This window comes from Doryrhamphus excisus, linkage group LG13 (genome assembly GCF_037039965.1).
Source record: "Doryrhamphus excisus strain RoL-2023G ecotype Guam linkage group LG13, RoL_Dexc_Guam_v1.1, whole genome shotgun sequence".
Classification (NCBI taxonomy): Eukaryota; Metazoa; Chordata; class Actinopteri; order Syngnathiformes; family Syngnathidae; genus Doryrhamphus; species Doryrhamphus excisus.
Genome location: NC_136369.1, coordinates 15636121 through 15758016, shown reverse-complemented (window position 1 = coordinate 15758016; position 121896 = coordinate 15636121). Strand labels below are relative to the sequence as shown.

The 121896-nt window shown below is 41.0% G+C and overlaps 5 protein-coding genes across 6 annotated transcripts; 2 read left to right on the top strand and 3 right to left on the bottom strand.

Moving 5' to 3' along the window:
- Nucleotides 1–2796: 2796 nt before the first annotated feature.
- Nucleotides 2797–7198, top strand: LOC131139453 (putative gonadotropin-releasing hormone II receptor). The gene is made up of 3 exons (XM_078795619.1): nt 2797–3182; nt 4974–5178; nt 5244–7198. Exons 1-3 carry the CDS (start codon nt 2943–2945, stop codon nt 5732–5734), a joined length of 936 nt encoding a protein of 311 aa, XP_078651745.1. The 5' UTR covers nt 2797–2942; the 3' UTR covers nt 5735–7198.
- Nucleotides 7199–7987: 789 nt separating this feature from the next.
- On the bottom strand, nt 7988–14762 carry wdr93 (WD repeat domain 93; the record flags this gene model as incomplete). Its single annotated transcript, XM_058089095.2, has 15 exons — nt 7988–8362; nt 8444–8627; nt 10315–10471; nt 10558–10618; nt 10715–10919; nt 12254–12385; nt 12457–12543; nt 12626–12690; nt 12761–12830; nt 12924–12993; nt 13304–13368; nt 13456–13534; nt 13610–13674; nt 13878–14079; nt 14646–14762. Coding segments are annotated over 15 exons (1647 nt in total), but the record flags the coding sequence as incomplete, so codon positions are not given.
- A 1607-nt stretch (nt 14763–16369) lies between these two features.
- On the bottom strand, nt 16370–35547 carry LOC131139450 (RNA polymerase II elongation factor ELL2-like). The gene is made up of 12 exons (XM_058089089.2): nt 35339–35547; nt 35099–35146; nt 23746–23873; nt 22996–23159; nt 21084–21328; nt 20426–20550; nt 19856–19970; nt 19306–19759; nt 18852–18903; nt 18050–18221; nt 17470–17514; nt 16370–17236 (listed from the first exon to the last, which is right to left on the bottom strand). The coding sequence occupies exons 1-12, from the start codon at nt 35474–35476 to the stop codon at nt 17126–17128; spliced, it is 1797 nt and encodes a 598-aa protein (XP_057945072.2). The 5' UTR covers nt 35477–35547; the 3' UTR covers nt 16370–17125.
- Nucleotides 35548–51381: 15834 nt separating this feature from the next.
- On the top strand, nt 51382–53522 carry serf2b (small EDRK-rich factor 2b). Its single transcript, XM_058089087.2, has 3 exons — nt 51382–51523; nt 52219–52327; nt 53135–53522. Exons 1-3 carry the CDS (start codon nt 51517–51519, stop codon nt 53208–53210), a joined length of 192 nt encoding a protein of 63 aa, XP_057945070.1. The 5' UTR covers nt 51382–51516; the 3' UTR covers nt 53211–53522.
- A 1396-nt stretch (nt 53523–54918) lies between these two features.
- Nucleotides 54919–120478, bottom strand: sema4bb (sema domain, immunoglobulin domain (Ig), transmembrane domain (TM) and short cytoplasmic domain, (semaphorin) 4Bb). Of its 2 annotated transcripts, none has more exons than XM_078795804.1 (15): nt 120334–120478; nt 91311–91791; nt 77119–77279; nt 76314–76376; nt 75474–75572; nt 72414–72525; nt 72052–72168; nt 69131–69288; nt 64515–64696; nt 63458–63608; nt 63158–63368; nt 62948–63063; nt 61697–61854; nt 61010–61101; nt 54919–59499 (listed from the first exon to the last, which is right to left on the bottom strand). In XM_078795804.1, the coding sequence occupies exons 2-15, from the start codon at nt 91429–91431 to the stop codon at nt 58730–58732; spliced, it is 2511 nt and encodes an 836-aa protein (XP_078651930.1). In that variant the 5' UTR covers nt 91432–91791; nt 120334–120478; the 3' UTR covers nt 54919–58729. The 2 variants fall into 2 exon arrangements, with proteins under 2 accessions (XP_078651930.1, XP_057945708.2); XM_058089725.2 differs by lacking the exon at nt 120334–120478 and adding an exon at nt 108752–108943.
- Between the last annotated feature and the right edge of the window lie 1418 nt (nt 120479–121896).

The window sequence follows — 121896 nt, the reverse complement described above, 5'->3', positions numbered from 1 at the left end:
ATAGGTATGAATGTGAGTGTGAATGGTTGTTTGTCTATGTGTGCCCTGTGATTGGCTGGCCACCAGTCCAGGGTTTACCCCACCTTTCGCCCGAAGACAGCTGGGATAGGCTCCAGCACCCTTGCAACCCTCATGAGGATAAGCGGTAGAAAATGAATGAATGAATGAATGAAGGAAATTTTAACTGCACAAACGTAGCACTAAAAAGCCATATGCAAATAATATGCAAATTAGCCATCATCATAGTGACTCCCGGTGACTTCTATGACAGCCAATGGCTCCTTTTCTTACGGAGGAGTTGGCAACATTGGCCGAGTACGATAAATTCATACATGTTGGCAGGTCTGCAGTAACATTGAAGGTACTCACTACCTGTCACACCCCACTATTGGAGAAGCACTGGTTTGAGGTGAGACCACACCTTGCTCTGCTCTGATTGGCACACAGGCTGCATGTGGAGGAAGGATGCAGTATGTATGCATGCGTTCAAAGAGGAGCTCCTCATGCTGGGCTGTCTTGTTTAAGAGGCTGCTTACATGGGAGGATTCAACATCTTTTTCCAAGACATGAACAAAAGCCAATTTCTACACTGTAAGTATAATCTTTCATATTTTCTGTCTGTACTTTACGTGTATGCACACTGGGATGGCAGTATAATTAATTAAATTAAATAAATAATTAATATAATTAATGAGCACAGTTTTATAAAATATGTTCTACTTCCCTTCCCTTGTGTGTGTCATTATACGCAGCAAGAGGTTGATGTCTATTTTGTCATGTATACATATGTAGTAATTGATAGTATATTTCAGATACATACTGTATAATGCACATTTGGATTGGATGCTAAATCCTTTTCGTTACCCTGTACATGTGTAATGATAATAAATTGAATCCCATCCTGTGTTTATTCAGAAAGTAATTCCTGCTGGTATATTGGAAGATAATTTACTGTATATCACATACATTATATGTGGTGTCACTTTCTTATAATTAAATTAGAATTATATTTAATATATTTCATTACATTAAAATTATGATCAACATATTATCTAATTATAATTTGCATTTGTTCAAATTATACATATTTACATTATATATTGTATTTGATTCCTAAAGCACTTTGATTAAGCTAATTTGGTTTTAGTCTGGATTTTGCTGATAACTGAGGTCTCACAAGAGCAATGGCGTGATTTGATGTGTCTTTGGCTTTGAATGCTAATACTATTATATCATTGAAACATATTTATAGTATCATTTAGACCCCATTCAAAGATGAATAATCGTGTGGCTGATTATGCGGATAACAAGGCAGTAAAGTGTTGCTCAGCGGAGGCGTCACGCTTGTGCATGAAATGAGGCATAAGTTTGCAATTAGCGCAACTACACTCAACAACACTGGCCTTTTTGTGCAAGAACAGCATGGACGCAGACGCAATGATGTCATGACAGCGCTGCAAGATCATAGCACTTAAAAGGTCCCCTATTATGCAGAAGTTACTAACAGCATGTGTCCCTGTTTATGAACACCCCATGAAGGCTAAGGTATTATTAGTCAAGCTTGTTGTGCAGACTGAATTTATGCAATGTTATGACTTTTTTTTCTGCTGAAAATTTAGTTAAATACAATTTGTAAAGCAATTTGCTAAAATATGGCGACCCCAGCGAGGACAAGCGGTATAGAAAATGGATGGATGGATGTTGTTTTAAAATTCAGTTTTTAAAAATTCAGTGCAAATAGATTTGACGTTTCTAATTTCACGTATACACTTCCGGGAAATTAAAGCTGAATCAATCAATCAATCGTCTCTGAGAGCCAGCCAGAGTCCTAGGGGTCCTAACAGGGGTCTTGTAAAAACTAGAAGCATATGTGTGAGCGTGATCATTTTAAAACACACTACATACAAACGGGTGGCACGGAGGTCGAGTGGTTAGCGCACAGACCTCACAGCTAGGAGACCAGGGTTCAATTCCACCCTCGGCCATCTCTTGTGTGGAGTTTGCATGTTCTCCCCCGTGCATGTGTGGGTTTTCTCTGGGTACTCCGGTTTCCTCCCACATTCCAAAAACATGCTAGGTTAATTGACGACTCCAAATTGTCCATAGGTATGAATGTGAGTGTGAATGGTTGTTTGTCTATATGTGCCCAGTGATTGGCTGGTGACCAGTCCACGGTGTACCCGACCTCTCGCCTGAAGACAGCTGGGATAGGCTCCAGCACCCCCGCGACCCTCGTGAGGAAAAGCGGTAGAAAATGAATGAACTATACAAACATTTTCAGCCTTATTTGAAAAAAATTAATAAAAAAATAATATAAAATGTAGGCTTCACTACATTATTTATGTTTTAAATATCTTATACCCTCTGATTATATCTTCTATTTTGGGTAATATGAGTAAAATGTGACTATAGGGGTGTTATTACATGTGTAGAGGGCTCTAATAATGGTAAAAATCATATTTAGAGAGTCATAAAGAGGTTTTTTATATGCTGCAACTATGAAAACATTCTGTTTATGAACATTATGAACATTTGTGAAATGCACTGACATGACATGAGATGATTTGCAGCCTGTGCAACGCTTGTGACTCATGGATGTTTTTGATGTTTCTCTTTGTGTGACCAGCACTGACCTTCACGCTGATTGAGCAGAATGCCATCTTCCCAGGAAAATGGCTACTAGCATGCGTCAACCGAGCGCAGACCTTCAGCCAGGCTGTAATGTCTCCTCCTTGACGTGCCTGGACAACAACCTGCAGCTGCCCACCTTCACCACGGCCGCCAAAGTCCGGGTGATCATCACCTTCATCCTGTGCGGCGTTTCGGCCTTCTGCAACCTGGCCGTGCTGCGTGCGGCCTACGTCGACGGGAAACGGAAGTCCCACGTCAGGGTGCTGATCATCAACCTGACACTGGCCGATCTGCTGGTGACCTTCATAGTGATGCCGGTGGACGCCGTGTGGAACATTACGGTACAATGGCTGGCAGGAGATGTCGTCTGCCGGGCGCTGATGTTCCTCAAGCTCCAAGCCATGTACTCCGGCGCCTTCGTCACCGTGGTTATCAGTCTGGACCGCCAGTCGGCCATCCTGAACCCCCTGGCCATCAACGAAGCCAGGAAGAGGAACAGGTGCATGCTAGTGGCGGCGTGGACCATGAGCATCTTGCTGTCTGTCCCTCAGGTGAGCTCGCTGGCTGCAGGTCAGCTTCTCAAGGTCAAACAAGAACATGACTTCATCATTAGATCATCCTTTGTAGCTGTTTAGTGTAGAAGTACACTCACATGGTTTTCATACACCCCAGTTTTCATATGATTCCGTTTTCGTCACAAACTTTGGTCTCACTTTACAATAATAATACAGCCGTTGGGGAACTAATGAAGAACTAATGGGGAACTAATGACTCAGGCACATATATTTAGAGTGGTTACAAAGGAACTAATGGGGAATTAATGACTAAGGCACATTAATTTAGAGTGGTTACTAAGGAACTAATGGGGAACTAATGACTAAGGCACATAAATTAAAGTAGTTACTGAGGAAGTAATGAAAAACTAATGGGGAACTAATGACTAAGGCACATAAATTTAGAGTGGTTACTAAGGAACTAATGGGAAACTAATGACTAAGGCACATAAATTTAGAGTGGTTACTAAGGAACTATTGGGGAACTAATGACCAAGGCACATGTATTTAGAGTGGTTACTAAGAAACTAATGGGAACTAATGATTAAGGCACATTAAATTTACAGTGGTTACTAAGGAACTAATGAGGAACTAATGACCAAGGCACATATATTTAGAGTGGTTACCAATAAACTAATGGGTAACTAATGACTAAGGCACATAAATTTAGAGTGATTACTAAGGCACTATTGAGGAACTAATGACCAAGGCACATGTATTTAGAGTGGTTACTAAGGAACTGATGGGGAACTAATGACTAAGGCACATTAAATTTAGAGTGGTTACTAAGGAACTAATGAGGAACTAATGGCCAAGGCACATATATTTAGAGTGGTTACTAAGAAACTAATAGGTAACTAATGACTAAGGCACATACATTTAGAGTGGTTACTAAGGAACTATTGAGGAACTAATGGCTAAGGCACATTAAATTTAGAGTGGTTACTAAGAAACTAATGTGGAACTAATGACCAAGGCACATATATTTAGAGTGGTTACTAAGAAACTAATGGGGAACTAATGACTAAGGCACATACATTTAGAGTGGTTACTAAGGAACTGCTGAGGACATGTATCTCGATTTTAATGTACAAAGAACCAAACAAGCAAAACTATACCATCATCATTGTCATGTTAAAAAATGTCCTCATAGATATTTAAGAGGCTGCAGTACACAGTCATATTTTAATAATAAAGTAAACCACAGGTCGCCTTTATGCTTAAGTCATGAGACGTGGTATAAAATATTTAAAATGAACGCAGAAGTCGCTGGCTAAATTCAACATTTACTCTTAGAAATGATAATTTTCTTGTGTACTACAGATATAGAATTATCCTTCATTATCCTCCACATACATCACGGATGTCTAAAGCAGCCTGGGGACCATTATTGGACCTTGGCATACTGTATTCGGAAAAGAAAATGAAAAATTAATGAATTATCATTGATATATACCGGGTGGGTTTTAATCTAAAGAGGTTTAATTTTGCAAGGCCTTGAACGAGATGTCATGGCATTAAGACCTGGTGAGATTTCTCATCAAGAAAGGTATCAGAGCGGGAGTGAGCTCCATCTTGGAACTGCTGTGCAATGCATGTTTGAAAGCTATAAAAACCCCTCCATAACGCAACCCAGCCCCTGACTAAAACTACTTTTGAATAACATTTTTGTGAGGGAGATCCGCGATCAGGAGAGCACAGTTTTTCAATCGTGACAACGTCATTTATCAAGATTCAGTCTTTCATATTGGAAAGGAAGAACTCAATAGGTTTAATTTCCCTGCTCAGATATTCCTGTTCCACAATGTGACCATCAAGCATCCCGAGGACTTCACCCAGTGCACCACACGTGGAAGTTTTGGGAGACGCTGGCACGAGACAGCGTACAACATGTTTACCTTCTCGTGTCTTTTCCTGCTGCCGCTGGCCATCATGATCACATGCTACACCAGGATCTTCTGTGAGATCTCCAGGCGCCTGAAAAGGGACAACAGTGAGTGATATGTTGAGTCATTTTCTATTCAAGTTGAACTGACTGAATTTGTTCCTTCCTGCCAGTACCCTCCAGTGAAGTACATTTGCGCTGCTCCAAGAACAACATCCCCAGGGCTCGCATGAGAACCCTGAAAATGAGCATTGTGATCGTGTTGTCCTTCATCATCTGCTGGACTCCTTACTACCTGCTGGGTCTGTGGTACTGGTTCTTCCCAGACAACCTGGAAGGGAAGGTCTCCCACTCGCTGACCCACCTCCTGTTCGTCTTCGGGCTGGTAAACGCCTGCCTGGACCCGCTCATCTACGGTCTCTTCACCATTCACTTCCGCAAGGGCCTTCGAAAGTTCTACTGCAGATCGGAAGCCACCGTAGACACAGACGTTAACACGATAATTGCCAGATTCGCCAGTGGCGCAAACCCGCTGAAACGAGAGGTCAGCTCCAGCCCCCAGGATAAGTTCATGATGTGCTGCGATAATGACAGCTCAATTACAGCAGGCGGTGTTCTAACGACACATAACACTGCAGAGACATACCTGGAGAGCGCCATGTGAATACAAATCTGACAATGTGCTTACGTAACGCGACAAATCCACATTCATGCTGTGACATCATGTACTGTATTTCAGGGATGTCATTTCACAAGACAATTCTTTTGTTTCCAACTTTGTGAGTAGTCTGAAGAAGGGCCTTTTCTGAAAGCCTGTGGACTAAGCAAGGTCTATGAAGGAATGTTTGAGTGAGTTTACAGTAGAAGAACTTAAAATCCATGCTTGGAATTAAGATTGTCAGCCAAGGAAAGTAAGGATAATATAATCTATTTTCAAATACACAAACTATTTTTAAAAACTAATACCATTTATGATGTAATTACATTTACTTATATTCAATTTTTTTAAGTACCTATATAGGGATAAAAATTTCAATATTTAAAATTTGAAAAAACATCACAGAAGAAAGTAATAATAATAATAACATATGCAAATAATATCTATTATATATATAGATATTATATATATTATATTATACAATACATTATACAATATCTATTATCCATTATACACAAAACAAATATTTGCAAGCCCTATTTAAAAAAAGAGTGTAGAATAATCAAAACTAATATTAAAATGTATTTTGAAATTGCTCAAAGTTTCACCAAAAAATACAAATAAAATCTCAAAATATTTAAAAATGTTTAAAAAAAAATTTCTTCACAAAAAGTCACAAAACATTTTCAAAAAATACACAAAACATTGAATGAAGTAAAAAATCTATTACAAAAGTCCTCAATAACAATAAACATTACAAATACATAAAAAATCAAGTATGCTAAAAAGAATAAATAAAAAACAACAATAAATCAAAAACAACACATCTAAAAAAAAAAACACTATTTTTTGGGGAAAACATAGTCTAGTCCTATAATTTTCTAGGGGTGAAATTTCCAATTTCCAACAAAAAGTGCCCTATTAAAGAATCTGTGTGTGCTCTGCAAAATTGTAAATTGTGGTATCGCTGATTAAAAGTGTGGACTGTGACTCTGCCGTTCCATTTTTGTCAAATTTAGACAGAACAAGACATAGCACACGATAATCACCCACACTTCAACAACTGAACACAACTCTGCACTGATCCTCTGCATAGAGCTTATCAGCAAACACGCTTCGGGCTCGGCACCTTGAGGGGGCGCTGAGTCAATTCTCAAATGTAACGTTTGTTGTTGTCCTCCCCCCATTGGAATGCAATGGGATTGGTATGTGAAAGCTATAATGAACTGAATTTATTCTCTCTTTACATCACAAAAGCAATTCAATGTTAATGCAAATAGCAGAATATGCCTTATGATCCGTACACATCACACACAAAACAGTCAAAGGACATCTGCATAGCCACATAGCTACTCTTTTAAAGGGGAACTGCACTTTTGTGGGGGAATTTTGCTCATCATTCACAACCATTATGAGAAACATGAACACATTTCACCAACAGTGTTCCATTTACACAACTGACCTGTACATTAACTGAGCTACAGCGATATTGTTATTGTAGCAGCTTATTGTAGCAGCACTCACAATGTCTCAAGCTACTCGCTAGTAATGCTACCTACTGATGCTGGTACTGTGTTATGCTGAAAGATATTCCATCAGTCTGCATCCCAAAGAGAGCCTACATTGTAAGAAACTGTATTGTGTGTGTGTGTACGTTTCACTATAGACTGATCTGCCTAGCACACAGCAACATTATTATCTGCCTGGGAGAAGAGCTGCTGCTCACCTTGTTGACAGAAGTAGCGTTATCCCGGGCTCAAACTGAATCCGTTGCGGCGCCGGTACTGATGGAGTCCGGCTTGCCACAAAGTGCCACTCACACCTACTCCGGTAGACACAGCATCAAGCTCCGCTCCGACTGTGGAAACATACAGCTTGACCAGAGACTGCTCCGGTGTCAACGGCGTCAGAAAAAAAGTCAGACCCAAACTGATTATTTCCGTTGAGCCATACGACCGCCGGAGACGAAGCCAGTGTGAGCCGTCAACAGAGATTTCAATCTCGCTGAATGCTTCCGGTGCCCACAACGGAGCCACAACGGATTCAGTGTGAGTCTGAGGTTAGAAAAATGGTAACTCAAGAAATGCATGTCATTACAATCCTCACATACGTAGCATCCAAATATCAATAAATAAATCTGATTGGGTGATCTGCAAGAATTTGAATCACGTGGACAAGGCGCTATTAGGAAGTGTAGTCACGCCACCGGTATAAAATGTACGGAAATGAAGGACGCAGTAAACACTCTAAAAATTTAGCTGAAGGTGCCAAGAAGCTCTTTCATAAGACTCTCACTTGTCGTTCTTTGGCAATAACTACACCGCTCACAATTCAAATGAGGCCTTGGGGAACAAATTAAAAATCAATATCAGATCCCAGTATGGGGAATGATACAATGAGCTGTGTTGGAATAATAATGTATTCATCTCTGTGTACACGTCACATCCAATCTATTGGAATTTAAGCTTTTTCAAGCTTCATTCTCTTCCTTTGCAACCTCATTACAATACCACCACTGAGTACCGTATCAATGATGAGCAGTTCTTTTATGTGTTTACATCAGTGCCCGTCGTCGCCTGCAGTCGCTTCCATGTCTCTGTTAAAGCTTTGTGCCTTTCATCCAGTGACAGAGCTCTGTAAATCACAACACAGCATCTAAAGCATCTAAAAAAAACCACACACATTTAAGTGAGAGGAGATGACGAGGAAGCCAACCTTTCCTGGAGGTACATGTTGCAAGCGTCCTCCCCAGTGACGCTTGTTTTTGGTTGCCATGGAAATTGTAGATGTGAAACAACATACGGCTCAATGACGTCATGCTCGTCGAAACATAGGACAAGGAGTTGTCTTTGCCTTTTGTGTTTTAAGGAGGAAGAACAACCGGTGGGTTCCTTGTCACCTGGATGAGACAAACAAACCTTCAGTCATGCTTTGCTAATCATTTAGTCATCAAATACATCTTACATGAAACAGACAAAGTGGGGGTAGTTTCTCCAATAAGGCACATTCATTCATTCATTCATTTTTTACCACTTATCCTCACGAGGGTCGTGGGGGTGCTGGAGCCTATCCCAGAGAGGCGGGGTACATCCTGGTCCCCAGCCAATCACAGGGCACATATAGACAAACAACCATTCACACTCACATTCATACCTATGGACAATTTGGAGTCGCCAATTAACCTAGCATGTTTTTGGAATGTGGGAGGAAACCGGAGTACCCGGAGAAAACCCGCGCATGCACAGGGAGAACATGCAAACTCCACACAGAGATGGCCCAGAGTGGAATTGAACCCGGGTCTCCTAGCTGTGAGGTCTGCGCGCTAACCACACGTCCGCCGTACAGCAATAAGGCAACATTTAAAGATAAATACAATTGACATGAGATGTGCAAAGTAGGGCTATCAATCGATGAAAAATATTTAATCACAATTAATTACATTTGTTTATGGTTAACTCAATTAATCCAGGAGGTACACGTTTTTATCTATAGTATATTATATCATATTTTTTTCATTTCAACTGCATGTGTATTAGAAGTATAGCTCCTTTCAAGTAAGTGCCTAGTACTCCCTGTAATTGAGTATATAAATGTCATCTACGGTATTCATTTATTTTGGATGCTCTTCCTGACACAACCATCCCCTTTATCTGAGCTTGGGACCACCACTGGACATATCTGGTGGCCGGGAAGTGCACTTGTCCAAACTGCAAAACAAATTACAGTTTACAAATTACAGTTACAGCGTTCCAAATCTCGGATTTAGAGGAGGTGATAACATTTTGACTTCTGTATTCTGTATTTTTCCAAAATACATGAATACATTGTGATGTTTCATGGTTGAGTAAGGCTTATTATTAGTCAAAGAAATAGCCAAATTTAAGCAAATGTTACGTGTTCTTTTCATGACATCAAGCATTTTCAAGCATAAAAATGGCTAAATGAAATAAAATACAAATATAAAGCATTCAAAAGACACATTTAAAGACTTTGATTAAAGGTAGAATTCTACAATGGTGACTAGGTGTCGATGTTGTCAGAAATTCACTTATGATGGTCGGGTCTGGAACCAACTAACCGCGATAAACAAGGCGTGATAAGTGATACAACTTCATTAATTAAATTGTAATTAACTAACTCGTAGTTAATTTATTAATTATTGCAAACGCAATGCTGTGACGGGATGCCCTTTAGTGAGCACTACTTCTTTATTAATACATGTGGTAAAATGTAACATCAGTGTGCCAACAGTGCAATCTTTTAGTGGAAAGTATGAATTGCGCATACTATATTCAGAATAACACCGCAGGAAAACGATGAAAAAAAATATATAGGACAAATATGTATTGATTCTGTGTAAGATAATAGATACTGTGATACTGTATATTAAAAGACATTATGTCTAAGGCAGAAGATAAGCGCGCACCGCTATTGATCAACTATTTGATGTCTTCAACACACCATGCACACTCGCACGTTTAGAGATAATTGAACCGTAATTGGCCTCGTTTTGTGTCTGGGCTACTTTTTCCAGTTTGTGTAATTGTAATTTGTTTCGGCTTCCGTGAATGTTTCTTTTTTTTTACCTAGCATGAACAGAATGTGCTGCTTGTCGTTCAGAGTGTAAACAGGATTGCAGGGGGTAGCCAACAGATGACCAGTGGGAGGAATCAGGGCGCATACTATGGCTTTGTTGATGGCATCTTGCAGGAACATTTTCCCATTACGATGCACCACAAGCACCTTTCCGGGAAAGCACAAGAAGACAAAAATATGATTTTCAACTATTCTTTTCACGTTTTCCCTCTCTTGATAGTCTGTATTCCTACCAAGCCCTTCAGGAACGCCACTGATGCAGTAACAGTCAGCATGTCACGACTGTCTTGTGGCCTTTGTATGCGATTAAAAAAAACAGATTTTAAAGTGTTAATTTGATGAATAAACATGCATGCATTCATTGTGGAAATAATGAAACATTTTGGTAACCTTTGTGAGAGCTGCAATGTGACAGCTGCTGCTCCTCGCCTTGTGTTCATAACATACAAAGCTCCACTCTTGCAAACCACCATAAGATGGATTTCACCTGCGGTTAAGGTCTGGGTAATATCAGTGCATGCAGGCCAGTATTCCACAAACTGCAGCCTGAGAAAAGCGCTGTCTGTTGAGAGCGTACAGACAGACAATGGAGCGCCTGAAGGAGAAATGATGATAGGAAGAATCAAACAAACCCCAAAGCTGTTTTGGGTATTAAAAAGCCTAACAAGCACAAATGTTTATTTGCCTAGCAGTCACATACAACAACGCTTTCTTTTCAAAAACTGATTCAGCCTCATTATAGTCTTTTGGGTGAGTTCCTCTGAGGGAAATGCTAAATATATCTGAGATGTGGCCTTCTGGAGAATGCACCGGGGTCACGCTATAAGTGTGTAGTTGCATGGCACGGCTGCGGGCGGCTCCGTTCAGATGTCACAGTAGCTGGCTCACAAGAGGAAGCTTAATTTTTGATAGTTGATAAAGTGAAGCAGATTCTTTATGTAGCTGTTGATTCTTATTCGACTACAGAATGGCGTATCTCAAATTCTGCCATTTTAAAAGATAATCACTTTGATCAGGTTTGATTTCTTTTTACTATGTGTGGAGTTAGCATGTTCTCCCCATACGTGCATGGGTTTTTCTCATGGGAAATGAAAAAAATATGATATAATATACTATAGATAAAAACGTGTACCTCTGGATTAATTGAGTTAACCATAAACAAATGTGATTAATTGTGATTAAATATTTTAATCGATTGATAGCCCTACTGTGCACATCTCATGTCAATTGTATTTATCTTTAAATGTTGCCTTATTGCTGTACGGCGGACGTGTGGTTAGCGCGCAGACCTCACAGCTAGGAGACCCGGGTTCAATTCCACTCTCGGCCATCTCTGTGTGGAGTTTGCATGTTCTCCCCGTGCATGCGTGGGTTTTCTCCGGGTACTCCGGTTTCCTCCCACATTCCAAAAACATGCTAGGTTAATTGGCGACTTCAAATTGTACTCCCCCTCTTGCCCAAAAGACCCACGACCCTCGTAGGGATAAGCGGCATAAAAAATGGATAGATGATTATTATTGCAGCTCTTGTATTGGTTATCATAAAATTGTTTTAAAAGATTAAACCCATATTTGTACTTGTGTTATATGTTTCTTAGCTACCCTTTGACTTTTGCGTGTTATGCTACTAGTTGATGTGTTTAGTGTTCTTTGTAAGATGCTAACGTGAGTCGGATTGCTATATTGAGTAATGACTTGACAAGCTCATTGTGAGTGATTGGCTCCTGACAAAGAAATACTCACTGACTACTAGTAGTAGTTTTGAAGTAAAGGAGATGTCACAAGATTAGAATATGATCATAAATTAGCCACACCACAGAATAACTCGCAGGGTTCAAAGTTTAAGAAAAAAGTTGTGTCTTATACATCGGAAATTACGGTAACTAAAACATAGATAATAGCAATACCACCAATGATGTAGGCTACTTACCAGCGAGCCTGTCCCAGACACACACCAGAGTGTTGCTGAGGCCGAGCACAATGAAACGAGTGCACCTACTGACGGCGGAGCACAGGATTTCTGCTGCATTGGGCCACAGCACAGACGGCTGAGGTTCTGGATCTGCATCATAAACAACTTTATTGTTGTGAACACTGAAAGTAAGCTTTTTTTAAAAGCTGTTTTTATGTGACCTTGTTTGGACTTTGGTGTTTTGGACAGCGTGTGGTAGAGAAGATTGTAGCTTCCGTTCCACCAAAAACAGACAATGACTGGACATCCTGCTGTGAGAAGATGAATAGGTTAAAAAATTTAAATAAAAATAAAAAATGTGAAAATTCTGCTGTATTCTCTTTTACAAACCTGGCGTTGGTTTACTCTCGCCATGACAAGGACCACATTTCATGAGAAAGTGATAAGTGCAATGTCTGAGAAAGACTGAATGCAATTAGCAACAACTCAATCTCTCCGTGTGGATTTGTAGTAACTATATTGTACCTAGGTGGCTCGTTTGTCTCATCAAGGATTAAACAGTGAGTCAACAAGTCGGAGGAATCAGCCATGTTTGCTGCCAAACAACACAAACACATCTCCAAAAGTCACGCAAGTAAAAATAATATCACATTTATTCAACAAAGTCTTCATTTTAAGTAACTAATACCTGCAGCAGGAATAATTTTATTCACCCGAGCAGCTGGAGACCATTTCATATTTGCAGAGATTTTGGGATCCTGTGGATAGAAAAGCCCACTAATGAATCATATTGGGCCTCAAGTCATAAACAAGAGAGATTCTGAACATACAGTAAATAACATAAATGGATTTACGTATAATTACTATACAACAAAAAGTGCCTCTCACTTCATACTACACCAGACTGTATCTATACTGTCACCATACCAAACTATACTCTTTTATATTATACTTTAAGTCATTTAACTCAGCTAGAATATATATATATATATATATATATATATATACTATAGTATATTTAACGTCAGCCGGAAAGTACATTTACCACCCCATTCTGCACTATAGTACCTTGAGCTCTCTCAGCCAGTCCTCGACAGGAAAAAAATAAATATCCAGCCAAATATCATTGTTACCTAAGAGGATACATTTAATTATGCAATTTTCAAATGTAAAATACAACTGATAATTTCAGGAAGTGGTGAAACAATAATAATACTTACAGTTCATTGTTATAGCTCCATAGTTGCCTCCTTCAGATATGTCAAAGTTCAAGCAAATGCTCCTTTTGTTGATATCATCCTGATATAAGAAAAAAAAAAACTGAAAATAGCACTAAAAAGCCGGACAAATGTGTTGATAGTTGTGGTAACTCACCAATGTGTTAATAACACTGAAGAGATAAATAGATTCTAAGTTATACAAAAAGACTCTGGCAACACCTGAGGAGATATATATGACAAATAAATAAACTGTTATTTGTCATCATCATGTTTATCATTTATCACATACACAAACATTGCAATTAACGTGGGAGTTCTTGTTGTGGCTACATGTAACCTCCAGTGAAACACTACAGTGACGGATGAGTACACTGTTGACGGAGCATCTAATAACATAGAGAGGCTTAATATATTGTACCAACCCATATCATCAATACTGGCCAGCAAATAGGAGGTCTCACAGGTGGTGACCATGTGAACAGATGTAATCTCCAGCTTGTCCTGCTGCCACGACGCCTCACAGGACAGAGTACTTGAACACCACACAGACAGGCCCCTGGCGTGACCTATGGTGAGGTATTTGTCGTCATCTGAACACGAAAGGCAATTGGTGTGCGCAGGAAGCTGCAGGATCAACAAGACATAGACTCTTAGAACATGCTCCAATTCAAAATAATGCAAAGTCATATGAAAGTATTTCCTCATAACGCGGCCAATGCTTGTAATGTCTTTTCGCCTGAATAAAATAAACACAGCACCTCTAATAGTCGCCTTAACTATCAGCAGACATTTTTATGACACAGAGCATGCATGGCATCTGTAGAGGTGAGTGCTTAAAAAAGTTAGATTGAACTTGAACTTGAACTTAATTTGTGGATTTATACCATAGCCAACTGAAACATATTGGCAGATCTAGTGTGAGCCATATACAGTATAATACATATGTTAAATGTTACCATAAAGTAACAACTTTAACAACAACAGTTAAAAAAAAAATACTGTGCATTGTGCATCACAGATAAAGGACTTAATGTATGAAGAAACTTAAACACAATAATGAAATAGAATTTTAAAAAAATGACAAAAAATTGTCACGTGTTTTTCATAGGACTGCAAATATATATTCTATTATTATTACTTTTGTTGCTGCCACTCTATATGAGGAAATGCGGTAATTAAAAAAAGCGTACCTGTGCCGCACTGGTCAGTTGTAACACCGCGGATTTCTTTCTTAATTTCCCTGCACTGCTACAAACTGACGTCATTTCTGAAGCGGTTGAGCCTTTTGCGTTGTTAATGGACAGCAATGAGCATTAAAATAAAAAATGTGAGATTTTTTTTAAGCAGTTTAACGCTTTGACTCTGGCGTGGTGTCGTTAGCGAATGCTAATGACTGTTAACGTTAGCTAACCGTGTCATGTATTACTGTAGTAGATATATAATAATCTATACCATCTCGTTTCAATTTAACGGTTAAACAATGCCTTCCTTTTAAACAAATGTGTTGTGTTTTAAATCTCCTCCTACAATACAAAAACCGGACGACGAGGCTTTTAAAGAACTGCCAACGTCGCCACGGCGTAACTAATGTTTGCAGCCAGTCGTCATGGCAACGTCTCCCCGGAAACGTGGAGATTATGGGATACCGTCGCGAGGCTTGCTTCGGGAATAGTTGCAGCAGCAGATACATATTCGAATATTTCTAATAATGTTTATTGTTGTAGTTTGAGGTGTAATATTCTAAATAGTCAAAAACCCTTTATGTTACTTGAATGTTTTATTATTTTGAAGGGTGCACATATTCAAGACAGCTGTGTATACATGTAATATATAATATAAATGAGTGCTTTTCCTCACAGTCTAGTGCACATTGTGAAAGCTCATTCACTCTTATGACAATAACACTTCCATCGATAAATGAAATAATTTGCCAGGTGATTCTTTAATAAAAGCTAGATGTAATTTTGAATGAATAAGTAAATGTTACTGTAGGGCACATACACATTACAAATATTGCGAAATTCCAGGAATAAACATGTAAATCTTATCAATTCATACACAAGAACGCAGCGACAGATGACCTTTAAAACTGTTTTGCCCTTCTACCTTATGTGATCAGAGTGAATACAAGAATAACCAAGACAGAAAATGTCACAAGGGTTCTAAATACTGGAAGAAAATGAGGAAATAAAACAAAAAGTACTGCAACTTGGGGAGCAAATGCATATGCTTTTATTAATTTAACCAATATGGCTTCATTATTCCTTGAACCAACCCTCTCTACCTGATTCACTGCAACCCCCCCTTTTGTGTCTACTGGACTCAAACACATGACAATATAGAAAAGAGTGTCGACCACAGTACCATCTAAAGTCAAATGTTTCATTGTGGAATTCTCTTGAAATGTGAATAAGAACCTCCCAAGTGTGAGATGATGTGACATTTAAAAAAGTTTTACACAGAAACCCTTTAAAAGCTGGAAGTTTTTCACGTTGCTTCACTGTATAACAGTGAACAACATAAATCGGACGAAGAAAGTCAATTTCCCACCTTCAGAAGTAGCGTTAGAGCTGTAACAGAGGCGGGACCAAGGCCTGTCTGTCTGTCTGTCTGTCAGCTCTCGTGCTGTATAAGCTATAATACAGAACAGCAACAAGAAAAAAATAGATCTCTTTCACGCAGATACTGCAGACCTAATGGAATGACAGCAAAAACAGAAGATACGGCATTTATCTTCACCTTTCACACAGAACCCAACAAAGTGAAACATTGCGGCAACCGTATGTGCTTTCACACAGCGAGATCATGTCCCACAATTGCTTTTGAACACAACAGGGCCACACAGATGCTGTCCTGTCTGCTGTGGCTCTATACTACCCCCAAAGGCAGAAAACTGACTGACCCCCACCCCCCCCAAAAAAAAAAATAAATAAAAAAGGTGAAAAAATGCCAGCTTTTACAGGCAGTGTGAAAGTGAGATACATAAGGCTAAAATGTTACTCTGCTCCCTCTCCTCCCAGTGTTTGGATAAGATAATGTGCTTTAAGTTCTGCATTTCAGGACGGGAGAAGCCTGCCTTAAGATAAATACATCAGCAGCTCCCTGAAAAACACTTGGTGTCACATCACTAGAAGAAGGAGGTACGTTAAACGATCATTTGCCAACAATTTTAAGACTGAAAGGTTGTGCTCGATAAAGACTTTAAACAAGTGCATTTGTGGGGGTGCAGCTTCAAGCAGAAGAATGTCAATCAGCTGCAATCAGATAGAAGGAGGGTGCATACAAATATATAAATATGATCCTGCATGCTGTGCAAAAAAAAAAACAATAAAACTTTGGTTAAAAAGATAAAATACCAAAAAAAAGAGTCAATGCTACAGCAGAGAAAAAGAGGCACTAGCTAAGCAGCAGACCAGAAGGCTTTCTTGTAGCGTAACAAAGGCGGCAACTCATGTGCATAAAAAAAATAGTCTTGTGATTATGTTCAATGTCTGCCTTTCTCACTTTGCAAATCAACCTGAAAACAAATATAAAAAGTTCCAAATCTGCTTCAGATTTAAGACTATTTGTACGATTCCTTCTTGATGCCTCATTGAAATCATCTTGAAGGACATATATTGTCTATGGATGTTTTGACGTCTTCCCTGGTACACGGAAGGGAGGGCCTTTGCTACGAGGACGCCCGAGAGACATCATAGTCCGTGATGAGCTGTTTGATGAAGGACAGTTTGTGGTGGAGATATTCACAGCGCTTCTTCTCTTCCTGGTAGCCTGGAAACTTCTACGGACAGAGAACAAAACATGCCTTCAGAGGGGACAATTGCTAGAAGAAATAATCAGTTCCAGGGTCAAACTGTTGCCATCATAAAACCATATGACTTGCATTAACGGCCAAAAAACTGAGCCATAAAGGGCAGAACTAAGCATTTATGTACATATGTTATGAAATAGTGATTCTAAAAATCAACTGAATCAATTTGAAGGAATTCTGTATCCAAAACTAATTCACTTTACCTTTCGATACTTGTTGTATTTTTCTAATATCTGATCTTCCATTACCTACATGGAGCAGAATACAATACAGTTGTTAATATGACTGCACAACATCATCAGCTATTGAGCAAGGCATGGGCCGGTGTGACATTCTGATGGTATGATTACCTTGGGCAAACATATTACGGGTTGACGGTTACACAGTATTAATGGGTTGTTTTGAAATATCTTTATTACTGAATTATGACCAGTCCAGGGTATACTTCGCCTCTCGCCCAAAGTTAGCTGGGATAGGCTCCAGCATACCCCTGCAACTCCCAAATCACAGCAAATATCGTCTTAGTAAAAAACTAAACAAAATGCAAATAAATCCAATCAAGTGACCCAAGAAGGTCACAACATATATCCATTTTTAAATATAGTGGCAGGTCATACTTTTCACAGGACAAAGTATTTCCGCGGGTATATCTCATATATCTCATATCATAGAAACAGCATGACGCAATTTTTTTTAGTTTTTCATACCATGGTACACCTTGAAACCGGTAAGCGGCCCATGCCTACATTGAGCATATTACTTATTACACTATTAAGAAGGCACCTTGTGTTCTTTAGTACCGGGTGACATGCTCTTGATTTTGGCTCCAAGCTGAACAAACATGTGAGTGATGGTGGCGATTCGGGTGTGGAGGTCTTTGTATTCATCGTACTCTGCGCTGAAATCCTCTTGGTACCGCTGACGTTGCTCTGGGCTTGTGACCGTGACGTACGTGCTAAAAACAGACATAGCATCAACTTAGTAACAACACCAGCATCTGACGCATCATTACAGAATTTAAATAGGACCCCCACTAAAAGACATACAAGGAATAGGAATCCCATTTTTAACTCTTGAATGATGCAACTGCATTTTGTGCCACAAGGTGGCAGCATTAGACAGGCATGACATGTATTAAGGGACAATTACTGCAGAGAACCACTGAATAGGCAGACAGTCATATTGTAATAATACAAATTAATTCTATATTATATTATTAATACCTCCGCCACCCTAGTGATAATAATGTCCCCGTGCATGCGTGGGTTTTCTCCGGGTACACGTTTCCTCCCACATTCCAAAAACATGCTAGGTTAAATAGCAACTCCAAATTGTCCATAGGTATGAATGTGAGTGTGCATGGTTGTTTGTCTATATGTGCACTGCGATTGGCTGGCGACCAGTCCAGGGTGTACCCCGCCTCTCGGCCAAAGACAGCTGGGATAGGCCCCATCTTGCCCCCACGACCCTTGTGAGGATAAGCGGCATAGAAAACGGATGAATGGATGTAAATGCATGTAAACACAAACACCTCCAGCTGGCCACAGTGATGACTCAACATGTAACAAATCATGTTTCGACTCACAGCACATAATCGGGCTTCTCCTCCGAGTCCTTATCATTTGTGAAGTCACAGTCTAAAAAGAAAACACACAAAAACAATACATTAAGAAACTGACACTATAAGCCAGTTAAGTACCCTGCATGATTCTTAAAAGTTTTTTTTTGTAAGTGTGTACACCCGCAGACAAGCTCTAAGCTCAGGAGAGGAGTTCACCTTAGGGAGATAAAGTGCTCTAAGAGCTGTTGTTGAGCACAGGAACATAACAGGAGGACTCAAGAGAGTGAGCTTAGGGGTCGCAAACACACCCAAGCTTATGAGTTATTACCGTGTAAGTGCACCAGGAGGCTACCTGTGGTGTTTAGGGAACTGGGCATGGTATGGTTAAAATGTTATTTTGTGCACAAGGAACTAAATTAGCAACAAAGAAAGGAAAGCAGGAAAAGAGGGTTAAAAAAAAAAGGAAAGCATATCTTACTCCCAAGTTTGTCCTGGTTCTGCTTGGGATCAGGACTGTTCTCCGACCATCCTCTGTCCTGCTTTTCTTTGAACCTTTCCCGCTCTTTGTCTTTGTGCTTTTTGGATTTCTTCTTCCTTTGCTGCTGCTGCTGAGCGCCGAAAGACTCAACCTGAGGCGGAGTGTGGTTCTTCGCTTTGGTTCCGTGCTGGTTGGACACATCTGACGTACTCGACGTTTTGTGCGTTAGAGGAGAGCCGTGTAGCCCTCCTGGTGACCCATCAATGCTCCCCGTTGTGTTCAGAGTTCCCTGGAAATCAGTCTTGAGAGAGTGGAAGCATGGAGGTGCACTAACGTGCGTGCTCTTATTATCTAAGAGTCCATTGCTAGACGGCTGCTGTTGCGTCTTGTTATCGCTTTGTCTCTGTCGCTTTGCAGCCAAAGCTTGTAGAGAATCAGAAGTCATGGGGCGTTTCTGGATCATGAACAGAAAAATAAATGTTAATCTGAAGGATCAATCTAAAGGCAGTCTGATAATCATCACATCAAAGCCAACATGACCACTACTTACCCCTACTGGGTTCCTTGCCATGCTGTGATGTACCGTTCTATCCTCCGATGTTCTCAGTATTGAGCCACTGGTGTGAGGATTCTTTGATTGGTCGTTGACATGGGGATGTAACTTCCTGGGTACGTAAAAGAAAGTGGAGGAAATTTGATCTTGTGCCAATACATTCATTACATCAATATATTAGTTTGCTCCAAAAAGTAAAAATGTATCATAACATGCAGCCCCACTGTGTTGCATACATGGGGGCGCTGTTATTAAACCACAAAATCGGACCCCATAAGTCAGACAGACTTGACATTTGTCACATAGCTCAATGTGTTCTACAAAACACTCATGTAACTTGAGGGTGTTAAACCGCGGCACCCAAAAAATGGTACACACCATGAGGGGACTAAAGCACATGCAAAATTTTGAAAAACCAGAGACTGCCGTCAATAAAAGTGTCTTTGCAGGAGCATGTGTGGGATTTAGCAACAAGGATATCTGTAATTCATGCATGCAAGTATGTCTTGTGAAGCATTAGGACATCCCCATGACATTTAGAGGCAGTTTAGTTCCAATTAAACACACCTTGGCAGCAACCTGCTGACCAGTTTCCGCTCCTCCTCGTTGTAGCTGGGCCAGTCCCTTCGCACATGCTTGTAGAAGTCGTCTCTCAATAGGTAGCTGCTATCTTTGGGGTTCACCTTTGCTACCTGAAACACAAGGCAAGTTACATTTTTTGCCATTGTGCTGATATTCTACAGTGTCAGGTTTGTAGGTTTCTTTCTAAATAAACTAAACCAAAACACACACACACACAAAATTACTTGAAACTGGTCCCTAATCTTGTCAGACTGTATGCCTGTGAGGTTTATGTTCTGTGGGTAGCTAACAGAATGTCCCGTCCCAAAACAAACCACAAGGTTGAAAACACAGGAAACACAAAATAGAAAAGGACAAATTTGTCTAACTGCAGCTGTACACCACAGCAGACTATAAAAATAAACATACTGTATTGTCGAATTAATGTAATATCTCACAACAGCATTAACCAAGCATAATCACATTAGACTGTGCGAGTACATAACAGGCTGAGTAGAGTATCCATATCCATACACCGGCCACAACAATGATGCACAATTTCATTAGTGCACTTCTACACGCATTGCAACCACAATAAACATTGTCAAGTTTAGACTGTGAATGAAGTGTCCTTTTAGTGTCTGTGTTCGTACTTCCTCCATACCTCTTCCAGTATGGCTCCAAGTTCTGCCTTGTCCTTGGGCGTGACCCGTTCCCTCTCCAGCCACAGCAGCAGTTCTGGCTTCCTGTAAGCCTTGAGAGCCAGCAGGTGAATGATGCGTTCCCTGAGGGACTTCTGGTTGACTGAGGCCATGCTGCCGCTCCACCGGCTCATTATGGGGGGTTTGCAGAAGCCGCTGTCTGATGCAGACAGAAGAGGTGGCCTCTTTTGGAACTTGATGCTTTTGCCTGAGCACACAGAATAGTAGAGCCTGATTAATCGCTAGGGGAGACGCTATAATAAGCTTTACCACTAAGTCTATAGTTGCAATACACCACCACCTTAGCTTGTGTTACAGAACAAACCACTACTGGTAACATCTGTCAACAATGTTGCCACACTCCACAAGTGTCTCCTGCATTTTCTTTAGATTTTTGTGTGAACCGGAAAAGGAACCATCTATGTCCTGGCTGCTCAGTATAATATGGTTAAAAGGACAATAAGTCATCAGTGATGACAAAAACAGGGGTTTGTGACAGTGAGGGATGGGAGGACATTAGACAAACTCCATCGATCAATAAAGGGGAGGGGAGCTCATACTCCAATACACTTTAATACACTCCTCCAGTTCCACTCCCACAGTGAACGCTACAGGGCTTCATTTACTCTACATGCCATCCAACTGTACAATATTATTATTATTTACATTATTGCACAATACTGTAGGTTCTCCCTTGATTATAATGTACTTGGATTTCATTCATTCAATCATTTTCTACCGCTTTTTCCTCACGAAAAAACTTGGATTTATTTATATTTTTACTCAGAATTTATAAATATGAATCTTGTTTATCTGATATGTTTGTGTCAGTACATAATTTCTTATACTTGAACGTGACACTTTTTATACGTGGCCTAGACCGTTGTACCACGGGTGTACAGGATGGGCATGTTGGAGCAGTGAGAGCCACAGTATCTCCCCAAGCTAATCTCATTACAGTACATCTTAAGCTGCACTTTGGAGGTTACAGTAGGGCAACATTATACAAACAGATGCCTTTAATTTCAACCAATTGCAAAGACACAGTGACTACGTTGTTATTCAACCTGGGCCGTAAATCATCATATACCATATGCACATATGCCACGTGGCTCTTCTATAGCTTTGACATACGTCATGACCCGGTAGTTTATACTGTAGATCTCCTCCCGTGGCAGATGTGCTTGTATGTGCATGCTGCTGAAACATCTTCACCTTAAAAAGCATGCTGTTACACAATCCACAAGGGTTAAATTTGAGCAAGAGAGCCTGGAGCTCAGTACTGACATGGGGGTCGAACAATCCTGCCAGGAAAGAATATTGCATAAGAGCAGTAGCAAAGGCTGGAGAGGAGAGATATGACAAAAGAAGCTGGCAAGTAGATGCCTCAGCACGTTATGATTAATACGCGTTCGTGATTGCGAGCATCTGATTCAAACGCACAACACATCAAAGACAATGTTCATTAAACTATGACAATGTTGTTTGTAGATGATTTCTATTATGCGCCTAAAAGGAACTGCAGTAAAATGTCAATAGTTTACAGGGCATTAGCTGCCAAAATGACAATGTGGCCCACTTTGTGTTTTTCCCCCAGAAGCTGGATGCTTGTGTCAGGGGAATTTCACTCGCAGCCAATTGCTTAAAAATGTAATGTTCCGCTAAAAATCAGTCTGAGTAATGCAATCGCCAATAAGCCAAGAAACATAGTTGTATAAGGCAAATAAAGAGTGACATTCGACCTACAGTATGCAACGATTTAACAATTGGCCACCTGATATCTGTTAGAGCCCTGCAGAAGTGCCAGTCAGGTTACCCTTTAGCAAGGCAGCGTTCTTTATCTAGCACTCACACTTGTCCTAGGTCCCCACTTACTGGGATGCGAGGCTCCTGGTTTGATCTCAATGGCGGAGCGGCTCCAACTATCCTTCTCCACTTGAGACATCCTCTCGCGGGTCATCTGGTAGGAGTCCTCGGTGGCGCACACAGTGATCTTGTCCTGGATGACCCCTTGTCCTTCCAGTTGCTCACGGCCATCGCTGCAAAAATAAAAATACAAACATAAAAGAGCCACTTGGCTGCAGGGGATTTTAACTGTCAAGTGCCATGAAGACAAAGTCCTGTTGAGCTAACTCAGAGCAGCATACCAAAATGGACAGCGTGGCTTTGCGGTGGGAGCTGGCTAAGATAGCCTATATATATATTATGTCACAGACTGCGTCCTGTATATACCCGAGCATGGTGCAGAAAGAGAGAGGCTCATGACAGGCTCCAGCCTGTGGAAAACCTCTAGCTTGGCTCGGTTTAACTTGGCTCCAGACAGTGGGCCTTACAAAAACTCTTCTAGGACAAAAGTCATTGCATCACACACATAATCATTGGCCTGACTTTATCTGCAAATGCATGATTGTACTCTTTTTTTGCCTTTGTCTTTCACTCACAACTCACTTATCAAGCAGCCATAGAGGCTGTAAGAGTATGAGGCACCTCTAGTATGGCCTATAGTATGAGTATGTTACTTATTAAAATAAGATGAACTATATTGTTTGTTGATGCTCTTTTCGATTCTTAGCTGCTACATCAAAACAAAATCATTGTGTTTGACTTTTAAGGTTAGCTTCATACCTTGAAACATATTGATGGATGCAGTCAAAGCTGGCCTGAGGTTGGTCTTTGCAGTCGCTGGATAGGTAGAAGGAGAAGACACGAAAAGCATTGGGTGACTCTTCTGTAGGAGCTGGCAGCTTGATGTACTATAAAGTAAACAGGAGAGGAACAATGATCAGTGATATAAAAACATATACATGGTATGGAAAAACAATAACACTGTGACCTAAAGATGCATCATAAGGGAAATGTACATTGTACAACAGAGAGCTGACTAGCGCAACCAACATTTGAAAGCGCATTCAGAGGTAGATAAAGCTGCTGGGTGCTGACTCATGATACTTCAAATGCAGCTAATGTCTTTTGATTGAGTAGAGACCCCGGTAGTTATTTGCTTTTTATAGTCCACGGACCCAGAGACTATAGGAATCTTAACAGTTGATTGAATAACGGTATTTTAGGGGTGTCCTGTTAAAACTTCTTCCATACGGATGTCACAGCCTTGAGTATCGGCCAATACCGTTATTGATCTAATATGAGCAAGAATCACTGTCACTGTAGCCTGGTTAATATGCAGGTCACATTATGTAAATGCATGTTAAGCTGCTCCCTTTTAGCTACAGAAACACAGAAAAGAGAACAATGTGTCCATGTCTCACATGATAATGTGAAATGTGTCTCAAAAATAATGGATGATGTGCATGACCCCCCCCCAAAAGTCTAGTTTTCCTTTAAATATTTTTGATTAATAAAATGCTATAAAGGGCGGCACGGCGGTCTAGTGGTTAGCGCGCAGACCTCACAGCTAGGAGACCAGGGTTCAATTCCACCCTCGGCCATCTCTGTGTGGAGTTTGCATGTTCTCCCCGTGCATCAGTGGGTTTTCTCCAGGTACTCCGGTTTCCTCCCACATTCCAAAAACATGCTAGGTTAATTGGCCACTCCAAATTGTCCATAGGTATGAATGTGAGTGTGAATGGTTGTTTGTCTATATGTGCCCTGTGATTGGCTGGCAACCAGTCCAGGGTGTACCCTGCCTCTCGCCCAAAGAGAGCTGGGATAGGCTCCAGCACCCCCGCGACCCTCGTGAGGAAAAAGCAGTAGAAAATGAATGAATGAAATGCTATAATCAACCACGAGACAGCGATCATTTATTAATTTTTGGAGCTTTGAACTGCGATATAGCGAGGGATGAACATAATGTCCCGCCTCAGTGTTCATGAGTGTGAAATAAGATATTCAGCTCACTGTGCAAGTCTTTACTTGCAGGCTTTTGCAAGAATTTCATCAAACTCTGCTACTACAACTACTACTACTACAACTCCATAGACAGCTGGACTCAGTTTTAAAAAGCTGGTTTCAGCCTCCAGTGCATGTAAAACTGACGGACCTCCGCCTTTGACATAACTCAATAAAGGGACTAAGTGGTGTTTGCTTGTGTGCATCCCTTCAGTTATACTAGTACATACCCTTTAAGCTTGTAAATGTCAACCCTGGATGTCATGAGAGACTTAGGTGAGGAAACATTCATTGATGCGAGATGGTTGTGTTGGCATTCTGCTAGATGGACCAAAAATCTCCATAATATAAAATAGAAAATAGATTGTTTATGGCAAACAAGATATGAAATGATATGTCTTTGCCTCTAATTGGATACATTGCCGGTGTTCCATTTCCAGGGGAATTCACATGTCAGATTGACTACGTGATGTGGGAAAATGCCATTTGACAGGAGTGCGGGGGGGAGGGGGGGGCAGTATGCAAAATGGAAGAACTTCAGGCAGCTATAAAACGCTGGCCTTGTTAAAAGCCAGCCTTCCTCTCTGCATTTACACTAACTGGGAGCACATGGCTGAGCATGATTTATTTAAAGGCAAGGCGGTGCTGTCGACCCTGAGATACTGGCTGGGTTGACATGTCGACCCTGAGATACTGGCTGGGTCGACATCTCGACATTGGAGGACAGTGCAGAAGTGCCCATTTATTTAGAAGCTGTGGATCAGTTTTAGTGCAGGAGGAACTTTCGTTGTGTGCAGGGTTACGGATGACATGTGATGTGCGTGCCCTCTGTAACCACTTCTGACTCCGTGAACACGCATGTGGTGGGGTGCACGTCAGTCTCGGCACTTCCCCAGTTTGGCTGTCCAATGAGAGCGCACAGCTGGCGTGGACCGTGACGAGTAAGCGTTTGCGCCACACTTGAAACGTGCTATGTGCACACTGATTACAGAAGTGGTGCCATGCTAACGAACGAGAAGGCAGCGGATGCGGCTGGAGGGGCCCAGCAGAGGCGGGCAAACCAGATTTTTTGTTAGTAATGTGAAAAGACTAGAAATAAATGCGTACTGAAATACAAAATGTGGCTTTGTTGTTATTGGTATCATCCGATACTTTTCCAATTATCGGTATCTGCAGCATAAAACCCTAATCGGGTTTTGTGGGAATTTTGGGGCCATGCTTTCCCTAAAATAAATGTTTGAACTCCATATATTATCATTTTGGGGGTAGTAGGAGCAATGTGTTTTCAGTTATTCTGTATGCAAGATGTTGGCTGTGAAGATGTAACATTTGGTGGTGATTAAATTCAGGCCTGTTTTGCCTGGCTGGAAGGTATGCAGGTTCCTTTTAACTATTCTAGTTATTTAAGGATTTTGTGTAAGGGATTGCGGGACACTGGCGTCACAGCCAGATGTTATAAGTGCACAGCGATGCCACAGCACTTTGCTGGTTCCTCGTGAGATCTCCAACCAGCAGACTTCCAGACTCCCGCTGTGCCAACTGCAAGAAGCACTCTTCACCGGGCTCCCAAGTAATTCTCCACAGCAATTCAAACTCAGACACCCTAACAAAAGTCTGAGCTCTTTAAGAATGCAACTGACCATGAACAATCAAATATTTATTGTCGTCCTTTCAAGTAAAACATTTGTGGAATCTGCTGGGATATCTTTAGAGATTGTTAAAGAGGAGAAACTGGAGTGAATCAAGCTGGATGAGTTAAGATGAAACAGAAATAGGCTTACAGGCAAGAGATTAACACATTGCAATAAAAAGTTGCTTGGTAGGGTATTTGCTACTTTATATTGGAGTAGCATAATGAAAAAGGCCGGGGCCAACCTAAATCTTACCTACATGTTGCATTGGGGTATTTTGTCTCACTTTTTTCATGATAAAACAGCTGCTAAAACTATTATGCGATCATTTTACAAATTTTCCTTCTTTAGGACACTAGTCACCAGTCTCTCTGACTATATTTCTTACTTTACTATTAATATTAATTGTGATTCTGTGAGTGGAGTTGTTGTGATGTACGCTTACGGTCTTTTGCTGCAGTCAACCACAAACCTTTTAAAAGGCATATTTTCCTATCATTTCTGGTCAGATTCCAAATTGTACAACCTTTCCGATGTTGGAATTAGGAACTTACAGGTTAGTTCTTCTAGGTACTACGGACAATGTCATTGTTAAAATGATCATTAGAGAAACTAAAGACAAGAAAAAAAATAAAATTCTGATCGGATTTGGACATTAATTTGATATGAAATAATTACGACTGACAAATGATTAAAAATGGTAATCAAATTAATCACAGTTTTAAGTTAGTTAATCATCATTAATCACCATTTGCAACTATGTCTGAAATATGTCAATTTTACTGTATTTTATTAACAGAAAGATAAATGACAAGACTGGATTATATTTAATATTTGTATGTATTAACAATTCAAAATGAACTACAAATGTAATCAAACATGTCTAAAAGTCCATTTACCTAACACTAGTCTCTTTAAGTGTGTTATTATGGGCGCTATGAGGCTGCGTTCAAAGACATCACGTAAATGTACACATTTTCAGTATATTTTCTGGCATTTCTCAGCATACTTAAATGCAGCAAATTGTACATCTGAATTAAGAGTTACAAAGTGAGTGATAATAAAACCGTATTTTCTGGACTATAAGTCGCACTTTTTTCATAGGTTGGCTGTTCCTGAGACTTCTACTCCAGAGCGACTTATAAATGAAAAAACTGTTTATGTTACATAAACACTGGACAACTTTTCTGTTCATGTTTATTTTTTGTGTAGCTGAATAACCATTGTGTTAGCATATCTTACACCTATTCAACCTGTTCTCTATTCTTTTATTGTTAGAACTTGCCTTCCAAGATGTCTGTTTTGGGCAAGTAGTTTGTCAAATAAATTACCCACAAAAAATGCGACTTATACTCCAGTGCAACTTATGTATGTTTTTTTCTACCTAATTATGCATTTTTGGACTTGTGCGACTTATACTCCGGAGCGACTTATAGCCCAGAAAATACGGTATATGCTTCATGTTTTTCTGATTATTTTGACCACAAGTACATGCATAATAAAGCTGTTGTGGTGATGTTCGGAGTGGCCCTGAATGCATCTCACGTTCTAGTAATGAGAAGGAATAACGAGCTTGAGACGTGAGTTGAAAATACATATACTGTATTATGGTGTTTGTGTGTATGGAGGTGTGCTTGCTCTGTTAAGCATGCATTAATTAAATTAGTTACCGCCATTAACGCGTTATTTTTGACAACCCTAAAAAAAAAAATTCTACCAAAAGCGCTGACAGCCAATAAAAACCAAAAATGTGTTTCGAAGGAACCACAGTTTCATTCTAGGTCATAAATCTCTCGACCAAGCCGGACGGGGAAAGGCTCCTTTTCCTGGCGTTATCCAGCTTCAAAAGTTGATGGAACAAAAACTGTGAGAGACTGCTGTCGGTGCATGGGGTTTATGTTTCCTGCAAACTTTGGCTGAATGTGGGGTCGGGTGTAGATCTCATGCAGCCTATTGTTTCTACATCCTCTGCAGCCAAAGTAATGGCTATCTGAAAACAGGCCGTCTTTTGTTCCAGCCTCCTCGGCTCCAGAGAGAGATGCCATGGCACTGCCTCGCCTCTCTGGCTGATGGGAGGAGGAGGAGGAGGAATGAAAACCTGTCGCCACTACCGCTGTCTGTTACCAGCAGGAGGCGAGCCACCCTGGGCTGGATGCACGGTACACACCATCTCACTGGGGTGTAATCAACATTTCTGTCACTCGCAAGGCCAAAGATGAGCTATCTGTGAGGCACGCATAAAAACACACATGTACATCAGACAGCCGCTGACTTCTCATTCCCACTCACTCTCAAGTAAACTTGTGGCATCCCAAAACAGGGAGGAGTGCCGTTCCATGGACGAACCACAACTAAGGTGGCAATGTGTGAAAGGGTGCCAATAATCGAAGAAATACAGTCATGTTATACCATTGTTTCTGTGAGCTATCTTGGACTATTTAGCTAACTTGGACTCAGACAGGCGGGTGCTTTTTTAAGTTACATTTTACTTAATTTTTTTGCCAGGAATTTGGTTTGAATTGGGGGAAAAAAAATTGATAAATGCATGTACAACATTCTATTTACGTTTTTATTACATTATTAGAGCCCTATGGTCATGAAATAACACCCCTATAGTCACTTATACACTTTCATTCATTCATTCATTTTCTACCGCTTTTCCTCACAAGGGTCGCAGGGGGTGCTGGAGCCTATCCCAGCTGTCTTCGGGCGTGAGGCGGGGTACACCCTGGACTGGTCGCCAGCCAATCACAGGGCACATATAGACAAACAACCATTCACACTCACATTCATACCTATGGACAATTTGGAGTGGCCAATTAACCTAGCATGTTTTTGGAATGTGGGATGGCCGAGGGTGAAATTGAACCCTGGTCTCCAATTAAGTTGACATAGACAATAGACATATTAAACATAATTAAGACATAACACACTCAAAATTTCGCATTAATAGAGCTCCTTTTCTGAGACGCATACTTCCTTTTTGGTCAAAGAGAGACTCCACTGACGCACTTCAATCTCTTTATAAACAAACAGATAACACTTCTCAGGCCCCGCCTTAAAAGGTGCACACAACAAGTGGGATATTACATTACACCATGTCTTCTGAAGTCCTTAATTGTTATTTTGTTCATTCAGCCATTTTCTAAACTGTAACTTGACCCAGTTTTACATCTGTAACTATTCATCTCTATTTTATCATTTTTACGACGCTTCAGTAATGCCTCTCGCTGAGCTTCACATGCTGGGTGATTAATGTGACTGCCTCCACTGGGAGACAGTGCGTGTAATCAAGACTGAGCCTGTAATCACCTTCCATTCGCTTTCATTTGCGATTTCACAGACAGACAGAGCCACGAGCACCCTTGCTCAAGGGAGAGGAAATCAGGAGGGAGAATATGAAGGAAGAGAGGCGTGCTGTAGCACCAGCATCATTCAGTTTTTCCCTAAAACTGTGCCAAGAAACATTTGTTTCTAGCAGGTGCTCGGGGGCCAGACTGTCAACAAATTGTGGGTCACCGCGACCCCTTTCTGTGCGCCCCCAAGGCCGGCTCCACGCATACATGAAAACAAGTGCCCTTTCATGTCTCATAAGCCTGGAGCGTGGACCTTCACGTGAGGGAATTAGACGGGATGTGGTTCTTGTAAGCTAAGACGGGCTCGGCATCTCTGAGCACAGAACACATTTTTCACCATCTCAGTGGCCACTTGTGTCAAACTCACATATTTGGACAAATAAACACTGTATGAAATATGACCACTCCACAATGTTTATAATGCCTGCTTGTTCAGGAACCAGAATGGAGAGGAATCTATGAGGTCGAACAATTTTTTACCCATATTAAAAACAGTCTAAAAATTATATTCCAAAAAAACAAAACACTTCCTCTGATGAAGCTCGTCGTTGTTTCACCCCTGGTTTCTGTCCTGTATTTGATCCGAAAATAAGTCAGGTATCCCAATTCGATATTGATATTGGTATCAGCATCAGATTTGAACAACTTATATCTAAAATCGCTGATAACAGCACTACGGTACTTCTACCCAGCAGCGCCAAAATAGAGCCCACGTGATCACAACATCGGGGTGTGCTAACGTGCTAAAAAAAGAGCAGGAGTGACGACAAAGTCCGAAAGACCGACCCCATCTCACATCCAAAGCAGCAGGACAAAAAAACAGCATGACGACGGGGGGGAAAAAAACAAACATATTATTATAAAAAGTCACGTAAAAACATATTAGGCATACAAAGATGAGGTTCGCACTGCCGTTTCCTTGGCAACAAGGGGTATATGGCTTCATTGCCCCATACTACATACTAGGAGTGTAACGAGACGATGCACGAGATGACATTTGAACATGAATTTTAAGAAAAGTGCAATGAAAAACATTTTTATTTTACTGAGTCAATACAATACATTATAGGAGCATTTTTACATGTTTAATGTCCTACAAATTGATGCTTGAACATATCACTGTCAACATTTCTTGAGACCAAATAAACCACTGTTATGATACATAATAATAATAAATAACAATACATAGTTTTTTACATCAGGGCTGTAAAATTGTCCATTGAAAGTTATTATTAAAATATATATAAATATTACACCACATATGGCATACGTTGATGCGAGTGTATCCATGCTCTGCCTGCTTGGCCATGTTGGTGAGGGGCTGGGTTGCATTATGGAGAGTTGTTGGGGTTTTTTGACAGCTTTCAGATGTGCATTGCACGGCATTACGGAGGTGGGGCTCGCGGTTGCTTCACCTTTGTTGAAGGCTTGTATTTAATTACCGAATAAACGCATGATGCAAGAAACACTTAGCTGCACACCCTTACTTGCTTAATATAGAAAGCATTTTGCTAAAGTGTCAACAAGGATCTCTTCTATGTATAAGGTGCGTTAGGAAATAGAAATGGTGCTTGAAAAGTGGCGCTTACTTTGGTAAGCACCGGTACCTTGCTGTCTGTGGACTTTCAAAGCCAAGGTTAGTGACTCACTAAAAAAAGATTTGCTAAAGAATGAAAATTACCGGAAAGCTGCCAGGGCAGAATCCCAAAACCTCTAAGGCAGGGGTCTAAAACATGTGGCCCGCGGGCCAAATGTGGCCCGCAGGACACTAGTTTGAGGCCTCCGCCTTAGAGGTTATGAAAGTTTAATGTTAGTGCGGCCCGCGCAAGTTTGATATGGATGCTGTATGGTATCATGTACCCAGAAAAAAATATTACGTTTGATTAATGTTCATGTTAAAGGTTAAATAACTGTTAATAGTTATCCTCCCTATCCGTGTGGAAGTGGTACGTTTTTGGCTATTTAAGTTTAAAGGAAATAACTTGAAGGCTACCGTTTAGGTCGCTAGCTCTCTAGTTTGCGAGTTAGCATGTGTCTCAAGACCCTGCAGTTGCGCAATATGTTGTAAATGAAAAGAGTATAAATGTGACTATAGTCGTGTTTTGTCATGTCTACAGGGCTCTAATAATGCTCAGTTAATTTTAATCTGAAAAAAATAATTTGTCTACCCACCAACTATATGTGGTTTCTTAAGTTTTTATTATTTGACGTTTTATTATTATTATTATTATTATATTTATTTATTACTGATTGATTGATTTTCTTTATTCTTGATTTATTTCTTTATTTTTCATCTTATTTTGTGTAGAAAAATAAAAAGTAAGATATTTGAGAGCAGTGGAATGTTTTATCAGAGCTTTTCTTGTAGAAAATTGGAAGCAAAGCAAAGTTTTTAAATTTTTTTTGTTTTTTTTGGGGGGAAAACCTGATGCGGCCCAGTCTCACCCAGACCCGAGCTCCAGTGGCCCCCAAGTAAATTGAGTTTGAGACCCCTGCTCTAAGGGCACAACTATCGGTCCTAATGTATGCTCATAGAAACTATTATGTATGTGAATGTATTAAAATACAATGAGCGTAACACTCAACATCTCTGTGTTTTTATTCTTCTGGCTTCCAGTCACTTTTGATTATTAAACACTTCCTGTGACCGTCAGCGATCCTCATTTTAAAAAGCCAAGAATGTAAACTTTATCTTAAGTTTGTACAAAAAAAAGTGCCTGTGTGCGTCCACTCCATTTGATGCTTTTTTTTTTATCATCATGGTCATGGGGCATAAACATCCACTCCAGGGCAAAAAAGCACAACACATCTGGACTGACTGTAATGCATTAGGATGAGGAAGTCAATTCATTCTGGGTGACAAAACACAGGCCACATTCCCTTGCTACTTGTTATTCAAATGAGAGGCGAGGGCACGCACAAAGCCAGCCGCGATGCACACTAGCGCTCAAATAAAAGCAATTGGCAAGCACTCCCCTCACCCTGTCTCCCTCATATGCACAGACACACCAAATAAACAAACACACAGATGGTCCTCAGGGGATTTCGGCTGGTCCGGCACAATGGGCAGGAGGTGGGACATGAATAAATCATGCCTTTTAATGCCTTCAGCCCCAAAACAAGATGCAAACACGTCATAACATGCAAAGGCAAACATTAAGCACGCAACAGTGTTATTCTCGCAAAAAGCTACAACAGAGAGCAAGTGCGGTCTAATGCGAAGAAGCTCGTCTAGACCTCAAACATACAAACACAGCCTTAACGGAGGAAGCTGTCATCCACAGAATTATGGCTCCTGTAATTACCTCTAAACATTCATTTGGTTAATAACTGTAGCTTGCAGACAGGTCTACCATCATGCTATCAGTATAATGTTGGTTGCATTTGGTTTGCAGACATATGGCAATAGCACAAATCGAGCATTAAATCTGCATGACTGTCTTTGCTTTTGTTTGTAATGGTAATGGTATTATTTCATTTGAACATGCATCAGATTACAATTGAATGCATCACATAATCAGTTCACAGTTCCACATGTCCAAAAGAAGTAGGAAGAAGCAAAGCTTATTAAATCCTACCCCTCCATCTGGTACTTTTACAATCAGTGACTGTTACATTTGTTCACTTCCTGCTTTCCATAATACAGTTTAAGGCTTTTTGTTGTTTTTTTTTTAAATAATGCACCTCATACCGAAGTACGAGGTGATATGACCATACAATGACATAATGGGTACCATAGTAACTGTCAATATATGTAGATTACGTACGTTGATAGATGATAGAAACATATAAAATATGTTATCAGTGCTGTCAACAACTAAATTATAATGTTTGCCAAAATTCACAAAATTCCCATTGGGACACGTAGAGGGTTCTGCTGTAATACAGTCTGCAGACCCCACATACACGTGATACTAGACATGTTAGCAGTCTTGTTGAGACAGGAAGGTGGCTGCAGCTATTTCCCCACCAGCCTGTGCAATTAGCATCGACTGAGAAGTAAAATACAGTATTCCCCAAGGACCTACTGTAGCTGTTCCTGACTATACACACACACTAAAATCTGGTGAAGCTTCTTGCAGATTATGGAGGCCAGAAAAATGTTAAGTACCGTAGTATTTTCTAAAAACGTGTGTGCAAAATTAAATTGTACTTTCCCATGAGGCAACAGGGCCAATGTGCGTCACAGAGGGTTCTCATTTGACATATGAATGGCTCCTCACCCCACTGTTGACTCTGGCTGTGTGTGTGTGTGTGCGTGTGTATGTGGGTGTCTGCTTCCCTCTTTTCCCAGTGCCTCTCCACAGTTATCAGCCTGACCCAGTAACCTGCAAGCCTTCTATATGCAATGAGACCCCTCCATCACAGATCACCATGACATCAATGTACTACGTGTATGCTGCTTCTACAGTAGTGGCAAGTTGGCACGCATTCAAACTTGAGCCATTTATGAGTACGTTGTTGTTGTTTTTCAAGAAATCCACATTAAAAAAAAAGGTAATTGTTTTGGAAAACTAACAGCTTACTTGCAAGTCAGTTATTTTTTTTCTATCGTATACCTAACTATCGCTTACACAACATCAACAATGAAATAAGCTTTATGGTTTTGCAACAAAACACCTAATTCAGTTTACACCCATCATAGGTATTTTGCCATTAAACATATATTTTATTTAAGAATATACCCTACACTGTTATAGTTTTTTACATAGATCTGTCCATTTTTTTCTACATTTACTTACTACTAAGGTACTTATAAAATTGCACTTCTGGTTGGATGCTAACTGCATTTTGTTGCCCTGTACCAGTGACATGAGCAATAACAATAAAGTTGAATCTAATCTAATCTACACTCAATTCCATCTATAATTTCCAATGCATATTGTGCTATAATAATCTCATCATGTACTCCAATGCTACAATTTGCACCTAATTTACCAAGTTGTGCATCATGTAATTATGTTTTTTTTCCGTATACCTTCAATTCCTCTATCAAAATACATCGTTTATTGTGACTACATGTGTATTAATAAGATGAAATTAATGGTACATCCCGTGTACTTTGGACTGAAGTGTGTTATATACTGACAACAACGATGCAAGAAAGTTGCAAGTAAATATAAAACATAAATAAGATGCACTTACCCCCTGGCTCCCTTTGAAACTGATCAACGGCTCACTTGGTAAATTAGCCTGAGGGTAGAAAAACACATTTAAATGTTAATGGTTTATTATTAGAAGCCGAAAAACAGCTTAAAAACATGTAACATACCACACATACTACGCGTTTAGCTAGCAATAAGCTTGCAATGTAAATGAAGATTAAACCATTACAACTTTTGACAAGAGTGGCTGAGTGGTTCGGTAGCAACACCCACAAAGTACCTTAAGGTTCTGGTAAGCCTCCAGCGCTCGAATGGCGGTGTCGGTGAGCTTGACGTGATAAAATGTCCTGTTGGGGCTGTTTTTACTGTTCTTTCCACACGACAGCCCGTAGAGGTGCTCCTGCCTGAGAGAAGCCATCGCTGGCGGCGGGCTGGCTCTCACCAGTGCCACCTTCTCCTCTTCACTAAATTAAAGCAGCTTGTCCTCGCTCACCGCTCAACCAGGCGACGTCAGTCGACGTCACAAAGTGGGCGGGGCTATGATGACGACGCTGGGGGTGCACGCGCCAGGTTTTGGGACCTTCTTTATTTGCGTTTCTTCCAAGGACAGTCCATCCACTCATTCATGCTACTTCAATAAATAATCTTTTTTTCTTATTTACTTGTTTTTATCAAATACTGTATAGCTAACCTTACAGCATGAACACTGTGAAATGTTGTTTACTCATAAACATAAACATTCATTCATTTTCTACCGCGGGGGTGCTGGAGCCTATCCCAGCTGTCTTCGGACAAGAGGCGGGGTACACCCTGGGCTGGTCGCCAGCCAATCACAGAGCACATATAGACAAACAACCATTCACACTCACATTCATACCTATGGACAATTTGGAGTGGCCAATTAACCTAGCATGTTTTTGGAATGTGGGAGGAAACCGGAGTACCCGGAGAAAACCCACTCATGCACGGGGAGAACATGCAAACTCCACACAGAGATGGCCGAGGGTGGAATTGAACCCTGGTCTCCTAGCTGTGAGGTCTGCACGCTAACCACTAGATCGCCGTGCTGCCACAACCGGAACAGTTCAACCTTATTTTTATTTATTTATTTTTTCTTCTTTTTTTTAATTTATTTTTTTCCTACGACAATTATTAAACAGGAAAGTTGATTTTATTTACATACTTAAAAATATGATTTATTTATTTATTTTTTGTCCTTGTTGGTGTAAAAAATTGCCCCCTCCCTCTGCCTCTTCATGGAGATAGACATTTTGGTACCAAAACATGGTCGCTTTTGGTTTTACATGAGTCGGTATCCGGTAGTAACGGTTCAACGGAACAGTTCAACCTTAAAAAAACATTGGTAGTCAACTGCAGAGAGTGCCAGGGTAAGTGGAATAGCCTTTATTGATATAATACTTTACTATAATCATATTGTTTAGAAGTTTGACTTGTGTGTATATAGGTTTTTTTTCAAACAATTGCATTTAAAAATCCTAAAAAACTACTTAAAGTACATCCCAATCCTCCACTCCAGTCTTGTTGGTGGCAGTAACGTTCGTGTTATGCTATTTTGACTCAAGCTTTATTGCATCTTGTTTTTAACAAATTTTATGTCAGCAACTCATCCCTTTGTTTTGGTTTTGCGATTTGCAGCTGGTACATTCCACACACACTGCTGTCATTAACTTGCAAAAGGATGTTTTCAGCGACATTGACTCTGTGGAACTCGCCGCACACTTCTTAGATAACAGCAAATGGCTGACAAATGTAGTTTCTGTTTCCAAATGAGATTACAATTGAAAACAACAATACCAAATAGTAGTAGTAATAATAGTAAGTAAAATGTGTCTTATGTATGTACATGCATGCTATCTGATAGAGGTAAGGAAAACATTACAATATGTAAAGAGGTTATTCATGTGTATAAATGTGCCTTTATTGTGAAGTGGAAAGAAATAGTTTTCATTTCGTTTGGTGCTAATACTCATGGATTTGACCTTTAACCTGACCGCAAAACAAAGGTGAAAAATAAGAGATAAAAAATGATCATCACAAAATAAAAGACAAGACATTATCAGCATTAAAGGCCGAGGATGTAACAGCAGCAAAATGTGGGTCAGCCCTATCTATAAATAATCTTGTGACAGAAAAGATGCTTATCTCGAGGAGCTAATGGGTTTAGTTATTGTCATTTTTGACAGTCTGTCCGCGTCTTATCGCTTGAGACGCAATAATGAGCAAACAAAGGAGCCACTAAAATGTTGAACCCGCTCCAGGGGTCGACCTCTTATCTGTGTTTGGGGCGTCTCAGTGGCCCCTGCAAACATGACTGAATGGAAAAGGCAGCAACTGCCGGTGTTTGCATAACTAGAGAGAAAGCGCTGGAGAGGCAGCAAAAGCAGGTGAGTCTGACAAGGATAAGCCTATTTAGCTAAATTGTTAAGCTAGTGCTTGAATGGAAGTATGTAACAGGAAGGGGGAGGGTGGTTACTGTGGGTCAAAAGAGAGAGAGAGAAAGAGAAGTTATCTAGCTTGGGTAATACTTGTTTTTATAGTCAGTATAGTTACTCCACACCCCATTCACTGTGCAATATCTCATCAACCTCCATGTGCAATATTAAGGGCTCTAGATGCAAAATATATATATATATATATATATATATATATATATATATATATATATATATATATATATATATATATATATATATATATATATATATATATATATATATATACATAAGTCCAATGTGAAGTATTTCCATAATGCCTCATATTAACTCTCTAACAAGATCTCAGTGTATAGACTGGTCATATATCTCATCTTGTTTCATATTATCTACATACTGTATTGTATATAACTCTGGGAAAAAACTGTTGATTTTGTTAATACTTGGGTTGTCTATATTGTTTATTTTTCTATATTGTGTATTTTGTACTGCTTAACTGACTCTGTACTCTTGCTGCTGTGCAATACAAATTTCCCCACTGAGGGACGAATAAAGGCATATCTTAATCTTAATCTTGGGTTGCAAAGTGATTGAAAAGTTTCATAAACAAAAATTTAATGATAAGAATTCACAATTAATTCATGTTTTTCAACTCAAGCATTGCAATAATTAGTTATTTGTACGGTTACTTATTGTCACACTTTTGTTTTTCCCCTCTACCCCATGAAAATAATAAAATCACTATGTTGTTTATTTGGCAACCTCATGAAGATAATATTCATTCATTCATTTTCTACTGCTTTTTCCTCACGAGGGTCGCGGGGAGAGGCGGGGTACACCCTGGACTGGTCGCCAGCCAATCACAGGGCACATATAGACAAACAACCATTCACACTCACATTCATACCTATGGACAATTTGGAGTCGCTAATTAACCTAGCATGTTTTTGGAATGTGGGAGGAAACCGGAGTACCCGGAGAAAACCCACGCATGCACGGGGAGAACATGCAAACTCCACACAGAGATGGCCGAGGGTGGAATTGAACCCTGGTCTCCTAGCTGTGAGGTCTGCGTGCTAACCACTCGCCACCGTGCCGCCCTGAAGATAATATGTTTATTTAAATCACTATAATTTTACTAGCACTACCACTACAGTTGTTGGATCTGGAGGGGCAGTGCCCAACTTGCCTCTAATTCAAAATGGCCACTTGACGTCACAACAGAGAGGAATATGTAAGTCACAGGTGTTAAAATGGACACTTCCGATTACGGAATATGTTACGATATATATTTACAATAATAGTACCTATTATTATTATTATTAAGATGGCTGCATGTTTCTCTCCTGTAGCTTTTCGAGAGTTGAGACTCAATCTCTCCTCTTCCTCAACCTGTCTAGTCTGTCTCATCCACTCATTGTCTGCGCTTTGCCAGCTGAAGCACATCAAACTCCCACGGGAGCGATGCTCCACACCTGAGGTCAAGACTCGACTCCCACCATGCCTGCAAAAAGGCTTAGTTTGTTCACAGTCATGTTGCCTTTGTCTCTATTAGGCAAATGCAAGCAGTAATTAACAAAAGCTTGCAAATCTTCATAAGAGTATGAGGGCGATGTCCTTAATGGAACTTGTCATGCATGTCTGAAAGAAATAAACCATACCACATCAGCACCGTGTACATACTGAGTTTTCTGTGTTGCCCACAGAGTGGGAGTTAAACCGAGGAATATACTGTAGCTGCAAGAAACCACAGTCAAGGCTTCACTGTGCAAAGTGGAAGAATTTCAAGGCTGTGTGTTACTGGCTAGTTATGTTGACTGGAGATTAGTCACTATGAAGGCAGTGAGCATCATCTTCTGTTGTTGAGGCAAACACACACACACACACACACACACACACACAAAACATCAGGAGTGATTCTGCACTGGGGTAAAGTGGGGCAGTGCCCCGTTAGATCCAGCAAATTTTGCTTTGATGATCCTTTTTAAGGTCATACATACACAGCATCTTAATATGATTCAGGTCAGGACTTTGACAAAGCCACTCCAAAGTCTTCGTTTTGTTTTTGTTCAACCAAACAGAGGTGGACTTGTTGGTGTGTTTTGGATCATTGTTCTGCTGTAGAACCCAAAGTGGTTTCAGCTCGAGGGCCGGATATTCTCTTTTAGGATTTTTTGGTAGGCAACAGAATTCATGGTTCCATTTATCACATCCTGAAGCAGCAAAACTGCCCCAGACCATCACACTACCACCACCATATTTTACCATTGGTATGATGTTCTTTTTCTGAAATGGAGGGTTACTTTTACGCCAGAATGTTCAACCTCTTGTCAGAGTATTTTCCCAATGGTCTTGGGGATCATCAAGATGTTTTCTGTTTCTTTTTGTTCAGCTGTGGTTTTCATCTTGGAAATCTGCCATGACCTTAACTGAGGCAAGTGAGTTCTGCAGTTTTTTGGACATTGTTGTGGCGTCTTTTGTGACCTTGTCGCTGCGTTTTTGGGGTAATTTCGGTTGACCGGTCACTCCTGGGAAGGTTCACAACTGTTTCATGTTTTTGCCATTTGTGATTAATGGCTCTCGCTGTGGTTGGCTGGAGTCCGAAAGCTTTATGAATGACTTTATAACATTATCCTGACTGATAGATTTCAGTTTTAACAGAGGGGCAATCAGTTTTTCACACAGGGACATGTAAGGTAGGATTTTTCTCCCTTATTAATAAAAAACTTTAAAAAAATTTAAAAACTGCATTTCGTGTTCAGTTGTGTTGTCTTTGACTGATATTTAGTACATTTTCACACCACTGTAACATTGAAAGGTATGTATATATTTCCTGTGTTATTTTTTCATAATATGCCTGCTTTGAACGCTTTTGCCGGAACACTCGAGGAGATGGAGTAAGCTTGTTCACATTTCCAAAAAATGCGTCAGATGCTTCGGTATTTTGGCAAACTTTGAGGGACATATTGTTTTGTTTCTGTTCCTGCACCGCAAATGGAAATAAAAAAGTCAAAACTCCACATGATATTTGACTGTGAAAAACCATGCTAAAGTGGCAGAAAGGGAATTCGATAGTCGCCAGCCTAGAGTTGGGCTAATAAATGTTGATTCATAACTGGCTTGGTTATGATGTGCATGGTGGATAATGTGGTATTTGTTGTAGAGTGCAACAATAAAATAATAATAATAATAGTTTTTTTTTGCCAAATTAGTGAGACAACAATCACTGTTTGGATGAAAAGACACACATTTCTCTCAGTACACATGCAGGCATTCAAACAGCAGTGGCAAAGTGGTGCGTGTGGCGTTTATTGGGATCACAGGCGTGTTTATAGCAGCCACTTTGACACCGACTACAGGTGTGACGGATCATTCCACGCATGACCACAGGCGCGCCTTACAAGAGCTGCTCTGTCTCCACTTTTTTGTCAAGACTATAAATGTTATTCCATGTCTGTTGTCGGTGTTTTGACAAATAATATTTTCTGTTACATTCTGGCGGGACAGCTAATGTCTACCGTTTTTACAGCATGTTTTTTTTTTCTTTTTAGGGAACATGCAATAGACAACAATGAAGGGTGCCTTTCACTGCTGGGAGAGGATGACTGAAGCGTTTACGGCAAGCGACTCGCAAGCGATCGTGTCATTCAGAGCATGTGCAATGTCATATTTTTATCTATAGCATTCATTTTCTGGGTTTTGTTGTTCAGAAATTAAATTGGCTTTGTAAATGCAGGATTTTATGATATTGTATTAAAATGCAGATTAGACATGGGTTTAATCGCCATGATATGATATGATATTAACGTGTGGCGAAAAGTGAATGTAAGATTCAATGTTAATTCATGGAATATTTTTTGCATTTTTCGCATATATGACTTCCTAACTACAATTTGTACCATTATTAGAGCCCTCTAGATATGAAATAACAGCCCTATAGTCACCTTTACACTCACATTACTCAATAATTACTGGGTTTTGTTGTTCATTCATTCATTCATTCATTTTCGACCGCTTTTTCCTCACGAGGGTTGCGGGGGTGCTGGAGCCTATCCCAGCTGTCTTCGGGCGAGAGACACCCTGGACTGATCGCCAGCCATGTTTTTGGAATGTGGGAGGAAACCGGAGTACCCGGAGAAAACCCACGCATGCACGGGGAGAACATGTAAACTCCACACAGAGATGCCCGAGGGTGGAATTGAACCCTGGTCTCCTAGCTGTGCACTGCGCACTAACCACTAGACCGCCGTGCCGCCCGGGTTTTGTTGTTCAGAAATTAAATTGACTTTGTAAATGTAGAATTTTTTGATATTGTATTAAAATGCATATTAGACATGGGTTTAATCGCCATGATATGTAACGAGTTGTATACCATCATCCCTCATTTATCACGCTTAATGTGTGGTGATAAGTGAATTTCTGCAAAGTAAGATTCAATGTTAATTAATGGAATATTTTTTGAATTTTTTGCATATATGACTTCCTAACTACAATTTGTACCATTATTAGAGCCCTCTAGATATGAAATAACAGCCCTATAGTCACCTTTACACTCACATTACTCAATATATTCGATAAAATCAGTGAAAAAAAGCCATTTAAGACATAAATAAGACTCGTGCTTGTGTGTGTTTCAATAAATGTCTTCCAGACGTGTGGACAGGAAGTGACATGGTGGGTTAAGAGTTGACTTTTAGCTGGAATACATCCACAAGAGTAGTCAAACAGTAGTAGACATATAACTTTAACATGATAAAAGCCTGCCCTGTGATTGACCAGTGACCAGTCCATAGTGTACCCGGCCTCTTGCCCAAAGTCAGTTGGGATAGGCTCCAGCATATCCCCCCCGAACGAGCACAGAAAATGGATGCATGCATGAAAAACCGTGATCAAATGAGGAGGTGCTTAAATTTAAAATCCAAGTACTGTTTTCCATATAGTATCAATTTTGTTGAGTCTCTGCCCCGATTCTCGTAGCTCAAACTAAGCATGCTTTTGAAGCCCGATTAAATTTGCCGCGAGCGATCCATCACGACCAAGTAATCACGTGTGAACACAGCAAGAGAGGGCGCACAAAAGACCTGCCTCATGTCTTATTTGTGATGGGTTTTTTACCTCTTCATTCTCCATCTGGATAATTGGACCCGCCACATCCACGACTTATATGAAGGAGAGAGGTGGGCCTCAGATGGGGGGGGGGGGGGGTCTGAAGTGTGTCAGCATGACTCATGTGAGCTACAGACGTCATTCCTATTCAGGGTAGGTGACTTTGGAGTACCACGACTGGGCTGCATCATTATGGTACACTCAGTGGATATAACATTAGATACACGGTCTGATGGGATCCAATGCATGAGCTGCCTTGACGATACTGTTAGTTAAAATGGTGAAAAACACGAGTAAATAAGATGTTATATAAAAAAATATGTGTGTAAGTATTTATAATTATATACAGCAGGGGTCTCAAACATGCGGCCCGCGGGCCAAATGTGGCCCGCAGGACACTAGTTTGAGGCCCCTGCCTTGATATGAAACTTTAATGTTAGTGCGGCCCACGCAAAGTTTGATATGGATGCTGTATGGTATCATGTACCCAGAAAAAAATTATTACGTTTGATTAATGTTCATGTTAAAGGTTAAATAACTGTTAATAGTTATCCTCCCTATCGGTGTGGAAGTGGTAAGTTTTTGGCTATTTAAGTTTAAAGGAAATAACTTGAAGGCTACCGTTTAGGTCGCTAGCTCTCTAGTTTGCGAGTTAGCATGTGTCTCAAGACCCTGCAGTTGCGCAATATGTTGTAAATAAAAAGAGTATAAATGTGATCTCTAAATGTGGCTCTAATAATGCTTTGTTCATTTTAATCTGAAAAAAATAATTTGTCTACCCACCAACTATATGTGGTTTCTTAAGTTTTTATTATTTGATGTTTTATTATTATTGTTATTATATTTATTTATTTATTACTGATTGATTGATTTTCTTTATTCTTGATTTTTTTTTATTTATTTTTCATCTTATTTTGTGTAGAAAAATAAAAAGTAAGATATTTGAGAACAGTGGAATGTTTTATCAGAGCTTTTCTTGTAGAAAATCGAAACCAAAGCAAAGTTTATTCATTTTTCTGTTTTTAATAAATGCGTTTTTTGTTTTTTTTCTAGAAAACCTGATGCAGCCCAGTCTCGCGCAGACCCTAGCTCCAGTGGCCCCCAAGTAAATTGAGTTTGAGACCCCTGATGTACAGTATTTGGTGTGACTGAATTGTAATTTGTGTTTATGTGGGATGTTATTTATAAAGAATGTTATATTTAAAATAGCAGATATGTGTTAAACATATGATTATATCTTTTATGGTGGAAGAGTCATGCGAGCTGTGATCAGACTATTCCACCCTTCATAATATTTGTCTCCTTCACTGGTGTCCTCTCAGGGCAAAGTCACTGTGGATAGATGTCACTCCACAGAGCAAGCCGACTGGGAATTCTAAAAACTACTGATCTAGTCTGTGCTAGTCGCCCATCCTGGCGACGTCTCCAGATGGATGAGGGCCTCCCTTGTGTCTCTGCTTCTCTCCTAATTGACAGCGGTTGCCATGGTGGAGACCTCCCACATCTGGGATGCTACTTATAGTGTCACTCTGTTGGGAACATCTGAGGGTTAATGTTGGACATTTATTTACTCAGCTTTGGCCATCGGCGAGGACAACTTCAAGACAATTTAGTGTGTTGCTAGCAGATCGGCGAGAGTTACGGCTGCAACACTTAGGGATTATTGTTCCTGTTAGGAGATCATTCAAACCTGCAATAAAAGCCTGTTTTTCCGACAATCGAGTCTCACCGAACCTTACAGCAACATTACTGACACCTATTGTCCAGTAAAGAATACGATATGACGACCAGATTTTAACATTACATTGTTCATGGCTAGGCTGCATGGTGGTCTAGTGGTTAGCGCGCAGACCTCACAGCTAGGAAACCAGAGTTCAATCCCACCCTCGGCCATCTCTGTGTGGAGTTTGCATGTTCTCCCTGTGCATGCGTGGGTTTTCTCCGGGTACTCCGGTTTCCTCCCACGTTCCAAAAACATGCTAGGTTAATTGGCCACTCCAAATTGTCCATAGGTATGAATGTGAGTGTGAATGGTTGTTTGTCTATATGTGCCCTGTGATTGGCTGGCGACCAGTCCAGGGTGTACCGCGTTTCTTGCTCGAAGACAGCTGGGATAGGCTCCAGCACCCTCGCGACCCTCGTGAGGATAAGCGGTAGAAAATGAATGAATGAATAATATCAGAACGAACACATCCATCAACTGAGTAGTTTTATTTCATTTTAGTTTTATTTAAGTTGATTAAAAGGCTTATCTGTGTGGAGTTTGCATGTTCTCCCCGTGCATGTGTGGGTTTTCTCCGGGTACTCCGGTTTCCTCCCACGTTCCAAAAACATACTAGGTTAATTGGCCACTCCAAATTGTCCATAGGTATGAATGTGAGTGTGAATGGTTGTTTGTCTATATGTGCCCTGTGATTGGCTGGCGACCAGTCCAGGGTGTACCCCGCCTCTCACCCGAAGACAGCTGGGATAGGCTCCAGCACCCCTGCGACCCTCGTGAGGATAAGCGTTAGAAAATGAATGAATGAATAATATCAGAACGAACACATCCATCAACTGAGTAGTTTTATTTCATTTTAGTTTTATTTAAGTTGATTAAAAGGCTTATCTGTGTGGAGTTTGCATGTTCTCCCCGTGCATGTGTGGGTTTTCTCCGGGTACTCCGGTTTCCTCCCACGTTCCAAAAACATACTAGGTTAATTGGCCACTCCAAATTGTCCATAGGTATGAATGTGAGTGTGAATGGTTGTTTGTCTATATGTGCCCTGTGATTGGCTGGCGACCAGTCCAGGGTGTACCCCGCCTCTCACCCGAAGACAGCTGGGATAGGCTCCAGCACCCCTGCGACCCTCGTGAGGATAAGCGTTAGAAAATGAATGAATGAATAATATCAGAACGAACACATCAACTGAGTAGTTTTATTTCATTTTAGTTTTATTTAGGTTGATTAAAAAGCTTGATTAAATGAATGAATGTTTATGGCTACGGGGTTTATTTTCGTAGTCCAGGCACGGGGTACCTGCCCTGCACAAACAGGACAAGTGGAAAACATCAGTACTTTTGCAAATGTAACATCACACTCCTTTATTAAAAAAAAAACCCAACAAATTATATTGTTAGTTGTTACCCCTAAAGCCTTTCATATATTCTGCACACTGTATAAAATGAGAAACGGGTGTTGCCCTGGCAACCATTCGAAAAGTCACATGCATGACCTGAATTATGGCAAGATTTAATTTCAGTCTCATCATGACTCTACACGTTCTCTCGGTGTGTTTAAATCCTGAAGAGAAAGACTCCTGGGGTTCTTCTGCAGGCTTTATGTGCACTTTAGAACTCCATAGAAAGATTGAGCTCGTCGGAGGAGTTTTTAACAAGAGGCTGTTGCATTTAGAGAAGACGTGGTACTCTCGTTTATTTCGGGGGCTGTCAAGGTGACTTGGGGGGGTGTACGTACACAGTGGAGGACAGCGTGCACAATATATATAAGCCATTATACATAGCTTTTATTTATTTATTTACACTCTATGTATTTTATTTTATTATTTTATTATTATTTATGTATTGTATTTTATCCATTATCTTATTTACTCATTATTAAATTAATCATTTTAATTTTAACCATTTCATCATTTTCATTTTTCACTGCACAACCTATGCACTGCTGTTACAACTCAGGGGTATATAACACATTTAAAGGAGAGCAAGTAAAAAACGTTTAATGACCAAAATTACACTACCAATTTGTGCCAACATTGTCTGCACTTAGTAAACGTGGCGCCTTCACGTCTTCTAACAAAGTGCATCCGACAATGAGTGCTCCTTCTCGGGCAGGCTAGGTGGAGGCAGCGTTCTCGCATCCGGCTACTCTTACATTATCATCACTCTTTGAGTTCATGCACGATAAGTCAGGGGTTTTTAACCAGTATCTCATGAGCTACCAGTATCTCCTAACCACTTTTCAAGTGGCTCTGCAAAGGGTGTATTCGTTTATTATCAACTCCTATACCCACAAAATTAGAAAGTAGGCTATAGAGCCTATAGAGCAGCTACACACAATAACAGCCACAGAAAACGTTTTTCGATTTTGCAGAATCTGCACCTATTCCAGCTGTATTTCCTTTGATTTGTGCTCCCGGCCAAAATGGTCTCGGTAGCAATCCGGAAGTTCTCCGGAGCGCTTGGGAATGTGACCAATCACAGCGGAGTGGGTGTGCCCTGAGGCAGGGGTGGAATAAATTAAGTGGAATGTATCGAAACAGACTGTTTTGGAAATCTAAGAAAATCCAGATGAAATAGGTGGAGATTCTGGATGATCGAGAAAGCCTTCTGTGCAGATTATTGTGTTTAGCTGCTCTATAGGAGTCCACAACTCAATATAAACAGACAAAAATGGGCATAAAAGGTCCCTTTTAAGGAGGACACAGGAAGATCCTGATTATCAACTGAGTATCAACTCCTATACCCACAAAATTAGAAAGTGGGCTTCGGTAGTAATCCGGAAGTCCTCCGAAGCACTTGGGAATGTGACCAATCACAGCGGAGTGGGCGTGCCCTGAGGCAGGGGTGGAATGAATTAGGTGGAATGTATCAAAACAGACTGTTTTGAAAATCTAAGAAAAATCCAGCTGAAATAGGTGGAGATTCTGGATGATCTAGAAAGCCTTCTGTGCAGATTATCGTGTTTAGCTGCTCTATAGGAGTCCACAACTCGATATAAACGGACAAAAATGGGCATAAATGGTCCCTTTTAAGGAGGACACAGGAAGATCCTGATGCGCTAGCCCAAACAAACAAAAGGACAGAGAGGTGAATAGGCCAAACCTCTATAGAGTTGTCATCCTGTCACCTCACAAACACAAACAAACAAACAAAAAAAGATTTTTACAAAAAAAACAAAACAGTGCTCAAACATAACTAATGATTTTTATTATTATTTATTATTTTATTTTTGGTATATTTTCCATCACTTTGTTTCCCCTCCATCACGCTACACATTGGCCTGCTGTACTGCTAAGAACACTGTTTTTGATGGTTTTTATTTATTATTATTTTGAAAGGAGATGCAATTTTCAGAATCATCACCAATAAATGGTCTTTTGAAGGTAATTTTTCTGTTTTTATTTTTTTGCAGTGGATCAGTTCAGTGAATTATATATATATTATAAGGAATTTAAATTTTGTGGTGAAATTTCAAGTTGTAAAAAGGAAAAAAATGGAGTAACACTTTGGACTAAATATAATGTGTATATATATATATAAACAAAAGTATATATAAAAGTTTATATATATATATATATAGTATGTATGGCGTCTATAATGTCTATCTTTTGGAGTTTTTATATTTTATCTTATATTCTTTTACATTTGATTATTATTATAATTTATTTACTTTAAACAGTGGTATACATGGAGCAGTGGAGATGCTAATTTTCTTGAGGGAATCCCAAAAGGATTAATAAAGTATTCTGTTTCTAATGCACAGGTATAATTAAAATTATACTTTGTACTGAATCAGAAATTTAATTTGAGAAAACTAAAAAAAAAATGCATGTAACAAAATTACAGCAATTCAATTAGTTTATAACAAAGTAAAATATATACTTATATGTAATAGTAAAAAACAATTAAAAAAATGAAAAATGAAGTTGTAACAAAGGATAAAAATTGTTTACAGTCTTTGTTATGAATTATATTTTTACTTTGTATGAATGCAGTTTCTTTCTTTGTCTTAAGGTAAAAAATAAAAAAATCAAAATTTATGGTTTCAACCACATCATAAATTTAATTTGAGAAAAACTAATAAATTTAGGTGTAACAAATTACAGTAATTTTTTTCAAGTTGATCCAAAGTATTTTTTTTTCAGTGTACGTAGGGCTGTACTCATCTTTGTGAGATATTATATAACATGGTATTATGTGAGCTCAATAGTGTGCGGATAAAAATGTGACACATTTGACTCCCCGGGGGGTGACAGTTTTCAATGATCAAGCCAGACACGACAACAGTTGCGACATCCAATCCAGCCTCACCCCCCCACCCCTGCTGCACTGACCTTTCACTTCCGAGACCGCAGGTCGTCCAGTGGAACATCTGCAAGTCCAGGAAGTATTACTGTGACACTTGCGAGTCTTCTTTTGTCCTGAAATAACTGTTGACAAAGTGGACGCCTCGGGCGGTTAGAGCGTGGCTAAAAAGGTGGAACAATGCCTCTGATATTTGGAGAAGGTCATTTTTGTGTGAATCTATTCTCTCCTGATGCTGCATGCTTCCAAAGCTAACATTATTAATCAAATAAAGCTCATTGCGTCTAATATCATTGTGTGTCGATCTCACGGCGGTCGAGTGGTTAGCACGCAGACCTCACAGCAAGGAAACCAAGGTTCAATTCCACCCTTGGCCATCTCTGTGTGGAGTTTGCATGTTCTCCCCGTGCATGCGTGGGTTTTCTCCGGGTACTCCGGTTTCCTCCAACATTCCAAAAACATGCTAGGTTAATTGGCGACTCCAAATTGTCCATAGATATGAATATGATAGAAAATGAATGAATAATATCATCATATGATATTGTTGGAAACAATACATTGTTGTTGTGTGATAGAATTTACAAATAACATATAACAAACAACTTAATTTTTTTATTTTAATAATGATTTGGAGGGCATGAGAAAGTGGAAAGGGAGGCTCTTTTTGATCACATGGTCATTTATAAACAAGTATATTTGGCAATACAGCAGCACCAGAAGCTCAGTCAGCATTAATAGGAGCACATTTTCTGCAAAAAAAATTGGAAGTTGCCTACAGCCACAGCTGCAAATGTCTTTTTTTCTTACCTGGTGCCCGCACAACAAACAACTTAATTTTTTAATTTTAATTATGATTTGGAGGGCATGAGAAAGTGGAAAAGAAACATAGCTCTCTTTGATCACATGGTCATTTATAAACAAGTATATTTGGCAATACAGCAGCACCAGAAGCTCAGTCAGCGTTAATAGGAGCACATTTTCTGCAAAAAAAATTGGAGGTTGCCTACAGCCACAGCTGCAAATGTATTTTTTCTTACCCGGCGCCAATTAGACACCTGATATTGTTTTTTTTTTTTACGACTATAGAGAATGTGTGGCCATTTGAATCGAGACTTCAATTTAAATGTCCACCATTAAACCACAACAACATTGCCACAAAGTGAGCCTATCATCATGCTACATGTGCAGGAGTTAGCAACACAAACAATGTCCCTGGCCTGCGTCAAAAAAACAAGGACACTGAGTGGGTGGGTGGGTGGGGTGGGGGTCACATGAGCGGGGATCAGCTCCTCCCATCCATCACAGAGGACAGCCGGCAGCACTGTGGCAGCGTGATGGATGACAGCGGTGAAATGAGACATAGAAGAATGAAGCAAACGTCCTGCTACCACACATCAGTGCTCACACCACTTCATAATCAGCATCGGGTGCATTTAGTGCAGAGTGGATGCTTGTATCTTCACACAACAGCTTGCTCTCACAAACACACTCGTAGGTTTCATCCAAATACTCTTGGAAGCACTTAGAAGATGATTCAACTCAAAGATGCGGCATTCATTACAAGGAGGTGATGATGCCATGCATGCACTGCACAGCAGCAATGAAGGACACAATAGAAGCTTGAAGGAGTCAAAATGAGCAGGTGGTGCTCATAGCACCAGGAGATAAATATAGTTTGATTGAAGCATGTAGCTGGAGTTTTTGCGAGCAGCTGTGAAGGGGAGGGAAAAACAAGTCCGAGGCAGACATGCTGGTGTCGCCAGAAGCCTAATAAACTGACCACAGTGTTTGACATGCCCCGCTGCATGCTGCTGAGTTCTTCATGCTCCAGCACGCAAAAACCTCTCTGATGCTGTCCCAACCTTTAATTACTTTGTTGTCTTCTCCAAAAGGAAATAACTTTCTGCGCAATGTGGTGACTAGAAAAAAACATTTTTGTTTTTTAATCCATTAAGCAACCAACACTACAGACAATTTTGCCTTTTCCTTGTCTATCACCAAGTGACTGTTTGGCTGACAAAAGGTCTCACTCTGTTCATCGTTCTATAACGCGTCTGGAGGCAAAAGACAAGGACAATAGACACTAATGCACATGGCAATATATGGAACCCGACATAATTATCATATAATTATGTTATTAGTTTGTTGGTTTATTGCAATATTATTTTTAATTAGGGTCTAATATTTTTAAGTGCAATTATACATACTATGCTACACTTTTTTGTATTTTAAATTGCTATTAGTAATATTTCATGCCTATCTAACTTTTTAAATGAGCTGAAAAAACACACCATAGCACAGTAATGCTTCCATCGTTTTCATTGTCTGCTATTGCTGCCCTCTGCTGGCCATATGCTGTCAATGCTTTTATTTTTATTTTGTTATTATGCCGCCTCTGTAGTGGTCATGAGGACTTTATAATAAAGTACTGGTTTTAAATACAAAATAATGAATCTGATCCTGCAACAAATACGTCAAGATGCAAAAATACATGCCAAAAAGAAAAACTGCTCAGTGTCATTCATAATATGGCTGAAAACGTGTGGAAGGAAATTTGCAAAATGGAATATACAAATATGTATAAGGCAAGTATAACATTGAACACTATTTTAAATAATGTTGTGCACAATTTTGGCATATTGATTTCATTTAATGCAAAAAAATGCAACCTTATTTTCTGTTCGCTGAATAAATACCACTGCGCATGCGCAACCACTGCCGGAACGTTCTAGTCCAGCAAGTATACGCATGCGCACTATAGAGCAACCCAAATCAGACGAAAAAGAGCGACCGGAGCGACGCAGAGGGAGACTGGCCTTTTCGGCTGAGCTTTTTTTGTGGATTTGGGTCGACAGAGGAGTCGAATAATAAAATGACCAGTGGGTATCGACATATATAAATTTACCGTAAGGCAATACTGTATGTACTTCGCAACAAATGCATGTAAATATGTGCTCGCTGTTACTGTCGCTGACGTGAGCCAGTTTGGGTGCCGTCTAATTGCTGGAACAAGACCTTACGTCCTCTCAGGGCTTTAAAATTTTACAAAACGCGCACACGGCTTTTGCTTTTTTCTTATTAAGAACAGTTAACGTTAACTAAGATGCTTCAAACCACAATTTCCGTTAATATGTTTGAATATTGGTTCTTTTATCCATTGTTGGGCCTCCTGAAACTGACGTCGGATAACACAAATACTCATTTAAGCGCTCCTTGTTGTTATGAGTCAAATCGGTGATTTTGTAACAATTTTGCCAATCAAATGTTACGCGAAATATGTAATTTATCACAATTTAAGTAAGTGTTGTTATGTTTAGCTGACCTGTTGTGTTGGTGCTTGACTTCCTCTTGTTTGCATGCTGCTCCACAGCGCCCCCCTGCCACGTCGGCTGCTTTTATACCATGCACATATTGTTTGATTTTTTTAAGTAATGTTTTTTTTATTATTTGCGTTGACCCTACATGAAACTCCCCCTTAACTTGTTATTCATTTTGGTAGAATGCACAAAGATCTTCAGGTGTGGCTCCTTCTTCATATTTAAGAAACACTGTTGTATTTTGTCTGACCTCAAAGGGGGAAATCAACGTGAGCTTGCACGCCAAAAGAATGCCAAGAAGGCGAATGAGAGCGGGAAAGGGAAGCGAGGTGATGACGGGCTGTCCGCTGCTGCTCGGAAGCAGAGGTAAGAGACAGGTGGCATTAAGATTATTACTCGGTTATCACAACAATGCAGGCGTCGGTTCATTAAGGGGGTAATTGCACTCGGCCGTCCATACCTGTCGTGCTTCAGCCCGTTTGCTTGCATCACTTCTACGCTGCTGCGTGACTGCAATGTCACTGACTTTGCGGACTGCTTCCAGTCATGCCCTGATTATTTCCATTGTGAAAGGTGGCAGTTGTCATTTATAACTGGTGAGAGGAGCAACAGCGAGAATTAAATGTATCTTTATTACGCACATGAGTGAGCATAATGTTACTTTTGGATTATTTTGAGTCCTTTTATTCACCGTAGACCTGAATATACATTGTAGGAGTAGAGAAATGTTGCATTTTCACTTAAATATTTATTTATTTATGCGTTATATAAAAGTGTTTTAGAAGCTTTTTGTGAAATCTGAGCTGGTATTCAAACCAGCAGACAGAATATTGGATTTACACCTTATTTTACGCATATATCTTTGCAATACTGTCCATGTTGGACCCGAGTACCGAAACACAAATGTGAATGCAGTCTGAGCAAACAGAGGAGTTATGATGCTAATTTTCAATGAAGCAGAGTCATCAAAAGACAGGTGCAGCTAAGGAATATGATTAATAATAAATCTAAAAATAGAGGGGTTGTTTTATATTCGGGTCAGTGTGGTATTTCTGTCATGGATTGTGTAGGTTATCATAAAGAACAGGCAAGGAGCGATCGCAGTACTTGTCTAGGTTGCGCGCATGCATTCAAAGTTTGGTCCTAACAATGCTTCCTGTCTCCGTGCTGAAGGGATGCTGAAATAATGCAGCAAAAGCAGAAGAAAGCAGACGGCGACGGAGGCAAAGCGAACCCAAAGTCCAAGTGAAGATCCGAGTCGAGATGAATTCATCCATCTCAACCTCCTCTTCCTGATAATCCAGACTCGACATTCATTCAAATGGATCCTACATTCTCACCTTACGGCAAAACGGCAACGGAATCTTTCTGTACTGTGATATTGTCTCAAGGAAATTTTGGAATACTCTGCGTGCATGCAGAGGAGCGTCAGTGGTTTTTAGCAGAAGGAGAAAGATGAACTGTTGTCCACACCGAGCATCTACGTAACTGTTGTGGTTTCTTTTTCTTGTACAAAGTATGTCTCCTGGTAACGGTTTCAAATAAAGTGTAAATCTTTGTAGGTCCCTCTTGCCTGGGTCATTCTTATACTTTTATTTTCTTAGGCACACATTTGTGGCGTAAAATACTTTTTATGACCCTTGACCAAAGAATAAACATGACTCACACATTAAAGAAAAAATCTCATGGAACTTTTGTACAGTGATTCCTTTGCCTGGTTACCATAGAGGACAGTGTGCTAACCATAGAACCAGAAATAGAATTTAACTTGACAGGAAAGATTATGGCTGCTCAGTACATTTTATATATATTATATACTACATACAAACATTTTCATCAAAGTCATAATATACAGTTATGCCTCCTAATATGGTATATATTGATATATATATATATATTATATACTACATACAAACATTTTACCAAAATCATAACATACTGTTATGCGTCCTAATGTGGTATACATTGCTGATTTTCAGAAATTGTAGCGTATGGTCTATCGGAAATACAAATGTTATGCAGTATTCTGGGCACTAGGTGGCAGTAACGACAAAACACTGGGGAAACATTACCTCGACATGAAGCCAGCCATGACATACCTAAAATGAGAGTGAAAACAAGTTCTCCTCACATTAGGTAAGGAAGCGGCAAGTTTTTGGTGTCTAAATGTTTGAAAAAAATATATAGTTAAGGCTAACTGTGTGCTCACTAGCCTGCACAAGAGTTGCACAATATGATGTAAACAATGAATAAAAGGAGTGTAAATGTAATATATTTCACGTCTATAGGGCTGTTATAAAATCAAAACAACATTTAGAGAGTCATAAGCAGGTTTTCTATGCTCCATGTGTGAAAATATGGCATTTATTCACATTGAATCTTATGGAACCAATTAACCGCTATAAACGAGTGATAACTGTAACATTAATTGGAGCAACACTTATGATAATACTGTTTCCGGTTCCGTCTCCGTTGCTAGGACTGTCAGGTGTCTTTGAAGGGTGAGTAGTTTAATCATATAATGGCTAGCCAAAACATATTGCAAAGTTGACGTTATCGGGATACTGAATTGTGGTTGCTCACCACCAGGGGGCAGCAAAGACCAGTAGAGTTTATTTAGCCGAAGAAACATGTACTTTATATACTGTAAGTGCTATTTTGCTTGTATGTGGCAATGTATTTCTATTCTATATATTTCTTTTGGGAAAGTTTTGTAGGAACATAAAGCACGTTCAATCAGAGAAGCATGTGGCAAAAAAAATAGCTTTCCCTCTGCTTAACGGTGGTCCAATGGTGCAGAACGTCTTAAAGCTCACACATGACTGATTCCTATGATGAATTGTGTGCTTTTCACTGTCACCTGCCTGGAAAAATAAATCAAATGCAAACACTGATTAATTCTGCATAAATATCAAATAAAAATAATATAAATTCAAGTAAAAAAACACACACATGTCTTGTCAAAAACATTTATTTTAATCATTTATCTTAAAAACTTTAAAATAAAGTGCTTTTTATGTACAATATAATAAAAACAACAGTCACAATTTGTCTCCATAATACAAAAAAAAATGTACAGTTCACAATTATTTACACAACAAATAATAATTGAAAAAACAGAGGGAAATCATGCAGGCAAGACCACATTTGTCTACTTTTGTTATTCAGTCAACTATGGTGTTTAGTTGGATGAGAGGCTGACTGGAGCACTGTGTTATGAATGTTAGTTCTAATGTGCTGGTCATGTGACTGTTTCAACTTAAATACTCGGGAACGGGAACGGGAAGGGGAAGGGGAAGGGGAAGGCCGACCCAGGTGGCTACATTCATGTCCAGTACAGTATGTCGAGGAGCTACTCAAAACGACAGGATTGCTTTTTGATGAAAAGCTCGTCATGAATAAATACAACACAGGATTTTGGCATGAGTGTTAATTAAGGTCCAACGGTAATATGTCACTTTGAGCAGCTCTCAGTGTTACGGGTAATGTTAGCGTGGAGCTTTTCTCCGCAGTCACGCTATTTTGGCGGCAATGTCACTGCTGGGTAGTACGGCGTGGCTAACAAGGCAGAGCGACGTGCTAGCTAAAGGTATTTCATCCTTTGAATGATGTTGTCAAGCATATGAAAGCAGGCCATTCTTTTTTTAGGTGACATGGTACAATCGCCATATTGTTTTCATAGTTTTCATGTACCCCAAAATGGCACTCAAGTCCATTTTTACTGGGTTGGTGAGAAATGCTAACCAACCAAATCCCAGCCAATCACAGGGCACATATAGACAAACAACCATTCACACTCACATTCATACCTATGGACAATTTGGAGTCGCCAATTAACCTAGCATGTTTTTGGAATGTGGGAGGAAACCGGAGTACCCGGAGAAAACCCACACATGCACAGGGAGAACATGCAAACTCCACACAGAGATGGCCGAGGGTGGAATTGAACTCGGGTCTCCTAGTTGTGTGGCCTGCGTGCTAACCACTCATCCCCAAAACAAAACATTCATTAATTCATTCATTCATTCATTTTCTACCGCTTTTCCTCACGAGGGTCGCGGGGGTGCTGGAGCCTATCCCAGCTTTCTTTGGGCGAGAGGTGGGATTGAACCCGGATCGCTAACCACACAGCCGCCGTGCAGCCCAAGATTGTGTATAAATCAAAAACATTTGTAATTTGGTAATTCCAAAACAGTTACAACTTTCTAAATGTGGTTTAAAACATTATTAGAGCCCTCTAGACATGAAATAACACCCCTATAGTTATATTTACACTCATATTAGCGCATTTAACTATTTTAACGCATGAAAATGCTTAATTCAGGCAGTTTTTTTTGCTTAAATATGCATATTTTTTTTTACTATTATTATACTAATATGCTGTAGTCAACCACTTAGAATGTTCTGGTCCTATTTTACGATATTTTTTTTTCCCTTTGCTAGATAGCATTCCTGCTTTCATATGCTTGATCAACAACCGCCAGTGTGCTCGGTACGACGTTAGCGGTATCGTGTATGTAGGCAGTAAAGCATGAAGGGAGAAAAGTCATCAGTGTTCACTGGGTACTAGCTCTACAACACATCTTTAAACACACACACACAATATTAAGCACAGATACAATCAAGGCAAAAAAAATAAACACTGATCAATTTTGCGCTGTGCTGTGCAATGGTTAAGTTGTCAGCGTTGAAGGGAGTGTGAAATATATACGTTAAGTCTTTACGGAACTCTGATGGTTCCATATTGTACTTTATGGAGTCACACATAGTATTGTCATCTTTGGAAAAGTCGGCTTTTTTTGTTTTTAAGTCTTTATAGTGTTCTTCATGGTCCCTGTTTGTCTTTCCGGTTTCTGAGTTGTTGCATTTTTTTTTTTTTAATTGAAAACTGATTTTTAGTGACGTGTGCAAACGACTTGTGAGGATTCAAACTCCCTGACGACTTGTGCTTTCATATTGACATCCAAACGCATCGAAGAAATGACACCTGGAGGGTTTTATATTGAGTCATTGTGCCTTGCAAAAGCTTCAGGCAAAATGGAGTGCAATACTTGGTTGCAACCAGCAGTGGCGCTGTTCTACAACACTGCCGTAGAAACAGGAACGTTCCATCCTGATAAAATCATAGAAAAGGTGTCTCACGATAATTAAAACAGCGTTTTTATGATTTTTTTTATTGTTGTTGCAGACTCTCCCTGTCCTGTCTCGGATTTGTGGGGCAGTGGACCCCTCTGCCCCGTAAGCATGACAGGCATATTGTTACTATCCAAAATTTGTAACGTAAAGAATAATAAGACCATCTGAGAGCATACTTCCTATGTAATAGGCAGCAATGTGATTAAATGACGTGTAAATACATTTCTATCATAGTCCTTGTCGTGTTCTTTTATTTGTTCGGCCATCTTAGCTTGTGGGAAACAATTTTTTGTTGTTTTTCCAGATGAAACCTCAACCAATACCAGCTTTTTACTGCCCAATCTAGTCCAGGAGATGGAGACCATAGTCTTTATAGGCAAGTTTTTGAGTCTTGAGCCAACTCTCCCTGCTCTTTTTCTGATGTGTGAGGCAGCAACGCTGAGAAAACCATAGTGGATAGCATAGGGACCAATAAAATATATCTGTAAATCTTCAAAATCTTTACTATTTAATGTACTTTTGTTGTTTTTCCAGATTAAAACAAAATTTTTATACCTTTGAGGAAGGACTGATTGCAAATTCTGCCTAGCAACAAGCAACCACGCAAATATGACATATACCGAGCAGCAGCGTTGATCTACATTGCTTCGCCGGCTAGCTAGCTAGCTCGCTAAAATCGCATTTCAATTTTGATGCTTTCTACTGAATCAGGCTATTTGTAGTGTGTGTTGTTTAGTATATTAGTGTAGGAAGACAAACAGACAGCAAGAGAGTATATTAGTCTTTCTGGGTTGGTACCTAAGTGGTTGGTGCCCCAACATTTTTTTTTTTTAAATAGAAAGATTCCAGAATTCTGAACTAACAGTCTACGAGTAAAATATCCAACCTCGCATATCACATTTTGTTTTTATTAGTGCCTCGACCTTTTAGTGCGCTTTGCAGATGCTAAAAACAAAGATGGCGGGAGTGGTGGTCACAACACAATGGCACTATTGCATTTCGACAAAACAATGACGTTATTTGTTGCTTTTTTTTTTTTGTTCAATTTTTTTTTTTTTGGCACAGTGCACGTGATGATTTGGTGCGACCCTGAAAATGATGTGGACCAACCCCCCCTTACCTTGTTTGCTTCTTGGCTGTCTCATCACATCATGTTTACTTAGTACCAGCAGGTCACGTCACAGAGTGTGGCCGCTTTCTCCAGTGGTCCGTGGTGCATTCACTGGCGCATAAGACAGACTTTTGACGTACATTCAGGAGGTAAAAGTCACTTGTCAGCATCCCTTGTGCTCTGTAGTATCTGTTAAGAAGTTCCGCAGTCAAGAAGTCATCCTCGTTCTTCATCTGCTATCATCCACCGTCATCGTGAAACTGCGTCGCACGCCATTTTTTTTTTATCCTCCTCGAACCTGAAATGGTGGCTTTTGTGGGGCCTCGGCAGTAGACTTTTACTGGAGTCTATGAAGACATAAATACTGATAGAGCGTCGAGTGTCCGAGCCCACACGCACACGCATTTTGTAAGCAATGAGTGAAAAGAAACGGCTGTGAGCTGCTTTCTCGTTCCTCTGGCAAACAAAGATGATCAAAATCGAAAAAAACAAAACAAAAATATGTCGGGGTCCCGCTCGTCTCACACGATGGAGTCTTTAATCTCTGAGCCTAACCGTACCCGAGGTCGGGGGAGTGTGGGCGAGTACTCCACGTGGCTCTCCTTCACGTTGAGAGGCCGCCTGTCGGACGCGTCGGAGAAGCTCTTGCTCTCCGGCGACGACTCCCGAGTGGGCGTGCTGCAGATGTAGTTGTCGTTGAGCGTCTGGTAGCCCTTGTGGTCGGAGGTGGAGACGGGAATGGTGTTACCGTTGAGCGGCAGGCTCTCGGTGGGCTTCCCCACGATCCTCGGCTTCTTCTGCTGCATGTTGGGACACTCGCCTTGCTTCAGCATGGACTTCATGTGGTCGCGGTTCCTGTAGATGACGAACAAGGAGAAGACCACCAAGGAGAAAGCCAGCAACGCGCACACCACGATGAGCTCGTTCCAGTAGGTCTTGGTGTGGATCTGCTCCGAGCGGGACTCGCCGGGCAGGATCATGGTCTCCACGCGTTTGATGTGCGGCGTCCGGGAGTGACCCATCATGGTGGTGCTTTCCTGGCGAGGCTCTGCCCTGACACAGTAATTGGCTAGCAGCTGGCGGAAGTTCTCCTCCTCTGACCAACACTCGTACGTCTCCATCTTGTCGCCCTGCGCCACCACCACTAGGCTGCCCTCGGGCGTGGCGTAAAGGAACTGGCTGGCGCTGTCGCTGTAGCGCCACTTCCTCTGAGCCAGGTTGGAGCGCAGTTTGCAGGGTAAGACCCGGAATGTGTTGGCGGGGACCGTAATGAGCTGACAACGGGAGCCACCTAGCCCAAAAAAACGTATAAAAAAACAAAACAATAAGTATGTACTACAAATATGGCTACATTTGAAATAAAAAACATCCATCTATTCATCTTCTACTGCTAATCCCAGGTCAGGTCGCAGGGGGCAGAAACCTATGCAGGGAAGCCTAGACTTCCCTCTCCTTGGTTACTTCATCCAACTCCTCTCGGTGGTTCCCGAGGTGTTCCCAGACCAGTTGAGAGACATAGTCTCGCTAACATGTTCTGGGTCTGGATGGACGGGCCCTGAAAACCACAGAGGCGTCCAGTAGGCATCCTTACCAGATGCCAGATGCCTCTGCAGTCATTCGCCATGTTTACATGGACCCAAATATTCCAATTCCATTCGGCTTATTTGCTCAAACGGAAAGAATGTAACCTTTGTATACACCTCATTCCCAAAGAAAAGTGCCAATCCGAATGAATATATAATCGGATTCCCAGGGGTGGAATATTCCTTTCCCCAATCCGATTGAGGTATCTTGTACTCGCTCAATCGGAAAGTTGTCAGACTGCGTTCTTCTTCGTGGTGTTTTTCTTCTTCTGTTGTTTATTGGCGGTTGGCAAGCAGCTTTCGTGTGCATTAGCGCCATCTGTGGAACAGAATCTAAACCCTTCTATACGCCATTTTATTAAAAAAGAAAATACATATCTATACAAACACATGTGCTGAGTTTAATTATAAAATATTAGCAAGATTGAATTTGATCTTTTCCTGTTTAAATTTATCCCGGGTGCGTTCTTTCAGCAAATGCTGAGATATGACGTAACACGTAGCTCGAGACATTCTTCGATTTAAAAAAAAAATGGAGGCGAGCAATCGGCATTGGACTGCTGCGGAAAGTTTGTTTTTGATCCAAACTAAATTTCAAGACTGGACGAACGAAAAACTGGCAATACGGAGTTATTCCAACAAGTGGAAGAAAAACTCGAGGAAGTCGGTATCACGTGATGTTGGTGTTTACGTTTTACTGTGTATGCCCCATTGACTATTCTGGTTGATTATAGCGGCGCATGTAGACACGCGATTGGAATATCCTTTCCATGTATACCATTGCTTTCGGAAAGGTCATTCGGAAAGATTCCATTCGGAAAGTCCTCATGTAAACGTGGCTAATGTGCATTAAGTCACTACCCAAAGATCATGACCATAGGTCAGGATAAGAACATCGATCAGCCGGTAAATTGAGAGCTTTGCCTTTTGGCTCAGCTCTCTCTTCACCACAACGGACCCGAGGTAGAGTCCGCATCACTGCAGCCACTGTACCAAACCGCCTGTCGATCCTACGTTCCATCCTCCCCTCAATGAACAATACCCATGATCTCATCCCCGACCCGGAGATGACACTCCATCTTTTTTCCGGGCAAAAACCATGGACTTGAACATGGAGGTGCTGATACTCATCCCAGCCACTTCATCCTCTGTTGCAAACCGATCCATGTTCATAAAAAAAAAGCCACCAGTTTCCATCAACAGGCAACTTGCACTCACGGGAAGCAGTGGGTCGAGCAGATCTGGGGCTGGACAGCGTCCTGTTACAGATGGATGAAGTGTCCGCCTCCTCCACATCCTGCTGCCAGTGGCTGACACAAAACATGACAGAGAGACCAAAGAAATAAACACGGCAGCTTTGGTGAAGTGGCTTGTTGTGCCATCTCTCGCAGTCAGTGTAGTTGATCTACGCAGTTGGGAATATGGACAATTACACTTTAGTCAATTTGATTTACAGGTTTTCCTCTCATTCCGTGTGGAAGTGGTACGTTTTTTTGGCTTCTTTGTCCTTCTTATCCACTCTGTTTAAAACACTTAAACACTTAAAACAGTTTAGAATAAGTCAATTGGAGAGGCTAACTAGTTAGCTTGGGAGCTGGCTATGCTAGTGGCGCTCGTAGCCTGTGCAATGTGATGTAAACAAAGAATAATAGGAATGTAAAGGTAACTATTACATATCTAGAGGGCTCCAATTATGCTAAAAAAACATATTTAGAAAGTCATAAACATACTGTAGTCTGGAAATTACAGCATTTCAATGTACAGTATATCTATAGGACAAGTTGTTTTTAATAACCAGCAGATTGAATTGTCTTCAAGGTTAGATGCTACACTGTGTTTTGGTTTTGCTTTGCTTTGTTTTGAGCGTATCTTGCTTTACAAATCACTACGGTGACAGCATTGTACCTGTCAGGAGGAGCCATCCTGACGTCACGACACAGGCGCCCGGTCCAAGCGCAGTAGGGGTCTCTGGACAAGACGCACTCTCCACAGCTCAGGTAGTTGGAGCAGTTGGCCACAGGGACCTCCACCAAGCCCGAGTAGGATGACACAAACAACAGACCCTGCGGGTTGGGGAAGAGGCAGTGGGTATGAATGTGAGTGTGAATGGTTGTTTGTCTATATGTGCCCTGTGATTGGCTGGCGACCAGTCCAGAGTGTACCCGCCTCTCGCCCGAAGAAAGCTGGGATAGGCTCCAGCACCTCTCGCGACCCTCGTGAGGATAAGCAGTAGAAAATGAATGACTGAATGAATGAATGTTTTGTTTTGGGGATGAGTGGTTAGCACGCAGGCCACACAACTAGGAGACCCGAGTTCGATTCCACACTCAGCCATCTCTGTGTGGAGTTTGCATGTTCTCCCCGTGCATGCGTGGGTTTTTTTCCGGGAACTCCGGTTTTCCTCCCACATTCCAAAAACATGCTAGGTTAATTGGCGACTCCAAATTGTCCATAGGTATGAATGTGAGTGTGAATGGTTGTTTGTCTATATGTGCCCTGTGATTGGATAAGCGGTAGAAAATGAATGAATGTTTTGGTTTGAGTTGGACCTTCTGGAAGGGGTAAATAACGCTAACCGAGGTTCCACTTTATAACTAAATAGAGCGTAAAATCTATCCAGATGTGCTTTTGCTTGGTGCCAGCAGAGTAGTTCAATTGCGGTTAAAACACATGGTGGTCAAACTCGGAGGCTAGTGGCTGACACGCAGCCTTTTCCTATTAAAATGGCACACACACACACACGCAGGAACAGTCTATATTAAGGCGGTCTTTACTAGAAATATATTAAACAAACATTATGTGATTAGGTTGTTTGTCTTTCAGAGGTCAGAATACATGGGAACATCTCTCGTACTTTATTAGAATTATATCATCTTCGATAAGGGTCCATTTCGGCTCTGGGAGAGGCCATTATGTCATAAAGAAAGAAAGGTAATGAAATTGAGCCACAGCTAAAACACCAGAGAGGATCATAAACTCTGCTCCAGATGGTGAAATAACTCTTAAGAAAACTCGACGGGATGGCCCCCGTGGGGAGAAATGTCTTCAGGCAGCGAGAGCTGGGGTAAATTTAGCTCTTGTGCCGTTTTTTTTTTTTTTATGTCTTAAATGAATGTTTAGAATCTACGAGCACTGAGACAGAGAGTTATCATTTACCCTCTGAGGATCCAGTTCGATGTGCTGGACAGGCTGCGGGTCAGGAAAGAGAATCATTTCCTCGATGATGTGCATCTTGTCGTTGGCGTTGACGGCCTTGTGGAGCTTGCCGTCATCTGGGTAACAACACAGAGCAAAACAGTAACAACTTTCATTGATTTCCTCATGGAAATAAAGATACAAGTGTGTATTTTTTTTTTTTTTGCTCACCCGTTCCGATAAAGAGCACGTCGTACGCCCTCTCCATGCCTTGGATCTTGTGCACGGCGATCTGTGTGTAGCGCACGCTGCGTTTCAGCAGCAAAGGGGCGCTTCGTATCACACTGTCCATCAGGAAATGGTCCTTGACAAAGTTCAGCACCTTGTCAGGCATGTGCAAAGACGACTGAATTCCCATTTGCCTGGCATGGTTGGTCACGCACTGCGTTGGTGTGGAATAGACAGAAGAGAAATTAATCGTGAACTGACATTTCCAAGGCTTAAAAAATAAGCGGAGAATGCTCCACTCACCGCTCCAGGCCGTGGTTCTGGTGCAGGGTGGTTGTAGGTGAACCATTGCTGAGTCTCTCTGTTGACCTGTCGGTACCGCCCACTGAAGGTTCGCTCTACTTGTGCCATCGTGAAGGCGCACACTGCCGAGCTGCCTGATGCTCCTTTATACCTGTCAACACAGTTAAAGGTTCCCTATTAGACAGAAGTGACTCATCATGAATCATAATGTTTATAAGTGTCCATATATATGCCTGATGATGGAAATCATCAATTATTATGGTTAATTGGTTCCAGACCTGATCGTGATAAGTGGCTTTCCATGAAATAGGATTCCTTTTTCATTCATTTTCTACTGCTTATCCTTGCAGGGATGCTGGAGCCTATCCCAGCTGTCTTCGGGCGAGAGGCGGGGTACACCCTGGACTGGTCGCCAGCCAATCACAGGGCACATATAGACAAACAACCATTCACACTCACATTCATACCTATGGACAATTTGGAGTCGCCAATTAACATTTTTGGAATGTGGGACGAAATCGGAGTACCCAGAGAAAACCCACGCATGCACGGGGAGAACATGAACTCCACACAGAGATGGCCGAGGGTGGAATTTAACCCTGGTCTCCTAGCTGTGAGGTCTGCATGCTAATCACTCGCCCACCGTGCAGCCTAGGATTCCTTATTTATCAATAAAATATTTTCGTAGGTAGAGAATTGAAAATTGCGCTGTGATTGGCTGGCGACCAGTCCAGGGTGTACCCCTGACAGCTGGGGTAGGCTCCAGCACGCCCGTGACCCTCATGAAAATAAGCGGTAGAAAATGAATGAATGAGAGCATTAAAAATCTGTTTACAACCTTTTAATACTGTATGTTTTTTTTTACTTTATTAGAGCCCTCTAGACATAAACTAACACCCCTATAGTCACCTTCACACTCGTATTACCCAATATTGTGGACATGATAACAAAAAATATGTCATAGACATTAATGAGACTCATGCACGTGTATCAATCCGCTGCAAAATATCGTCTTCATTCCCAATAAGGTAAATAGAAATATACGTTCATCTCATACCACTGTGACGTGAAGACGCCATAAAAAACGGTGCTCTCCCAGCCGTCTCCCGTGGGCTTCAGGACAAACATGTCCTGGAGGATGTTGAAAGGGAAGCCGTCGTCTGGGAGGGAGCACAGGAGCTGGGCCTTCAGGAAAGTGGTCCATTTCTTCTGCAGCACCCGCTCGCCCCCTCTGTCGCCCTGGAAACGAGTATAAATAGGCACGTCAGACAAGGACACGACCCAGTCAGCGTTTCCCATACATTCATTTATTTGTGGCGGCCTGACACAAATAAATATGGACCGCAACAAAGCAAAGACTTGTCACTAGTTTCCAGGGGGAATACATTTACTGTGACACTGCTGGAGTTTTATTTACATCTTAAATGGCTTATTTACTCTTATTTTGCTATGGTATTTATGTCTAATATGGCTATTTTTTTCTGACTATATGTTAAACAATAATGTTAAAAACTATATTTAGAAGATCGGAAACAGATTTTCTATGGCATAACTATGAAAATATTTTATTATTAATACGGAATATTGAGTCCTACTGGAACTAAACACCCGTGATAAATGAGAATAAATTTTATGGCCACCATTGAATTGTTTTTAGTATCTTTAATGCAAAAAAATGTGTCAAATTCTATTTTTCGGTATACGTCCCTGTATGAGAAAAGTTGAAACACTATGTAGAATTGTTAAAATAAGAAGATTATGTGGGTCCCCTTTTGAGTTCAAAGCTCCAGTTGTCTCTTAAAGGAGACAGCATAGCACAATCGTAAACAAAGCCGGGATATTAATTACTGCTTTGGGATCCCGCCTCACTTCTCCCCTAAGATTTAACGTAGCCTGCGAATCTCCACATAAACACTTATCAGACAAACCTTGCTGTGGACTGGTAATCATCAAAAAGCCCGCTGCGTAAAGTAAAACAAATACACAGAGGAGGAACCCAAACAGGGTAATCTCAAGACAGCTTGCAGATGCAGCAGCGTTTACAGCTTCCATAACCCTGAACTCCCTTACAAGAGAAGAAGCAGAGATGACAAGATGCTAACAAAAAAACTTGTGAGCTCTTAAATATGAACAATGTTCTTAGGTGAATGAAGCCTTGTGGGACTGCTGCAGGCTTGGGGAGCCAATTAGAGGGCGCTAGTAGCCTAGCTGCGATAATGAGATGGGCCGCATTCTTGCTCTCTCAGCTGTCCATTGCTGTTGTTGCTGAGTACTTCAGTTTTTACATGCCGCAACTCACCCCACACATACAAAAATATGCAACATTACTGCGCCTCTCGTGTCATATTTGCATGAAAACACATTTACCATTTTGTGTAATTCTTACAGAGCTGCAAAAATGACAGGAAACATTGTAATATACGTGTTAGACCAATAGATGGCAGGTGTGTCAAACTCATCTCATTGGTCAAAGCACAAACCAAACTACCACGCCAACTTTGGATCATTATTATTATTATTTATACATTTGTGGTTAGCGAGTGGTTAGCGTACAGGCCTCACAGCTAGAAGACCGGAGTTCAATTCCACCCTCGGCCATCTCTGTGTGGAGTTTGCATGTTCTCCCCGTTCTCCCACACACATTCCAAAAACATGCTAGGTTAATTGGCGACTCCAAATTGTCCATAGGTATGAATGTGAGTGTGAATGGTTGTTTGTCTATATGTGCTCTGTGATTGGCTGGCGACCAGTCCAGGGTGTACCCCGCCTCTCGCCCGAAGACAGCTGGGATAGGCTAAAATTTTTACTTTATTTTTGTTTTATTGTACCGTGGTTGAATTCTCTTTTGCTCGTGTATGATTGAAAAGGGCTGCACAGCGGACGGGGCGGGCGTTAGCGCGCAGGCCTCACAGCTATGAGAGTTCAATTCCACGCTTGGCCATCTCTATGTGGAGTTTGCATGTTCTCCCTGTGGTTTGCTCCGGGGACTCCGGTTTCCTCCCACATTCCAAAAACATGCTAGGTTAATTGGCGACTCCAAATTGTCCATAGGTATGAATGTACGCCGCCTCTCGCCTGAAGACAACTGGGATAGGCTCCAGCACCCACGCAACCCTTGTGAGGATAAGTGGTAGAAAATGAATGAATGGAGCAATACCAAAATGTGTAGTATAGCATAACCTAGTGGAGGTTGTCAATGGAACGATCTACAATGATCAATAGAGCACATACTTATAAACGGTCATACAGTGTGTAATGGAACTAGAATAAACTTCCTGTTCATGTACTATATCTACAGTAAATAACCAATCCATGTTACATTATTTTGTATTTGGCTGTTCTGGATCTTTTGCGTCACTCTAAAGCTTTAGTACTTAATCTACACCCCCTCAGTGTGCACACCTGAATAAACACAGGAAAGAGTGAGCGGGCAGGAGGAAGGGAGGAGGACATATTGGATAGGACAACAAGTCGGAAGCAAAATGACTTGGCAGGGCAAAGCAAAACAGTAGTAGGAACACGGTGGGAAACCGTCAAATATGGTGCGCTTTATCTTAGAGCAGACACAGCGCAGTCTGCACTTAGGGAGGGGGGGCGGGTCTACCAAGATGAAATAAACACTGTTAAAAACAGAGAGACAATGTGTAGCAAATGCTAAACTAAAGGAGCATTACTATGCTATGCATTGATTAGTTAAGCACAGGAGGATGAAATCGAGCACCTGCATGAACACACGCGGCCTCCAGTGCAATCAAAAGCCTTCTGAAGGACCAAGAGTGCACAGTTCATCTGCAGCAGGCAGCCACAGTTTGGGCTCTTTCACCAAGTCATCTCCATATATAGAACCCAGGAGGCGCTCGGCTGGTTCCAAAAGCCTTGCAAGAACGAGTCATTAAGCTGTCACTTAAGATTACACGCTGCCCCCCCCCCGCCTCCTCCCCGCCCCAGCCACTGCACACGTTAGCGCCCCTGGTGAACAACAGGCTGAATGATGATGAAGGCTGAATGCATGTGTACAAAAAAAACCAAAAAGCATGGCGGCTATTTCGCTGTGCTGATGACAAAGTGAAAAGAGTGCGATACAAGTGGGAAGTTACAGCGATTCAATGATGACAGGCCGGACAGTCCAGTGGTTCATTTGTATTGTGGCAAAGCCAACGTTGAATATTGCATGGTTGTAGACTACCACAATGTGTCCCACCGGACATCCTCTAATTCAGTGTTTCCCAACCTTTACTGAGTCAAGGCACATGTTTTACATTCTTACTGTGTTGTGTGTTCTTACTGTGTTAACTCATTCAATCCCAGCCATGTTACAAAAGCAGTCGTTATCATTACCGGCCATTTTGGATGATTTTGACTGATCTTTCAAGGCACACAGAGTATTGTGATGTATATGATATAGTATACCAAAAACAAAGATTAAACTACCTTTCTACCTTTTCACATTTGCAACTGCACATGAATTAGTTAAAGTACCTGCTGCCGTCTCGTGGAAGAACATTTAACTCTTCAGGCAGTCACCATAGGTTGGTAGGATTTCCAGCCATTCATTCATTTTCTACCGCTTATCCTCACAAGGGTCGCTCGCGGGGGGTGCTGGAGCCTATCCCAGCTGTCTTCGGACGAGAGGCGGGGTACACCCTGGACTGGTCGCCAGCCAATCACAGGGCACATATAGACAAACAACCATTCACACTCACATTCATACCTATGGACAATTTGGAGTCGCTAGTCGCCTAGCATGTTTTTGGAATGTGGGAGGAAACCGGAGAAAACCAACACATGCAAACTCCACACAGAGATTGCCGTGGGTGGAATTGAACTCGTCCGCCGTGTAGCTGAGCTAATGACATATTAAAAATAATTATTAATAACAATGAATAAGGTAGCCAAATGCACGGGAGTCAAGTGGTTAGCGCGCAGACCTCACAGCTAGGAGACCGGAGTTCAATCCCACCCTCGGCCATCTCTGTGTGAGTTTGCATGTTCTCCCTGTGCATGCGTGGGTTTTCTCCGGGTACTCCGGTTTTCCTCCCCCATTCCAAAAACATGCTAGGTTAATTGGCCACTCCAAATTGTCCATAGGTATGAATGTGAGTGTGAATGGTTGTTTGTCTATATGTGCCCTGTGATTGGCTGGCAATCAGTCCAAGGTGTACTCCGCCACTCGCCCGAAGACAGCTGGGGTAGGAATTGAACTATGGTCTCCTAGCTGTGAGGCCTGTGCGCTAACCACCTGTCTACCATGCAGCCCATTGTACCCATTGTGTGATTTCCTATAACAGTACAAGCCTTGCTAGTGCTGGGTTTTTTTATCTCATCCTGCCAACAGGAGTGAAAGCAGTACCTCTCGTCTACTATGTCCTTGGTGGAGGTAATAATAACAAGAATGGGAGTGCAGGTGGTGGAGCTGATGACGTTGCAGGGAGGAGGAAAGAGGGCGGTGAAGATGATTCACAGGCAGGGAAACTAAACGTGTTAAAAACAAGTTTGTACAGCATGTGATGCAGTATTTCCATCACCATGACAAACGTCCACATGTCTTAACGTGGGAGCGTCCCACCTCATTCTGACAACCAACTGTACCCTGCTTATAGACAAAGGCAAGCCCGTTGAGGTTTTTTTTTTCTTTTTTTTGTATGTGCAGCCAGCCAGGTGTCTTCCTCTTACCTTGCACACGCGAGCGATCCTCGACACAATGGTGTTGTCAAAGAAGTCAAATTCCTTTCCCGCCTCACTGAAGAAGAAGTAAATCTTGTCGTCGTCGCCCACAGGGTTCCCTATTGGCTGACTCTCCTCGATGTAAGCCGAACCAACAAAGAGCGGATCTGTCGGGGAAAAGGTGTCATTGTGTATCACCTTCATAGACAACAATGGAGGGGGCACAAACTTTTTTCCACAACATTCTTCATCTTTTGTTTATTAAACCTGCTAAAACTCATCCGATGTAAGTCAACATATCCTAAACAGAAAGCGTATTATTATTACATTCTTTCTTTATGCTCTTTCCCCCATTTTTGGAGTATTTGTTTAATTTTATTTAAACAAGCTACATGCCACAAACAGCCCACGAGCTCCATCTTGAATACCTTGGATTCATAGTGTATGTATATTGGACTGGTTTGAGTCTTTTTAGAACATACATTCATTCATTCATTTTCTACCGCTTATCCTCACGAGGGTCGCGGGGGTGCTGGAGCCTATCCCAGCTGTCTTTGCGCGAGAGGCGGGGTACACCCTGGACTGGTGGCCAGCCAATCACAGGGCACATATAGACAAACAACCATTCACACTCACATTCATACCTATGGACAATTTGGAGTCGCCAATTAACCTAGCATGTTTTTGGAATGTGGGAGGAAACCGGAGTACTCGGAGAAAACCCACGCATGCACAGGGGAGAACATGCAAACTCCACACAGAGATGGCCGAGGGTGGAATCAAACTCGGGCCTCCTTGCTGTGAGGCCTTCGCTAACCGTTTTTTCCAGCGTGCAGCCCGGTATTAATCATATTATACATAATTGCAATGTTTCACCTGCCACCTGAGGGTGGAATCTAACTCGGGTCTCCTAGCTGTGTGGCCTGCGCGCTAACCACTTGTTCGCCGTGCAGCCAATCTGATGTCATATTCAAAATAATTATTAATAACAATGAATAAGGTAGCCAAATATTATATTCATTCATTCATTCATTCATTTTCTACCGCTTTCCTCACAAGGGTCGCGGGGGTGCTGGAGCCTATCCCAGCTGTCTTCGGGCGAGAGGCGGGGTACACCCTGGACTGGTCGCCAGCCAATCACAGGGCACATATAGACAAACAACCATTCACACTCACATTCATACCTATGGACAATTTGGAGTCGCCAATTAACCTAGCATGTTTTTGGAATGTGGGAGGAAACCGGAGTACCCGGAGAAAACCCACGCATGCACGGGGAGAACATGCTAACTCCACACAGAAATGGCCAAGGGTGGAATTGAACCCTGGTCTCCTAGCTGTGAGGTCTGCCCGCTAACCACTTGTCTGCCGTGCCGCCCTTTTTAGAACATTTTAAATATAAAAATGGCGCTCCACATCCTTTGATTTTATTAAAAAGTTTCAACACCCCTGCTTTAAATGTAGAAGAAGTCCGTCCTGGGAGAGTAGATCAAGCTAAACCCTTGGTGTAATTGCACTCAGATGTCTCATCAGCATGAATTACCTCCAGATCCAAATACAAGAGGGGGTCTTAATCGTCCACGGAGTACTGTGCCAGAGCGCTTCATGAAGTGCATGTGTGGCGGCCGATAAAAGTCGGCCCCTGCAATCTAAGAGCGCTTGTCCTCTCTGCATGTATTAGTTGTAACCGGGGCTTGCTAATGAGCACTACTCTTCTAACCTGGCCCACTCGGCTGCGTACTTAGTAGATGATAAAGGAATATCAACCACAGGTTTATGGGGGGGAAAAGGCCTTAATCATCACATCGAGAGGATGAAGTGTATTTTACAGTAGGTTATCAGTGCTGGCAAAGAGGATCAATGTGATGATAACCATAGAGCCTGAAATGGAAGGGTCTGGTTGTGTCTACAATAAGGAAGTCATTAGATATCTTACCAAGCAGATAGTCATGTAAATACCCAAATTATACACCACACAATATGTATTAGCTGCACGGTGGGCGAGTGGTTAGCGCGAAGGCCATGCAGCCAAGTGACCCGAGTTCGATTCCACCCTCTGCCATCTCTGTGTGGAGTTTGCAAGTTCTCCCCGGTTTCCTCCCACATTCCAAAAACATGCTAGGTTAATTGGCGACTCCAAATTGTCCATAGGTATGAATGCGAGTGTGAATGGTTGTTTGTCTATATGTGCCCTGTGTAAATATTTTTGATTAATAAAATGCTATAATAGGCAGCACGGCGGTCTAGTGGCTAGCGCGCAGACCTCACAGCTAGGAGACCAGGGTTCAATTCCACCCTTGTCCATCTCTGTGTGGAGTTTGCATGTTCTCCCCGTGCATGCGTGGGTTTTCTCCGGGTACTCCGGTTTCCTCCCACATTCCAAAAACATGTTCACAAATTCTCCATAGGTATGAATGTGAGTGTGAATGGTTGTTTGTCTATATGTGCCCTGTGATTGGCTGGCGACCAGTCCAGGGTGTACCCCGCCTCTCGCCCGAAGACAGCTGGGATAGGCTCCAGCACCCCCCTGCGACTCTCGTGAGGATAAGCGGTAGGAAATGAATGAATGAGCAATACCAGCAATACCTATAAAATACCACTAGGAGTCACTAATCCCTCTGCAAACACCATCTTATTCCCTGTGCATTACATGTCTGTCAAATATCATCAATGGGTGACTTAAAACCTTGCCTGTACAGTTAACAATGTTTTATAATGAAAAAATATTGGATTTTTACTGAAAAACGTGCTTGAACATGCCTCGAAAAATCAGTCCGAATCATCAAAAAACTTTTGAAAAATGGCTGGGATTGAACGAGTAAAAGTAAAGCTTGTAAATATTGTACAAAACCTCAATAAATTATTTTTATGTGTAGGGAAAGTAGGGAAAAATAAAGTATATGATGTGATATGATGGAAGATGAGTTTACCTTGTAGCCATTTTAAAGAGTTTTCCGTCTTTAGTGCCGTTCCTTGCCCCAAACTTTTATAAATAACCGGCTCATTCCCTTGGAAGTTGCTGACCGTGCCCGTGTACAATTCACCATCTGAAAAATACATTTGAAAAAGAACTTGTTAAAACGGATTCTTTTATAATCCATTACAAAGAAAATGATATGCTAGTATTAGTGTAAAGTGGCGGATTAGCCGAGTGGTTTCTTGCAGTTATTAGCAGCTCATTATTATACACTGATAGCAGAAAACAAACAATAGCCGAGCGATGATTCATTACTGAATCAAAGTCTTCAGCAGCAGACAACAATACATAGAATAAATGTTTTAGAGTACACACCAACGATGATGGCAGTGGATTTGTACTCGGGATTAAAAGGGCAGCGGCTGCGCCCGTCCTCCATCACCACCTCACCGGCGTCATCCCTCGCCATGGTGAATGTCGACGTGTTCTGTGGCAGCAAACAGCAAATGTGTCATAGGTTACGTGTGTGTATGTGTGTGTGTGTGTCATGCTAATAACAATGACCTCAGTGCCTTCCGGGTCTTATTGACTTTCTGGGAGTGTGCACACATTTGCGACACATATGGTTGTAATTGTGAGACAAGTGGTCTTTAATGCCCCGGCTTAGTAAGACAGGCAGGAGATATTACCCAAATATTCATGTTGGAACTAAGTCAAATGAGGTGAGTGCACTCCAGTCCTGTAGATGGCAGTAATGCACAATAGCAAAATGGGTTTTATGCGTTTTTTTCCAGTGGATTGAGTGTTTACATTATGTCAACACATTTACGTTATATTCTACTTACTAATAGCCACAAAATAAACAGATCTCACAGAGCCCACAAAATGAGTAAACATCTGCTGAAAGAGCTATGAAGGCTCTTTGTGGAGTGGCCATCTGCCTCGAGCAGCTTGCAGTCATCTCAAGGCAAGCAGGTCTTTCACAGTCCTCGTCTAATTAGCTTCTAAATCAGGGGTCTCAAACTCAATTTACTTGGGGGCCACTGGAGCTAGAGTCTGAGTGAGACTGGGCCGCATCAGGTTTTCCCCAAAAATACCAACAAAAAAAACGCATTTATTAAAAACGGAAAAATAAATCTGCTTTGGTTCTGATTTTCTACAAGAAAAGCTCTGATAAAACATTCCACTGTTCTCAAATATCTTACTTTTTATTTTTCTGCACAAAATAAGATGAAAAATAAATAAACAAATCAAGAATAAAGAAAATCAATCAATCAGTAATAAATAAATATAATAATAATAATAAAACTGCAAATAATAAAAACTTAAGAAACCACATATAGTTGGTGGGTAGACAAATTATTTTTTTCAGATTAAAATGAACAAAGCATTATTAGAGCCCTGTAGACATGACAAAACACGACTATAGTCACATTTATACTCTTTTTATTTACAACATATTGCGTAACTGCAGGGTCTTGAGACACATGCTAACTCGCAAACTAGAGAGCTAGCGACCTAAACGGTAGCCTTCAAGTTATTTCCTTTAAACTTAAATAGCCAAAAACTTACCACTTCCACACATATAGGGAGGATAACTGTTAACAGTTATTTAACCTTTAACATGAACATTAATCAAACGTAATAATTTTTTCTGGGTACATGATACCATACAGCATCCATATCAAAGTTGCGCGGGCCGCACTAACATTAAACTTTCATATCAAGGCGGGGGCCTCAAACTAGTGTCCTGCGGGCCACATTTGGCCCGCGGGCCGCGTGATTGAGACCCCTGGTCTAAATACATGTCAGTGACAATGTTCAATGTCCTGACTGGCTGTCCAAAAGCATTTCTGTGGGCTATAAAAATAAACATCCACTGTTCTGCGTCTGACGCGGCGTCCTGCACTGTGTCAACACATGACGAGCCTGCACCCCATCCCCCGGTTCAAGTCCTGCCAAGTGCCGTTCAATGGAGGCGTCCTGTGTTGTTAGTATTGTTCCACTTTGACGTCAAAAGCAGGGGGGGGAAAGTTTGACGTTAATGTCGCCCCGCTGCTAGCTACCATCTCCCAACGTGCTTCTCTGCTAGATAAACACATCTACTGCTGCTAGAAACTACACACACACACACACACACACATCTTGTACCACCACTGTTGACTTGTCAGGCTAAATTGCCTCAGCAGGGTTTTGTCATGCTCGAATGGCAATAGGGGGAGAAAAAGGGTGGAAACAGAAAACTAGACACTACAGAACCTCCAAAGTTGAAGAAAATGTTGCAAGTGAGCTGCTCCCATATACAGTGGAAGATTTTTTACCTTTTTTTTTTTTTTACACAGCAGAGCGGTCCTGTTTAAAATTGTGTGCAGCCTATCAGAGATGTGCAAAAAGGGCCGTTAACCAGAACGTACAGTGTGTCTACAAGCAACCAATTCTATCTGAAAGCCTGTCTGCACATTGCGATGTATTCATTTTAATATGTCTAAAGTTTTGACATCAAATGTTTTGTTTTTATTTGCAGAAATCTCTCTTGGAAGCGGAAAAAAACGCTTGCACGGACAGAAATTTTGTGAACGGCAGCAGAAATTGAGGGTTTCTTGGAAACCTCAAAACAGGGGTAATGTGCTCATATTTCCGAGTGCTGGTTAAAAAACGGCGACTGAATTTTGAGCCAACTGGAGACAATATAGGGCAGAGTGACTACCTGCAAGATAAAGTGAATTAGAATAATCTAGTCTTGTTTGATAAAAGCCCATAGGTAGTACATATGAAGAAAAAAAGGAGAGGCTCTAGAATTGAACCCTGCGGGACCCCAAAAGACGAGGGCAAGAGGAGGACAAGAGCAGGGGAGGAATCAATGATATTGAGGCTTGAATAAAGAAGCTGGAAAATGTTTTTGTTACCAATATTCTTATTTTGGATTATTTATATATATTTTCATATATATTGATATATATCTATAGTATTACTATACTAGATTATTTTTTTAATTTTAAGTAATATAGCTCAGATTTTTGTACTGTAAAAAAATCTTGTACCTAGATTTCAATCTTCATTAGATATCATTTTTGTTGCAGTGAATACAATTAGTTAATGGAGTTATAAGCCAACAACTAGCATGACGATGAGAAGAGAAGCTTGTCAAGGGCCCTTAAAAAAGTACAAAAACAAACACACACACAAAAATAGTATGCACAACCAAAACAACATGTGTGTCAATACCTATAAAATGCCACTAGGTGCCAGTAACGTGCTACTAAACAAACAACCTGAGTGAGTAGTTTTACTTTATTTTAGTTTTATTTAATAATGTTCAATAGTATGACAGTTGAATTGTTACTTTACAAATTAAAACAGTTTTATGATGGCAGTTTGTCCCCGGAACGCATCAATTAACTTCCCATGCTTTATTATTGGAGATATGTGACTTACAATGTAGCTGCAGATGGGACTGAAGGCGTAGGTGCCACACACGTACAGGTGAGTGCTGTTCAGCCTCAGCAGGATTTTGATGTAATTGAAGCAATCAGTCTAGACGGGGGAGGAATCAAAACATGAAATTGTTATTTTTCCTCAAAAAGCTTTCAGAGACGTATCGTTGCAGAAGCAAAAAAACAAAGCTTTCTGCGAGGGGAGGGTGTGGGGGATGCAGGGGCTCCCTGTCTTTATCCAGCTGTTGCCTGCTGAGCTGAGTGGCTAATATGCAGCAGACGTGTGCACTGCAGCATGCAGATTAGCAGGGTCTTGTCGCCTGAGGATACAACAGCTGGCGTGACAACAAGGGAACACGGAGAAGGGAGAAAAAGACGGAGAATTCCCCCCCTGAACACCTGATGAACGTCTATTTGGATGTGGTGCTGGTGGCGGAGGAGAACAAAAACGTGTACGCCATGTACGTCATTTCCACATCATGCGTGAAGGTGACACCACACAGCAACGCTTAAGTCTAAGGAGAACTTGCAGGTATGACTTGCAGTACCATAATTGACCTCAAGAGGCAACAGTGAGATAATACTTAATTATTCATTTTCTCCACCACTTTTCTTGCATAATAGCTTATTGTCTTTATCTTCATCCATCTTAGGCAGCTAATTTGCAGGTTTTGTATTATATATTCATCAAAAATGAGCCAACCCGCCATCTTGCTGGATAATGTTAATGGTAAAATGTCTGTTAAGTTAGCATGTTCTTCTCTATACAAACAAAAAAAGTAACTAATTCTGCTTTTGTTTTGTTTTTTTAAATCTTTGTGGCAACACAACTGCATCTCACCTCCAGGTTCTTTCCTTTGAAGCTGCACTCCTCTCTCTTTCCAAGTGGAGTCGCCCAAGTCAGCTGAAGGCAAAAAAAGTAAGACAATATGATAAGGCAACACCAACACATAAAAACTATTATTGTTAAGGGATACACAATGGAACCTTTCGGTCAAAAATTACCGTTTTCAATTTTGGGCCATTTGTGTCAGTACCAGTATGAAAAGTGTGATGACAACCATAGAACAGGAAATGGTACTTAATGCATTGCAGGAAAGTGCCCTATCTTCTAAAGTGGCAACTGTTGGTTTTACATATGAATATTAACAGTAATTAACTTATGTTTACACTTACATGAGTGTTAAAAAAATGTCAGTTGAACGCATCTTCATACAAATTTTCATACAAAACAAAGATGCTACTTAAAAATTGCATGTATGTATTATGATGGTGACATAAAATTATTATTGTTAAGGGATACACAATGGAACCTTTGGGTCAAAAATGACCGTTTTCAATTTTGGGCCATTTGTGTCAGTACCAGTATGAAAAGTGTGATGACAACCATAAAACAGGAAATGGTACTTAATGCATTGCAGGTAAGTGCCCTGTCTTCTAAAGCGGCAACTGTTGGTTTTACATATGAATGTTAAGAGTAGTTAACTTATTTTTACACTTATATTAAATTTCAGTTGAACGCATTTTCATGCAAAAAGAAAGATGCTACTTAAAAATTGCATGTATGTATTATGATGGTGACAGTTTGACCCTGGAACAGATTGTCATGATATAGTAAGGGGATAAAAAAAAAAAACTCCACTCACGTTCTTCTGCAGTTTGGTCCTGCTGATATCAGAGAGGCTGAGGGCAAACAGTGTCTCTCTGGCCCCCACGTAGAGCATGTCATCCTCCTGGCTGAGCAGCAGAGAAGTGTAATTGAAGACGCCCTCGGCTGAGAACCTCTTGGCCGATCTCTCCTTTGCATCTGGAGGACACACGTGCAACGCACCACTGTGTTATTACCAAGGTAACAGATTGATGCATGGCCTGGTGTTGTTGCGAGCGCTGCCAATGCACACACACGGCCACTTAACCAAGGTGATAAATTATTCCAGGTGATAATCCCGGCATGTCATAACCAGCGGGTGTTTATGGCGTTTATGGAGAGAAGACATTGTTACTTTTTGTGATTTACTCAAACCGTCATTCGGCCTGATATGGCTCACAGTCAAATTCCTACGTTTGCCAGGATTTGCTCCTAACAAATCCAATTAATGGCAGCTAATGCAGCATTCTTCAGTCAACAATGTGGGATTTATGCTTGAAATTGTCAGATTAACATGTCCTCTGCCCACACTTCACTGGAAGATAAGCACCTTAAAGGAAAACTGCACTTTTTCTTGGAATTTCATCCGCAATCCTTATGTGAGACCGAAAACACATGTCTATTTTCTGTGTGTTCTAAAATATAAAAAACAAACCTTCTGGAAAAAAAACCTCAAAAAGGTGCTAAGGACGCTCAAATTGCATATTCATTAAACTACAGCGACATAATAATAATAAAAAAAAAATAATAAATTTTATTAGTATAGCGCTTTTCAAAATACTCAATGATGCTTTACACAGAAGAAAAATAGAGTTGAGTAAAAACAGAGTAAAAGATGCATTAAAATACAACATTCATACATTTAACTTACATATTAACTTATTCGTGGTTAGCGCGCAGACCTCACAGCTAGGAGACCAGGGTTCAATTCCACCCTCGGGCATCTCTGTGTGGAGTTTGCATGTTCTCCCCGTGCATGCGTGGGTTTTCTCCGGGTACTCCGGTTTCCTCCCACATTCCAAAAACATGCTAGGTTAATTTGCGACTCCAAATTGTCCATAGGTATGAATGTGAGTGTGAATGGTTGTTTGTCTATATGTGCCCTGTGATTGGCTGGCCACCAGTCCAGGGTGTACCCTGCCTTTCGCCCGAAGACAGCTGGGATAGGCTCCAGCACCCCCCGCGACCCTCGTGAGGAAAAAGCGGTAGAAAATGAATGAATGAATGAATGAACTTATTTGTGTTTTTATTGTGCAAGAGGCAAAAAGAGGTGATGATGCAACTCCACAATGGAAGCGATCAAACGGCCACAAGGTGGCAGAAGTGCATTATAGAAGAACTCGGCCTGAATCTTTCCCATTGAAATACATGCTCTGCAGGAACCAGGAAGTGAAAAGGCATCTTGCTGTGTATTGCGAAGGAGGTTACGTATTGAAGGGAAATTGCAACGCAGGTCAGTGCCACTCTCACAATGGCTTCAGCCACTACTTTGTTTACCTATTTTATCTGTTTATATATCTTTATAACGCACAGAAGTGAGAAAGACATACTGGTATGTTTTGGTGTCTCACATATGGATGATGAACAAAATCCCCCCCCCCAAAATTCCTTTCCCTTTCCAGCTGCTCATCTGCAGTGCATGGGTAGGTAGTTTGAAAGCCTCCTGTCGAGCACCCCCCTTTTGCGTCAATTAGCAAATAAATTCTCCTCACATTATGTGTGGAAGTGGTAAGCTTTTGGCTTCTTTGTCCTTCCTCCCCACTTTGCTTTAAACCCTAATTTAATCACAACACTACACTAAACGTAAAAATTCATAGAAAAGAAAAAAAAAACGAACAAGGATATTTTTTTCCAACTGCGCCCTCTGCTGGATCCCACCGCAAATGTCATCAACTACCATCGGTCATTTCAACCAAAAAAAAGGATCACATACAGTACTTTCTCAAGCGCCCCCGCCCTCCCCATTAATTTGTAAATGTTTATCTTTTGTGTCGCATTCCAAATACAGTAAAACTCGACATGCTCCCTATGACAAAATGCTGTAGGTCACATCTCCATTTGCTTGTCCAAATAGGATTACTGGCTCGGAAACACTAATATTTGCTGCAGTTAAACTTTTTTACTGGCTTCTTCTCCCTTGTAAATTCAGCCACATAAATTTGAAGGTAAAAAAAAAAGGCACCAGTTGTTTGTTGGGTGTCTCTTTCTTGGGCGGCTAAACGGTAAATAAATGTTTGCAACGCACAACTTAAAACTTCCATAGTGTGAATATTCTTCATGTAACACTCAAAGCACTTTGGCAATATTCGCTCAGCTTCCTCTCAAGAGAGAGAGACAGGGAGATCCAGCTGCGCAAACCTCATCTTCTCCATAAAATCAAATCTTAAGTGCTTTTCCAAAAGTAAGAGGAGCTCTCACTCTGATGAAAATGCTGCAACATCTGGAGTCAATGCAGAGAAAGATTAGCATTGAAATCATAGGTGGGGATGCCATAAAAAAAATACTTGCTATTGGTTAGGGAACAACAAATAAGGACATACATATATATACGAGCTTGACGGTCTCTTGTGGCATATTAAAACCCCGCCATACCTCAGTGTCAGACAATAGCATTGCAAGGAGAGGATGGTTGAACTCTGACAGTAAGCGGAGAAATGGGCTTTTTTAAAGTGGGTAACTATGGTAACGTTGAGAGGTTGTAATAACATCTTTGGTTGAAGTTGACCCACATAATCAATAACTGTGTCGTTAAGAGGTCATTTGTGGTTTGGACATGCTTGTACCATATGTGGCGCACGCACACACACGCACACACACGCACACACACGCACACACACAGGTCACTTCACAGCTTCCATCCATCAGCTCCTTGCTTCATCAGCTGCTTGCCAACCTGAGCTCTTAACCTCTTAACTCATGTTCACCGGAGCCCTCTTATCATCAACACAGTCAGGACTAGCATGTTGACTTAGCCACAGGTTGCTCATGGGACTCTTAGAGAGACAAAAGTATTGGGACAAGAGGCTACAGGAAGTGGAACACGGCCTTCCTTTCTTTATTACAAGCTTTTAGAGTACAGACCTTGTATTTGTTTGCTAAATACAAGGATGAAGAGTCATGATGTGCTATATATATCACTATATTGACAGTTACTATGGTACCCATTATGTCATTGGATGGTCATATCACCTCGTACTTCGGTACGTGACAAAAAAAAATCAAAAATAATAAAATAAAAAAAAATTCAAATAAAAAAAATTAAAAGAAAAAGAAAATAAAATTAATTAATAAAATCAATAAAAAAAATTAAAAGAAAAATTATATCATGAAAGCAGGAAGTGAACAAATGTAACAGTTACTGATTGTAAAAGTACCAGATGGAGGGGTAGGATTTAATAAGCTTTGCTTCTTCCTACTCCTTTTGGACATGTGGAACTGTGAACTGATTATGGGATGTACTCAATTGTAATCTGATGCATGTTCAAATGAAATAAAACCATTACCATTACCATTACAGTACAGTATTTGGAATTTTTCTTATGCATTTATGCACTGCTAAATCCTCATATACTGTATACTGCAAGCTGCCAGTACACATATGTATACATAAGTATCATGATGGGAAGCGGAGGGAGCAAAAAAACGTGACTTGCAAAGCCAAATATTTTTGAGGTGGTATTTGGAGCGACTGTTTATATTATTAGCTGAGCAGCCGAGACACCTCTCATGTTGCGTACTCCGCGTTTCGTACATCGATGGGCTACTTCGCGCGTACTTTCTTCAGCTATTTTAAAAATAAACTTCACATCGCATTCTTTGCTGCCACTTTAAAGTGCTTCAATCATCACCTCATTGAATTGCCAAGCTCCGGTTTCCACGGTAACCCCCTTGTATATGCCTCATATTTCCTCATCTGTCTGTCAACAGCGTCCTTGACGCTAGTATGTTTCCTTGACATTCTTTCGTATACAAGTTTAGGGCTTCGCTTCTGCCGCTTCACCGTGACGAGGCGTCGCCCGTTAGGCGAGCGCAGGCATGCCTGTTTGTGTTGTGACTGAGGGAATTATACCGCCTGCATGTCGGGTTAAGTCGCTTGCATACCGCTTGTGACAAACAAGCCAGCCCGGGCAGACCACCATTGCAGTGCGTGCCAACTAGCCTGACACCTAAAGAGACGCTAATGACAGAGCTGTGCATTACGTGTGTGTCAGTTGGAGCGGCATGCACTGACTTCATCTTTGAGTTTTTACGACAGGTTAGCTTCCTCCATTGAAGCCTCATCTAGTGCACACATTACATTTGACTTGCATGGTTTTGGTTTATTTAGTTTTTTTTAGCACAGGCACCTTTGTTGCTCTGTAATACTGTAATACTGCTGTCGCCATCACGCACTCTGATGTGCACACAAGTCAGTATTTAGACTGTTGTATATAATATTTAGCGCGCAGACCTCACAGCTAGGAGACCAGGGTTCAATTCCACCCTCGGCCATCTCTGTGTGGAGTTTGCATGTTCTCCCCGTGCATGCGTGGGTTTTCTCCGGGTACTCCGGTTTCCTCCCACATTCCAAAAACATGCTAGGTTAATTGGCGACTCCAAATTGTCCATAGGTATGAATGTGAGTGTGAATGGTTGTTTGTCTCTATGTGCCCTGTGATTGGCTGGCGACCAGTCCAGGGTGTACCCAGCCTCTCGCCCGAAGACAGCTGGGATAGGCTCCAGCACCCCCGCGACCCTCGTGAGGATAAGCGGTAGAAAATGAATGAATGAATATATTTAGCTACCTCATTCATTGTTATTAATAATTATTTTGAATATGACATTAGATTGGCTGCACGGTGGAGAAGTGGTTTGCGCTCAGGCCACACAGCTAGGAGCCCCGAGTTCGATTCCACTCTCAGGTGGCAGGTGACACAATGCAATTATGTATAATATTATTCATACCGGGCTGCACGCTGGAAAAACGGTTAGCGGAGGCCTCACAGCAAGGAGGCCCGAGTTGGATTCCACCCTCGGCCATCTCTGTGTGGAGTTTGCATGTTCTCCCCGTGCATGCGTGGGTTTTCTCCGGGTACTCCGGTTTCCTCCCACATTCCAAAAACATGCTAGGTTAATTGGCGACTCCAAATTGTCCATAGGTATGAATGTGAGTGTGCATGGTTGTTTGTCTATATGTGCCCTGTGATTGGCTGCCGACCAGTCCAGGGTGTACCCCGCCTCTCGCCCGAAGACAGCTGGGATAGGCTCCAGCACCCCCTGCGACCCTCGTGAGGATAAGCGGTAAAAACTGAATGAATAATGTGCAAATGTACCTAATAAAGTGTCCAGCTCTAAGACCAGTACCAGAAGTACCAGTACCTCGTGCGACATTAACTAAATGTGTACCATATTTACAATCAGGCCTCATAGGAGCCTCTTTAAGCGCCCCACCATCCTTACGACCAAATGAATACAAAACATCTGGAGCATGACGCAGCTGCATGTGTGTGCATGTGTTTGATTCCTTAGTGTGTGCAAACTGCGCCAGAACATGACACATAGAGCTTACACACGAACACGCTCAGCTCTAAAGTGAATGAAGACGTATCCAAAAATTGTACTTCATGCTGTAAAAATGTGGTAGTTTTCATACAGATGTTTTTCCGCAACTACTACTTCCCATGGCGTATTTTCAAGAAAGCTACTCTGCTAATGATTCAGGTTGTAGTCCCTGCAAAGCAAAGATACTACATTAGATTTAGCCTCCGGGGGTTCTTTATCAGAACTCTGCAGGTCATAACTCTCACCTAATCTTCTTGACTGCTTCAGGGATTATTGCCATGTCTGCCAGGAAGAATCATCTTCAGCTGGAGCTGAAGTCAAAAGTCAGGCCACTCCTTTTATCGCCATTGTGCCCGTTGATGTTTGATGCATGCATTTTTTTTTACTTATCCAACCCAAGATGCTCAAGTTCGCTGGGGTCAAAAGGCACATGCGTGTTTTACGTCGGTACACAGACGCCAGCCTCCGTCTGCGCAGGAAGTCAGTCAAATACACTTGGAGAGTGGAGACTCCATTACACGAGTTTTATTTGTATCGCAGCCTCTTTTGCCCATGCTCATTGTGTTCTTTCACTGCCAGGCAGCTGCTCCCTCAAATCCTGAGATATGACTTGCTACTGCCATCTTTTATTCATGTGTCTTTTTTTTTATATATTATTATTTTCTGAATGAATAGGCTGCCAAAATTGAATTGCCGAGAGGCTGAACTCTGGAAAAGATGTTAGTACTGCACAAAGACACCAGTCAACTTTCCTAAACAGCGGATTTGCTTTCTTTTTTCCCTCCGATCCGTACGGATAGAGTACATTTCATCTGTGGAGCCTACTCACGCTGCTCTATACTATGTTGTATTGCTGCAATTTTACCAACGTTGCCGTTTATTTTGATTTATTTCCTTTATTTCTACTATGCTAAGAGGCGGTTATCATAAACAACTGGCGGGAGAAGCACCATTGAACGCCTAAAAGCAATGCTTTTTTGCAGTACAATGTCATAGCTATTGATGTAAGAGCTTGGTGAACTATGGTTTTGACCAAATGTGGCCCGCAGGACACTAGTTTGAGGCCCCCGCCTTGATATGAAAGTTTAATGTCAGTGCGGCCCGCGCAAGTTTGATATGGATGCTGTATGGTATCATGTACCCAGAAAAAATTATTAAGTTTGATTAGTGTTCATGTTAAAGGTTAAATAACTGTTAATGGTTATCCTCCCTATACGTGTGGAAGTGGTAAGTTTTTGGCTATTTTAAGTTTAAAGGAAATAACTTGAAGGCTACCATTTAGGTCGCTAGCTCTCAAGTTTGCGAGTTAGCATGTGTCTCAAGACCCTGCAGTTGCGCAATATGTTGTAAATAAAAAGAGTATAAATGTGACTATAGTCGTGTTTTGTCATGTCTACAGGGCTCTAATAATGCTTTGTTCATTTTAATCTGAAAAAAATAATTTGTCTACCCACCAACTATATGTGGTTTCTTAAGTTTTTATTATTTGCCGTTTTATTATTATTATTATATTTATTTATTACTGATTTATTGATTTTCTTTATTCTTGATTTGTTTATTTATTTTTCATCATATTTTGTGTAGAAAAATCAAAAGTAAGATATTTGAGAACAGTAGAATGTTTTATCAGAGCTTTTCTTGTAGAAAATTGGAACCAAAGCGACGTTTTTTTAAATGTTTTTGTTTTTAATAAATGCGTTTGTTTTTTTTTTTTGGAAAACCTGATGCGGCCCAGTCTCACCCAGACCCTAGCTCCAGTGGCCCAAGTAAATTGAGTTTGAGACCCCTGGTTTAGACTCTTACTAGCTATTTTTGTTGTCATCATTATATTTGTAAAAATGTACCTTCAGTTAATAACTTAAGAAACAATCTTTTTTTCCATAACTGTATGCAAGTACACCTTGGCCACCATCACAAATATGTAAAATGTTGTTATTTCCACTCTCCTGGACTACGTAGTCAATTTTTTATCTGTACTTATATTCATAAGGGAGAAGGCCTCCCAAGTGAGTTAATAGGATGTACTGTATCACTAAAGCAGTATACGTATTTAGTATGATGACAGGAAGTGAGTGGTGGAGGCGGCGGCGGCGGCGGTGGTGTGGTTCAACGCTAAAAGCTTCCAGCTGTTTGAGGAGCGCGTGCAGAAAACCATCAGAATGCGCCGTTAAAACCAGCAATGCCTGACCGCTGCTTCGTTTGTGAGATACTGCATAACTCATCAGGAGCTTCTCCAAATACACACGCATAAACTTAGCGGGTCTGTATGCTGTGTTAGCACAACCTTAATCACAAGGCTGCTTCCTGGAGTGCACTTAGCAAGAAGCACAAACCATCTTTAGGAATGTGCGACAACACTAAGATGATGGATGTTAAGATGTCACAGCCACCGATATATGGGCATAAATATTGATGTAGAACAAAAATTTCAGCAAAATATCAGTTCTTGACAAAAAAAGGCTTTTTGTTAAAAGATACATTTCACTTTCATTTTAACACAAATTTAGCCATATATTCATTCATTCATTCATTTTCAACCGCTTACGGGTATGCTGGAGCTTATCCCAGCTGTATTCAGCCAAGAGGCGGGGTACACCCTGGACTGGTCGCCAGCCAATCACAGGGCACATATAGACAAACAACCATTCACACTCACATTCATACCTATGGACAATTTGGAGTCGCCAATTACCCTAGCATGTTTTTGGAATGTGGGAGGAAACCGGAGTACGCGGAGAAAACCCACGCATGCACGGGGAGAACATGCAAACTCCAACACAGAGATGGCCGAGGGTAGAATCGAACACGGGTGTCATAGCTATATTAATAATAATAAAACGGCAAATAATAAAAACTTAAGAAACCACATATAGTTGGTGGGTAGACAAATTTTTTTCAGATTAAAATGAACAAAGCATTATTAGAGCCCTGTAGACATGACAAAACACGACTATAGTCACATTTATACTCTTTTTATTTACAACATATTGCGCAACTGCAGGGTCTTGAGACACATGCTAACTCGCAAACTAGAGAGCTAGCGACCTAAACGGTAGCCTTCAAGTTATTTCCTTTAAACTTAAATAGCCAAAAACTTACCACTTCCACACGGATAGGGAGGATAACTATTAACAGTTATTTAACCTTTAACATGAACATTAATCAAACGTAATAATTTTTTCTGGGTACATGATACCATACAGCATCCATATCAAACTTGCGCGGGCCACACTAACATTAAACTTTCATATCATGGCGGGGGCCTCAAACTAGTGTCCTGCGGGCCACATTTGGCCCGCGGGCCGCGTGTTTGAGACCCCTGATCTAGTGGTTGCTATGATTTTCTGAGATGTATGAACCAGCAGTCCTCCATTCATGTATTTATCTGGTGAAATCCAAAGGAATTGCAATTAGTCACAAGGAAAACATGAATCCAAAAGCGACGCCAAGACCATTTTTATGGGCGAGCCTTTAATGTTAACAGTATGTGAAACTAATTCACATTAATTCACTCTTGATGCAGCAGATTTGAGGAAGCTGTCACTTCTGATTCATGCTAAGTCCCTAAATTCTTGACAAACTGCCTGTGCTTGCTGAATGCTAATAAGTGCTGTGTCCCTGTGGAAAAAAAAAAAAAAAAAAAACGTGTTTCTGTCTCATCTCTGTCTTGTGTGTCATAAAATAAAATGTCTTGTTGGGAGATGTTCCCTTCAGCACTGCCCAGACTTCATAAATCATACATTTGGATCAGTCTGCTGAAAAAAAAAAACTTCAATGCACCATCGCATCACAGGGATCCCCTCAAATGACTCTCATTAACCTCACATTCCTGTCTGTCCATCTTAATTAAGAACTACAAGGTCATTCCTCGCCGCTCGCCACTCTTTACAAATCAAGCGCTTGTTGTTGAAATGTGTTAGGACTGAACTTTTCTCAACGATCCCTGGAGCGTGCAAGCGACGAGGCCATTAAAACGCCTGAACCAGACGTGGCGCAGTTATACGTCCCCATTGTTGTTGAGCATTGTTGCTGTCGTACGCGAGCACTTGTGAGTGTCACCTCTACTGGAGGCCTGCAGACTGCCTTTTCTTTTCAGGATCAGTAGGCGTGTCCCCACTGGGGTTTTTTTTTTTTTTAGGCGGGCATCAGAGCATGACTAAAACCTCACTAGCATTTGGCCTGTACTCCTTAACGCCATCACCAAAAGCCTCCATACCTTCCCCGCCATAAGCAGTCGCACGCTGCCAAGGTCACTGCATTAGTATGCATGAGGGAAAACGCACAATATGCGTCAAATTTAAAGCAAACATATGCAGGGAAGGCTGTATACACGACATGTATAAGGTTCTGTTTGAAAGGGGCAAATGGGAATGGCGGCATGTGGAAACACCAGCAAATATTACATATTGATACAAAATATCATTTTGCATCCAGTATCTTACTAGAGAAAAGCAAAAAAATGCCACTTCCCTGATTATTTTGAGCCCATGTGTTTGTTTTTTTGCAGGGTTGTTATAATTAATAACTGGTGTACCTGACAAATACTTAAAGATGTACCAACATAATTTTGAAATGAAAACAATAACTTTTCTATAGTTTTCCCATAAAGCATCGCATCTGAGCAATGCTTTCATTGTTGTGATGCAATGACGTCAGCCTCCCTTTGGGCTCTGTGCTCTGGGCTCCTCTGATGGACAGTGGCAGCACTGTTTACACACCAAAATTTACAATAATTATATGGCATATATATATTATATACTACATACTGTATGCTGTGTGCCCCCATCATTAATAACTGGTGGGAGGAGCGATCAACAAGTATGCTGAGCAAGTGCATCAAAGAGAATACTGTGGGCTTTGACTTTGTGGATTATTTTGAGTTGTTCTGTTTGCATTATGCAAGCTTGCAGTTATCATAAATAACTGGCAGGAGGAGCGATCCTACAGCTTATATGACACATCTACATTGGGAACACACATGCTAGTGTGTCTGCAAGTATTCCGTGGGCTTTGACTGATTCTTTACATTATTTCTGTTATGCAAGGTTATCATTGATAACTGGTGAGTGGAAAGATCGTATTTATTAATCACACATCGACAGTGGGAACTAGGGGTTGAACGAGGCACATACGAGAACAAGACGAGACAAGATTTTATCACTACTTTTAAGAAAAGTAACAAAAGTAAATGAAAGGTAAATTTTAAAATATATATATTAAATATAGTTAAAATATAATATATTGCAAGATATTAACTTCAATCATTGCACTAGAGTATATGACTATATTGTCTTATCAATTTCCGACTACTAACAATAGGCAAGAGTACTTTTGGAATACAGGAGGTGAACAAATGCATTGCAACTGATGTTGAACAGATGAGGGGCAATTATGTAAGGTTATCATTAATAACAAGTATATGGCATATTTACAGCGCATGTACTCGTGCATTAAGAGTTTAAAAATAATACCGATGTGGCCCCTCTGCCTTGAATTTGACATGTGTCGAAGAAGCGGGCTGTAAAAAACAAAATCTACTTCAAACATTCCACATGAAATCTTATCCAGTTCGATATTCATGGAGAGACAGTGTATAAAATATGTAAACACAAGTGTGTCTTTCCAAGGAAGCTGGGTTCATGAACTCGGGTCGCGGCCTCCTTATGAAAACTTCTCAGGTTCAACACATGAACTTTCTCCATCCGAGTAAAAAAAAAAAAAAAAAGAAGAAATAAGCGTCTCCTCGGTAGAAAGACGCTAACATCGCTGGAGAGGTGTTTGTGATAACTCACAGCGATACATTCCGCATGCTGAACTTTACTGCTTGGGGTCCCGTGATCCTTTGTGCTGCCTCTGTGCACAAGAGCCGTAATGAATAACAGACCCGCTCTCCCACCACCGCCACCACATTAAAAAAGTCCTCTCAGTGCACATGAGAGATTAGTCTCCTCATTAGGAAGGAAGGAAGGAGAATGGGAGCGATTGGAGGAAGGAAAATAGGGAATAAAGAACGTTCTTCCAGGAAAAAAAAGACCACTTTTTGATGGAAAGGTCCACTCCCCCTTCTTCTTTTTTGCAGACAATTAGGACCACAGCGATGGTTTACGGGGGGTGACATGTTTTACACGGGCTGAACTTATTTACGACATGTTATCGAATTGTTTCGGCTTAGTGTAATCCATTTAGTTCTCGGAGAAAGATGTTAAATAGCTTAAATCAGAGAAAGAGCGCTCCGTAGCATGAACAGTGGCAGTGTGTCATGTGACTTACAGCTAGTTTTTAACAGGGCGGGGACTTTGAATTAAGGTAATGTGATGACATACACCTTCTTCCCAAGAGCCATCACCATTACCCTGAACTCAGACATACAACGTACCCCGGTCATTAGCATAATGCAAATGTGCAATATTTCCATCACTGCCTCTGTTACTACCTCAATCATATTTATTTATTTAACAACCCAATACAATACACTCATATGTGACTTTACTCAGCTGTATACACTAGTCATTATTTGCACTATGATCCATTTATCATTGCACTAAAATTAATATATCTGCTCCTGCATATGCTCCTATGCAATACTATGTGTATATTTTGGATATCTTGTATATATCTTGTTAAACTGTCTTTTTTACTCTACTTTTATACACTTTTTTTTTTTAAACTTGACTACTGCACTGAAAGGAGAAGCTCTCCAATCTCGTTGTACATCTTGCATAATGACAATAAAGTCCGTTCCATTCCACTCCATTTATCATCAAAGAGAAAAAGAAGACAAAAGAAATCATCAAACCTACACCACCCATGTCTTTACTGACTGTAATTTAAGATGTGTAGCAAAGCCTGGAAGTTGCATGTCAACCGACAGTCTTTTGACACACGGTGTGCCAAAAAAAAAAAGGACTTTATCTTTTTATACAGTAGTGGCATTGAGCTTGGTATTTCCGTGAGTGCAAGAAGAAGGCCAAAACGGCTGCATTCAAGAACACAAAGCACACTGACTGTGAGCAATCACACGGCGTGCAAAAAAGCGCCGTCTAATCACCCTCCCACCACACACAATTATGATTGCATGCGTTTCAGGGTTGTTGTTTGGCAAAGTGAGCATGTGTGCCCACCTGCGGCCTGAAAGCACTTATTTCATGACCCCCCCTTTCCTCGCCACCGGCTCATCACACAGAAATTCACTCATGCAAATGAAGGCTTCAAGCCCACAGTCATTGCAGATGTCCCTGCCTTGATGAGGGGCCGCTCGCTCATCAGAAGGCTTCTCACGAGGACATGATCCCTTTCAGCGGATCTAATAGTCCGCTGCACTACTTCACCGTGACCAGTAGAGGCATAGTTGATTCGGTATCATGTAACTTGCTTTCCAAACAAGGACAACGACGTGACATCAGAAATGCGAAGTTGAGCTACATCCACGCTATGGGCAGCCTTATTCTGATTAATACAACACTGCTGAGGAAACAGGAGCTCAGAACATTTAGAGACAGATTCTCAGATGCGATGAAAAATACTTGGTACCACCTTTTGTCTAGATGAGCCTGCCCTGAATATATGACCGACCCTTTATGGCAGACAGCTGTGTAAAAAGGCAGGCTTCGCCGCACATCTGAAAATGAAGCCTGGAGCTCTGTCCACTGTCCATCAGTTAGCTACAAACGTGGAAGCTTTACTTTTAGCAAGATGTTACTGTTTAAAATGTGTAACGTTCGCACCGTGGCTATCGTAATGTTGCTAACATTTGTGTCTTCCTGTTTATTGTTATATAAATATATATCCTTATTGTTATATTATTGTTATATTGTTGTATGTCAGGGGCGTTAATAAAGGTTTTCATTATAAACATAGTTTGACCCAGGAACAGATTATTCCAATTTCCATTATTTCTTATTAAAAAATTAACTCATTTGCCATCAAAGACATATTTATATAGGTTGTTTCAACCCGACGGCTCGCTCTCCTCATTTTTGCAACAGAGTGATGATGCAACTCCACATGTTTGGTGCAGTTTTAAGCTGAAAAAAACAGCCACAATGTAACAGAAGTGCATTTTATAAGAGCTTGCCATGCATCTTTGCCTTGCAAAAGAGCGCACTGCAGTAACCAGGAAGTGAAAAGGCTTGGAGCTGTGTAACGGGAAGGAGGTTACGCATTGAAGGGAAATTGTATCGTGTGCACACACACAGTTAAGTTGCAAATGTGAAAAGCGGACATAATTAATGGTGTTACATTTGTAAAAAGAAATATCAAAATGTAAAACAACCATTTTTTTGTGTTGTTTATGTTGTGGCATCGTTGTTTAGACATGTGGGCTAAATATATCTGGCTAAATTTGTGTCAGAGTGAAAGTGAAAGTTATGCTTGAGAACTGATATTTTGCTGAGACTAACCAGTGTTCTACTGCTGAAGACTAAAGAATGGAAAACAGTAGAAACAAATTTGTTTTTCTGATGCAAGATGAGAGTCTCATCTTTCTTTTGGTATATACCATATCTATATAGCCCAAGAACAAAGTATTCTGTGTGCTTTGAAAACTAGTCAAAATCATCAAAAATGGCCGACGCCGAGGGACGGCTTTTGAAAAATGGCTGAGTTAATTTGGACAGACGGTGCCATAACTAAGGGATCATTTGTACTTACTGTATGGGAAACTGATGCGTGGCGTCACGTCGTCGTCCGTGGTCATCACTGATTGGAGGCAGAGGGCCAATAGGAGGGTGGCGGCCAGAAGGCAGCGTGCGTCTTCCGCTAATGTCCACATGGTTATGGTATCCTCACGGCAACAAACACAGCAATAAAGAGTGCTTGTTTTTAAGATTCCTCGGAATTCATGAAGCTCCTCTTGTGACTCCGCTCAGGTTTCTATCCTCACTCGCATCTTCCTGCAGGCAGTGGAGTAAAAAGGGTGAGGGAGGGGTGGTGTGGGGGGGATGAACGTGCCCTTGACTTGATCCTTGTATTCCCAGAGGTCTTCACACACGGTTAGCAGACTCTTCACACAAAGACGCAGGAATCCTTTCTGAATTAAAAGCTGCTTGTTTTTTTTTTTTTATCTTCTGCTCATGCTGCTCATGCTGCTCGTGGATGTGATTGGCACTAAGCTCCGAGCTCCGCTGGTCATCTGTGGAGAACAGAGCAGAGAGAAAAGGCTGTCTTTAAGTCTGATCCAAAAACATGGAAAATTAAAGCCCTTGCAAGAACAACAAACCGGGCTTTCGGCGTCACAACTACAAAAAGAGAATATTTGGCTTGAGATTCATTGCAAAAGATTTTAAGAGATGGGAGGATTTTCCAAAGAAAATGGGTCTCGATCCCGTATTCGTCACACTGACGATAAAAACAAATGCCTTAATCAAAACAAGCATTCATGTGGTGGCACAACTTTTTGTTTACAGCAAAGCCCTACAAAGTTTTCGGCATAATTTCTTTGAAATGATGCTGTCACTAGCGATCAGAAAAATATCATATGGGAGCTTGGCTTGAACTTTGTAGTAATGATGACAATTAAATGACAGAACAGCGAGTCCAAGGGCAACTCTGTAATTTGTATCAAAGAGACACAATGAAACCATCTGCTGTGTCAAGTTTTATTGGCTTTAGCGGGGCTGTGCACATGAAAACTGCACTATGCCCCTTAGCATACTTCCACAACACACTCTTTGGTTACAAATATTTTTACCAATATTTATTTACCTAAACCCACAAAAAGGACTGGGTGTTCATTAGAAGCAGGCGATAATTGGAGAGAGGTCGTTTTTCTGAAATGTCAAAACTTATCATGCATGTCCCTCGCCAATTTGTGCTTTGAATTTTGCAGCTTCACTCTATTATGGTGTTTTTAAAGTATATTAAATAACAATTCACACTGTTTCAGGCCTATAATTAGTTTAAAAAAATATGCATGTTTGAGGAAATTTCACTTTTTTTCTCCTAAAGTAAGCATTTTCAAGCACAAAAATTGCTAAATTAACTGAAAAAAACAACTGTAAAGCTGTAAAGCATTAACAAGATGCATTCAAAGATTTCATATTCAGTAATTTTACTGCAAAGTTAGGTGAGGCATAATAATCCCTCATAAAAATCAAATAAAAAAGTGTTGTGCCCCTAACCCAAACCCACCCCCAATGTCACTCATTATCCTTTCCTCACTCAGCTCCCCAAGGCAACACACTTATAGCAATACCACAAGCTGGAGTATAAAGGTGACTATAGGGGTGTTATTTCATGTCTACGGGGCTCTAATAAAGTTCTACCGCTTATCCTCACGAGAGTCGTGGGGGTGCTGTAGCCTATCCCAGCTGCCTTCGGGAGAGAGGCGGGGTACACCCTGGACTGGTGGCCAGCCAATCACAGGGCACATATAGACAAACAACCATTCACACTCACATTCATACCTATGGACAAAATTAACCTGGCATGTTTTTGGAATGTGGGAGGAAAACGGAGTACCCGGAGAACATGCACACTCCACACAGAGATGGCCGAGGGTGGAATTGAACTCGGGTCTCCTAGTTGTGAGGCCTGCACGCCACCACTTCTAATAAAGTTAAAAACTGTATTTAAATGCCAAAAGCAGGTTTTCTATGCTCTAGCTATGAAAATATTCCATTCATATATAAGGAATCTTGCCTGGTGGAAATTCACTTATCACTGTCGGGTCTGAAACCAATGAACCGGGATAAACGAGGGATTACTTTATAGGTTATATATATTTAAACTTTGAGTGCGTGAGGAACTGGAAAGAAAAAACCTACCTCTTTTTAACCAAATGCTCATTATTAATAAGTATATTGTACAACACAACAGCAACCAATGTTGTAATAGCAGTAAAGAGCAAAACTGCTTAGCCAGCATCGATACCACTGAGTTCATTGTAAACATCAGCATTGCAGTATTGCATTTTAGTGCAAGTGGGGTTTTTGGGGGGGGGGGGGTTAACAGCAAATGTATCATTTGGACAGACATGCGTACACATACTGTGTGTCAGCATCTACATACAAACAGACTGATTCTGCAAACTACATGAAAGGCACACATGCGCACACACATGCACGTATGCACACACACAGACACACACACACACGCACAAGCAGACGACAAATGTTGTGATGCTGGATTGATGTCCCACATAGGCGCCTATGTTTGGAGAGTAAACAGTAAAGAGCACATGGCGTCTCTGGACCAAAGCTTTTATCAATGCAAATGCTCCCTCAAGAGCTCATTCAGAGGCTTTAGGGTAGGTAATAAATCCATCCATGGTGCAAGAATGGAAGAGGGGCAACCATAAATGGCCCATGGTTGTCTGCTGTCAAGGGGGCCCTGATGGCTGACTTGGAGCTGGCAGGCACCGGGGCAGAGTTACATTGCCAAATGGTTGATTGTTTTTTATCAGCTTGGTACTTACGATATGCATTTTCATTACCTAAAATGCAGTTTTACCATATCTAGTTTTGGGGGGGTGCCAGCTGCTGCGGTGACCATGTTGGATCATCTACAGGAAAACAACAATAATATTTACATCAGTTCAGCCCTTTAAAATGTACTTCAATACCTTGCGACATTACGGAAATCACACAATTAAACTGGTGAAGGTATTCCACATGCAGCACATAATTATTCAACATAAGACATGAGGTTTTAATGTTTAATGAAAAGTGAGGCTTTCTGGGAGGCTTCCTGGCACTCTGACGAATTATACCACTTTTTCCAGTATTTTTAGTGGAGATAATCCATAAAGAAATGTGTCAAAACATTTCTCCTCACTTTCTGTGAGTTGCTTAAGCTCTAAAAAAAAATGTCTGACTGGAAAGCATCTGAGCTTGCTTGGAACGGTGCAAAAAACAAAGGCTTTTTAAGACCATTATCAAATGAAAATGGCAAGGATTTAGGGGAATCCAATTCATGCAATGACCCATAAATGTGACGCCAGTAATGCTTATGTAACTAACAAAACACAGAAAGACACATTTTTATTGCTGTTGCCGTTTCCAAGAAACTTGATCTGAAGTTAATTTCTATTTAACAGCATGCGGGACACTCGCCTATGTTTACTGTGGTTTACCACTTTCCACCCACAGGAAATTGAAAAAAAACGTGTCACACTGAATACATCAGCTAAACAACAAGACACGCTAACAAACAGCAATGACACCGGAGGAGAAGCTTGTTGCTTCATTAATTGAGTAATAATTTTTTAAAAAGTCATATACGCCAGAGGCTGAAAAGAATGGATATTTACCTTTTTAAATGGAAAAAAATGATTAATCAAATACAGAAATATCTCATTTATAGCGATTAATTGGCTCCATCTTAGACCGTGATAAGTGAATTTCCGCAAAGTAGCATTCCTTCTTTATAAATTGAATATTTGTATAGTTATGCTTTGGAAAACCGGTTAATAATCTTCTCAATATTTTTTTTTAAATTATCAGAGCCATCTAGACATGAAATAACACCCACTTTTACATCGTTATTACCCAATATAGTAGATATAATGAGTCAAAATAAGCCATTTAAGAAGTGACAAGGTTGGCTTGTTGTGGGCTATGGCTGCAATGGTCACCCGTGTTATTATTATGATTATTATGTTATTATTATCATGCCTGGTGTGAGATCATTTAAACCTGCAATAAAAGCATGGTGCTTCGGTGGTGGTCTCATCAAAAAAATGACTAGAACGCTACATTCACAAGTTGGTTTTAGTTAATTTAGACATTTTTCATGCATGAAAATGCTTAATTTAAGATAAATATGTGTACATTTTCATTAAATATGCATATTTTTGGACAACAAAACAGTATCATTATTTGAAAAACAGTGATAAAGTGTTCGAACAGCAATGCAGCGAGGGACGACTGTACCTAAATAGTTGTAGATTAATTGTATTCACCGATTAATTGTTACAGTTGTAGTTTGTTTAAAGTTTGCAACACATTTAATCTCAGAGTAGCGACAAAAACGTACATACTGTGGAGTAAGTACAGTCTCGTCAGTTAGCATGTGCGTTTACTCCAAATATTATAATCCCCTCGATCATCCATATGGTACCAACTCAGCACGCTTGGAACCTTTTTCGCACCAATGGTACGCACAAGGCCAGGATGTTAAAGTAGAGCCCATCTGGCTCATCCTGGCTCTTCGTCTCCACGAAGAGGGGGGATCTGGCGCCATATTGCATACGGCTACAGATTCATTAACCTTTACAACCCCTCCTGGAGCCTCCATATTAATACCAACATCTGTTAGGAGCAAGAAAAGACCTGACAGGTTCATTGGATGATAGACTGGAGTCTGGGTCACGATGAGTTCACCGTCTCCGTAACAGCGTAACAGTGTATGCTTAACATTTGCCTAGCTTTGTACGAGTAACTCAGTGATGTAGTAACTCATCTCGACTCGCATTCCATCTTCGGCATCTGCTGCCCAGATAATATAAAAAAGTAGTGAAAATAAACGTTGTCTAGTTGTTTACAGGTAAAACTGATGTAGTTTATTGTTATTTTACTCAGGCTGACTACAAAACTACAAAAAGACAACATTTCTCCTTCGGCTCCAGCAAGCGTTATTGGAGGCATTATGTTGCGAACAAAAAGCTCAGTGGGTGAGTGACGAGACGGAGGCGTCATGCTGCGTCTGTCTTTATAACTCACACAACAACAGCCTGCTAAGATGTTGTAGCGGGGAAAAAATGCTTTAAAAAGGAGTAATTAGTACCAATAACTTGTCCATCCTGGTTCAAATTTGATGGAAAAATGAATTTGACTTCATAAAAAGTAATTGCAAATTAGATTCTAAAATGCAAACTAGGTAAGGGATTATTAGGTCTTCATAGCAGGAAATCCATTGACATGTCGACATGAAGCAAGTCTATTGCTTTGCATAACAAAAGAACATCTTCCTGGAAACAATTAAGGTCCTGGCGCCTGAGATTTTTCTTTTTTTTATTCTCCTGGATTACAATAGTTACAATAGTTGCATCCAGACGGAAGGGTTCAGAGTTAAAACCATGTAATACACAAGCACACCTACGTGTGGCGCTGTGAAAAGACAGAAAGAACCATTCATTCATTCATTACCTACCGCTTTTTTCTCACGAGGGTCGTGGGGGGTGCTGGAGCCTATCCCAGCGAGAGGCGGGGTACACCCCGGACTGGTCGCCAGCCAATCACAGGGCACATATAGACAAACAACCATTCACACTCACATTCATATGGACAATTTGAAGTCGCCTAGCATGTTTTTGGAATGTGGGAGGAGTACCCAGAGAAAACCCACGCATGCACGGGGAGAACATGCAAACTCCACACAGAGATGGCCGAGGGTGGAATTGAACCCTGGACTCCTAGCTGTGAGGTCTGCGCGCTAACCACTAGACCGCCGTGCCCCAGAAAGAACCAAAGTATGGAAAAAGAAAGAACGCATGCATTCCGCTTTTCCAAGGCTCACTTTACTTATGACGATGTGGAATTACGGATCTATGAACAATAAAATAGTGAATTTCCAACACTTTGGCGACAGAGGCAAGGAAAAACCTCTCAAACTCAAAACAATCAACACACCAACATCCATTCATTGGCATTAATAATACCAAAGTAGTTAATGCCTTGCAACAATATGGTGAAAAGGGCATCGTATCCACTTGGGAATGGGACAGGTGAGAATACAGAGACAAGAGTTCCATTCCAGCAGACTCCTGCTCCCAAATAAATCACGACCGGGTTAAAAATAAACTCAAACCCCTCCCGCCAACCAGGCAGCCGGCAATTGACTGCTCATGAATGCATCATCATTGATGACTTTGCACGTCAAAGCATGACTCATCACGTCTGGTATAGAACAAGGTCGGATGTAAAAAAAAAAAAAAAAAAAAAAGTGGGAGGGCAAGACAGCTTCATGACATCACACAGTAGAAAACATTTCATGCAGCATGCGTATAATAGCGCAAATATAGCTAGCTCATTAATTATTTAAAAAAAAAACTGGAAAAACTCAGCTCAATAAATGGATACATTTAAATACACATTAAATAATACCATTTGACGGCTTCCAGTTCACAGTAGTGGTCTAAACGCTACTTGACTCACTATGAATACCTCTGCTAATTGAAACCAAAAGCATACTGTGTGAAACATCCCAAAGGGGGGCTGACGCTTCCTTCATGTATCATGAATTATTCACTCATATCATCTTTCTATTGATTGATCTGTGGCTACTACATTGCATCCGGTTGCCTCTCTTCTTCTGCATAGTGAGACTTCACGGTAAATAACAGACAAAGATAAATAGAGTCCATAACGGTATGCTTACACGCACATGAATCACTTTAAGTACATACTACGGTGCGCTGCAACATAACATGCGGTTGACATGCGGCTGTGTTCACAGCCATGTAGACAAACAACATACCTAATAATACACACAAACACGTTCCACCTCATAAAAAGTATTTTTCATGTTGTCAACAAAAGAATAGCATCTTTTTAATGTAGTACTAAGTAAGAAAACACCTAAATCTGAAGGCTTCTAAGGATGCAAACAAATAAACCATGACCAAGCACAAAAATCCATCAGAGTTGAACCTTGGTTAGCATCTGCCCCAGATAGCATGTTTTGTCATTAACATAAAACATTTAGGCCATAATCTTACCTCAGTTTGTGTGCCTTATCCGGTTAGTTTTAATTCAAACACGTACTTCCTTGTTAGCATCCTACTATCTAGCTAACAAAATGGCCACCGGAACCGAAAGTCAGCTACAGTAAGTCACAAGTTTGTAACTATAATTGTAATCCTAGGCTTCTAAGGATGCAAACAAATAAACCATGACCAAACACAAAAATCCATCAAAGTTGAACCTTGGTTAGCATCAGCCCCAGTTAGCATGTTTTCTCATTAACATAAAAAATTTAGGCCACAATCTTACCTCACTTTGTGTGCCCTATCTGGTTAGTTTTAATCCAAACACGTACTTCCTTGTTAGCATCCTACTATCTAGTTAACAAAATGGCCACCGAAACCGAAAGTCAGAAACCGAAACGTATGTCATACGTTTAACTATAATTGTAATCCTAGGCTTCTAAGGATGCAAACAAATAAACCATGACCAAGCACAAAAATCCATCAGAGTTGAACCTTGGTTAGCATCTGCCCCCAGTTAGCATGTTTTGTCATTAACATAAAAAAATGAGGCCACAATCTTACCTCAGTTTGTGTGCCCTATCTGGTTAGTTTTAATCCAAACACGTACTTCCTTGTTAGCATCCTACTATCTAGTTAACAAAATGGCCACCGAAACCGAAAGTCAGAAACCGAAACGTATGTCATACGTTTAACTATAATTGTAATCCTAGGCTTCTAAGGATGCAAACAAATAAACCATGACCAAACACAAAAAACCATAAGAGTTGAACCTTGGTTAGCATCTGCCCCAGTTAGCATGTTTTCTCATAAACATCAAAAATTTAGGCCACAATCTTACCTCAGTTTGTGTGCCTTATCCGGTTAGTTTTAATTCAAACACGTACTTCCTTGTTAGCATCCTACTATCTAGCTAACAAAATGGCCACCGGAACCGAAAGTCAGCTACAGTAAGTCACAAGTTTGTAACTATAATTGTAATCCTAGGCTTCTAAGGATGCAAACAAATAAACCATGACCACACACAAAAATCCATCAGAGTTGAACCTTGGTTAGCATCTGCCCCCAGTTAGTATGTTTTGTCATTAACATAAAAAAATGAGGCCACAATCTTACCTCAGTTTGTGTGCCCTATCTGGTTAGTTTTAATTCAAACACGTACTTCCTTGTTAGCATCCTACTATCTAGCTAACAAAATGGCCACCGAAACCGAAAGTCAGCTACAGTAAGTCACAAGTTTGTAAATATAATTGTAATCCTAGGCTTCTAAGGATGCAAACAAATAAACCATGACCACACACAAAAATCCATCAGAGTTGAACCTTGGTTAGCATCTGCCCCCAGTTAGCATGTTTTGTCATTAACATAAAAAAATGAGGCCACAATCTTACCTCAGTTTGTGTGCCCTATCTGGTTAGTTTTAATCCAAACACGTACTTCCTTGTTAGCATCCTACTATCTAGTTAACAAAATGGCCACCGAAACCGAAAGTCAGAAACCGAAACGTATGTCATACGTTTAACTATAATTGTAATCCTAGGCTTCTAAGGATGCAAACAAATAAACCATGACCAAACACAAAAAACCATAAGAGTTGAACCTTGGTTAGCATCTACCCCAGTTAGCATGTTTTGTCATTAACATAAAACATTTAGGCCACAATCTTACCTCAGTTTGTGTGCCTTATCCGGTTAGTTTTAATTCAAACACGTACTTCCTTGTTAGCATCCTACTATCTAGCTAACAAAATGGCCACCAAAACCGAAAGTCAGCTACAGTAAGTCACACGTTTATAACTATAATTGTAATCCTATAAAAACATGTTTTATGTTCACATTTTGGGCTTTCTGGAATGAGTTAGTTAGAATGACAGAATTTGTTATGGGAAAAATTGGTGAAAACAAGTTGGACCTTCCGGAACAAACGCTAATAATGCTAACTAAAGTTCCACTGTATATGCGAAAACACTCCGTAAAGCTCCCTCCGCTGAGTTTGAAGACAGTTCTTAACTTTCTCACACTGTTAAGAATGTTAAAATGTGACTTTGCCTGTTCAGTTGATGACGGTTTTATGATGGTGACCCAGGAACAAATTCATTTGAACCAGGCTCCATTTTTTGACATAATTTCCCACATTCCCACTTGAGTCCCACATCTCTTCCCCAAAACATTGCAACACACTTACAAGGAAATCCTTTCTAAGGCATTTAAAAATGGCCGTTGTTTATTCTGGGAACTCTGAGCAAAGTAGATTAAATTAATCTTGTTTGTTTATTCTGCGCCTCCGGGGTTTGGAAACCACTTTGCACGTTTTAACCTGGTGACCCATCTTGAGTAGTAGTGAGTCGATGGAAACTGTTTGGAAGAAACGGCAGACATATTGTACACGTGGGAGCTGATTTGACAAAAACTGTGTGAGAGTGTGTGTGTGTCATGTTATCCAGTTCTGGTAAAACTGCTACAATTAACAGCGATATTCAACAAACCTTTAGTTTCCTATAGTCGGCGGGTGAAAGACATTGGCATTACCAGCTGTGGCTGTAGGTAACTTCCTGATGTAGAGGGCAGTTGCTGCATTTCGAGGCCTTATCTACCTTTCAAAAGTCCAGAAGTTGGTGTAAAACTAATATGTGTAATACCTGCTGTACTCTTGTTAGAATTAACTCTTGCTCAGCTAGTAATGCTTGCTTAGCCATTTACGTTGTACTGCTATTACAACATTGGTTTTGTTGCTGCAGTGTTGTGCATTATTCATTCATTCATTCATTCATTCATTTACTACCGCTTTTTCCTCAAGAGGGTCGCGGGGGTGCTGGAGCCTATCCCAGCTGACTGCGACCGAGAGGTGGGGTACACCCTGGACTGGTCGCCAGCCAATCCCAGGGCACATATAGACAAACAACCATTCACACTCACATTCATACCTATGGACAATTTGGAGTCACCAATTAACCTAGCATGTTTTTGAAATGTGGGAGGAAACCGGAGTACCCGGAGAAAACCCACGCATGCACGAGGAGAACATGCAAACTCCACACAGAGATGGCCAAGGGTGGAACTGAACCCTGGTCTCCTAGCTGTGAGGTCTATATGCTAACCACTGGCCCGCCGTGCCGCCCCGTTGTGCATTATTGTTAATACATAATTGGTATTACATGACCATGTCGTCAAATAAATTTATGTTTTTCTCTCACGCTTTCTCATGCCCTCCAAATCATTATCAAAGTAAAAAAAATTACTTTTGCATTTATTACCTGTAAATGACCCATCTTTACCCCGGCAACAATTACAGCATTTCCGGTATTATTGCTTATCATGATAACCACCCGGTGGCACGGCGATCGAGTGGTTAGCGTGCAGACCTCACAGCTAGGAGATGAGGGTTCAATTCCACCCTCGGCCATCTCTGTGTGGAGTTTGCATGTTCTCCCTGTGCATGCGTGGGTTTTCTCTGGGTACTCCGGTTTCCTCCCACATTCCAAAAACATGCTAGGTTAATTGGCGACTCCAAATTGTCCATAGGTATGAATGTGAGTGTGAATGGTTGTTTGCCTTTTTGTGCCCTGTGATTGGCTGGCGACCGGTCCGGGGTGTACCCTGCCTCTCGCCCGAAGACAGCTGGGATAGGCTCCAGCACCCCCGCGACCCTCATGAGGAAAAAGCGGTAGAAAATGAATGAATTTCATTCAACCCCACTCCCCCCCCAGCCAGTCTGCTTGATCCAGCAACACGGTATAGACTTTTTGTGAGGTCACTGTCCTAATTGCGCCACATGATGGAGGCTACAGTAAGTACTTTGCAGAGCACCAATCTCATGACTCCAAGTGAGCAGAGGGAGGAAGCCATTAAATCCCTGCAGTTTAATCGATGTGAGGACTTATTTGGTGAGCGGGTTTGACAAGCGAGATAACAGGACTTAAAAATCCAGCACAAGGAGTGTAGCAAAGGTATCAAGCTATTCAAAAAGAAAAAAAAAAACGATAGAGGAAGCCATACATCAATAGTGCAGTCCCTTCTGGCAACATGGGGGCTGATTGGGGCCAGAGATTAATAACCAGTAACAATGAAGTCAGTCCTCTTTAACTGTGAAATTGAGAATAATTAGCTTTTTGTGTGTTTTATAATAGCTGGGCAGCATCTGTTCCTCTGTTTGTATTGATTTGCTGCTAGAGCACAATGCTATGGCTGCATTTTGCGACACCGTAACACATAAACATAGTTAATCAGTTAATTTGAGGGGCAAAATTGAACATATTTTCAAAGAAATACATTACTCTGCCCAGCTGAGAGTCTGTTTTTTATTCCAAAGTGGGAGTTTATTCTTTTCCCCCAGCAGTTCTTTCAAAACAAAGAAGTGGGGGGGGAAAAAAAATAACAAGACAGAGGAATTTCTCTCTGGAGACGAACTTGTTGCATAATAGATTTCCAGCTTTCAGCTTTGCTCAGATTGATCCCGGTACTTTCTGACAAACTTACACCTTACTAAGACTTCACTGCCGTCACAAACAAAACAGCATCAATTTTAGATAACATATAGTGCGTTATCTGCATCACTTTGCTGCTTTGCTATCAAAGCACAGAAACAACAGTTCCTTGTGAGAGTCACAGTTACACAATATAGTAAACTTGCTTTGATACGTTATCGTGCTATAATGGCAAGAACTGTATTGATTTTATAGGATATCGGACCCTTATTGCTTGAGGAGGTGGCCGAGGACAAAGGTCACATTAGTACATGTATACTGGATTTTAACACATTGAAAAACAAATTACTTGTTGAGAGTGAACTAGGGCTGCACGGCGGTGGAGTGGTTAGCGCGCAGACCTCACAGCTAGGAAACCAGGGTTCAATTCCACCCTTGGCCATCTCTGTATGGAGTTTGCATGTTCTTCCCGTACATGCGTGGGTTTTCTCCGGGTACTCCGGTTTCCTCCCACATTCCAAAAACATGCTTGATGGCCAAGGCAAAAAAGCTTTCTCTCTTTGTTGGATTGTTGTTACCACAAAATTTCCCATTTGGAATTTGCACAAGAGGACTAAACATGGGACAGTGAGAGGTGGAAGAAAGTTTTGTTCTTTGATGAGAAGAAAATTGAACCTTCATGATTGGGGTGCAGGCACGGTAGTGGAGTGGTTAGCACGTAGGGCCACACAGCTAGGACACCCGAGTTCGATTCCACCTTCTGACATTTCTGTGTGGAGTTTGCATGTTTTCTCCGGGTACTCCGGTTTCCTCCCACATTCCAAAAACATGCTAGGTTAATTGGCCACTCCAAATTGTCCATAGGTATGAATGTGAGTGTGAATGGTTGTTTGTCTATATGTGCCCTGTGATTGGCTGGCGACCAGTCCAGGGTGTACCCCGCCTCTCGCCCGAAGACAGCTGGGATAGGTTCCAGCACCCCCACGACCCTCATGAGGACAAGCAGTAGCAAATGAATGAATGAATGAAAGAGTGAACTACTCGGCTGCAACCAGCAGAGGCGCTGTCGAGTCAGTCTCAACAAGTTTCCTCTCTGAAGGAGAGCTGTGGGAAGTCGTATTACAACCACAAAAAACAGCAGCATCAATTAAATATAACAAAAAATGCATGAATTGATGGAAAACTAGCTTTTAAACACGCATGTAAACACCTTAATTGGATCATATTTGGCTTTTTAACTTATTCAATACCAAAGACGTATTAATATGTCTTTTGTTTTGTTGCACGTGAGGCAAAAAGAGGTGATAACAAACAGAATTAGTCATCAATGCTTACAAAAGTGAGGTTGAGAAAAAAAAGCAAGCACAAACAACAACAGGAAGGTGAGACAGGCCTCTCCTGCCTTGCATGCAAAAAGCCACCATCCTTCCCAGAGCTGCAGGTGGTCTTGAATATATGTATATAACAGCAACAACACACAAAGTCATGCATAGACTCTGCAGACAAACAGAGACACGCTGTAGCCAATGCAAATGTCTACCTTTAAAGCCTCAAAGTCCTTGTGGAAAAGCGTGACTTTTCACAGTTTAATGCTGCGGGGAGGATCTCACTCACAGTTTACTCAGCAACAGCTTCATGCAGCACACGCACTTCAACCATGTGCAAGTCAAGGGAAAACAACAAGCCGTGCCCGTGTCTCAATTTCCACACTCCCATACTTACACTTTATGCATTTTGAGTGCGTTCAGAGTGAGAAGTACGGCAAAATGCAACCAATGCATAACCCCATTACATGGTGAGTATGCAGGGATGAACCTAGCATCGTTAAATTCACAATTAAAAAGGGAGAGAATATGCAATTCAACTCCAAAATAACTGACGCAACTCTACACTAATGTATGCCACCACAGAGTCATTTTAAGCTATAAAAAACTGCCACAGTTTTTTTCAGAAGAATGCATTTGATAAAAGCCCTGCAGGGATTATAGATGGATAAATCACACATAACAGGAAGGAGGAAGTGTGGAGGAGTGCAGTGTGCAGAAGGTTACACATCGCAGGGAGATTTTAATGCACACACGTGTGCACACACATGCTCATGCATAGTTCAGTTCCTCATGTGAACATTGTAAATAGTTCATGATGCTAAATTTGTAAATACATTGGTATTGTGATGTAAAGAAACCCGTTTTTTACTCCGGTTTCCTCCCACATTCCAAAAACATGCTAGGTTAATTAGCGAATCCAAATTGTCCATAGGAATGAATGTGAGTGTGAATGGTTGTTTGTCTATATGTGCCCTGTGATTAGCTGGCGACCAGTCCAGGGTGGACCCCGCCTCTCGCCCGAAGACAGCTGGGATAGGCTCCAGCACCCCCGCGACCCTCATGAGGATAAGCAATAGAAAATGAATGAATGTGTCAAAGTGAAAGTTAAACTTGTAATGTATATTCGTTTAGCAAAAAGCTGTTTTTTTCTTTTTTTGAGTCGGGAACTGATATTTTCCTGAAACTTACCTATGTTCTACTGCTAATTATTATAGTGTTAAACAATGCTAAAGTTTCAGATAATAAGGTTTGCGCATTTGAAAGTGAGCCCTGAAAGAAATTCGGGATGGCTCAAAATGCCTGGTTTCAGAGGGCGTTGCAAAAGTGTTCTTTTGTGATGTCACAGTGGAGCCGGCCTCCTTATGGGCGTGGCTGCAGGCACAATACGCTCTCTGCCCTCCCCCAAGCTCTGCTTACATGAACATGAAATATCTGACAAACCGTTGCTGAAGCCAGAAGCAGCACGTTCTCGCCAGTGAGCATTAATGTCGGACACGCTGTGCGTCCACGGAGGTGGAGAGACACACAGTGCTCACTGTCTGGATCACGGTAGTCCCGCCAAAAACGTGTAATGACCACATTTCCATTACCAATGTTGTGCCAAGATTGTGCAGTTAGTAAACAAGACGCCCTCACGTCCGACTTCTGAGTTCCACGGTGCTAGCGCTCCCTCTGACAAAGTGTGTCCGACAATGAGTGCTACTCCTCGGACAGACGAAGTGGACGCAGGGTCCTTGCGTCCCGGTTCTCCAGAGCTCCACGGCACCATTGGTGCTTCTGACAAAGTATGTCCGACAATGAGTGCTCCACCTCGGGCAGATGAAGTGGACGCAGGGTCCTTGCATCCCGGTTTTCCTGAGCTCCACGGCGCCATTGGTGCTTCTGACAAAGTGTGCCCGACAATGAGTGCTCCACCTCAAGCAGACAAAGTGGACCCACAGCCCTTGCGTCCCGGTTCTCCTGAGCTCCACGGCACCATTGGTGCTCTGACAAAGTGTGTCCGACAATGAGTGCTCCACCTCGGGGAGATGAAGTGGACGCAGGGTCCTTGCGTCCTGGTTCTCCAGAGCTCCACGGCACCATTGGTGCTTCTGACAAAGTATGCCCGACAATGAGTGCTCCAGCTCGGGCAGACGATGCTGGAGGAGCACCAGCGGTCCCTAGTCTTTGAGACATGCTAAGTCATCAACTCCTCTTGCCGTTAAATTAGAAAGCGCAGTAGTTTCAGAGTGTGACCAATCACAGCCGAGTACATATGTACATACTGTACATATTGAGAATGTATACTGAATATTGATATACTTGGTGACAGTGCCAACTACTGACCTGGCATGCATACTGCAGTGTTATCATAGAAACCACCGACACGAGCCTGGTTGATGTTTCCCACATGTCAGCAGTGATATAGGAGATTGCATAGGGCCTCACAATCATCCCCCCTTCGCCTCTTCCAGAGACCAATGGGTCATCCAGAATATTTTGGAGAGGTGGGAGTGTTTAAAACCAAACCAGCGAGCATCTCCCGACACATGCTGACCATTCCTCTGTGCAGCAATGGGTGGAGCTTGTGTGTTTGTTTGGAGTGTTTGAATGTGTGTGTGATTGCGTGGGTGAGGGTCTGTTTCAGCATATGTGTGTTTTTTTTTTTTTGCAAAAGGAGGAGGAGGGGGGTTGAGTGTTTCAAGGAAAACTGCTTCCTGTTGCAGCTGTGGTTTACAGTAAAGCCAGGGAGGAGGGATGAGTGTTTTTCAGTCTTATTGATACACTATCACGCCACACAGGAGGTCGTTTGAAGGTCTGATTCCATCATCTTCCTTCACGTGATGTTGCAATGAATCGCTCATTATCTTGATTACATTGACACATTGTGGTTTCACAACCTCAGCAAATAGGATGCAGGAAGTGTGTTTAGCAAAAATAGGAGTGGTTTCAAATAGATGATTAAGTTATCAAAACAATCAGCATTCGTACAATGATATGACACTGTAATGTGCATGCCAGGCCAGTAGTTGGCGATGTCATGACACATACACACCCACGCTTCCACTATATCAAGTGGTTTCAAACATGCGGCCCGCGGGCCACTAGTTTGAGGCCCCCGCCTTGATATGAAAGTTTAATGTTAGTGCGGCCCGCGCAAGTTTGATATGGATGCTGTATGGTATCATGTACCCAGAAAAAATTATTACGTTTGATTAATGTTCATGTTAAAGGTTAAATAACTGTTAATAGTTATCCTCCCTATCCGTGTGGAAGTGGTAAGTTTTTGGCTATTTAAGTTTAAATGAAATAACTTGAAGGCTACCGTTTAGGTCGCCAGCTCTCTAGTTTGCGAGTTAGCATGTGTCTCAAGATCCTGCAGTTGCGCAATATGTTGTAAATAAAAAGAGTATAAATGTGACTATAGTCGTGTTTTGTCATGTCTACAGGGCTCTAATAATGCTTTGTTCATTTTAATCTGAAAAAAAATAATTTGTCTACCCACCAACTATATGTGGTTTCTTGAGTTTTTATTATTTGGTGTTTTATTATTATTATTATATTTATTTATTACTAATTGATTGAGTTTCTTTATTCTTGATTTGTTTATTTATTTTTCATCTTATTTTGTGCAGAAAAATAATAATTAAGATATTTGAGAACAGTGGAATGTTTTATCAGAGCTTTTCTTGTAGAAAATCGGAACAAAAGCAAAGTTTATTCATTTTTCTGTTTTAAATAAATGTGTTTTTTGTTTTTGGAAAACCTGATGCGGCCCAGTCTCGCCCAGACCCTCGCTCCAGTGGCCCCCAAGTAAATTTAGTTTGAGACCCCTGCACTATATTGAGGAACTGAGTCATCAAAATGTCCTCAAAAATGTGTTTGAAAACACATTTCGAAAACACGATAATATGCATAACAGGCCATGTGCAATCATTTTCTTATACTATGGCATATTTAAAAAAATATTGTACTTATAACAATGAAGAAATATGTCATACTTGCACATGCGCACAATGTTCATTTTTGCATATGATATTTCGTGGTGGTATTTAAAAAAAAAAACTTACAATATTTTGAGTGTGGATAAAATGGGTAAAATTAAACAAAACCAGGAAGTGAGGATTCAATGTGAACCTATCAAAGCCATAGTTTCTAGCTCCGCCCTTTCAGTACCTTACTAGTTTGTGGTTGAAGTGGGCCAAAATGTACTAAATAGTTGCATTATTTGGGTGCCTTTGATGTCATAAAAATGTATACAAAAAAAATCAAACCTTAGGGTGCTTAGGTACCAACATGGTAGAGTGCCAAAAAAGTGGTACAGTCCAGACCATGTAGTTTGGTACCTGTGTTATATGTAAACAAAACAGAATATTGTACTGATTCAAAGTGTTCTTTTTTCATTGTAAAATACACAACTAGGTTCCTGGAGTGAACAATTCAAGTGTCTATTTATAGAATATAAATATGTACCTTTACTTAAAAATTGGAACGTATGAATGTGACAATGACGTGTGAAGTTCTGTAGCACTAAATTGCAATAAATGAACATTAAAATCTGTGTTTTTCAACTAAAATAGTATCATTATTTGGTAAAGAGTGCATCATTTTATTGTAAATGAATACTACGAGCCCTGCATGCTTTATAACAGACAGCTCCACGCACACACTCACACGTACGAACGTGCAAAAAGGGGGAAAAAAGCGCTTTACTCACCATTCCTGCTTGGTAAATTTTGTTTTTTTTTAAAAAAGCTCCACGTCTAACATCCAATGAAGGTTTTTCAAGTTTTTGCGGTGCTGGGAAGTATAGAAAAACCAGAAGGAGATATGGTTTAAATCCACCGAGAAGCGTTTGGGATTGACGTGTCGCTGAAATGAAGCCCTGCCTCTGAGTGTGTGTTTCCACACAGGCTGCAAAACTTCAAGCTCCGCCCACCACAACCCACGCTGCAGCGAACTGCTCCACCTAACACATCATCATCATCATCATCATCATCATGTCACACAAGTGGGAGTCCTAAAACTATGAATAGACGCTACTTTTTTTCTCACCTGTGAAATCATTTTATAAGATATGGACAATTCTATTAATATGCATTCACATAGTCACAATTAAACTTGATGGAACTTGATCTAGTTCCCGATCTTGCACACAAACTGAACAAATTCTGACTAAATTTACACAATTTAAATGATTGAACAATTTATTAAAAAAAAAAAAGTTAAGGATATTTTCAAAAAATTACAGATTCAAAAAAAATTTGGATTCAATATCAGATCCGGATTTAAATTGCTTTGATATTATCCAGTAGCTTCTAATCCTATATACACAAAGCAGATTTTATTCAAACTGTATTAATTTTGCCTGATATTAATTGTCAATAAAAAAATATTTGTGTGGATTCACACCTAAATCTGGATCAGACTTGGTTTAAACTTGGTTTGGTATATTTACATTATAAAAAATAAGGATTTAACACCAGAATCGGGATCATATTCAACTTAAACTCAAATAATACCAACATCAGAATGTGGATTTACATCCAAACTTGGATCAGATCCGGATTGAAGTTGGTTTGATTGATTTCTTTACGTTTTACACCATTAAAATACAGCAATTTTTTGTGTGAATAGGTCACATAATTAAATTGAGATCAAATTTAAAACAAATTCTGAATATTTTTCCCATTTTTGAATTCAATGTGATTAGATATTTGATAGAGATTGTTTTTATATGCAATATTGAACCAAATCTAACCAATATATGATTGTGTCACACCAAAATCTGAATCAGATCCAATTTCACCTTGGTTAAACATGACAAATTGTCTGGATCAGATCTGAATTAAGCTTGGCTCAATGACATAGATTTTGACCCTGCATACACACCGCAACTTTTATTCAAACTGGATCAAATCTAACCAATATATGACCGTGTGTACATTCCATTCACACTGAAATCTGGATCAGATCCAGATTAAACTCGGTTTGATAACACAGATTTTGACCCTGCATACACATAGCAACTTTTGTTCAAACTGGATCAAATCTAACCAATGTATGACTGTGTGTCCATTCCAGCCACACTGAAATCTGGTTCACATCCGGATTAAACTTGGTTTTGATGACACAGATTTTGATCCTGCATATACATAGCAACTTTTGTTCAAACTGGATCAAATCTAACCAATGTATGACCGTGTGTACATTCCATTCACACCTAAGTCTGGATCAGATCTGAATTAAGCTTGGCTCGATGACACAGATTCTGACCTTGCATACACATAGCAACTTTTGTTCAAACTGGATCAAATCTAACTAATGTACATTCATTCATACCGAAATCTGGATCAGATCTGGACTAAACTCGGTTTGATGACACAATTTGTTCAAACCGGATTTAACTGAGATATGACTTTTTGGGCAGTCGGTTGCATACACAGAAAATTGTATTTAAATTACATTTAACAGGAAACATATCGTGTATATTTTTTCCCAGTTTAAAAGCTAGAGAATGAATAAAATATAGTTTTTATGAAGCCACCTATATAAGGGTGTCCTGTATTTTGGGTGTCATGGAGTCACTTGTTCTTCTGCCTCTTCTTCTCAGTGGACAAGTAGAACAATGACTGACAGCTGAGAGCGTCCGGCACAAAGAGCATTAGCGGGGATTATGTGGCAAAGGCAACGACTTGAATGCAAGCGTACGCAGCCATTCATGTAATCTCTTTTCACTGCTGCAAAAAAAGACTAAAACGTCAGGTCGTGCTCGTCACACTTAATGTATTCATCCACATGCCGCAACACTAGTAAGAGCTCCCATGCATGAAACAACTATTTGTTTTTCTTTTCTTCTGTCTGAGATAACACCAGGGAATGTTTTCTTGTAAAATAAAGTCAAACAAAGATGTGTTTTGTGTCATTGTAGTTACCTGTTGAACAACTTAAGCGATTTCCACAAAACAAGCAAAAAAAGGTAAACATGACATTTGTGTTCCTCACTGCTACTTTTATATTCAAAAGTAAGAATTCCGAGGACACTTCAACTTCAGCGTTATTATCCCAAATACTCCGCTAACAGAGCCTCCATTGTTGAACACATCGCTCTTAATCTGCCGCAATACTCCCAATAATATCCCCTTTGTCAAGACGCTCAAACGCACCACGGACTACACAGCAGCCATTCATGTAAGGTCAACGCTGTTCCAGGCGGCTTTTATTGGGGTTAAGTAAACAACAAGCTTTTTTTTTTTATTTACAGCCACATTGGATTTGGTGATGTGGAGATTAACATTTTCATGGATGGCTTCAGTCGGGATGCTGACATCCGTTAAGGTTGTGACATTGTTAGAAGAGCCTAATGACCTTGTCCTCCTCAGAGACCTGAACACTGATGACTCATCACAAGCAATGCAGCTCAATGGGGTGCTGTTGGTAGACCACTATATGTAAGTATGGTAATAAATAATACAAATAAAAGTAAGTCAATTGTATTAATAATTATTAGGGAGAGTGGCACGGCGGTTGAGTGGTTAGCGCGCAGACCTCACAGCTAGGAGACCAGATTTCAATTCCACTCTCAACCGTCTCTGTGTGGAGTTTGCATGTTCTCCCCGTGCATGCGTGGGTTTTCTCCGGGTACTCCGGTTTCCTCCCACATTCCAAAAACATGCTAGGTTAATTGGCGACTCCAAATTGTCCATAGGTATGAATGTGAGTGTGAATGGTTGTTTGTCTATATGTGCCCTGTGATTGGCTGGCCACCAGTCCAGGGTGTACCCCGCCTCTCGCCTGAAGACAGCTGGGATAGGCTCCAGCACCCCCCGCAACCCTCGTGAGGATAAGCAGTAGAAAATGAATGAATGAACTCATTACTAGGCTGTACGGTGACCAAGTGGTTATTGTGCAGGGCTCACATCTAGGAGACCCGAGTTCAATTCCACCTTCGGGCGAGAGACAGGATACAACCTGGATTGATCGTATATTTTGCTTTCTATCAAACTATCAAAAAAGTGTTGTCGGGCAGAAAACTGTTTTGAGTTTGTTTAATAAAAGTATTTAATGAAGGTGTGCAAAGCATATATTCATTCATTCATTTTCTACCGCTTTTCCTCACGAGGGTCAGGGGGGTGGTGGAGCCTATCCCAGCTGTCTTTTGGCAACTGGTCGCCAGCCAATCACAGGGCACATATAGACAAACAACCATTCACACTCACATTCATACCTATGGACAATTTGGAGTCACCAATTAACCTAGCATGTTTTTGGAATGTGGGAGGAAACCGGAGTACCCGGAGAAAACCCACGCATGCACGGGGAGAACATGCAAACTCCACACAGAGATGGCCGAGGGTGGAATTGAACCCTGGTCTAATATAGCTGTGAGGCCTGCATGCTAACCACTCATCCACCGTGCCGTCACAAAACATATAATTGTTCTTTTTATTGGTTTTCATTTCATGGTGTGTCATTTTGTACACTGTACATAAATCCATGTTACCGTATACAGTGAGTTTTAAGAATATTGTAGTAGTAATGTAAATGTACAGAAGTATATAGTATCTATTTTACTACCTACAACTGTATCAAATATAAACTTCATTACACTTGTGTCTATGCTCAACATATTCAACAATGAAAAAGCACAGTATGATCACTGTACACACACACACACACACACACGTCAATCAAGTATGGATTTGTTGTCATGGTGACAGGGAGATTAATTAAGCAGGAGATGCATATGATCACATTTCATGCCTTGACTGTCATTGCAAGATAGCGTCATTTGAGATAAAACCACAATTTGTTATTGTCTCTGTCAAGGAGTTATGTGTTGGTCTACTTCCTGTTTACAGTTTTCCACAAATTCACTCAGATTTTGTAAACATTTCAGTGAAAATCACCTGAACAATGAATAAAATGTCTGCTCATACTTACTCTACAGTGGTGTGAAAACATGTGTGGGGTTTTTGTGGGGTCTTTTGTGACCTCTTGGATGAGTTGCTGAGGGGTCATTTTGGTCCCGCTCCTGGGAAGGTTCACCACCGTTTTCACAATTTAAGAATAATGGCTCTCGCTGTGGTTTACTTGAGTCCCAAAGCCTTAGAAATGGCTTTAGATCTCATAGATCTCGATTAATCTCAGTTATATTTTAATGTGGGGGCAATCATTTTTTCACACAGGGCCATGTAATGTAAGAATGGATTTTTTTTCTACCTTAATAATTAAAAGTTTCATTCATTCATTCATTTTCTGTACCGCTTATCCTCACAACCACAAGCTGGAGTGTAAAAGTGACTATAGGGGTGTTATTTCATGTCTACGGGGCTCTAATAAAGTTCATTCGTTCATTTTCTACCGCTTATCCTCACGAGGGTCGCGGGGGGTACTGGAGCCTATCCCAGCTGTCTTGGGGCGAGAGGCGGGGTACACCCTGGACTGGTCGCCAGCCAATCACAGGGCACATATAGACAAACAACCATTCACACTCACATTCATACCTATGGACAATTTGGAGTCGCTAATTAACCTAGCATGTTTTTTGGAATGTGGGAGGTAACCCACGCATGCACGGGGAGAACATGCAAACTCCACACAGAGATGGCCGAGGGTGGAATTGAACCCTGGTCTCCTAGCTGTGAGGTTTGCGCGCTAACCACTCATCCGCCGTACAGCCCTTAAAGGTTTTAAACAAGTGAAAAAAAAAGTAATCAGGAAGGGGTATCTTGTATTCAATAAAAATGTCAACAACACTGTAAACGTCGACTTTACAGATGCCATGTCTGCCCTGAAGGTGACCTTTTCTCAATGCGGTATCAATTTGATGCATCGTTTGTTTACATGAATGACGCACTTGGCAATAAATTGGGGCGCGGCCTTTATTAGAGCAGTAATTACTATACTGTACTCAGTAATAAATCAACTTTGATGAAAGCAAGGTAAAATTTGTTGTACAATTGCATGGAATTTTGTTCAAACATATTCTAAATGTATCTTTGATTGACACCTCGAAATTAACTTTATTGAGCTCCAGGAAAAAACACACAAAAATCCATTTGGCCTCCTAATGCCAGACTAGCAACCCTTTCTTTATCTGCCATTAGCAATAAAAGCCAATATGTGCTCCAGCATCTACGGGAGGGGCTGACATGGGGCATTAATATGAATTATATCCACCTTAATATGCTTTACTTTGCCCCTGAGGATTGAGAATATGACGTCAGCCAACTCTAATGACACCGTGATGTATATATTATATGTATTTGGACCTTTATTTTCCCCCTTCTGTGACTGTGAGGGAGTGAGGGGGCCATAGGTGAAGGTCCTGCACAGCTGCACAATGAGACGTGGAGGGAGTTCAGTGGGTGGGGCGGACGTGGAAGAAAGGAACCAAGCCTGCAGGCACTGAATATGAATTAATGACTTTTTAAATATGCAGCAGCAACACAAATAGTATTAGATTTAACTATAACCTTTTTTTTTAACAACAGATTTATTATTTGGATGAGATTATCTGAAAGGTTAGCAGGTTAATGTTGAGGCAAGAACCCTGTTGATTATGGTTAAGGTCAAATCAGTCCTGAAGTAGGAAGTTGACATACTGTAATTATTTTTCATTTTGCATTGTTGGATCTTAAGGAGGTTCTAAGGGAATCTGCTGATCAAATATTTAAGACTGCAGCCTTTGAAAGTCGTAACCTTGATAAAAATACGGATTTAGTGGCATTTTCTGTCAAATTTTCACACTGATCTGTTGATGGCCAAGGCAAAAAAGCTTTCTCTCTTTGAAAGCAGTTGGATTGTTGTTACCACAAAATTTCCTATTTGGAATTTGCACAAAAGGAAAGAGGATGAGAAGAAAATTGAACCTTCATGGTTGGGGCGCAGGCACGGTAGAGGAGTGGTTAGCATGTAGGGCCACACAGCTAGGAGACCCGAGTTTAATTCCGCTCTCGGCCATCTCTGTGTGGAGTTTGCATGTTCTCCCCGTGCATGCGTGGGTTTTTTCGGGTACTCCGGTTTCCTCCCACATTCCAAAAACATGCTAGGTTAATTGGCGACTCCAAATTGTCCATAGGTATGAATGTGAGTGTGAATGGTTGTTTGTCTATATGTGCCCTGTGATTGGCTGGCGACCAGTCCAGGGTGTACCCCGCCTCTCGCCTGAAGACAGCTGGGATAGGCTCCAGCACGCCCGCGACCCTCGTGAGGATAAGCGGTAGAAAATTAACGTGATGAATGAATTTATGAATATATGGATACATTTTTGTTAAAGTGAAAGTGAAATGTATCTTTTAACAAAAAAGCCTTATTTGTCGAGAACTGATATTTTGCTGAAATTTTTGTTCTACATCAATATTTATGCCCATATATTGTGGCTGTGACATCTTAACATCCATCATAGCTAGGAGACCCGAGTTCGATTCCACCCTCGGCCATCTCTGTGTGGAGTTTGCATGTTCTCCCCGTGCATGCGTGGGTTTTCTCCGGGTACTCCGGTTTCCTCCCACATTCCAAAAACATGCTAGGTTAATTGGCGACTCCAAATTGTCCATAGGTATGAATGTGAGTGTGAATGGTTGTTTGTCTATATGTGCCCTGTGATTGGCTGAGACAGCTGGGATAGGCTCCAGCACCCTCCACAACCCTCGTGAGGATAGGCGGTATAAAATGAATGAAAATGAATGTTTGGGGCACCATCATGATCTGGGGTGCTTTTCCTTTAGTGGAACAATGGAGCTTCAAGTTGTGCAGGGGCGTCAAACAGCAAATGGGTATGTGGACATGTTGCAGGGGGCATCCGTCATGACTAAAGACCCCAGTCTTTGGACCACCCTGATCTAAGTTTACAAAAATAGACATCAGTTCCAGACAGTGGATACCTCCTACATTCCCACTAGAAACACTGGCATCAAGCACGACCAAAGTTCAGAGTTCAGAACATAGGATTGGATCAGTTGTGTTGTCATTGACTAACACAGTAGTTCAGTTTGTTTGCTGCCCACGAAGAAGAACGCAGTGTGACAACTTTCTGATTGAGCGGGTACAAGATACCTCAATCGGATTGGGGAAAGGAATATTCCACCCCTGGGAATCCGATTATATATTCATTCGGATTGGCACTTTTCTTTCGGAATGAGGTGTATACAAAGGTTAGATTTTTTCCGTTTGAGCAAATAAACCAAATGGAATTGGAATATTTGGGTCCATGTAAATGTGGATATTGGTACCAAGTAGTTTTTTGTGATCTATCAGAAGACATTTTCACCCTTTACAGATAATCCCTACTATATCAAAGCAGGAAACCGAGTCGTGTTATTCCAGAATGGACTGTTTTGAGTCTCATCTGGTTACAAATTGGATCCTTGTTGTGTCTCTGGTTGATCTGAAACCATGATTAAAAATAATATGGAAGCCTATATACACAAACCCAGACTTTTTCAGGGCATTTGAGCAAAGCGCCAAGGTGAGCTCGTCTTTAATAATTGCTTCTACAGCTGCTCAGCCACTGTTCTTCATACTTTCCATACTTCATAAACGTCAGAGGGGACCTCAAGTAGCGGCGCTATCACGTCTTGCTGCTACTTTTAAAGGTCACCATGGAGACGCCGTGTCTCTCATTGCCTGTAATAGGACTCAACGGGGCTCCGAATCAATGAAGTGTCCAACGCATTAACCAATGACCACGCATTGTTCTTCCCCTCATTTCCTGTTTGTTTATTAGTTTGTAGCTACAGCCTAATTACTGTACGAGGCGTGTAATGCCTACAGAGAGCATGTCTTAGCTAAACAGCCCGCAGGAAACACTCTTTCATGTGCTAATCAGCCGTTAATAGCTCCTGCATATTGGCATATTGCTTCTATGAGAAGAAAAAGGAAGTGAACAGCGAGCGTGTTTGGCGTCAGTATTTGTGATGATGATGATGATGGTGATGATGCGGGTTGCAATCACTGACAATCAGAAGTGAGCTGCATGCTGATTAGCTAGGAAAACAGAATGTTGTTTTTCTTATACTCTAGTCACACTAGAGGTGGATTGAGTCGGAGTGTCGTCGGAATGTCAATTCTTGATTCATTCCTGGATATTTAAGGTGTATTTGGAATATTTTGACTGCGTTCTGAGTGAATTCCAAATATAAGGGCCCATTCTTGTGGCTGCCCTGGATTTTTAGAGCAACCTTTAAAAACTTTAGAGGTGGATTCAATGTTGAAAGTCATTGGAAAGGTATTATAACAGCACAGACTACATTCTAAATCAGGGGTCTCAAACTCAATTTACCTGGGGGCCACTGGAGCTAGGGTCTGGGCGAGACTGGGCCCCGCATCAGAAAAATGAATAAACTTTGTTTTGGTTTCGATTTTCTACAAGAAAAGCTCTGATAAAGCATTCCACTGTTCTCAAATATCTTCATTTTTATTTTTCTACACAAAATAAGATCAAGAATAAAGAAAATCAATCAATCAGTAATAAATAAATATAATAATAATAAAACTTAAGAAACCACATATAGTTGGTGGGTAGACAAATTATTTTTTTCAGATTAAAATGAACAAAGCATTATTAGAGCCCTGTAGACATGACAAAACACGACTATAGTCACATTTATACTTTATTTATTTACAACATATTGCGCAACTGCAGGGTCTTGAGACACATGCTAACTCGCAAACTAGATACCTAGCGACCTAAACGGTAGCCTCCAAGTTATTTCCTTTAAACTTAAAAAGCCAAAAACTTACCACTTCCACACGGATAGGGAGGATAACTATTAACAGTTATTTAACCTTTAACATGAACATTAATCAAAACGTAATAATTTTTTCTGGGTACATGATACCATACAGCATCCATATCAAACTTGCGTGGGCCGCACTAACATTAAACTTTCACATCAAGGCGGGGGCCTCAAATTTGTGTCCTGTGGGCCACATTTGGCCCACGGGCCACATGTTTGAGACCCCTGTTCTAAATATTCCTACAGTATTCCAACAGCATTCCAAACATTTCATTTCAACTCTCGTGTTGTCTTCGCCATGGAACAAGATAACCTTTAAAATGCATTTGTTTATTATTTTATGGTTTTAGTGTAAATTTGGATGAAAAAGCAGTAACTGAAGTCAGTCAATTATAAGAGTCTTTAATATTGGTGGACCAGCCAGGACAACTCTCATGTTGTGTGAGTCATGGAGCAAGATAACTCTCATTTTTCTACAGATTACTTGAAAATGCATTATTATGTTTAATATTTAGACTGTTACTCTTCATGGAGATGAAATGAGCAGTAAAGGAAGAAAGTACGGGACCTAAAAATGGACTAACATCTGGATGAAATAGTTATGAGACTTTTCTTATACACAATGCAGGGTCGACCATGTATGAAATATTAATATTTTAACATACAATGTGTAAAAGGCACATATAGTGCCACATTTGTGTAGAAATTACAATTTGCTCACTGTTAGTGTAGCATCCCATAAGACACACAAGCACCAAACCTGATTTGATCGAGGCTTTTATTGCAGTTGGAGTTATCTCATAACAATCACAGTAATCCCAAATAAAAATACTAGCCCATGCCAAACTAAAACTCAACTCTGAGCCTCCAATGCCACTTCCTGTCTACTCGCTTCTCAGCTCCCCGAGGGAACACATTTACAGCAAGAGTCTTATTTATATCTTATTTATGTTATTATGTTTACTATATTGAGTAATATAAGTGTAATTGTGTATTATTTCATCTTTAGAAGGCTCTAATAATCTTAAAAACCGGGTTTAGAGGGTCGTAAACAGGTTTTCTATGCTATAACTACAAAAATATTTCGTTTTATGAATAGGGAATTGGAGGCTGCATGGCGGACAAGTGGTTAGCGCTCAGGACACACAACTAGGAGTTCAATTCCACTCTCTCTTTGTGACGTTTGCATGTTCTCGACGTGCATGCGTGGGTTTTCTCCGGGTACTCCGGTTTCCTCCCACATTCCAAAAACATGCTAGGTTAATTGGCGACTCCAAATTGTCCATAGGTATGAATGTGAGTGTGAATGGTTGTTTGTCTATATGTGCCCTGTGATTGGCTGGCCACCAGTCCAGGGTGTACCCCACCTCTCCCCCGAAGACAGCTGGGATAGGCTAAAATTTTAGTTTATTTTTGTTTTATTGTACAGTGGTTGAATTCTCTTTTGCTCGTTTATGATTGAAAAGGGCTGCATGGCGGACGGGTGGTCAGCGCGCAAGCCTTGCAGCTAGGAGACCCGAGTTCAATTCTCCCCTCTGTGTGAAGTTTGCATGTTCTCCCCGTGCATGAGTGGGTTTTCTCCGGGTACTCCGGTTTCCTCCCACATTCCAAAAACATGCTAGGTTAATTGGCGACTCCAAATTGTCCATAGGTATGAATGTGAGTGTGAATGGTTGTTTGTCTATATGTGCCCTGTGATTGGCGAGCAGTCCAGGGTGTACCCCGCCTCTCGTCCGAAGACAGCTGGGATAGGCTCCAGCACCCTGCGACCCTTGTGAGGATAAGTGGTAGAAAATGAATGAAAGAATGAATTGTACTTGGGGGCAATTTCCTCATCACGGTCTAGTCTGGAACCAATTAACCGCAATAAAGTCGGGATTGCTGTATGTCCAAATCTTGTGTTTTAGTCCTGATTAAAGAAATGTTTGTCCCTGTTTGGAGGTACGTATGTGCTTTCCTGTGAATAGCGCCGAAATCCTCAACCTGGCATAACAAGTCAAAATTAAAAATAAAATAAAGCAACGCAAATTACTTCCTGCTAATTTGGGATTTGAAATGCTGATGTCATGATGACATGAGATTCTCTCTCCGTTGGAAGCACTAAACCTTTGCAGAGAAGCAGCAGCAGCCATGCAAGCGTCCATATGTCCCACTCCCTGAGGTTTATCACACATAGTGACAGTGTCAGGCTTCAGTTGTAAGCCAATGCATCCTCATTGTCAAGCTGGCAGTCAAGAGTCACAGCAAACTAGTGCATCACTTCTCCTCATCATGAACTTAACGCAGCATCAGCATCTCAGCACCGTGTGCCCAACAAGGTGACCGGCATCCCTCTCATAGATTGTCCATAGCTTTAAAATGACACAACTCCTTAAATACACACATAAACACACACACATACAGGGAATGTGATGCGTATGCTATCTGGAGTAAGTGAGCCATCTCACTCCACTCCGCTACTATAATCGTCACTGTGCATGAATGACAAAATAAAGCATCCTTTTGTGTGATTCCGAGCCGCCCGCCTGCTGTCATATATCAAAAAGGAGGGACTCACCGTGAAGCGACAAGGAGCCAGGTGGCGTAAGCGGCGGCTGCAGTGGCGAAGGAATCCCCCTCCTCCTCTTCTTCCTATTCCTCTTCCTTACCGGTGTGTAAAGTGTGTGTGTGTGTAGAGCTGATCCAGCAGATGCAGACCGGAGCTACCAATAGAAAGAGGCGAGAGGGTGTGTGAGGCACAGCAGAGGAGGGGTCTGATAGCATTACATCATGGGCGAGGGTTCTGCAGGGGGTGGGGGAAGGTGTGTGTCCTTGTATTTCCAGCACTGTATATTTCCCTTTTTTTTTGGCAGGATAATTAACCATGTGCATACCTGCATGCTATTATTTAGCAATAAGAGCTAAACCTAAATTCATTTCAAGTGTAAATAAGAAAAATGGCAGAAAATGTTCCTTTTTTTTTTTAAACGCTCTGATGATGAATAGGTCACTTCCTGACATTTCAGGTGCTGTCTCGAAAATACAAGAGTTCAAGCCTAAAAAGAGAACAGACATGGACTAAAAAACAATGACAGCTCAGGGTCATCCCAAGCAGCGTCTCACTCGGATCCGTCTGTGGCCGTTTGACACCAAAGAATACGATAGCAGCCATGCAGGAAACATACTGATAAGGACGGTCTCTTTTTCTCCCACTTTTCCCTCAGCAAAATGTTAAATAGCGAGGCGTTCGCAGGCCTTGAATCAAGGTCGGACTGCAGATGCAGACACATCAACTTTTTTAGACTGTCAGGCAACAGTTTGGAAGAGGGCAGACCTCCGCTAAGGCTCGTTTGGATGGGATGGAATACAGTAAACCTTGGATATATCAGACTCGGATATATCGGAAATTCACTCACAACGGACAGATAAAAAAGAACAAATTTTTCTGTAATGCATTTCCAATAAAAATTCATTGCATATATCGGATTTTTTATAACAGATTTCGCCTATTTCGGACAAAATCTCCAGTCCTGTTCCAATTTCCCTCGCATATATCGGATGGCCGCATCGTGTCTTTCTCCTGGCTCCAGATTTAGGACAAATATAAAAGTGAGTGACGTCAATAATACTAGCACAGCAGTGAATGAGATCTTAACCTCACTATTGGAAATAACGTAGGCCTGACGGGCGTAACAGGGCCTAGCTTAATTAACAATTTGTTATGCTCAGAGTCCAATAAAGTTAAATTTTCATTACCTTACGTCTCTTTTCATTGCCCAGTCCAGGTACATTGGAAACATAGTCAAGGAAGTGCCTTTTTATAACGGATAAAATCCGATTTACGCATATACCGGATATAAATCCGATATATGCATAAAACGGACATTTTCCGGTATACGCATATAACGGATTTCGCTTATATTGGACAAAACCAGTGGGAACAATTGAATCCGATATATCCAAGGTTTTCTGTACCTTGTTTCTAATCACTGTACAGCACAACACAAGATTAGCGCTAATTCCGATTTCTTATTGTTTTGCATGCTTGTCATACACAAGTTTCAGACCAGCAAACAAATTGAAATACTGTGTTAGTCAATGACAACACAACTGATCCAAACCTATGTGGTCCTGTGTGAAA

Coding starts and splice junctions, on each gene's coding strand:
- serf2b (XM_058089087.2), top strand. Junction 52,328..53,134: donor GCTGCTGCTCGGAAGCAGAG/GTAAGAGACAGG, acceptor TCCGTGCTGAAG/GGATGCTGAAATAATGCAGC.
- LOC131139453 (XM_078795619.1), top strand. CDS start 2,943: ATGCCGGTGGACGCCGTGTGGAACATTACGGTACAATGGCTGGCAGGA. Junction 3,183..4,973: donor TCTTGCTGTCTGTCCCTCAG/GTGAGCTCGCTG, acceptor TTCCCTGCTCAG/ATATTCCTGTTCCACAATGT. Junction 5,179..5,243: donor GCGCCTGAAAAGGGACAACA/GTGAGTGATATG, acceptor CCTTCCTGCCAG/TACCCTCCAGTGAAGTACAT.
- LOC131139450 (XM_058089089.2), bottom strand. CDS start 35,476: ATGGCTTCTCTCAGGCAGGAGCACCTCTACGGGCTGTCGTGTGGAAAG. Junction 35,147..35,338: donor AGGCTTACCAGAACCTTAAG/GTACTTTGTGGG, acceptor TTCTACCCTCAG/GCTAATTTACCAAGTGAGCC. Junction 21,329..22,995: donor ACCAGGAGCCTCGCATCCCA/GTAAGTGGGGAC, acceptor CTGTGTGCTCAG/GCAAAAGCATCAAGTTCCAA.
- sema4bb (XM_078795804.1), bottom strand. CDS start 91,431: ATGTGGACATTAGCGGAAGACGCACGCTGCCTTCTGGCCGCCACCCTC. Junction 77,280..91,310: donor ACGCATCAGTTTCCCATACA/GTAAGTACAAAT, acceptor TGTGTCCTCCAG/ATGCAAAGGAGAGATCGGCC. Junction 69,289..72,051: donor CTCTTTAAAATGGCTACAAG/GTAAACTCATCT, acceptor TTTCCCCGACAG/ATCCGCTCTTTGTTGGTTCG.